The 119,236-nt window shown below is 37.6% G+C and overlaps 3 protein-coding genes across 4 annotated transcripts in view; all 3 read left to right on the forward strand.

The window, feature by feature from the left end:
• Nucleotides 1–552: 552 nt before the first annotated feature.
• On the forward strand, nucleotides 553–24,539 carry LOC106074501 (cartilage matrix protein-like). The gene is made up of 10 exons (XM_056007278.1): nucleotides 553–710; nucleotides 964–982; nucleotides 6,520–6,695; nucleotides 12,805–13,001; nucleotides 14,463–14,656; nucleotides 18,657–18,704; nucleotides 19,564–19,700; nucleotides 21,332–21,457; nucleotides 22,777–22,917; nucleotides 24,370–24,539. Exons 1-10 carry the CDS (start codon nucleotides 672–674, stop codon nucleotides 24,502–24,504), a joined length of 1,212 nt encoding a protein of 403 aa, XP_055863253.1. The 5' UTR covers nucleotides 553–671; the 3' UTR covers nucleotides 24,505–24,539.
• A 13,670-nt stretch (nucleotides 24,540–38,209) lies between these two features.
• LOC106079106 (cartilage matrix protein-like) lies at nucleotides 38,210–61,254 on the forward strand. Its single transcript, XM_056007276.1, has 11 exons — nucleotides 38,210–38,492; nucleotides 39,755–39,773; nucleotides 44,630–44,695; nucleotides 46,355–46,530; nucleotides 49,186–49,382; nucleotides 51,769–51,962; nucleotides 53,251–53,394; nucleotides 53,736–53,866; nucleotides 58,004–58,129; nucleotides 59,649–59,789; nucleotides 60,326–61,254. Exons 1-11 carry the CDS (start codon nucleotides 38,454–38,456, stop codon nucleotides 60,458–60,460), a joined length of 1,368 nt encoding a protein of 455 aa, XP_055863251.1. The 5' UTR covers nucleotides 38,210–38,453; the 3' UTR covers nucleotides 60,461–61,254.
• Nucleotides 61,255–88,644: 27,390 nt separating this feature from the next.
• The window catches only part of LOC106052192 (collagen alpha-5(VI) chain-like), a 50,732-nt gene continuing 20,140 nt past the window's right edge, over nucleotides 88,645–119,236 (forward strand). Inside the window, exons 1-5 of one of the 2 annotated variants that reach the window (XM_056006773.1) lie at nucleotides 88,645–88,778; nucleotides 91,168–91,189; nucleotides 104,966–105,025; nucleotides 109,929–110,104; nucleotides 116,009–116,205. In XM_056006773.1, coding sequence (XP_055862748.1) covers nucleotides 88,740–88,778; nucleotides 91,168–91,189; nucleotides 104,966–105,025; nucleotides 109,929–110,104; nucleotides 116,009–116,205 — 494 coding nt within the window. In that variant the 5' untranslated portion in view covers nucleotides 88,645–88,739. The remainder of the gene's footprint in view (nucleotides 88,779–91,167; nucleotides 91,190–104,965; nucleotides 105,026–109,928; nucleotides 110,105–116,008; nucleotides 116,206–119,236) is intronic. The other variant, XM_056006774.1, reaches the window with a different exon arrangement.

The following is a 119,236-nucleotide window of genomic DNA, read 5'->3' on the forward strand; positions in this document are numbered from 1 at the left end:
TCTCCCAGTACATGTACACACACACATTGACTTAAATGTGAATGTCTCATTTTCTCTTCGTTCGTTTGTGCGTGTGTGTGTGTGTGCGTGTGTGTGTGTCTTTATACTCGATCAAGTTTATAAAGTTAAACTTAATTAATTACCAAATGTCAGAACTCGCGGGACTAGTGCACTATCAAGTCTCGCAGCTGCGTAATAGCCCATTTTTTTCCTCCTTTATTCTAACTGCAATCTGCGTTACTAATTGCCTCACAATATATCGTCCGGAAGCCAACATTAAAGATCTCATTTTTATCTTTGAATATAGGGAACTAAAAAAGAAATATTACTGGGCGTCGTAAAAGTGTTGATTCATACTGCAAGTTTATTCAATTACACATAATGATTTAATGATGTGTCATTGTAACCAAAAGGCAAAATGTCAAAACACTAGCTTGTAAAACCCTTTAAAACTTTTTTCCCTCGAGATTTCATATGTTCACATCCTACACACCCACATACATACATGCATACATACACACACAAATATTAAGTCTCGTCTCAATGGCAGGACTATAAAAAGGTCCACTAAATCCAAGTGTGGTCTAGTCCTGAAGTAAACGCAGCTCAAGCTTGCCTGAAATAGTCTAGCTTTAAAGTAAAGAATAAATTAGTTAAGTGACCTTTACAAGATGCTTTGGCTGCTAGTCATTAGCCTGTCATTAACACAGGTAAGAGACAGATAGATAAATAGATAGATAGATAGATAGATAGATAGATAGATAGATAGATAGATAGATAGATAGATAGATAGATAGATAGATAGATAGATAGATAGATAGATAGATAGATAGATAGAATCCTAATTCTATTTGTTAGAAACTTTTTTTTTCTTCAATTAGAATATTGCTTTTAAAAACGTAGGGAATACAACTTATCAGGAAAGATTAAGAGTCCTGTATGAATTTTTGTTTTATTTTGCAGGGCATATTGGCAACAAAATGTAAGTGTGTCTGATATTAAAAATACTTTACTATTTATTTCGTAAATTAAAGTATTCATCTCCTTAGCGACAATATTATTTCATTGTTGTTAGTGTCAGGATACTTTATTTACATAGCAAAAAAAAAAAGAGAGAGGGAAGAACATTTACAAAGAGCAAAAAAAAAAAAAAAAGAAGACTTAATAAACTAGGTTTTGAAATGGTCAATGATAATTATTGTGCAGTCTTTAGCTCTGAACTCCACAATTTAAAAAAAAAAACGCAAACCTTGAATTAAACCTTTTGCATTTTATTTTTGCTATTTCACAAAATGGGCCACACACACACACACACATAGAAAATGCACACACAAAAAAGACGTATTTTGAAAGGTGGGTGTGGAGAGGTCGGTCCAGTAATGCTGATGTCTCGTCTCGGAAACCACAGGGTTTCTGTCTAGGGTTTTAGCAAGAGAGGATTTGAACCTCTGAAGTCCGGAATCAAATGGAGTTGGATGATGATGATGATGATGAGGAGGAGGAGGATTAAAGGTATCTTTTAAAAACGTTTTAGGGGGACTCTAAAATTTTCAAAGTTTTGAAAGTGAAGGGATGGGGTAGGGCCCCGGTCAGAAAGGCGACATTAAATGTATTTCGATAATATATTTATAATCCGAAGAAACGTCAGAGATTGTACAAAGAATGTTTTGTTGAGGGGGGAGGGGGAAGAAGTAAAAGGGAAACTTAAATTTATGATAGAAAATAGTGTGTGTGTGTATCTGTGTCGGGGGAGTGGTGAGTTTTAAAATGAGTCGTTCCACGTCAAGTCAAAAGTCTATGCGCAGGGTGAAGAAACATCGAAAAGGATGATCCACAGACAGAGAGAGAAAAGGAGAGAGAGAAAGAGAAAAGTAGAAAGAGAGACACAGAGAGAGAGAAAGAAAGAGAAAGAGGGCAGGCCGTTCTTATTCCACCGGTTAAAAACTAAAAAGTATGTTAATGGGAATTAGTTCCGATTCACCAACTTCTTGGAATATTAATAATTGTTTGTTTTGTTTTTTAAACAAGCTTCCATTGAAATACTCTAAACAGTAGAACACGTTTAAGAAGTGTAGGATGTGTTTAGTAGGAGCTAGTGAAATCCATAATAAACTCTTTGTGTTCCTACTTTTTAATGCGTTTTGGATAGATGCATTATATCCATAGAATATGTAGATATTTGTACTATTTATTAGTTTAGTTTTTTTGTAGTTCTATGTTTGATACACATAAAGTAATCTAAGTCAATGACTTTTTGTATAGAGGAAAAGCTATTTGTGAAAACAGGGATACAGAAAAGGTTAAATAGCAAATTTTATTATAAGTTTTCTTTATAAATGATTAATGTACATAATGTCTATGTCTATGACAAGGGCGGACTGGCCATATGCGCAGAGGCTCTGTGGGCATAAATTACCAGTTACTAATTGTCTAAATGGTTACTTTTTTGTAATGATCCATGTCTTGTCTATATCAATGAATAATTGTGCCAAGTTTCAACTTGATCAGAGAATGGGTGTGGAAGGAATAACATGTAGACATTTTTTTACCAGACAGACAGAGTGAGTTGATATAAGCTTTGTATTTTAAAAAAACATGTTTGCATACATGCGTTCAGTTTTATGCATTTCATATGCAATCAAGTCATGGGCCAGTCCGCCTCTAGACTATGATGTTATCTTTACATTGACATTTAATGATTTTTTTAGCGGCCCCAAAAGGGGAAAAGACGCTATTAGTTTTGTGTGGATGTGACAGGTGGGGAAATGTGACGTGTGTTTGGCGCGTTTAATGTCTAGGGGATGATTATTTTTAAAGCTATCACACACCAACCTATCAGCATATGAATCGGGAGCAGACACGCAACGAGACAAGCAATGAAAGATAGATACAAAAGTTAAAAATGAAGAATATTTATTTACATAAATATACATATAAGAATAAAAAGGGGGAGGGTTTGCATCTATCTCTAAATAATAGTAGATTTAATCATCACTCTTGCAATTAATAAGAGAGTATGTCACTTTGTCCTCTGACTTAGCTGGTCTTCCTGTTGATGTCGCAGCTGGCTGTGTCCTGGCTTGAGGTTCTGCAGCTGGAGGTGGCACTCTAGCGGATAGAGGGACGCCGGTGATTCAGTTCTTGTAGAGTCTCAATCCAAAGTTCTGATATCTGTAGTGGGCACAGTAGGGCGGGTGGCCGGCTACCGTGGGCACAAGGTTACTGCGGGCAGAGCTGATCCGCCGTGGGCAGCGTAGTTGACAGGATATGTCCAGTGAGTTGAAGAGGGTTGGCGTAGCTATGACTTCTCACACAGACCTTGTAACACATTTATGCAAACGCTATTAGATTTTTGTAAAAAAAAATAAATAAATTTTTGCACATACTAACTACTACATTTCACAAAAAAAGTATTTACTTTTTTTCAAATAGAAAAAAATCTATTTAATATGCATATAAGTGGAACATAATTTAAAACAACAATTAATAAGTAGTTTTTCATATTATCGCGTAAACTGCAAGGTTGACATGAATCCATAACGCACCTAACTAAGGATTTTATTATTATTATTATTATTTACGAAATTGTTTTTTTAATGAGGCTTTGAATAAGATATTGACCCTTTAGATCAGTGATTCCCAAAGTGGTCTATATAGACCCCCAGGGGTCCACGAAGACTTCCAAGGGGTCTACGAAAGTGAAATAATAAATTGGGGGTCTATGAGATGTCCATGGGGGTCTACAATAATGGATTTCATTTGTGACTTAAATTTTCACTCCCATTAATGTAATTATTTCCTACACTGATATATGATCTGTACCTTAGTTAATCTTTTAAATATTTATCCTTCTATTCAAACGAAATATGTTTGTATTTAATTTCAATACTTATTTAAATATCTTAATTTTGTCTATATGTAAGTTATGTTTAACAAAAATAAATGTAGATTGTACACCGTTGATTATTTAAAATTGGGATTCATTCCTTCCTTGTCAAACAAGCGGTTGCCTAAATGCCTTTTTATGATGATATGAAACTAATTACGCTGGAGGATAATTTGAGACGATGCCACCCTGATAACAAGATAAAAGTTTGAAAAAGATAAGTTCAGAATAGACCCACAAAATCTCTCTTCGACATCATAAAGAGAAGATGATGGTTTGTGAACGACTTACAATATCTCTTTATTTATAGTCAAAGACGGAAAACACTTTAGGTAAAACCTTGATTTTACCTGCCGTTGAAATAGTTTTAAAAACTGTTTTACACAAATCTACATCTGATACTATTAAACGAATTTCTTTCAACAATACAGTTCAAGGGAATATCGGTGTTGTCTTTATATGAGAAAAGAGTCCTTGTAATCACAACACATTTCCGTAAGGATCAATAAAGCAGTCTTAGTCTTAGTCTTAGTCTTCAAAGCTTCATGTAATTCTTTTCAAACGACATAAACAGTTTGGGATCAGCGGTCTAGCAGTCCCTGACAGGATGTAGCGCTGTTTGCTGCAAACTGCCCAAGGGTTGCTGGCTCCTTATTTTTCCTCAGGGTTGACTCACAAAACCCATGTTTATAGTTGCAAGACAGCAGAGGTTTCAATTCAGATATCCTTCTGCTAGGTGGGTAGAAAGCCAAGGCTACTGAGTCCCGCCTGTCCAAGGCTTACTGGTTTAGGTGCCAGTTACTCACCTGTTGGTGAAAACAGTTCTGCGGACCCAATATTTGAGCCACACATGAAAGATCAAGCAATACAAGAGAAACTGCTGTTTGTGAAAACGTTTACAATAATCCCTAAAGCAAATTAATTAATTAATATTTAATGTTTCAAAGACTACTTTATATAACAACAAATTCCTATATGAAACATCTGTAGCAACGGATGATGAGCCTACAAATAAAAACCCCTAACATTTCCAGTGTGTTTGATGATTACAGAAATATATATTTTGTTATTTTAATTGGTTTAAATTTAAATTTTATCAATAAAAATGACATCTGAATAACTTCAAATGCAGCTTTAAATTACTTTTTCCATCTGAGACTCACTACATTTAGAAATAAGTTTTAAAAATGTTGATGAATTTGCAAAAATGCAATATAATTTAAGCAGGGGGTCTACCGAAAATCAGAAACCATGGCAAGGGGTCTACGAGACAAAAAAGTTTGGGAACCACTGCTTTAGATCAATAAGATAATCATTATAGTGGTCGAAAAAATCAATTGCAAACATTTGGACATCCAAGAAACAAAAAAGGACAAATCAATATAAGCGGTGTAATGAAACATCAAATACAAGAAATGGAATGAATGTACCGTCCTAAATAAACAACAATAATAAAGCCTGGCAACAAACCAACAAGCGTAGGCAATGTGTATTGTTAAGTTCTCCTTCCAGAACTGGTGATCATTTGTTTCTGTGACCTACCGTTAACCGTTAACTGTGGCCAGCACAATGACCAACCGCCTTTACTTTCCCCTACTAATTTCAAGTACTCATTAGAGCTGGGTGGACTCAGGGGCGCCCAAAGATCCAAAAATTAAAAATCCCAGTCTTCACCAGGAATCGAACCCGGGACCCAGTTTTGGAAGCCGAGCGCTTTACCACTCATCCACCTCTCCTCGGCGTGTAAGCCTAATAAAAAACAATGTGAATAATAGATTCAGAGGCGTGTATATTTTAGTTTTGAGTCGTAGACAGTTCCATCAATGTGAATAATAGATTCAGAGGCGTGTATATTTTAGTTTTAAGTTGTGGACAGTCCCTTCAATGTGAATAATAGATTCAGAGGCGTGTATATTTTAGTTTTGAGTCGTAGACAGTCCCATCAAAGTGAATAATAGATTCAGAGGCTTGTATATTTTAGTTTTGAGTTGTGGACAGTCCGAACAATGTGAATAATAGATTTAGAGGCGTGTATAGTTTAGTTTTAAGTTGTGGACAGTCCCATCAATGTGAATAATAGATTCAGAGGCGTGTATATTTTAGTTTTGAGTTGTGGACAGTCCGATCAAGTTTTTGTATTGTATTTATTCATTCTATAACCGCATTGATGTCACGTGTATTGTCACGTGTAGAATATTGTCACGTGTAGAATATTGTCACGTGTAGGAAATTGTCGAAAACTGTAGAAATATAGTATGCCTTTTTTGTAGAGACACAAAACATACAAATTCACATCTGCAGAAAAATGCATTCTCGGCAAATGTTTTTTGAACTATTTTAACCTATTTTCTTTGCATCGAGAGATGCTTGTTGTACATTTTTTTTATGTTCCTTCAGAAATGAAGATCATTGCATCCTAGCCCAAACTCCCAAAGGATGGTGGCTGGCATGGTACACAATATCAGGCTGCCTCTATGCCATCTGCCCAGAGACGCAATCTGAAGTTTACTGACAATCACACATTTCGACAAATAGGCTTCATTTTTATTTTGTTTCACAACTTGGCACATTTTTTTTAAATTTTAACACTTCAAAACGTCCAAACAATCGATAAATTTAACTCTTCTTGTTAGCCTGCAGCCATCAAGAGCTTGAGCTCGGTATTGTCCTAGACTCCTCTGTCTCCATTGAAGACAAGGACTTCCTGAAAGGCATCAAGTTTCTTCAAGACTACCTCCAAGAGTTTGATATAGGCCCAAAGAACGTGAGGGTCGCCATCATACCGTATGCTCAAGGTGTTTATACAGATGTAAGAGATTTTTTTTCACAAAGCTTATATCAACTATGTCTGTCTGTCTGTCTGTCTTGCCAAAAGTTTGTACACGTTATTTCTCCGACACCCAATCTTGGATCAAGCTGAAATGTTGCACAATTATTTCTTTTACCTGAAAACACAGGAATAAAAAAAATTACAAAATAACCGATTAAAAAATTAACTATTGGTAATAATTACTTTTTTTTTGGTATCTCAAGCAAGGGAAAGAAACAGTACTTAACCGAAGTGGTGGTATAAGCTGAATTAGTCACATTTAAAGATTGAGGCTTATTACGAATCCGACTGCACGGCTGATCAAAATAATTGATACACTTTATATAAGCTTTGTTTTGTTGTTGTTTTTTTTGGTTTTAACCTATTTTTCTATTGTGCTTATTTAAATATTCTAAATAGAAAACAACAATCCAAAAGCATTCCAGAAAGAAACTTCCTATAAGTGGTGTCATTGACGGACGAGAGTGTCATGCAGCCAGCTCATCGATCAACCGCCTTTAATTTCTCCTAGTAATGTCACCCATTAGAGTCTAGTTAACTCAGAGGCGACTTTAAATTTAAAATCCCAACCTTCACCGATAATAGAAACCGAGAATCAGAAGCCAAGCCGCTCAGTCGCCAAGACCTGATTAAACCGACCAGAGTACAATTATGGAAGTAATTATGTACTTACCATAGTCGTAACCACAGTGACGTAACAACCCTGGCGCAAAGGGCTCATTGCGCCCGGGTTTATGACCAAAGTAACATAAACAGGCTCTTAAAAAAAAAAAAAAAAGAAGCAGAAACATAGATAGCATTTATATCCTTCCTGACCATATGGTATACGCTCTGGACTCTCCAACGATGATCTCAATAGTCCCGTCTTCAAACCCTGCCCGCCGCCATTACCCACCGTACTGCGGGAAGCTTGGGATAGAATAATAATAAATCTTTTCAAGGGAGGTAGCTCTTCAATTGTCCGTTGCAGCTACTCATTAATTACTAATAAATAAATGAATCATTGATATATTCATATATACTATAGCAGTGTACACATTGAAAGTACTCCACTAGATCAATTATGTTGTTTGTTTAATTGCTTTATCTTTAATGAATATTCAAGAATATATTAACTCGTTGAGATACATGTAACATTTGCAATTGAAAAGTATATTTGCCATTTAGATGACAGGGTACGTTAATGAAAACCATAAGTTGGGCTGGTTGTCAGATGCTATTTGAGACGGGGACTGCTGGAAGCATTTTATAGGTGACGAAATATTGTCAGACTGAGGGCCAAAACTAAGACCCGAACCACCTTGTAAGAGATACGCTATTCGCAGAAGATGCAGAGGTAGCGGCACACTAACAAGAGGAACTTCAGTCACTAATCTCTGGCCTGAAAAGAGTATGGCCTAATCATTAGCACGAGGAAAACAAATGTTATGGGACCACCTGCAATGGCACCAACCTCCATCCTCAATGACGATAACAAGCTGGAAGCCGTAAATAAATAAATTCTGCTACCTTGAATCTACAATTCAAGATGACCTGTCGTCTCTAGAAGAGGAGTTGGGAAAAAACCAGAAGCTCACTACAGCGACCTAAATGGAGGTCTACAGGGCATGCGTTATGAGTACGCTACTATACGTGGACTACCTACACAAAACAAAAGAGAAAACTAAACTCATTCTACTAGCGCTACGTCCGAAGGATCTTGAAAACCATATGGCAAGAGAGAGCGCGAAATACTGAGATCCTCGCGCGAACGGATCTCCCCAACATCTTTATAGTCCTCAGACAACGCCGCCTGCGCTGGCTCAGACATGTTCGCCTGCTGGAGAACAATCGCATCCCGAAAGTCATTCTCTACGGGCAACTCGCGTCTGGCTCAAGAAAACCACTTCCGTTATCAAAACGATACCTCAAAACAGTGAACATTGATACTGAGCATTGGGAAGAGATAGCCCTAAACCGCACTACTTAGAGAGAGATGGTGACCAAGAAAGCTATGGACAGCGAAAAAAACATGGGCCTCAGCTCGGGAAGAAAAGCGTGGCATATGAAAAATGGCCGGCTCCTCTACCACTAAAGCGAAAGCCACTTTAACCTGCGATAAATGTGGACTGGAGTGTCTCTCCATAATAAGGCTCCATAATCATATGAAAAAGTGTTTGAGATAAACCATAGTCGCTCTACGACTGAAGGAGGCCAACAATAAAAAGATTAAGCAACACGAGAATAACAATTATAACTGATGAATAACAAAAAAATAATAAGAACCATAAAGCACCACAGAATCTTTAAAAAAAATGATAATGTGCATGCACACATAATTCAATACTATTATGCAAGTTTTAAAATATCAATACTTGACTTCCATAATAACTGATGGTACAGAACACAAGCCTGACCAACAAAGTTAACTTAATTATTATCTTTTAATTGTAATATTTATTTTATTTATTATTTATTTATTATTATTTATTATACATTAGATGGATTATAATAGGAAACTATAGTTTTTACGCTGTGGCTGAGCGGTAATGCGCTTGGCTTCTGAACTGGGGCTCCCGGGTTCGAATCCTTGGATTTTTAATTTCGGGATCTTTAGGCACCTCTAAGTCCGCTGGCCATATGATACCCTCGTTAACCGTTGGCTACAGAAAAACATGACCTTTAAATCATCTGCCCTATAGATTGCAAGCTCTAAAAGGGGAACTTTACTTTCTATGTTGTGCAAGTTTTTCATTTATCAAAATACCTAGGTGTTATAATACATGAAAAACTATCATGGAATCCACATATAGATGAAACTATAAAAAAATCAAACAAAGCATTAGGATTTATTAAAAGAAATTTCTATAAATCAAAAAAGAACATAAAACTATAATGTTATTTAACCTTGGTTAGGCCAATAATAGAATATGCATCCTCCGTTTGGGACCCCTCAACTCAAGAAAACATTAAGAAACTGAAACAGACACAAAATAGAGCAGTGAGACTCATAACAAACGAATATTCACATTTGACTAGAGAAACACCTTTAGTAAAATCACTAAATTTAGAAAGCCTTCAGTACAGAAGGCTCAAAAGTAAAGTAGCAATCATACATAAAACACTGAACCATAATCTTCAAATACAAAAACAAAATCTAATAAAATACTCTGAAAGACACAAAGATAAAGGCACATTCCTCGTCCCATATGCTAGGACAAATTTGTACAAATACTCCTTCTTCCCTAGTGCTATTAGAGCATGGAACGGGTTGCCTGAGCTAGCCAGGAAAACAAGTGATTTGGCAGAATTTAAGTCATTGGTTAATATGCATGACTAAATGCTTGACGCGTAGGACGTAATCATCTTCTTTTTTAAAGTAACGTCTGTATTATATAAGATAAGAAGATAAGACAAGTTCTCGTGAAATAATCTAATATCTACATTTAGCTGAAATCAACGAGTTACTGGATCTTGCGTAGATTTAGATCTATCGCCGTTTAGAGTAGATTTAAATTTATAGATAGATCTAGATCAACTTGAAGCTATGTCTAGACAAGATCAAATAGGCTCTAGATTCAATCCTTGTCCTTATTAAATTGTATTCTATTCATAGAAATCAAAGTGCTAGAATCATGTCGAAAAAAAAATATTTTGGGATGATTACCTATGACCTTTGACCTTTGTCATTGAATAAACGAAGCATTAGCACTGGGAGGAATACTGGGAGGAAATTTAAACAATAAATGAGTTTTTCATTCAGCATTTTCGTTTAATATTAATACAAAATAACGACAATTTTTTATCGGAATTCCGATTTTGAGGAACTAAAGTGCTAATGAGGAACGGCGGAACATGTGAATTTTTTTGTTTTGTTTTATCGAGATAGTTCCACTTAATGCGGAGCAGTAGGGTTATCTGAAAGTACTACATAAAATAGCACCAGATTTAGTAGAAAAACCCAACGTCAAAATCCCTGAAAACATATATTTAGAAAGAAATGATCAAAACTAACATTATTTCGTGATGATTGACTCCACTAAATGAGAGTCTATCAGCTCGTCCGCGAATGGAGGAAGTTTTGAAGAATCTCGTACACAAAGAGCTAAAGAAAGTTACTAATCCACAGGGCTAAATTCCTGGTGGTCGAGGCTTAAAATCCTTCTTTGTCAAAATAAATTATGTTAAATACAGTGCAGGATGCGCAGACAGGATGTGCAAAGACCTGTTTTAAAATTATTGTTCCTTTAGTTCCATGGTTTTATCGTGTACTTTTTGAAGTTTTGGCTAAAAAAAAAGTTGGGTCTAGATTGTGAATAAAGAATCTTTTTTTTTTCGTAAATTTAAATGCTACTTTTTAAATAGTGAAAGCTGATTAGTTTTTCCATATGGTTTTTCTAAGGATACTGAAAGTAGTAAATGGTTGAATTTTCGTATTTTGTTTGTCCACCGCAAGTTGGCGAATCAGTTATAATTAGTTAGTCCGTCAGGGATATCTTATAATATAAAGCAGAAAGTAAGGCGTATGTATGTATGTGTGTGTGTATGTATGTATGTATGTTTGTATGTTGTATGTATGTATGCATGTATGTATAGACATGATATCTTCTCTACGACTACTGCAGGAGAAATCCAGAGAGAGAGACAGACCCCGTTACATTGTTTTTGTTGATCTGACTAAAGCCTTTGACATGGTCAACAGAAGTGGTCTTTTCAAACTCCTGAGGAAAATAGGTTGCCCTTCCAAACTACTGAAGTTTATTGAGTGTTTTCATGAGGAAACAAAATGTACTGTCAAAGTCAAGGAGCCCATTCAGCACCTTTTGTGGTTAGCAGTGGCGTTAAACAGGGATGTGTGCTCGCACCTACTCTGTTTGGCATATTTTTCTCCTGTCTACTGCATCATGCGTACAACGACATAAATAAAGGTGTGTTTCTCCATACAAGATCCTCTGGAAGACAATTTAATGTATTAAGACTGCAGGCGAAATCCAAGGTTAGGAAGTTACTCATCAGGGAACTCCTGTATGCTGATGATGCAGCTATTGTGGCTGATTCTGGTATTCAGCTTCCGTCCCTGGTTGACAAACTTTCCGCTGCTTGCCAGACGTTAGGCTTAAATATTAGACAAAGCAATATCAAGATACTAGTTCAGAACACAAATAAGTAACCATTAATGGCCAACCACTAGAAATTATTGACCATTTTTGCTATCTTGTCTCAATCATATCCAACGATGCTCTTCTGAATAAAGACATTAACAACAGGATAGCCAGAGCAATGGCCACCATGTCACGGTTGCAGAAAATAGTGTGGGGCAACATATTGCTGACTAACAATACTAAAGCCTTACTCCACCGGACCTGTGTGATAAGCACTTTACTATACGGAAGTGAAACATGGTCAACCTACTCATGGCAGGAAAAAAAGCTGAATGTCATTCACCTCCAATGCCTAAGGTGGATCTTTAAAATAAGGTGGCAAGATAAGATAACCAATCAGGAAGTGCTACAAAGAGCAGGGTGCCAGGACATCCGCTGTGTTATCAGCAGCAGATGACTTGGCATGGCTTGGCCACGTTAGTAGAATGCCAGTAGGTCGACTTCCACAAGGCATTCTGTATGGAGATCTAATAGAAGGCAGGAGAGCCGCTGGTCGCCCACTTTTACGTTATACGGATGTATGCAAACGCGACGTGAAGCTCTTCAAAATCGACACTAGCAGCTGGAAAAGTAGCACTGGATAGATCTACATGGAGAGAGTGCATAAAGGAAGGGTCTCGGATTGCAGATGCCATACACTACAGAAGCAGAAAGAAGGGTGAAAATGTAACTTTACTTTATATTAAGGGACAGGGTTGTGGGGATTATAACTCAAAATCTGTTATATATTTATGTTTTTAGATATTTTTTAACAACTACAGCAATAAAATGTCTGAACGGCATATACTTATACAAAAACAATATAAAAAATCTGATTTCATCGTCATATTTGTATTTTTCACAAAATATTTTTTTGAAAAGTGTACTTGTAATGTTTATCAAAATGAAATAAATTCACATTACTATGTTGTTTTAAAATGAGTATAATGGTATCTTGTACATTTTAGGTTTCTTTTAACTTAAATACTTACTCCACTAAAGAAGACGTCATCAGTGCTATAGGGAGGATATCTCACAAACAAGGCCAATCCACTGACACCGGAGAGGGCATCAAGTACATGCGTGAGGTCCAAATGAGTGATGCAGTGGTCAGACCAGGAGTCACCAAGATTGGCCTGGTAATAACAGACGGGAATTCTCAGAAGTAAGTTATGGCAGATATTCATTTTTATCGGCCCCTAAAGGAGAATATTTTTATGTGGTCTTTCTGTCTGTTCTTCCATTTGTCTGTCTAGTTTAGATATCAGAAAATAGAAAAGAAAATGAAAATTAGACATCGTCATTATTTTTTACCTTTCAAAGTTCTGGTGCAATGACTACTTTTGTCTTTGACTAAAGTGAACTATTTTTACTTGTCAAATTACCTGTGCAAGCAGATTTGTATAAATATACACAACTTTTAAATGAAAAACTTCAGAGGAGGTAAGTTTTTTTTTTTTTTTTTTTTTTTTAAAGTTACAGACTTCTTCATTAATAATTCAAGCTTTATTCATAGATTCACGCATTTGTACAAAAAATTGCATCTAAAGTCATAATGGAAAAAGTATTAATGGCCCATCATAAAAACATTTTCCTTTTATTAACTAACTCATGGAATGAAATACTAATTCAAATATTTGTGTTTTGTTTTTTAAGAAATTTGATACGCACTTCTCTTTAGTTGTAAATTTAAAAAAAAACGCACTACGTTTAACACGCTCAGATTTGTCCGATCATCATTACACACTTTTTAACAATCTTACTGATTAAATAGAGCCCAGATCTTGATATCGATATAAATGTAATGTATTAATAGTTTGAACGAAACTTAAATCTATGAATCATTAAGAAAATAACTTATCTTCTGACAGCTTTGGAGTGCAGATTTATTTATTAAGTATGCGGTAGTGTGACATTAAAACTATGTTAATTGTTATACTCATTTTTTGGTTGCGAACCTGGCCCTAGTCTAATATTGTTTCGTAAAACCTAAGGTTGTATTCAATGTCCGAGTCAATTTGCGTTTAGTAATTCACACATTTATTATACGACAAATCTATTTTACAAATTATGTGAGGAAATAGCTTTTAGAACATGTATCTAATTTTTATTAATTATTGACATTTTTTACCAAAAACACACACAGGCATCTTTCAAAGATGATTAATAATTTATTTTGATCATAGCTTAGTTAATTAGCTGTTATGTTTTTATATGGTAGAATTTAAGACACTGGTTAACATGCATAACCACATGCATGACGCGTAGGACGCAATCATCTTCTTTTTTTAAGTAAAGTAAAGTTTCCCTTTGAGCCTTTGTGATCTATGGGGCAGATGATGTTAAGGTCATCTGTTTCTGTGGCCTACGGTTAACGAGGGTGTCATGTGCCCAGCACAACAACCAACCGCCTTTACTTTTCCCCAACTAATGTCAAGTTGGTTTGGCTCAGAGGCGCACAAAGATCCCGACATTAAAAATCCCAGTCTTCATCAGGATTCGAACCCGGGACCCCCGGTTCTAAAGCCAAGCGCTTTATCGCTCAACAACCACTCTTCCTCTTTTTGAAGTAACGTCTGTATTTTAAAAGATAAGATAAGATGTCCATCTTAATTCTACTTTGTAGAAAGAACTTCACAGCTGCAGAAGCTGGGGCTGCCAGAGCTAGTGGCATCATTATGTTTGCGGTTGGAGTTGGTGTTAACGTCAGCCGGGAAGAGCTACTTAATATTGCCGGTGACACGTCCAGAGTCTCCAAAGCTGACAACTACGACAAGCTGAACAGTATCATCAAAAGTCTGTTCAAAAAAACATGTGACAGTAAGTAGCCAGTTCTGTATGCCCTGAACATGTGACAGTAAGTAGCCAGTTCTGTATGCCCTACACATGGGACAGCAAGTAGCCAGCTCTGTATGCCCTGAACATGTGACAGTAAGTAGCCAGTTCTGTATGCCCTGAACATGTGACAGTAAGTAGCCAGTTCTGTATGCCCTACACATGGGACAGCAAGTAGCCAGCTCTGTATGCCCTGAACATGTGACAGTAAGTAGCCAGTTCTGTATGCCCTGAACATGTGACAGTAAGTAGCCAGTTCTGTATGCCCTGAACATTTGTCAGTAAGTAGCCAGTTCTGTATGCTCTGAACGTGTGTCAGTAAGTAGCCAGTTCTATATGCCCTGAACGTGTGACAGTAAGTAGCCAGTTCTGTATGCCCTGAACATGTGACAGTAAGTAGCCAGTTCTGTATGCCCTGAACATTTGTCAGTAAGTAGCCAGTTCTGTATGCTCTGAACGTGTGTCAGTAAGTAGCCAGTTCTGTATGCCCTGAACATGTGACAGTAAGTAGCCAGTTCTGTATGCCCTGAACATTTGTCAGTAAGTAGCCAGTTCTGTATGCCCTGAACATGTGACAGTAAGTAGCCAGTTCTGTATGCCCTGAACATGTGACAGTAAGTAGCCAGTTCTGTATGCCCTGAACATTTGTCAGTAAGTAGCCAGTTCTGTATGCTCTGAACGTGTGTCAGTAAGTAGCCAGTTCTATATGCCCTGAACGTGTGACAGTAAATAACCAGTTCTGTATGCCCTGAACATGTGACAGTAAGTAGCCAGTTCTGTATGCCCTGAACATGTGTCAGTAAGTAGCCAGTTCTGTATGCCCTGAACAGGTGTCAGTAAGTAGCAAGTTCTGTATGCCCTGAACAGGTGTCAGTAAGTAGCCAGTTTTGTATGCCCTGAACATGTGACAGTAAGTAGCCAGTTCTGTATGCCCTGAATGTGTGACAGTAAGTAGCAAGTTCTGTATGCCCTGAACATGTGACAGTAAGTAGCCAGTTCTGTATGCCCTGAACATCTGTCAGTAAGTAGCCAGTTCTGTATGCCCTGAACAGGTGTCAGTAAGTAGCCAGTTCTGTATGCCCTGAACATGTGACAGTAAGTAGCCAGTTCTGTATGCCCTGAATGTGTGACAGTAAGTAGCCAGTTCTGTATGCCCTGAACATGTGTCAGTAAGTAGCCAGTTCTGTATGCCCTGAACATCTGTCAGTAAGTAGCCAGTTCTGTATGCCCTGAACGTGTGACAGTAAGTAGCCAGTTCTGTATGCCCTGAACATGTGACAGTAAGTAGACAGATCTGTATGCCCTGAACATGTGACTGTAAGTAGCCAGTTCTGTATGCCCTGAACAGGTGTCAGTAAGTAGCCAGTTCTGTATGCCCTGAACATGTGACAGTAAGTAGCCAGTTCTGTATGCCCTGAACATGTGACAGTAAGTAGCCAGTTCTGTATGCCCTGAACAGGTGTCAGTAAGTAGCCAGTTCTGTATGCCCTGAACATGTGTCAGAAAGTAGCCAGTTCTGTATGCCCTGAATATTTATCAGTAAGTAGCCAGTTCTGTATGCCCTGAACATGTGACAGTTAGTAGCCAGTTCTGTATGCCCTGAACAGGTGTCAGTAAGTAGCCAGTTCTGTATGCCCTGAATATTTATCAGTAAGTAGCCAGCTCTGTATGCCCTGAACATGTGTCAGTAAGTAGCCAGTTCTGTATGCCCTGAACAGGTGTCAGTAAGTAGCCAGTTCTGTATGCCCTGAACATGTGACAGTAAGTAGCCAGTTCTGTATGCCCTGAACATGTGACAGTAAGTAGCCAGTTCTGTATGCCCTGAACATGTGACAGTAAGTAGCCAGTTCTGTATGCCCTGAACAGGTGTCAGTAAGTAGCCAGTTCTGTATGCCCTGAACATGTGACAGTAAGTAGCCAGTTCTGTATGCCCTGAACAGGTGTCAGAAAGTAGCCAGTTCTGTATGCCCTGAATATTTATCAGTAAGTAGCCAGTTCTGTATGCCCTGAACATGTGACAGTAAGTAGCCAGTTCTGTATGCCCTGAACAGGTGTCAGTAAGTAGCAAGTTCTGTATGCCCTGAACAGGTGTCAGTAAGTAGCAAGTTCTGTATGCCCTGAACAGGTGTCAGTAAGTAGCCAGTTCTGTATGCCCTAAACATGTGTCAGTAAGTAGCCAGTTCTGTATGCCCTGAACGTGTGACAGTAAATAGCCAGTTCTGTATGCCCTGAACATGTGACAGTAAGTAGCCAGTTCTGTATGCCCTGAACAGGTGTCAGTAAGTAGCCAGTTCTGTATGCCCTGAACAGGTGTCAGTAAGTAGCCAGTTCTGTATGCCCTGAACATGTGACAGTAAGTAGCCAGTTCTGTATGCCCTGAACATGTGACAGTAAGTAGCCAGTTCTGTATGCCCTGAACATGTGACAGTAAGTGGCCAGTTCTGTATGCCCTGAACATGTGACAGTAAGTAGCCAGTTCTGTATGCCCTGAATGTGTGACAGTAAGTAGCCAGTTCTGTATGCCCTGAACATGTGTCAGTAAGTAGCCAGTTCTGTATGCCCTGAACAGGTGTCAGTAAGTAGCCAGTTCTGTATGCCCTGAACATGTGACAGTAAGTAGCCAGTTCTGTATGCCCTGAACATTTGTCAGTAAGTAGCCAGTTCTGTATGCTCTGAACGTGTGTCAGTAAGTAGCCAGTTCTATATGCCCTGAACGTGTGACAGTAAGTAGCCAGTTCTGTATGCCCTGAACATGTGACAGTAAGTAGCCAGTTCTGTATGCCCTGAACGTGTGTCAGTAAGTAGCCAGTTCTGTATGCCCTGAACATGTGTCAGTAAGTAGCCAGTTCTGTATGCCCTGAACATCTGTCAGTAAGTAGCCAGTTCTGTATGCCCTGAACAGGTGTCAGTAAGTAGCCAGTTCTGTATGCCCTGAACATGTGACAGTAAGTAGCCAGTTCTGTATGCCCTGAATGTGTGACAGTAAGTAGCTAGTTCTGTATGCCCTGAACGTGTGACAGTAAGTAGCCAGTTCTGTATGCCCTGAACATGTGACAGTAAGTAGCCAGTTCTGTATGCTCTGAACAGGTGTCAGTAAGTAGCCAGTTCTGTATGCCCTTAACATGTGACAGTAAGTAGCCAGTTCTGTATGCCCTGAACATGTGAGAGTAAGTAGCCAGTTCTGTATGCCCTGAACATGTGACTGTAAGTAGCCAGTTCTGTATGCCCTGAACATGTGACAGTAAGTAGCCAGTTCTGTATGCCCTGAACAGGTGTCAGTAAGTAGCCAGTTCTGTATGCCCTGAACATGTGACAGTAAGTAGCCAGTTCTGTATGCCCTGAACAGGTGTCAGTAAGTAGCCAGTTCTGTATGCCCTGAACATGTGACAGTAAGTAGCCAGTTCTGTATGCCCTGAACAGGTGTTAGTAAGTAGCCAGTTCTGTATGTTCTGAACGTCTGTCTTCTTATCCTGACGGTACACGAGTTTCTAATATAACCAAACATAACAACGAAACATTGTAATTGACCCAAATTCAAGACATTGCTTTGTGTTTGGACAGTTTGTTTCTACAGTCACCATTTAACTCCATAGTCGTTTTCAAGTTAAAGATAACTAGACTGTGTTCATCTATCAAGTCTAGATGTAAAGTCCTATCATTGGAATAATATAAAATGTAGTAGGTATATTCATTCACATAAGGTTATTTCTCAAGGATCGAGGGGGGGGGGGGGAGGATGGGTAAAAAAATGCTTCATTGTTTCATAATTAAACATACAGTAGTTACTAAGAGAAAAAATATCGCTCTCTACGTTGTCTAAAGGAGGTATTGTCTTTTTAATAAAAAAAAAAGTATTTAAATGTTTTTCTTGTTCAACACGAAATGGTTAGTGGTGTTGTTTTTTTGCTTTTCATTTATGTGAAATTTTATTTAATTTTTATTATTGTATTTTATTTTTATTTATTTATTTTTTTTTACATTTCAGAAATTGAACAAACTTCTGTTCCACCAGATTATCCAAGAGATGATCCAAGTAAGAGAACTCTTGATGTTATATTATAGGAATTGGGCAAAGCTGACTGGTCTAGTGGTATGTGCCGGGTTGGAACTCTGTCCACCATCCTCCCCCACCTTCCTGTATAAGGATTAGGCTCGGATGAAAACATCTGAAGGAACATCTGTAACATTTTACTAGAGGAAAGACAATCAGATTTTTGGTTTTGTTATGTTTCAAATAGTTCATGTTTTGCACGCAGTTTACTTAATTACAATATTGAGAAATATTATTTATTACGAAAAAGAAATGGTCATCTTATCACAAAAAGAGCTGAAAATAACATAGCCATTGGCGCAGGAAAAAAGTGCTCAATCGTTGGAAAAAGAATTACTAGCTCGTTGAACACACTCACACTCAACCCGTGAGTTTTCTGGAACGGAGGAATCTTGCTTCGCCAATATATCGCATGGAGAGACCTTTCGGCTGCAGCCTCTGAAGTGTGTGTTCAAAATGTTTCGAATATTTCTTCCAATTACTTTAGATAATTACATCCTATCCCCAAACCTTACGTGGCACAATAAAGAATGGTCGATTGTAGAGTTCGAATCAGAATTATCGAGACCATCCACAGCCCAGAGCGCATGCCATATTTATTGTTTTCGTTTATTTTTTAACTTGTACCATCACGAGGCTTCTAAAATAAAAGTGATTATGAATTAAATAATATAAGAACTATAAATTCTACAAATAAAATAGGGAAGTATTAATAATTTTCAAAAAAACTTGTTTGCTATGCCTAAAAATGTAAAAACAAAAAAAAATGATTTGTGACTCTGTTTAACTGTTGCAAGTTGCAACTGGCCCATTCAATGTTTCATGTTATTTATTTGTCTAGACGTCTGTACATCGAAGAATCCGCTGGACATTTACTTTGTATTTAGTACTTCTGACATGGGCATTGGGAAAACCATTTGGACCAATGAATTTATTCTGGCGACTGTTTCTACTCAATATGGGAACTCACTCTTTAAGGTAAGAATGTCTGAGGGCAAGTACTGTGGCTAAGGGTGAGTTAAAATGTCTGAGGGCAAGTACTGTGACTGAGGGTGAGTTAAAATGTCTGAGGGCAAGTACTGTGGCTGAGGGTGAGTTAAAATGTCTGAGGGCAAGTCTTGTGGCTAAGGGTGAGTTAGAATGTCTGAGGGCAAGAACTGTGGCTGAGGGTGAGTTAGAATGTCTTAGGGCAAGTACTGTGGCTGAGGGTGAGTTAAAATGTCTGAGGGCAAGTACTGTGGCTGAGGGTGAGTTAAAATGTCTGAGGGCAAGAACTGTGGCTAAGGGTGAGTTAGAATGTCTGATGGCAAGTACTGTGGCTGAGGGTGAGTTAAAATGTCTGAGGGCAAGTACTGCGGCTGAGGGTGAGTTAAAATGTCTGAGGGCAAGTACTGTGGCTGAGGGTGAGTTAAAATGTCTGAAGGCAAGAACTGTGGCTGAGGGTGAGTTAGAATGTCTGAGGGCAAGAACTGTGGCTAAGGGTGAGTTAGAATGTCTTAGGGCAAGTACTGTGGCTAAGGGTGAGTTAAAATGTCTGAGGGCAAGAACTGTGGCTGAGGGTGAGTTAGAATGTCTGAAGGCAAGAACTGTGGCTGTTTGTGAGTTAGAATGTCTGAGCGCAAGAACTGTGGCTGTTTGTGAGTTAGAATGTCTTAGAATAATATATGTGAGTTTTCAGTGAGTAGCACTAGTTGAAATGTATCAAACGCAAAACTTTAAATTAGTTATGAAACAAATGTTTTAATTGTTTGACCATGTGTTCAGTGAGTGACCACCAAATGTATGTGAAATTAAAATGTCCTGAAAATCACGTGTCAAAAAATGAGTTTAACAAGCCACCTATGTGGCAAGAATTGTGGATAGAGTATTTTAAATAAAAACTGGTCGCGACCAAACCCCAAAGCAGTGGACATCAATGCTGATAACTGGGAAGACATAGCTTTTTACTACACTTTGTGGAGAGGCTTGAATCCTTTAAATCTTGAATTGTTGATACATTATGCAGTGGAAGCTAAAAAGAAATGGCTTTATATCATAGATTACCGTGAATATATAGTTATGTGGTTTATAGCTCATTGTATTTTAAATCGTTAAAATGGTTTTGGATTATTTATAAACTTTTAAAACTAAAGATCATTACTTTTCTAAGACAGAAAGAAGCGATTTTCCACGATTCTGAGCGAATTTCCTTATAGCTTGACAAAGAGTTACGAACATAACGATCGGATACATGACTGTGTCTTTGTTTTCCAGTCTAAATATAATATATATAGATCTGTGATATTTTCTTACTTCAGTTATTGACAGTAATCTCTTTGTTTACATTTTGATTTCACTTTAATACTACAGTGGTTACAGTGCTAAAAAAAAGGCCGCAAAAGAATATTTCATAATTTTATAATTATTCTGTACTCCGGATCCTCGAAAAATCTTGATAATTATGGATTAGCCCCATTTTAAGTGTTGCATATTTTGTCAAAATTATAATTTTGTTACTTAAAAAATATTTATCCTGGAAAATTGAGAAATAAAATACCCAGATTAAGTGAATGAGTGTATAAAAGTTTATGTGTCGCCTTACAAATAATTTTTGTTTGTTTGTACCTTAGTATGGCTTCATAGCCGATCTCTGTCTTGGGGACTCTGGCTTTAAACTAGAGAGCTACAATTCAGACAAAGATATAAAAGCTCGATTGAAACCCTATGAGACCAGAAAGCTTTACGCTCTGCTACAGGTTAGATGTATTTGTAGATTTATGTTAATATACATTATCTTTTACTTTTAAATTGATATTGAATGAAACATAGGTCTAGGTTTAAAACGCTTAATTCTCCGCTTTCATTTCTCACGAAATTCGCACATGAGACATTGCTAAAGGTTGTAATAAAACTGTACATAGCAGTGTGCTGCATTCGTGTGTGATCAAGTGAACTCTTTCAATGGGCTGAGTTGCTAAACCACTTAACTACAAATCAATGAGGCTCAAATTCGAAGCGCCTAAAGCATCTCTCTGATGTCAACAAAAGAGAATTGACCATAGCGCACTGAGCATTCTTTAGCATGAAAGAAATGCGGGTTGGCTGAGTGATAAAGTGCTTGGCTTCCAATCCAGGGATCCCGGACTGGGATTTTTAATTTGGGGATCTTTGTGCGCCTCTGAGTCCGCACAGCTCTAATGGCTAACTGACATTAGTTGGGAAAAAGTAAAGGTGGTTGGTCGTTGTGCTGGCCACATGACTGTAAACAGTGGGTCACAGAAACAGATGACTTTAAATCATCTGCCCTATAGATCCCAAGGTCTGAATTGGAATCTTCACCTTTTATTTTACTTTTTTTTTATTTATGTAATTGATATATTAAAAATATATTAGATATAATATACTATTGATGCATGAAAACATTTGCATCGAGTTTCTGCATCGTCTATCCTTAGTTTGATAGTGATACTTTAAGTCATTTATTCTCAAACTGTTAAGTTTTATTTTTAAAAATAATACCAACATTGAGGAAATAACCTAAGAAAAAGATCACATGGAGGCCAAGCATAAAGGAGTTATCCTGAATTGCACGTAGTGTGCACATCAAAAGTAGGGTAAAGGTGGACAACTCTTCAGTGTATGGGGATAAGAAATGCCTTGAATGTGACCGTGGAGGCGCGGTGGCTGAGGGATAAACGCTAGGCTTCCGAACCAATGGGTTCAAACCGCCCCACTCCGGGCAGAGTGAATTTTAGTGATTGTTGTTTAGCTTTGATTTTGAATTTTTATTAGAGATGACATTTTAATGTTAAACCTTCATTTAAACCAGCGTTGCCAAGGTGGTTTAAGTTAAAAAAAAAACTCTTCAGTAAAAACTTAACCAAACTATAGTCAACTAATTTCATGAGCTTGGCCAAAGTGGTTATAAGTTTAAATACTCCTCCAGGTGGTTTAATAATCAAAAACCCTCTTACATTAAGAAAACTAAACAATTTTTTTAAGCGTAATTTCTTTGTTTGCTATGGCTTGTTAAAAGTAAATTTAATTTGTGTCTCCCTATGTTCTATTTGTCTAGCAACTCATTGATTCTGGTTACACCGCCAAGCAAGGAGCCAGACCTAACGCTAAAAAAGTTGTCGTCCTGGTAGTAGACGGTGCCAAGTCTGCAGAGTTAGTGTCAAAACAAGTGAAAACTTTGGTAGACAAGGGCATTTCGGTCAGTAGCGTAATAAGTATATCCATTAGTAGTTGTATTAAGAGTGTTTTTTAAATGTATGTATGCAATTTTTCTAAAGTTAAGATAAAGTGAAAACTTTTGTTACTTATGTATATCAATGGTGACGTGCAATGGTTGTACCACTAATAAACATTCACCGAGTTGTTTCGGAAGACCGCGTCAATCTCTTTGTCTTTCGGGTTTCGTTCTTGAAACGTCGAGATCGTGACAGACCACAGAAGTTTCTGATATAAAACAACGAACAGTTTCAAGCAATGACATGTATCTGGAACTTTCTTCACGTTTACAGGAAGATTTGTTTTTAATCTTTGGCGTGGATGGGCACAACAATGTCAAGAAGCTAGCACTGGATATCTCCAGAAAAACAGGCCAATGACAACTGATTAACTCCAGAACTTTCTCCACTACTCGAAGTTATTTTTTGTTAAATAAAATTATACTTACAAATGGAAATCATAAAGAACTGACTAATGAACAAAGAACTGTCTTAGATTGGATTGAACAAATTTTGTCTCTACTGACATTTATCTTGTATCACATTTAATCAGCTCGACATAGTTCTAGGAGGTTCAAAATAAGTTTTGTAATCAATATGAAAGTTGTCATGGCACGATTAGCAATTAGTTATTTGTTTCACAGAAGGGAAAGTTTGGACTTGGAGACAATGACGGGCGACTAGTAAAAACACGTCTTTGAGTTTAGGAAGAATAGTGAAATGTAAACAGAATATTTCTGAAAGCTGTAGAGAGGCAGTTTTTATGGATGTAGAGATTTAGCTTGACCACATTCGACAGTTCCCTTCGTTGTTATTTAAATTCTTGTTCGACATTCACTATCAGTGTCTATTAACTTATATTGTTGCCCTTTCGCCTGTGTTATTGGATGTCGTTATTTGAGTGTTACATATCTGCATGTGGGGCGCGGTGATCGAGTGGTTAAGCGCTTGGCTTCCGAACTTGAGGTGCTGGGTTCGAATCCCGGTGAAGACTGGGATTATGAATTTCGGGATTTTTAGGGCGCCCCTGAGTCCACCCAACTCTAATGGGTACCTGACTTTAGTTGGGGAAAGTAAAGGCGGTTGGTCGTTGTGCTGGCTACACGACACCCTGCTCGTTAACCGTTGGCCTAAGAAACAGATGACCTTAACATCATCTGCCCCATAGATCGCAAGGTCTGAAAGGGGAACTTTACTTTACATATCTGCATAAGACACAGCGCTGACAAAGTAACAAAGTAATGAACAATAATGTTGGCCGATTGACCAAGTGGAACATTCTGAATGCCTTGTATTTTTAGGAATCCATTAAATGGATTGTTTGTGTGTGTGTGAGTGTGTTCTGTAATTTGAAATAGATATTGAATAAAAAAATTATTATAAATAAAAAGAAAACACCAAATATTACAGTATATGATTGAATTCTTTTTCACTAGGTGTTCATTGCTGACCCAACCAACTCTGGAATTAAGATTAAAGGTACAACCACACTTGTGGGAGAGTCTCTGGCGCAGTCTACAGAACTCGTCCAGTACTTGTGTAAACCATGTCTCTCCAATAAATCAAACTAAAAGTCATTGGTGAACTTAGCTCTGGACTGCCATTGCTCGAGTCTAAAGTGTCAATCTAATGAAACGTGTGTGTGTGTGTGTGTGTTTTAATTACTTGTTTTTGAAATTATATCCACATTTTATGTTTTGGAAGTAATTTAGTTTTGATTAAAACATTAATATTCTGAACAAAATATTTCTGTTTATTTCTTTGCATATTAATATAATCATTATGCAGATAAAGACGACTTAAGATTTTGTTCAAAAACTTGAGCCAACAAAATACTGTTCACTGTGCTATTTTGTGTTGTGTTTTTTGTTTCAATTCCACTCGTAAGCTTGCAAATTTGTTCATTTGTAGAAAAAGGTGGGTGAACACTGGTCACGAATCTTGAAAACGGCTCTAAAGATATTTCTAGAAATTTGAAAATTTATAACTATCATTATTTAAAAAATACTAACTCATTGACCACACAGAGTAAACTCTGGTGTGACCGTTATGATTTTTCAAAATATAAAAATCTTTTAAGATTAAATTTGGTCTGCAAGTGTAGACAATATATATACTGCACACATATACGTTAATGGGTATTTTCGCCAGTATTCATTAAAGCGTTAACTAAATAAATAAATATATATATATATATATATATATAAACCAATGTTTCGCTTATCTCAGACTTGTAAAGAGTGTGTGCTAACCATTAGCACGAAGTAAACAACAAAGGATAACAACAAAAAAACCTATGGTCATACATTAAGTCTAATAAAATGGAAACAACAGAAGTAGCATCATTAAAACGAGAAGATGACTTAACACATAATGTAAATGAAACTAAAGCTAACATCCTAAACAAATACTTTGCATCAACATTCTCAGCCCCAGGAGACAAAGACATATTACTTAATCTGAACCAAGTAGACAACATAGGAGATATAGAAGTACAAGAAAAGGGAATCCAAAAACTATTCGCGAACATTAAACCGAATAAAACATCTGGACCTAAAGGTATTTCAGCTAGATTACTCAAAGAACTAAGCAATGAGCTAGCACCAGTGTTCAAAATACTTTTTCAGGCATCTCTTAACCAGCGCAGAGTACCAAGGGACTGGAAAGAGGTTAATGTCACTCCCCAATTTAAAAAAGGAGAAAAATATGACCCAGGAAACTACAGACCAGTATCATTAACCTGCATTACATGTAAATCCTAGAACGCATAATATGTAGTAGGACTATAAGCCACGTAAACAAACATAATGTCCTCACCCCATACCAACATGGCTTTAAGAAGTATAGATCATGTGAAACACAACTAATAGGACTTTTTGATGATTTTTCTAATTTTTAGATAATTGTGAGCAATTAGATGCTATCCTACTAGATTTTTCCAAGAGTTGTAACAAAGTACACCACCATAGTTTGCTTAAAAAACTGAAATATTTTTTGCATTGATGGTCAATCGCATCGGTAGATTAAAGATTTATTTTTGATAGGGAGAGAAGAAACTGTAAAAATAAATGGCTCTAAATCAACACCAATAAAAGAAAACTCAGGTGTACCTTAAGGAAGAGTCCTAGATCCACGAGTATGTTTAATTTACATAAATGATTTACCTAATTCAGGGGTGGGCAAATTACGGTCCGCGGACCACATGCGGCCCGCCGAAGTGCTTTATGCGGCCCGCCGACACCTATAGAAATCAGGTGTACCCATAGTATATACATATAAAAATGCAAATATTAAAAATAATATCTATATAAATTATTGAAACTGTCTCATTATACAAGTTTTAAGTAAAAGAAGATTATGCTTATTGGCTATACATAAATACACTCGATTCAAGACACAATGTCTGAGTGTTGGGTAGGCTTGGAACAAGATGGCAAGTGTAACAACTGATGGAGCTCGATCTTTGACTAAGAAAAATACTTTCTTTTAAATAAAAAATATCCCAACCATAAACTCTAAACAGGAACGTTTGCACAAAGCTGCATAAAATTTCTACTTTATATTATCGCAAGATAGTTAGAAATCAGACTTTTAAGAGCTAGGGGTGTTAACCACGGGTAATTACGAATTGTGAACAACATAATCCAATGTATCGCTATTAAATAGCTTAGCTTGGAAAAGGCAAATGAGATATAAAATCTCAAGGAAGAAATTGTTATGTTACTTGAAGGACATTGAATGTGACCTTGTTACCAATATTTCTAATGAAGAGTGGAAGACAGATTTCATGCTTTTTATAATTGCTGTTGCAATGGGTTGCTTACATATAAAATATAAATGCATGTTAAATCCTTTCATACAAGGCTTTCCCAATTCCAAAGGCAAGCAAAAGAAAATAGTTTTTGTCATTTTCCTTTGCTGAAAAGTGAAACTATTTTTTGTGAAATAATTAAAAGTACAACACTTATTAAGATTCTTTAAATGTGCAATTTATAAAAAGCAAGTTTTAAGACGTCAAGAACCAGTTTTTAATACCATCAGCTCACCATTTATCGCAGAAGCTGATTCATCTCCAGATGACATAACTCCAAGCAAAGAGAAATTCCAGTCATTACTACCACGGGAGTCTTATGGGTGCCAGAACTGTATTTCCACTCTTTAAAAAAATTTGCTGCTGTTCACACAATTTGTGTACACATACATCTGTTCTTCTTTGTTCTCATTTTACATGTTGGAGGGTTCAGATAAGAATCTTATATCTGAGATGTACCGCTCATTGGTTTCCAGATCAGGCAGTTCTCCGAATAGTCTTTAGGGAGTCTTGTTTGGGTCTCTTGATTTAGTATGCACTATTGAAGAATATGGTCAGCATTCTCTGGTGATGCTCCGACATTTAACTTGCGGAGCATATATTATTGTCTCATTCAGTAAGCAAATATACATAAAACACTGAACCATAATCTTCAAATACAAAAACAAAATCCAATAAAATACTCAGAAAGACACAAAGATAGGCACATTCCTCGTTCCATATGATAGGGCAAATTTGTACAAATACTCCTTCTTCTCTAATACTATTAGAGCATGGAATTCATTGGTTAATATGCATGACTAGATGCATACTGCGTAATCATCATCTCTTTTTTTTTTTGAAGTAACGTCTGCATTTTATAAGATAACATAAGGTATACAAACGTAATGGGGTCATAAACTACAGAATCACCCTCTATTCTCATAAAGGATAACAAGCTGGAAGCGAGTATGAATTCGGCTATCTTGGATCCAAAATTCAACATGACCTGTTTATAGAAGAGGAGATCATAAAAGCATAGAGAAGGCTGCATCCACCTTCGCTAGAGTTTGGGAAAACCAGAAGCTCACTACAGTGACCAAAATGGAGGTCTACAAGGCATGCGTTCTTAGCACACTACTGTTCAGCAGTGAGTCCTGGACTATCTAAGCAAATAAAAAAAAAACTAAATTCATTCCACTTATGCTGTGTCCCAAGGATTTTAAGAACCACATGGCAAGAGAGAGTGTGCAACACTAAGTTCCTTGGGTTTTCCAAGCATCTTCACAATCCTCAGATAACGCCTACGCTGGCTTGTTCATATTCGCCAGATGGATGACGATCGCATCCCGAAAGTAATCCTCTACGGGCAATTAGCTACTGGCTAAAAAAAAATGGTCGCCCCCACCTCCGTTACGTGGATGTAATCAAACAGGAACTCAAAGCAGTGAATTTTAATACTGACTATTGGGAAGACATCGCCCTAGAATGCACTATGTGGAGAGAGATCGTGACCAAGAACGCTATGGACAGCGAAAAAACAAGGACCTTAACATTACTTTGTGCTAAGGGCGAAAGAACTTAGAAATATGATTTTATAGCGCTAAAATGTGCATAAAAATACTATGTTTATTTTATAAACCACATAAAGAGAAAAGCTTGCTATTAAAATATGGATTTGTCACCATGTATGCAAATTTCCAATAAGCAATTATTAACTATGAAGCCAATGCCATTTTATCTTGCTATTCATGTTGTTATGTAATTAAGTACCCATTGTGCATGTATTGCACACATTAAACTTATATATATATTTATAAAGCACATTTTCTCATGTCATGATATCGAATGTCAAAATGCAGGTGTCCCTTAAGAGGCCAAGCCCTCCCAGTCCCCCTTCCCCCACAAATCCCTCGCTACATCACTGGTAATGGAATCCTATTATTTTCACTGGGAAGAAAGAGGCTGGGTCAGCGCGAACCGTCATCAGCACGTCGCCAGCACGAAGTCTTGGCATTACATTTGTTTTTAAATACGTACACAGTTTCATTAACCCTTGCCAAAATACAATTAGTTCTAATTAATGCTAAATGATATGGTCTGACTTATTACTGCTTAGTAGGAGCCAACATGTAGCGAGCGAGTGTAATGTCTCGCTTTTCCATCCATGTAGACTCTCATTAGCGTAACAGTAATTTATTAGTTCACTTTCTATTGTTTACGGGTTGATTGTGGCAGAGGGGGGAGGCACTTGGATTCCTAACCCTTGGTTTGGAGTTCAAATCTAGGTGGGACTGTTAGTTTGAAGATTTCGATTTGACATACGTTGGACTTATAAAGGTGGTCGGTCGTTGTGCTGGTCACATGACACCCACGTTGAGATATACATCATCTATTCCCTTAGATCGCCAGCGGTACCATTAACCTGTTTCATAGTACGAGCTTATGTGAGCTCAATTTTAGTTTTGTCTCTTATTGTTTCAGACTGTACTAACAGTAAAGGACGTTAAAGTTAATTATAAATCACTGAACGAAAGCAATGATTTAGACATACTCTTTTGATTTCTTGCATACTCTTATTTCAGACATACTCTGTTTCAGAATACCCTGTTTGACTTTTTCTCTCTCAACAGATCGCATTATTAGATCTGAATTTTTAAAATCTCTCATTTAATACAGATTGCATTATAGGCCTGTTTCATTAGATTCCCTCGATACTTTGTTGTAAGGTGTGTCATGATTGGAGTGTTGCTCAGTCTGTGTAAGGAGTGTGACAATTGGAGTGTTGCTCAGTCTGTGTAAGGAGTGTGACAATTGGAGTGTTGCTCAGTCTGTGTAAGGAGTGTCATGATTGGAGTGTTGCTCAGTCTGTGTAAGGAGTGTCATGATTGGAGTGTTGCTCAGTCTGTGTAAGGAGTGTCATGATTGGAGTGTTGCTCAGTCTGTGTAAGGAGTGTGACAATTGGAGTGTTGCTCAGTCTGTGTAAGGAGTGTCATGATTGGAGTGTTGCTCAGTCTGTGTAAGGAGTGTCATGATTGAAGTGTTGCTCAGTCTGTGTAAGGAGTGTCATGATTGGAGTGTTGCTCAGTCTGTGTAAGGAGTGTCATGATTGGAGTGTTGCTCAGTCTGTGTAAGGAGTGTGACAATTGGAGTGTTGCTCAGTCTGTGTAAGGAGTGTCATGATTGGAGTGTTGCTCAGTCTGTGTAAGGAGTGTGACAATTGGAGTGTTGCTCAGTCTGTGTAAGGAGTGTGACAATTGGAGTGTTGCTCAGTCTGTGTAAGGAGTGTGACAATTGGAGTGTTGCTCAGTCTGTGTAAGGAGTGTCATGATTGGAGTGTTGCTCAGTCTGTGTAAGGAGTGTCATGATTGGAGTGTTGCTCAGTCTGTGTAAGGAGTGTGACAATTGGAGTGTTGCTCAGTCTGTGTAAGGAGTGTCATGATTGGAGTGTTGCTCAGTCTGTGTAAGGAGTGTGACAATTGGAGTGTTGCTCAGTCTGTGTAAGGAGTGTGACAATTGGAGTGTTGCACAGTCTGTGTAAGGAGTGTCATGATTGGAGTGTTGCTCAGTCTGTGTAAGGAGTGTGACAATTGGAGTGTTGCTCAGTCTGTGTAAGGAGTGTCATGATTGGAGTGTTGCTCAGTCTGTGTAAGGAGTGTGACAATTGGAGTGTTGCTCAGACTGTGTAAGGAGTGTCATGATTGGAGTGTTGCTCAGTCTGTGTAAGGAGTGTCATGATTGGAGTGTTGCTCAGTCTGTGTAAGGAGTGTCATGATTGGAGTGTTGCTCAGTCTGTGTAAGGAGTGTCATGATTGGAGTGTTGCTCAGTCTGTGTAAGGAGTGTGACAATTGGAGTGTTGCTCAGTCTGTGTAAGGAGTGTGACAATTGGAGTGTTGCTCAGTCTGTGTAAGGAGTGTCATGATTGGAGTGTTGCTCAGTCTGTGTAAGGAGTGTCATGATTGGAGTGTTGCTCAGTCTGTGTAAGGAGTGTGACAATTGGAGTGTTGCTCAGTCTGTGTAAGGAGTGTGACAATTGGAGTGTTGCTCAGTCTGTGTAAGGAGTGTGACAATTGGAGTGTTGCTCAGTCTGTGTAAGGAGTGTCATGATTGGAGTGTTGCTCAGTCTGTGTAAGGAGTGTGACAATTGGAGTGTTGCTCAGTCTGTGTAAGGAGTGTCATGATTGGAGTGTTGCTCAGTCTGTGTAAGGAGTGTGACAATTGGAGTGTTGCTCAGTCTGTGTAAGGAGTGTGACAATTGGAGTGTTGCTCAGTCTGTGTAAGGAGTGTCATGATTGGAGTGTTGCTCAGTCTGTGTAAGGAGTGTCATGATTGAAGTGTTGCTCAGTCTGTGTAAGGAGTGTCATGATTGGAGTGTTGCTCAGTCTGTGTAAGGAGTGTCATGATTGGAGTGTTGCTCAGTCTGTGTAAGGAGTGTGACAATTGGAGTGTTGCTCAGTCTGTGTAAGGAGTGTCATGATTGGAGTGTTGCTCAGTCTGTGTAAGGAGTGTGACAATTGGAGTGTTGCTCAGTCTGTGTAAGGAGTGTGACAATTGGAGTGTTGCTCAGTCTGTGTAAGGAGTGTGACAATTGGAGTGTTGCTCAGTCTGTGTAAGGAGTGTCATGATTGGAGTGTTGCTCAGTCTGTGTAAGGAGTGTCATGATTGGAGTGTTGCTCAGTCTGTGTAAGGAGTGTGACAATTGGAGTGTTGCTCAGTCTGTGTAAGGAGTGTCATGATTGGAGTGTTGCTCAGTCTGTGTAAGGAGTGTGACAATTGGAGTGTTGCTCAGTCTGTGTAAGGAGTGTGACAATTGGAGTGTTGCACAGTCTGTGTAAGGAGTGTCATGATTGGAGTGTTGCTCAGTCTGTGTAAGGAGTGTGACAATTGGAGTGTTGCTCAGTCTGTGTAAGGAGTGTCATGATTGGAGTGTTGCTCAGTCTGTGTAAGGAGTGTGACAATTGGAGTGTTGCTCAGACTGTGTAAGGAGTGTCATGATTGGAGTGTTGCTCAGTCTGTGTAAGGAGTGTCATGATTGGAGTGTTGCTCAGTCTGTGTAAGGAGTGTCATGATTGGAGTGTTGCTCAGTCTGTGTAAGGAGTGTCATGATTGGAGTGTTGCTCAGTCTGTGTAAGGAGTGTGACAATTGGAGTGTTGCTCAGTCTGTGTAAGGAGTGTGACAATTGGAGTGTTGCTCAGTCTGTGTAAGGAGTGTCATGATTGGAGTGTTGCTCAGTCTGTGTAAGGAGTGTCATGATTGGAGTGTTGCTCAGTCTGTGTAAGGAGTGTGACAATTGGAGTGTTGCTCAGTCTGTGTAAGGAGTGTGACAATTGGAGTGTTGCTCAGTCTGTGTAAGGAGTGTGACAATTGGAGTGTTGCTCAGTCTGTGTAAGGAGTGTCATGATTGGAGTGTTGCTCAGTCTGTGTAAGGAGTGTGACAATTGGAGTGTTGCTCAGTCTGTGTAAGGAGTGTCATGATTGGAGTGTTGCTCAGTCTGTGTAAGGAGTGTCATGATTGGAGTGTTGCTCAGTCTGTGTAAGGAGTGTCATGATTGGAGTGTTGCTCAGTCTGTGTAAGGAGTGTGACAATTGGAGTGTTGCTCAGTCTGTGTAAGGAGTGTCATGATTGGAGTGTTGCTCAGTCTGTGTAAGGAGTGTCATGATTGAAGTGTTGCTCAGTCTGTGTAAGGAGTGTCATGATTGGAGTGTTGCTCAGTCTGTGTAAGGAGTGTCATGATTGGAGTGTTGCTCAGTCTGTGTAAGGAGTGTGACAATTGGAGTGTTGCTCAGTCTGTGTAAGGAGTGTCATGATTGGAGTGTTGCTCAGTCTGTGTAAGGAGTGTGACAATTGGAGTGTTGCTCAGTCTGTGTAAGGAGTGTGACAATTGGAGTGTTGCTCAGTCTGTGTAAGGAGTGTGACAATTGGAGTGTTGCTCAGTCTGTGTAAGGAGTGTCATGATTGGAGTGTTGCTCAGTCTGTGTAAGGAGTGTGACAATTGGAGTGTTGCTCAGACTGTGTAAGGAGTGTCATGATTGGAGTGTTGCTCAGTCTGTGTAAGGAGTGTCATGATTGGAGTGTTGCTCAGTCTGTGTAAGGAGTGTCATGATTGGAGTGTTGCTCAGTCTGTGTAAGGAGTGTGACAATTGGAGTGTTGCTCAGTCTGTGTAAGGAGTGTCATGATTGGAGTGTTGCTCAGTCTGTGTAAGGAGTGTGACAATTGGAGTGTTGCTCAGTCTGTGTAAGGAGTGTGACAATTGGAGTGTTGCTCAGTCTGTGTAAGGAGTGTCATGATTGGAGTGTTGCTCAGTCTGTGTAAGGAGTGTGACAATTGGAGTGTTGCTCAGTCTGTGTAAGGAGTGTGACAATTGGAGTGTTCCTCAGTCTGTGTAAGGAGTGTCATGATTGGAGTGTTGCTCAGTCTGTGTAAGGAGTGTCATGATTGGAGTGTTCCTCAGTCTGTATAAGGAGTGTCATGATTGGAGTGTTGCTCAGTCTGTGTAAGGAGTGTCATGATTGGAGTGTTGCTCAGTCTGTATAAGGAGTGTCATGATTGGAGTGTTGCTCAGTCTGTGTAAGGAGTGTGACAATTGGAGTGTTGCTCAGTCTGTGTAAGGAGTGTCATGATTGGAGTGTTGCTCAGTCTGTGTAAGGAGTGTCATGATTGGAGTGTTGCTCAGTCTGTGTTCCTGTCTCCTTCTTACTTTCAAGGATGTCGGAAGGAGCGCTAGTTGAGCTTTTGGCTAAATAAAATCTTCTTTGGGGGGGGGGGGTATTATTTTTCCTTTTGAGAGTGGGTTGAATTTGGTTATTCATTGTGGTCAGTTAGGGACTTTTAAGTAGAGCAATAGTTTTTTATCCTGCTATTAATGGGAAGTTTTGTATTGTGAAGACATATATTTGTGTTTCTGATAATTGAATTACTTAAGTTTTAGATATTATTAATACTATTGATATACATTTTTACCATATTGCTGTCAAGATGATATATATATTCATATATCCTTGAATTTATTGTCTGAAATTTCACATCCGATACACATTGAGGTTAATTATCATTGTATTTTAATAAACCAAATGCGTCATAAAACTGGTGTAGAACTAAAGCTATAAGGTAGAACATAATTAAAACACTTTTAGTCTGAACAATCTTTTGTCTGGGAAAGATTCGAGCAGAAGTAAATTATTACATCCCTATTACCGATAGCTCATTTCCCAGGATGCCTTTTGATTACAAGCCGATTAGAAACCGAGCACACCGTAGAAACTCACCCAAGCTCTTTTTCTTTACCACATGACCCGCGCAGGTGTCCATTATTAAAAAAAAGGACCCCTTGAGGCTTTCTTCCATCCCCGCCAGTGCAATGAACTCTGTCCTTAGCACCCAAACGGCTGTTCTGTTTTGCTTTCTCATTGGCTCAATCGTCTCCTCTAACGACCTTTTCCACCCCAGCGCCACGATGAGGCTGAGAAGCATTGCCCGGGAAATAATTGGGAACAAGTCTCTAAACAATAAGTCACTTCGTCAACCATTTCTTCGCATAGATTCCTAGACATTTCTTTGGATGAAAGATATTTGTTACTCTATTTGTTACTCTGTCACTTTATTTTTGTTAAATAGCTGTCCTTATTTATGTCGTGTTTAAATCTGTATATACTGTGACTTGTTATTCTCAAAGCTAACCTATGACCTACGGGGAAAAAAAAGCTGTTCATTAACAGTAATTAGTGAAACCCTAATGAAATTGCCGTGGTTTAAGCTACTCGCATTAGAAATGGAAGGATATTAGTTCCAAGGGTGCTCGAGAAAATAAATAGAGATGGTGGAAGTGATAAATAACATGAAAAAAGGGGGTCAAGGGGGACTATTTGCGTTATACAAGTTACATGAGTTACATGAGTTACATAAGTTACTTGAGTTACTTAAGTTACATGAGTTACATGAGTTACATAAGTTACTTGAGTTATGAGTTACTTAAGTTACTTGAGTTACATGAGTTACTTGAGTTATGAGTTACATAAGTTACTTAAGTTACATGAGTTACATGAGTTACATGAGTTACTTGAGTTATATGAGTTACTTAAGTTACATGAGTTACATGAGTTACTTGAGTTATGAGTTACTTAAGTTACTTGAGTTACATGAGTTACTTGAGTTACATGAGTTACATGAGTTACTTGAGTTACATGAGTTACTTGAGTTACATGAGTTACATGAGTTACATGAGTTACATGAGTTACTTGAGTTACATGAGTTACATGAGTTTCTTGAGTTACATGAGTTACTTTGAGTTACTTTAGTTACATGAGTTACTTGAGTTACACGAGTTACTTTGAGTTACATGAGTTACTTGAGTTACTTGAGTTACATGAGTTACTTGAGTTACATGAATTACTTGAGTTACATATGTTACATGAGTTACATGAGTTACTTTAGTTACATGAGTTACTTGAGTTACATGAGTTTCTTGAGTTACATGAGTTACTTTGAGTTACTTTAGTTACATGAGTTACTTGAGTTACATGAGTCACTTTGAGTTACATGAGTTACAGGAGTTACAAAAGTCATGTTTTAAATGATTAATTGTACTACTTCGTAAATGTAAAGGGAGTAATCAAGGGGAAAAGGTCGTACCAAGGGGACCAGACACCAGGGAAAGGTCTGTTGCCTCCTATCCACAAATTGTATGCGTGGTCGCTATTTATATAGAAACAGTCACCAGTAAGTAAACTATACAAAACTTACATAGATCTAGAATGTAAATGAAGTTTATTAAACAACAAGCAAGAGATAACATAATTTTGTTAAAAAAGAAAATAACTTATCTAAAGGAAAGAAATCCACACATACAATTATATCTCTCAATGATACAGAAGTTACTACCCTTATCCGGTGTCAAACAAAAAAAAATACCAATAAATGATTGACTAATTGATTTATTTTTAAATTGATGTATGTTTTGTTACGTACAATAAATAATTATTTAAAGTTACTACTTCATCCACGAATGGGTGTAGAAGAAATAACTTATTCAATGTTCATAGCAGACGAAACCCGGTAGATTTAGCCGTATCTGTGATAACTGAAGTATTAATCTCATATATGGTAATGAACAAAATAATTAATTACCATAATTAATTTACTAATTAGTTGGTTTTTTTTTTATTGATGTCTTGTCTATTCCAATGAATTATTATGCAAAGTTTAAACTGGATCCGAGAATGGGTGTGGGAAAAATAACGTGTACAAACTTTTTAACTGGCAGAGAAATAGGCAAGATGAGTTAATATAAGCGACAAAATTCTTTGCAATTTTACGTATTGTTTTAATAGCCATAGGTTTGGTCTACTAGCTCAAGGACTTTCACCTAGTTTAGTTTTTGCAGTGTGATGTTAAGGGCTATTGAAAACTTGTGCCGTTGAGAGGGAGGGTTTTATCCACTATTAAGGCATTATGTTGGAGCCATGTTTCATCAAGTTATGTTGGAGCCATGTTTCATCAAGTTATGTTGGAGCCACGTTTCATCAAGTTATGTTGGAGCCACGTTTCATCAAGTTATGTTGGAGCCATGTTTCATCAAGTTATGTTGGAGCCACGTTTCATCAAGTTATGTTGGAGCCACGTTTCATCAAGTTATGTTGGAGCCACGTTTCATCAAGTTATGTTGGAGCCACGTTTCATCAAGTTATGTTGGAGCCACGTTTCATCAAGTTATGTTGGAGCCACGTTTCATCAAGTTATGTTGGAGCCACGTTTCATCAAGTTATGTTGGAGCCACGTTTCATCAAGTTATGTTGGAGCCATGTTTCATTAAGTTATGTTGGAGCCACGTTTCATCAAGTTATGTTGGAGCCACGTTTCATCAAGTTATGTTGGAGCCACGTTTCATCAAGTTATGTTGGAGCCACGTTTCATCAAGTTATGTTGGAGCCACGTTTCATCAAGTTAAGTTGGAGCCACGTTTCATTAAGTTATGTTGAATGAACGTAAGGGACAAATGAAAGTAAGCTGTATCTGGCAACATAGTTCATTGAAACAAGGTTACAAAGACAGTTTGGGTGGAAACACAAACTCAAAATCGGCCCCCGAAATGGTCTACAGAGGCAGGTAGAAAGAAAGAACATCAGAATGAAATTCTGTCAAAGACAAATGACAGAGAAGAATGGAGAAAGAAGGTTGATAGATCTTGTATGGTGCCCCAGTGGTCCAGCTGATAAAAGGATAGGTGAAAGTGAATGTGAAGTTATATGTGAACTTGGCCTAACCTGTGTCTTATAATGAAGATCTAATTGTTTTGTAAAGGGTCAAATCCATAAAAAAAAATACTTTAGTTTGATGTTTTATAGCTACGATATAGCGCTGCAGTTCACACTATTATATGCAGAACTACTTATTAATTGTTGTTTTCAATTATGTCCAACATATATGTGTACTAAATAGATTTTTTCTCTTTAAAAATAAAATAAACTTTTTTTTGTAAATATAGTAGTTAGTATGTAAGAACTTACTTAACTTAGCAATACAAATTTTAGAAAAATTTCTTTTACAAAAAATCTAAAACCGTCAGAATAAATGTGTTACAAACATTACATATATTTGTTCCACCCTACTAAATAATCTCCCATTTTACATATTATTAATAGTGAATAGATGTAAAAATGGAGTATTTTTATGAACAAACTGCTTGCATAAGTGATTTTAAAAATTATATTTTTCACTTTCAGAAAAAAATAAAGTAGCCGTTGCATCAGAACTTTGAATGACCTAAAATATTACGATGTTTGATTTTCACTATCTTTTCTAGTTTACGAGATCTAAACCGGACGGGCGGTTGAACGAACGGACAGACATTCCACACAAAACTAATGAGTATCCTTTTCTGAGAGTCAATGTCTCTGCTAAGTTTCTTGGCCTGTAGGGAAAATAGAAAAGTTTACACCGAGTGGAACAATTAATTAATATTTGTCTTCTCTATCATTTTAGTTCTATCAAGAAGCCAATCCAGTCCACAGTCCAGTCCTATCCACCACTTTGTCCAGATTTTCCATGAGTTCTTTTAAATGTCCTATAGACCTATACATATGAAAGAGTACCATCAACCCTCAAACACACACACCCAAACACTGACTTCAAGGACAATGTCTGATTTTCTAAATGCACTATTTGTCCGCGTCTGCCAGGCAGAAATGAATTAACCCGACGTATGTAATCACCAAACGCTCTACCCCCAAGGGTTGAGGCCAAGCACCCACAGGAGCTAGTGTGTTTTGTTTCTTCTTTACCACTTTTATTTAATTATTGGAGGGGAAATTGCGGGGGCGAGGGGAATACAAAAGCAGCAAAAATATGCAGCTTTTAATTTAGTACATAAAAGTCAGCAGCAATTATGCAGGTTATGCACATTTCTTTATAATATTCCCAGGGAATTAAGCTCAGACTAAATACAGTAGATGTAATGATCCTTTATTAGGAGCAAGCTACCAAATGTCAAAGAAAATCACATTATGCAATAACTGATAATCTATCCTCCCATACGATTTCACCTAAAGACCCACACACAAACTCTAGTTTGTAAGACAGACCTATATATATATGGTCAGTTCAGTCAGCTATTACAAAGCGGGTTGTTTGTGAAGGAGCATCTGGCGTTGAATATAGATCTACGTCAAGATTACTTCAAACATTGCAAGCTTTTAAGTAAAGAATCATTGAGTGATTTCACTTTAATAAAATGCTGTTTTTTCTGGCCATTTCCTTATTGTTAAATCAGGTAAAGTGAATACATTTTAGTAAGATATAGATAGATAGATAGATAGATAGATAGATAGATAGATAGATAGATAGATAGATAGATAGATAGATAGATAGATAGATAGATAGATAGATTGATTGATAGTCAGACAGACAGACAGACAGACAGACAGACAGATAGACAGATAGATAGATAGATAGATAGATAGATAGATAGATAGATAGATAGATAGACAAACAGACAGATAGATAGATAGATGGATAGATAGAGACTTTTTTCATACTGTTTTCAATTCAAAGATCTCATAGGAACACATTAAAAGATCATTTTGACATTTTCTGTCTCCACAAATTGAATTCGACTCGTTCAATTGTCTGTACATAAACTCTATCCATATCTATGCTCGAGTCAGATTTCGTTGCAAATTATTTATTAGCGGCCCCCAAAGGGGAAAAGACGCTATTACTTTTGTGTGAAACGTCTGTCCGTCCGTCCCCTTTAGATATCATAAACTAGAAAAGATGATGATAAAGCTAAAATTGAATAGCGCAAATTCTGAGGTTTCCTAAAAAAAAAAAAAAAAAGAAATAAGAGATTGAGCCTTTACAAAACAATTAGATCAATTATAAGACATCAGTTAGGCCAGGGGAGGTGTGGTAGCTGAGCGGTAAAGCGCTTGGCTTCCGAACCGGGGGGTCCCGGGTTCGAATCCTGGTGAAGACAGGAATTTTTAACTTTCGAATCTTTGGGCGCCTCTGAGTCCACCAGCTCTAATGGGTACCTGACATTAGTTGGGAAAAGTAAATGCGGTTGGTCGTTGTGCTGGCTACATGACAGCCTCGTTAACCGTAGGCCACAAACACAGATGAACTTTACATCATCTGCCCTATAGACCACAAGGTCTGAAAGGGGAACTAGTTAGACCAGGTTCACATCTAACTTTGCATTCACTTTCACCTCTCCTTTGATCTGCTGGACCGTTGGGGCACTACTCAAGATCTGTCAACCTTCTTTCTCCATTCTTATCTCTCATTTGTCTTTAATATAATTTCATTTGGATGTTCTTTCTGAAAATATTGAAGTCTGCTGGGTAGACCACTTCGGGGGCCGATTTTGAGTTTGTGTTTCTACACAAACTGTCTTTGTAACCTTGTTAAATTCATATGTTCAGTTCCATGGCATTAAACAAACATGTATTGTTTCTCTTTCAATAAACGACAAATATAATAATTATAGGGAAAAAAAATAAATTATTCTTGATTTTGTCTTCTTTTTTCTAGGTGACAGTCGCCGCAGACTGTAAGTATTTCTGTAACTGTTTTATAGTTTTGTGTACATATATCATATGTTATGTTTTACAAAGCATGAGAGAGTGAGAGAAAGAGAGATAGAGAGAGAGAGAGAGAGAGTGAATACTCAAATAAAACTGTCTGGAAATGGTTTGAAATTGATTCCAAAGGGAAAATGTTGATGTTAACGTTCTCCTCCCTGGTTAAACACCTTGTTCTTTCTGGGAGAGATCTAAGCAGATGCTAATAAATCGCATCTCTTTTTCTGATGACTTGTGTCTTAAGAGTCTCGGAACTAAAAACGAGGCCGAAGCTCGATCACACCTGGGAATCTCCTCCATTTTCCTTCAATCTACCAAAGTGACAGTGAAAATATTTGCTAATATTTGCTATGTCACAGCTCCCTTCGACTAAGTGATTAATTTCTTCACACCCGTCTTGTGGCTCTTCACCGATCTCTCTGTCAGGAGGCCCCCGTCGACTAAGTGATTCATATATTCACACCCGTCTTGGCATGTTGCACGTTCTTCCGAACCCCTGCATGAATTCCTCCTTTCATGTGTGGCTTAAAGCTCAAGCCCCTCGTGGGGGCCATCCTTATGCCTATGCTGTCCCACGGTACCCGTCGGGGGAACATCACCACACGTATGGGCCCCTTTGGGAAACGGGCTGATGGGGGTTTCGGACTGGTTTAGCGAACCTTTTTTCCATCCCTACCACATATAATGTACCCTCGCTAGAGGATACGTGTGGTAGCCCACTGAGAGCTATGTGTGCTACCGTACTTCACCTATCCACTTTCCCGGGCGGACGTTTCCACGGAGGCGCCACGCTTAGGCGACGGGAGCATTTCCTCCGTTATGTGATACTAGATAAGTCGTTCACTGTGACTGTCCCACTGAGGTTACTAGATAAGTCGTTCACTGTGACTGTCCCATTGAGGTTACTAGATAAGTCGTTCACTGTGACTGTCCCATTGAGGTTACTAGATAAGTCGTTCACTGTGACTGTCTCATTGAGGTTACTAGATAAGTCGTTCACTGTGACTGTCCCATCGTGGTTACTAGATAAGTCGTTCACTGTGACTGTCCCATTGAGGTTACTAGATAAGTCGTTCACTGTGACTGTCCCATCGAGGTTACTAGATAAGTCGTTCACTGTGACTGTCCCATCGAGGTTACTAGATAAGTCGTTCACTGTGACTGTCCCAAAAAGTTGTAAAAAGGTGACTAGGAAAATAATATTTCACTTAAGATCTCATCTTAATTGTTACTCTTATCAAGTAAAATTTCGTATGAATTCTAAAATTTCCAAAACAAATTCGTGTGCAATTACATAAACTCTGTCGCCATCTTTGAATATTCTGTTTTAAAACGTCATATTTTCGTCTGGAAAGGGGAGAGGGCGGTAGAGTGAAAACGTTAATCCTCGCTCCTTTTTATAATTTCTGCTAATGAATGCAAAGAATAGAAGGTGGGGGGACTCGATGTAAGAATTTAATTTATAGCGTATATAAATTATACTAGTGACATTTTGTTAATTTTGTAATTTCTTAACTAAAAAAAGAAAAAGATTTGGTTTGTCCGATGGTCGGAAGGCGATTGCATGTATCTCCCCTCCCATCTGGTACAACCCTTTTTCATTTTATATTTACTAATGATAAAATTTGAGATCAGAGTGTGCCTGCGACATCATATACAAATGGGTTAAAACATCAATATGTACCTTATATTATATAGATATTCAACAAATTTTTGTTCACAAACTATGATTTATAAATAAAAGTAGAACCGCCCCCCCCCACTCAAAGGGGTTAGGTGGGAAGGATAGTTGATGTATTCGCCCCCCCCCCAATCGGCTAACAGGGAAACGACATAATATAAAGATCGGTTGAAATATCAATAACAAGTTTTAATTATATAGATATTTTATTGATTCTGGCAACAAGCTGTGATTTGTTCAAATAGATTTATTGGGGGGGGGGGGGGTGATGCCATCGCCACCTCCCCATCCCACCAAATCCGCCAACATACTAAAGGGTGGGGTGAAATAATCTAAAAATATGTTGAAATATAAATAATTAGTAAATATTATTAACATAACTAATAAATTCGTATACAAATTGTGTGATTTCTTTACTAAAATTCGTCCTTTACCGCCCCCCCCCCGGATCCGCCAGTGCCATAATGTAGCGTTTCTTAACCTTCGGAGCTACGCTAGCGGACGCGATGTGCTGACAAAGAGGTTGTGTGGGCTTATTTTTTTATATTAATTTGCATTGTAGCTATGAATCAATAATTTGAATGTCAAGTAAAATTTACATTTTCACCAATGTTTTTTTTTATACAAATAATTAAATTAAAAAAAAAAAAATAGTTTTATCAACTAAATAAGTGCTCAAATCGTTTTCACGAAAAGGTATCACATAACAGAACTGAAAACATTCTCTTAAAGAAATTTAAGTACGTCTCCTACAACGCGATTCTACTAGTATTTCATGCCAACAACGTCCAATGTCTTAAGCGTGTCGTAGCATAATTGTGTGGACGTTTTTCACCTGACAAAAACATGACGTCTTGTTTAACACGAAGATAATCTAATAAGATATAATGTAATGACCATCACGACCCTGACCTACGTTTACAAAGCAAAGACTGTCTCTTTTACTTCACCATGCGCATGCGCCCCTCTCTTTGTGTAATGACCTGGGCTATTTGTTTTCTTTTTTTAAAAAAACTAGAATGTATAGTGTGTGGTAGACTTCATGAGCACGCATTTCTGGTGAACACTTTACGTTAGACCCCACAGACCTCGCTATGTGCACGTTTATTCGCTAAGATGTGCGGGCTGGTTGAGACTGAGAAACATTTGTATTAATGTGTTGTTGTTGTTGTTTGTTTTCTTTTGTGTGTATGTGTGCCTGTGTTTGTTTTTATCTGTTAATTTTTTTTCTGCAAATTTTAACGTCACGTAAAAGTTAAGGGAAAAACTACAACGCTGAGGTCAAGTATAAGGGCAATGATTGCCTCTTGTTGGAATCGATTTGTCATGCGGTTATGACATGGGCGTATCCAGGATTTTTTTCTGGGGGGGGGGGGGGGGGTTGGGGGGGATTTTTTTCTCCGCCTAGCAGTATTTCTGGTATTGAAAGCCAACTAAATGCATATTCTGAGGTACCTACAGTGCATTATTGTGCTATTAAAAAGTTTTATTTCAAAAACCTAATGTGCTATTCTTACTGACTTAGACCCTCCCGCGCCGTTCGGCGCATTTGCTGGCAAGCTGTTTCTACAAAAATCTGTCACTGGTAATGTCTGAAGCCTCCTCCAACCTGCTCTGAGGCCCTCCATGAAAGTGTAGCGCCAAGTTGTACTAGAATGTCATCGCAACTCTCATTATGCGTAATTCATTTTGTCGGAGAACATGTCGCGCAAACCCTTACTAAGGGGTCGACTCCCACTTCGGCATAGGATTTCCTTGATTTAGACCCGATCTCTATAACTGACTCCTAAAATCCTTCTTAGTTCTTTTCAATTTCATTGCACTTTATTAATGGAGCCCAGCCACTGGTTGAAATGTGTAACTTCTGTTGACTACGATCTTGGAATTAGGTGACTATTTTGCTTTAGATGTTATATCGAAAAGGGAAGTTTTACCGTCAAAATCATCTGTTGGGGGGTTTTAAACTAAAATACATTTGGAGTTGTTGTTTTGTTTTAAAATTCAAAACCACATTTAGCTATGGTCATAGAATTTGGTGACTGTAGTTTGCTTTAGAAATAATATTGAAGAGAGAGGCTTTCAACCTTAAAACGCTCTGTAATCTGTATGGGGATTTTAAACTCAAAACTATCTTGAGGGGTTTTAAACTTTTAAAAAAGCCATCTGTAGGAGAAGGGTTAAAACTCAAAACTCCCCATTGGCTTGGCTACGCTCAAAGATTTTTAGTGCGTAATTTGCTTTTTTTTTTATATTGAAGAGGTATTTTTAGCTTCAAACATAGCTGAAGAGGGGTTTAAACTCAAAATCCCTTTGGCTATAGTCATACAATTTTGAGTGTGTAATTTGCTTTTTTTATATTGAAGAGGGGTTTATATCGTAAATTTTAGAGAGGGATTTAAAATCAAAATCTTCCTTAAATGTGCTCTTGGAATTTTGGGATTGTCGTTTGCATTTTTTTTTGTTTTATACAAGAAGGGGGATTGAAATGCAAAACCCCCTGGTAGGGGGTTTGCAGCTCAAAACCCCCTGGTAGGGGGTTTGCAACTCAAAACCCCCTTGGTAGGGGGTTTTAAACTCAAAATCCCCTTGGCAAGTGATGGTTTAGTATTAAAATTTCACCTAAAATAAACAAAAATTAAAGCAAAAGATCAGTCACTAAACTCCGACACCCCCCCCCCCCCGGGGGGGGATTTCAATTCGGGGGGGGGGGGTCGTAGCCCTAACCCCCCCCCCCCTGGCTACGCCCATGGGTTATGAGCTCAAATAGTAGGGTTAGAGTAACTATCAGTGTTAGTGTTATTAAAAAAAAAGGTCGCACTGGGTGGGTAGCATGCTCTTGTGAGTGTCATCGCCTTGATAAAGTGTTCGAGCCATGCCCTAACCCTCAGCTTCTTGAGATTTGGTTCGTGTGTAATTATTTTCAAACTCCAAAGAGGAACATACAAAACCCAAAAAAAAAATGATAATTATAAAATGATACAACGATTTTTTTTTGTTCGAACGTTGTGTGTGTGTGTGTTTCAGAGAGAGAGAGAGCGAGTGAGTGAGAGAGAGAGACAGAGAGAGAGAGAGAGAGCGAGAGAAGGAAAACATCAAACAATTATAACCTCTCCTCAGTCTCATGTTCTTTCTGCTTTGTTTCAGATCATCATGAAAGCGATTTGCTTTCCAAGAGAGATAACTTGCCTAAAAGCCCTGACGATACAATAGGTAAGACTATGTAACTCTTTAACTATCACTCTTTTTGTTACTGGCATCGATGAACGTTGGTGAGTGAACCATTGAAGATTTCACGCTGCCTAGGCAGCCAATTTAGAGTGCGTCTAAACATTGGTCTGTTTACAATTGAAGTCATATTTTCAAGTTCGAGAATTTCATCATGGATGATCATAAATACATGGCAATAATATGTTTGAGTTATTAGCCCCCGTAGAGAAAAAAATACACTTGTGTGTTTTTGCTTTGTCTGTCACTGTGAGGTCTCAATAATATATCAGATATTTTATCATCTCGTGCTTAAAATAAACAATGGGAACTTTTGTGTTTGTTTACAATACCACTATTCAAGTCACGGACTCATAAAAACCTTCTGGCCCTATTTGTAACTCTTATTCTCATTTTTATTAGTGGCCCCCGAAAGAGAAATAGCCGCTATTAGTTTTGTTTTGTCTATCTGTCCGTCCGTCCTGTTTAGATCTCATAAACTAGAAAAGATATTAAAATTCCGACATAATGATATTTTAGACAACGGCTACTTTTTTTCTTTTCTGAGAGCGAAAAAATTAATTTATAATATCAACTCTGTTAGCAGATTGTTGTTTTTTTTTGTAAAAATGCACAATTTTTACAATTATTCACTCTTAAAAGTAAAATTAATAGTTTAAAAAACATGCATATGTGAACACATTTATGCAAACAGTTTTAGATTTTTTTTCAAAAAATAATAATTTTTTATTGTATTACTAAATAAAGTCATTATTTGTCATACTAATTACCTACATTTACAAAATGTTCTTTTTTTATGATAAAAATCTATTTAGTATGGATATAAGTGGAATATAATTTAAAACAACAATAATTAAGTAGTGTTTCCTATTATACACGTGACCTGCAGTGCGGCAACACTAACATGGAACATTGAACTAAAGGGAAAAGATTGTTTTGTTTTTTTTTAACATAAAAATATAATAAGAAATAAATCTCTAGTCCTCTGGTATCAAGGCGTTAGTCGAACTAACACTACAACAGAATGGCCAATATTTGCGACACGAGCTGTCTTGGTATCAAAGGAGATAGGGTTGTAACTCTTTGTATCAAAGGAGATAGGGTTGTAGTTCTTTGTATCAAAGGAGATAGGGTTGTAGTTCTTGGTATCAAAAGAGATAGGGTTGTAGTTCTTGGTATCAAAGGAGATAGGGTTGTAGTTCTTTGTATCAAAGGAGATAGGGTTGTAGTTCTTGGTATCAAAGGAGATAGGGTTGTAGTTCTTGGTATCAAAGGAGATAGGGTTGTAGTTCTTGGTATCAAAGGAGATAGGGTTGTAGTTCTTGGTATCAAAGGAGATAGGGTTGTAGTTCTTGGTATCAAAGGAGATATGGTTGTAGTTCTTTGTATCAAAGGAGATAGGGTTGTAGTTATTAATACTTAGCAGGTCATAGGTTCTGATCAAAGTCGTTCTGAAAATTGTGTAACCTCCCCTTTTTACCTGCCTGACCGGACGTCTTCGTCGGCCAATTTTGAGTTTGTGTTTCGACACAAACTGTCTTTGTAACCTTGTTTTAATCCAATTTGTCATGTTGCTTATTTCTTTTAAAAAAAATAACCTAACAAGTAATTTCGGCTAATTCTAAGTAAAACTTCTCTATCCAGTGTGCAGACAAGAACCTCTTGAGCTCGGCATTGTCCTAGACTCTTCTAGGTCCATCAGGAAAACTGACTTTAATATATGCATCGACTTTCTGAAAGACTACCTGGAGGAATTCGACATCAGCAAAGACAACGTGAGAGTCGCCATCATTCTTTACGGGGACGGACTCTACACACAAGTAAGAGGGAGGTTTTATGTGTTTTGTATAAACTAAAGAGAATAATAGCAGCAACGTTTCGATAACTTGACTTCCGGAAACATATAGAAAAATAAGAATCCACATTTGACATCATTAGGATTCATCTTACCCAATTACCGAAACAAATTTAAAAAAACATTTTTTTTAAAGGTGCGGGATCGGGGAGAAAAAAAAAGGGGGGAGAAGTGATATAGAATTCACAGACCAGAAGTGAGTGTGTTTTGGTGGACGTTTTAAAGCGGCCGTTCTAGTAAATGTAACACTTACCCCATACACTCCCCTCTCTTCTCTCTAATGATGAGAAAATCCTCGCACGCATCCTTCTGACTCGGCTCATGCAACACATAGAACATGGTCTACTACCAGAAAGCCAGTACGGCTTCAGAAAAAAGCGTGGAACCATTCACATAATCTTTGCGGCAAGGCAGCTCCAGGAAAAATGCCAAGAACAAAATGCTGACCTCTTCTCAATATATGCCGACCTAACAAAGGCATTCGACACTGTTAGCAAAGAAGGACTATGGAAGATTATGTCAAAGTATGGTTGTCCTCAAAATTTATATCCATGGTGAGACTATTCTATGGTGGCATGAAGGCTCGTGTCCAGGAAAGTGGAGAACCATCAGAGCCCTTCGAAGTGTCAAACGAGGTAAAACAAGGCTGTGTCCTAGCACCTACACTGTTCAGTATCATGTTCTCTGCTATGCTGAAAGATGCATTTACAAATAGAGAAAACAACGGGATAAATATAACATACAGATTTGATGGTGGCCTATTCAACCCGAGGCGGCTTAAAGCAAAATCAAAAACAAATGCAGCAGTAATCAGGGGCTAGCTGCTATTTGCTAACGACTGTGTCCTAAATGCCTGCTCTGAAAATGATCTGCAAAGCATCGTCAGTGATTTTTCAAGAGAATGCTCAGACTTTGGACTTACCATTAACACAAAAAAGACTTAAGTCTTAAATTTACCTGCTCCTGGGAAAGCCTACTAGGATCCAAGCATCAAGATAAATGGACATGATATAAATGCAGTGGACAGATTCACATATCTTGTCAGCACACTCTCCAGAAACGGAAAGATCGATCATGAAATCGACCTGCGTATCGCCAAGGCCAGTGCATCCTATGGCAGACTGTCTAAAAACGTCTGGAACAGAGGAGGTATCACCACAAATACAAAGCTAGGGATCTATCGAGCTATCATCCTCCCTACATTGCTCTATGCCTCAGAAACGTGGACAATGTACAGAAAACATGCAAAGAAACTGAACCACTTCAACATGACATGTCTAAGAAAAATACTGAATGTCAAATGGCAAGACAAAATACTAGATACTGAAGTCCTTCGAAGAGCGGGTCTGCCAAGCATCCAAACAATCCTGATGCAGTCCCAGCTGCGATTGGCAGCTTACGTCTGCACAATGGAATACCGAGGCATCCCTAAACGACTCTTGTATGGCCAACTAAGCGAAGTAAAGCGCTCGCAGGGTGGTCAAAGAAAGCGCTTCAGGGACACCCTCAAAGATTCTCTGAAGTCGTTTATCATAAGACCCAGCCACCTGGGAGACAGATGCTCATGACAGAGCATCATGGCATTGCGCTGTGAAAACTGACGCACAGATTGCTGAGGAAAAGAGAAGAAAAGCAAGGCCAACGACAGTAGCTCCAGCTGGAATAACATCACCAGTGTGCAGCGAACATTCAGGGCTCACATAGGTCTCACCTGCCACATGAGGAGGCATAAAACGGTAATGCAAACCTCTGAGCCACTTAAAGACAAAGTGGTCATCATCGAACCACGATGGACGAATTATATAACACTTACTGCAAAGCACTGATGGGGATTGTTGAAATGGAGTCACTTTTAATATGTAAGTGCATAATAGTAAGTGAGGAAGCCAGCCAAGGTATGGTGTCACCATTACGATTTGCCGGACAAATAAAAAAAAAAGAGCCCTGGCCAAAAATTATCTTAGAGACTGTCCAATATTTCTGAAAGCAGACCGAAGTCATGGTGTAAGACTATTGATTAAGTCAGAGTTAGGTGCGGGTAGGTAAGTGGTAATTCAATTGACGTAATCTAGCTCGGGACTCAAAAAGATATTCTTTCAGTAACAGGAAGAGGATGAAGAGGAAGATAGAGAGAGCAATGGAAAGACAACATCAAAGAATATATAGGCCTGTCACCGTATGAAACTCTATCCAAGGTAACGGACAGAGGAATAGAGAAAGACGGTTGGCAGCTCTTGTGTGGTGTCCCAACAACCATGATCTTAAGTCATCTCCAGAATGCAGGCACAATTAACAGTCCTTCTCATGGATCGTATATTTCAAAAGGAATTTTGCTCTTGTGGGATACATTTTAAATATGAAAAAAAAGTTCATGATATTTTTTTAATTAGTTTTGTTAACAATTACAACTAGATCTATAAAGTGTGAAAATGTGTTCATAAGACCAAGAGTTATCTCACCTCTATTTTTTTTTCTTTGCTTTCCTTTGGTATTCAAAAATGTTTGAAATATACGCTTATATCTGTATTACAAATTAACTGAACTACTGACCCAAATATTTTTTTAAAGCACAAACCCTATTAATTATCTAGTTTTATCTTAGGCATCTTGTAAATTTTAGGATGCTTTCAACTTGACTACATTCAACACAAAAGAAGACGTCATCAGCGCTATAGGGAGGATCAACCAGGTAGAAGGCGGTCAAACTAAGACCGATATGGGTATCAATTACATGCGTGAGGTCCAGTTGAATGCTGCAGTGGTCAGACCAGGGGTCACCAGGATAGGCCTGGTCATTACTGACGGAGATTCTTTTAAGTAAGCATTTGTCTAGATTTTGTTCAGACTTTATAGGATAGATGATTAAAATAAAGTTGTTAGTTGCATAGATGTTTAATGTAATCATTCTTTAGTCTGTACCCTGTAGAGTGTCGATCTAGACTTAGCACTTTTTTGTACTCTTGATCTAAGGGAAGAATTTTACCCAGATGTCAGGATTGAGGTATTGCCTCTTCAACGACCCCTCTGTCAGGAGGTCCCACATCGAGTAGATGATCATTTAATCACATCCATTGTCGTGAGAATCGGTTCTTTGAGCCCCGAAGCTTTCGTAGAAAGTGAAAAGAAAGCTTAAATTGAAAATTTACTGGCTAGGATTTTGTATGCGTTGAATGTGGCAAAATATGTAGATCATCGATGAGACTGCGTAACCGCGTGATTCAAATAATCTTCGGACAAGCAAAATATGTATTTATAAATATTCAGACATATGTGAAATCTGTTAATGTCTCAACGCAAACATGGCCAAGACTGCGATTATCTGACCTAGGCTGCACTTTATTGGTATATCGATTATCTGACCTAGGCTGCACTTCATTGGTATATAGATTCTCTGACCTAGGCTGCACTTCATTGGTATATAGATTCTCTGACCTAGGCTGCACTTCATTGGTATATCGATTATCTGACCTAGGCTGCACTTCATTGGTATATAGATTCTCTGACCTAGGCTGCACTTCATTGGTATATAGATAATCTGACCTAGGCTGCACTTCATTGGTATATAGATACTCTGACCTAAGCTGGACTTCATTGGTATATAGATTATCTGACCTAGGCTGCACTTCATTGGTATATAGATTCTCTGACCTAGGCTGCACTTCATTGGTATATAGATTATCTGATCTACGCTGCACTTCATTGGTATATAGATACTCTGACCTAAGCTGGACTTCATTGGTATATAGATTATCTGACCTAGGCTGCACTTTATTGGTATATAGATTATCTGACCTAGGCTGCACTTCATTGGTATATAGATTCTCTGACCTAGGCTGCACTTCATTGGTATATAGATTCTCTGACCTAGGCTGCACTTCATTGGTATATAGATTCTCTGACCTAGGCTGCACTTCATTGGTATATAGATTATCTAAGCTAGGCTGCACTTCATTGGTATATAGATTATCTGACCTAGGCTGCACTTCATTGGTATATAGATTATCTAACCTAAGCTGCACTTCATTGGTATATCGATTATCTGACCTAGGCTGCACTTTATTGGTATATCGATTATCTGACCTAGGCTGCACTTCATTGGTATATAGATTCTCTGACCTAGGCTGCACTTCATTGGTATATAGATTATCTGACATAGGCTGCACTTCATTGATATATAGATTATCTGACCTAGGCTGCATTTCATTGGTATATAGATTATCTGACCTAGGCTGCACTTCATTGGTATATAGATTATCTGACCTAGGCTGCACTTCATTGGTATATAGATTATCTAACCTAAGCTACACTTCATTGGTATATCGATTATCTGACCTAGGCTGCACTTTATTGGTATATAGATTATCTGACCTAGGCTGCACTTCATTGGTATATACAATCTCTGACCTACATTGCACTTCATCGGTATAATGAGTTTCCACAGAAGTTGCACTTTATTGGTTAATAGATTCTCTGACCTAGATTGCACTTTACAGGTATAAAGAGTCTCTCACTTAGGTTGAACTTCATTGGTATATAGAATCTCTCACCTAATTAGCTATTCATTGGTATATAGAATCTCTCACTTAGTTTGCTATTAATTGGTATGTAGAATCTCTCACTTAGTTTGCTATTCATTGGTATATAGAATCTCTCACTTAGTTAGCTATTCATTGGTATGTAGAATCTCTCACTTAGTTTGCTATTCATTGGTAGATAGAATCTCTCACTTAGTTTGCTATTCATTGGTATGTAGAATCTCTCATCTAATTAGCTATTCATTGGTATGTAGAATCTCTCACCTAATTAGCTATTCATTGGTATATAGAATCTCTCACTTAGTTTGCTATTCATTGGTATATAGAATCTCTCACTTAGTTTGCTATTCATTGGTATATAGAATCTCTCACTTAGTTTGCTATTCATTGGTATATAGAATCTCTCACTTAGTTTGCTATTCATTGGTATGTAGAATCTCTCACCTAATTAGCTATTCATTGGTATGTAGAATCTCTCACCTAATTAGCTATTCATTGGTATATAGAATCTCTCACCTAATTAGCTATTCATTGGTATGTAGAATCTCTCACCTAATTAGCTATTCATTGGTATATAGAATCTCTCACTTAGTTTTATCTTTCCTAATACCATGCAATCATCTTTGAAATTGTTTTTCGAGTATTTCTATATAAATTCTGAATGATAGTAAAACTGCAACTGCGGAAGAAGCTAAGGCTGCCAGAAAGAGTGGGATCCAAATGTTTGCCGTTGGAGTTGGTTCTCAGGTTGGCCAAACGGAGCTACGCAATATTGCCGGTGACATGTCCAGAGTCTCCAAAGTGGACAACTATGGCCAGTTGAAAAACCTTATCAAAAGCCTTGCAAACAGGACATGTATCAGTAAGTAGCCTATAACTCATCTGCAAATCTTTTTCTGTGATCTCCAACATCTGACTTAACTCCCACTTCTGACTTGACTTCAACATCTGACTTGAATCCTTATAGCTGACTTGACCCCAACATCTGACATTACCTTCAACAACTGACTTGGCACCAATTACTATGGATATACAATACAATTTAATACATATAGTCAAACGTCTCTCATACCATGTCCCTCTAGGGGTGAATGCAACTTGTTGTCAAAAGGGGGTGACACAGTGCTTGATACAAACTTGTTGTTTTGTTTTTAATTTCTTGAAAATAGCATTATGGTCAATGGCTGACAAAAAGACAATTTTTATATTGTGTGACATAGTTACATATTATAATGATGCCTTTCTTTTTTTTCGTGAAGTATCTACAAAAAAGATCAATTTAAAATACTCTTTTAAACCTGCCCACTGCAAGAGCTCGTGATGAACGCTAGAGAGATGTTATGACGATTAAACATACATTAAGTCCCGAAGTGCCTTTCGCACCTCAACATCAACCAGTTCCCCTCCTTCTTAGCTATATGTCACCTGGGTCTTCATAATAAGAGAAATGGTGACCTGTAGACCCTAGGAAACTGATTTCTCAACCTCATAGTACAGAAAAATGATTGGCTTACAGCACTACTGTAGACCCTAGGAAACTGATTTCTTAACCTCATAGTACAGAAAAATGATTGGCTTACAGCACTACTGTAGACCCTAGGAAACTGATTTCTCAACCTCATAGTACAGAAAAATGATTGGCTTACAGCACTACTGTAGACCCTAGGAAACTGATTTCTCAACCTCATAGTACAGAAAAATGATTGGCTTACAGCACTACTGTAGACCCTAGGAAACTGATTTCTCAATCTCATAGTACAGAAAAATGATTGGCTTACAGCACTACTGTAGACCCTAGGAAACTGATTTCTCAATTTCATAGTACAGAAAAATGATTGGCTTACAGCACTACTGTAGACCTTAGGAAACTGATTTCTCAACCTCATAGTACAGAAAAATGATTGGCTTACAGCACTACTGTAGACCTTATAACTGGCTAAAAGAGAGGCAGGAAATATCCTTTGTTTTATTGTTGTGCTTGTCACAAGTAAAGGTGTGAGGAAATATTCATGTATGTACATATACTACATAATATAGACATTACGTAGTGAGAGATTGCCGGCGTTCAAGTCTGTGAAAATGTTTTCAATTACAAACTTTCCTCTTCTTAACACCAATTCTTAATGTGTATGTGTCATTTTTCTTTTCAGAAATAGATACAAATACCACTCCACAACCCACCTCTAAAGCCACCTCACCAACCACTTCTAAAACCACACCACAAACCAGGACGACCAGATCAACTAGAACAACCACTACAACCATTTCTCCCAACCATCAAGGCGATGAGCCAAGTAAGAGAAGTCGTTACTCTTTAAAACTTTCTTTGAATTATTGAAAAATAGAATTTTTTCTTTAGAATTTCCTTAGATGTCGTTGTAATATAAATGTTTGTATCAAACATTGAAGACAAACTATTGTTCAATAACTTATTTTGTTCTAAAAAAACAATGTTCATTTTATTTTCATTTTTTGTCTCGAAAATATGTGAACTCTTGCTACTTCTTTTTCGTTTAGTTTTGACAATATTTGTTTAATTATATTTTTCTTATAAAGCAGAATTTATGGCTTTACAAAATGAAATACCCAAAGCTACATTTAGTTCATTAAAAGTAACATGTTATATGTCTGGCAGACTGTCAACAGAATCCAACAGATATTTACTTTGTCTTCAGTCCTGCTGACTTAGGCATTGATAACACCATTTGGACCACAGACTTCATTTCTTCCACAGTCTCTACAGAGTACGTGAGAACACTTTTTAAGGTACGTTAGAAAGTCTCAGGATAAGTACTGTGGTTCACTGTGAGTTAGAATGTCTCAGGACAAGTACTGTGGTTCATTGTGAGTTAGAATGTCTCAGGATAAGTACTGTGGTTCATTGTGAGTTAAAATGTCTCAGGATAAGTACTGTGGTTCATTGTGAGTTAGAATGTCTCAGGACAAGTACTGTGGTTCATTGTGAGTTAGAATGTCTCAGGATAAGTACTGTGGTTCTTTGTGAGTTAAAATGTCTCAGGATAAGTACTGTGGTTCACTGTGAGTTAGAATGTCTCAGGATAAGTACTGTGATTCACTGTGAGTTAGAATGTCTCAGGATAAGTACTGTGGTTCACTGTGAGTAAGAATGTCTCAGGATAAGTACTGTGGTTCACTGTGAGTTAGAATGTCTCAGGATAAGTACTGTGGTTCACTGTGAGTAAGAATGTCTCAGGATAAGTACTGTGATTCACTGTGAGTTAGAATGTCTCAGGATAAGTACTGTGGTTCACTGTGAGTAAGAATGTCTCAGGATAAGTACTGTGATTCACTGTGAGTTAGAATGTCTCAGGATAAGTACTGTGGTTCATTGTGAGTTAGAATGTCTCCGGACAAGTACTGTGGTTCATTGTGAGTTAGAATGTCTCCGGACAAGTACTGTGGTTCATTGTGAGTTAGAATGTCTCAGGCCAAGTACTGTGGTTCATTGTGAAATAGAATGTCTCAGGATAAGTACTGGGGTTCATTGTGAGTTAGAATGTCTCCGGACAAGTACTGTGGTTCATTGTGATTTAGAATGTCTCCGGACAAGTACTGTGGTTCATTGTGAGTTCGAATGTCTCCGGACAAGTAAGCATACTGTGATTGAGTGTAAATTAGAATTAGAGATATGAGTTAAACCCAACCATAAGTTGAGGCACTTACTTTCATTTCTCCGTCATACAAAAAGTCAGTATCATGTCATATATATTGTAATAAACCTGGTGGTGACTCAGAAGGGGGTAGTGGTGTGTGTAGCAGCCGACGCAAATCGCCCCAGGCCAGAGCTAGACGAGCGGTCAATCGTGACGAGTTGTGACGGTCAGCCAAGACAGTTCGGGAAGGATCTGTGCTGTGAATAGAGCTCAATAGCGTCACGAGAGAAGTAGTCATGTAATCAACCAGAAGGATCGAGCGATGTACCGTCCAGTTCTAAAAGGCCAGCAGTCATATGTATAAGAGCGATGGTGTCAAAGTCAAGTCACTTCACAAGTATGAGTCGAAGTCGGAGTCAAAAACCAGTCTAGGTGAAGTCGGTCCGGAACAGAAAATCGAGTGCAAATCTAGGTAGAAGAGGACCCGGGTACGGGTACGCTGTTCTGCCTCATCGTGGCACCAGGGTGGAAACGGTTACTTGAGGGGGTAACTTTGCTAAATGAATGTCGAAACAAAACTCCCGTGGGAGTGTCCAAGGGTACGCGAGAGTTGACCCATTGCACGGACGGAGTTGAAAGAGAGCTCTCACGACCCTGTCAATAATCCATGCGCAGTTCCTCAAGGGGCCGTTACACTAATGGCGAGCCCTCCACGGTCAGCTTGGTACAACATAGGAAAATGGCGGAGATTCCCGGTGCACTCGGCCTTCGGCCGTGTCTAGCCCATGCGTCGGGCTATATATATATATATATATATATATATATATATATATATATATATATATATATATATATATATATATACAGAGACAGACAGACAGAGTGTTTAAGAATTTTTCCTCTGCTTAACCATCGCACTTCAAAGGAAAAAAACGACTTCATATATGGATTATATTCCTGTCTAGTTATCTCGCTGAAAACTAAGCTTGTTGTGTTTTTATTGTTACAAGAATTTAACAAAGTAGTCGATCGGCGGCGTAGCATACGCCGCTATTTTGCAGGGTCGGCCCTAAGCCTTTGCAAACCTATGCGTCCGCAGTGATCCCAGCACTTTCATAGGATCCGCATTTTCATAGGACCCGCGCTAATTCTACGTGTATAAATTTTTTAATTAACCATTTTATAACTTATAACAGATTTTCTGCGGCCTCCTGTCGATTTACAAGGAGCTCCTGGAAATCTCCCGAAATTGCAAAATATAGGAAAAAGTCCTGGAAATATCCGGAAATTATTACAATCTTTTGAAAACTCATTCAAATCTCCTGAAATATATAGACAAAAATGTGTTATTTTGAAGGTGTCATTCAATACTGAAAACGCCAATCCTAGGCGCGATAAAAAAAAAACGGCATTATGCAATACACGTGACGGGTGAATACTACTTGTTCTCCCCCCCCCCCCTCTTCTTTTTTTCGTGGGGTAGCTTTAGTCCATCTAAAAAAAAGAGTGATCTTTCCTTTACTTCTTATCCAAACTGTTCAGCCATGAAGAGTATTATATATATAGTTTCTTGATTCAGTTTGGTTCAGGTAAAGACAGTTCTATCTGTTCGGTTCGTACAGATCAGTCTATAAGTTTGGGATCGGTTCGGTTCGGTCGTAGTGAGTTTCGAGTTCGGTTCGTTAGGGTTCAGTTCGTTTCCCATCTCTAATTATAATGTCTAATGACAAGTAAGTGCTGAAGCTTTAGAATGTCTCTGGAAAAGTACTTAGGCTTAGGCTGAATTAAACATTTTTCAGGAAAAGTACTTAGGCTTAGGGTGATTTAAAAACTTTTCAGGAAAAGTACTTAGGCTAAGGGAGAATTAATTAATTTTTTTCAGGAAAAGTACTTAGGCTAAAGGCGTATTAAAATCCCTCATGAAAAGTACTTAGGCTAAGGATGAATTAAAATTTGTTTACATTTTTTAGGAAAAGTACTGGTGCTTCAGTAAGAGTTACAATTTTCTAAAGCAAAGACTTAGTCGATCTCAGGTGAAGTCTTTCAGACAGCGTTACTCCATTTCCGTTTGAGTAGAAGAATATCTCTAACAAATAATGACCAAAAGGTTGATCTTACTGTTTAAAAAAATGCGCCGGGGGAGAGGTACTTGTATTTACATTTTGCATATATTACTATAGTTAGTTATCTTGAACATGTACTATCAGCATTTGTTACTACACTACGTTCATATAACATTTGGGACATTAAAGTGTCAAATTCACTATGCAACAATTCTCTAAATATTTAAATAGGAGTTTGAAACCAAGCGCAAATCAAACAGTCTATTATTGTGAGTTAGTGCTTTACTATTTGTTTTACCACTATCATCATCTTTTTTTATTATCAAATGGAGAATCACTACTTTGTAGCAAACGTATTAGTAGTAGTTTCCCTTTCATCAAGTTGGCTTTTATTTAGAATTGGTCCACAGTGTAAGCGTTATCCCCATATAGAGTTTAGAGGATGTAATAATAGTATGTAACAAATCTATGTCATAAGCTAGAGATACTGTATTTTTGTCAATGTCCCCATTATTTGCCATTTATCTCTAGCTTGTTTTAAATTTCGTAAATATTTTTAACCCTTAAATTGCTGAGCTGTTTTACAAGGAGTGCATGCACAATGAAATTACAATTTTGATGTTTAGAGGATTAAACTACCACACGCATCTTAAGGGTTAATAACTACAAGAATAAAGTGCCATTTATTTCACATATTTAATGAAGAGATGTTTGTTTCTTAGTTTGTTCACGTTTAAAGTTAGTGAAAGTAATCTAATTCTTGTTTAGAGCTTGAGTTTTAAGATCCTGTTTACATAATTTAAGCCATGAAATCCAGTAACAGAGAGAAGAAAGCGGTAAGAAGAAATGTGGAGGCGATACGTTGGAACCGAAAGAAAAATGGAAGAAAATTAAAAGACGAAGATTTTAAAAAAAGAGAAGAAAATCCAATGTCAGGGACACGGCATACAAAGATAATGTAGTTTATTAAATAATTCGTGTACCAATAATTTCGTAGTTTTTACATCGGATATACGAAAAAAATCAATCTTTCTGTTTATGAATTAAGCGGCAGACGGCGAAAACACAAATCTAAATTGACCAATAACAATGGTTATGCATGCTGTGCTAGGTGTGGCAAAATATGCTGCGTAGCCAAGGGAACATACTGTATTCCTCATCTTCGAATTCCAAGACAAGCCTTATTATATATATAAATTTATATATATTGATAACTTTCTCCTCAGTATGGCGTCATATCCGGTTCCTGCCCAGACGATGAAGGTTTTAATCTAGGCAGCTACACTACAGAAGTAGAGATTAGAAATCGATTGAAATCTTACGGTATCAGCAAATTACCCGCTCTCACAAAGGTTAGAAGTTCAATTGTATTTGTGACTTTTTTATTAACCAATTGTCACGTATCAAATGTCAAGGTCTTGATTGTCTCAATAGTAGAAACATTATACTACCTTTAGTAAAATCCCTAAATTTAGAAAGCCTTAAGGATAGAAGACTCAAAAGTAAAGTAGCAATTATACATAAAACACTGATCCATTATCTTCAAATACAAAAACAAACCCTAATAAAATACTCAGGAAGACACAAAGATTATGGCTAATTCCTCGTTCGATATGCTAGGACAAATTTGTAGAAATGCTCTTTTTTCGCTAGTGCTATTAGAGCATGGGTTGCCTGAGCCAGCCAGGAAAACCATTCTTAGTCGATGTAGTAAGTTTCTGGTTTCCCAAGCTCTTATTCTGAGTCTAGAGAAGGACATGGGTTTTTTATCTCCTCTTCTAGAGGCAGGTCATCTTAAATTGTGAATCCATGGGAGAAGATTTCATTTACGGCATCCAGCTTGTTATCGTCTATGAGGATGAAGGGTGGTGCTGTAGCAGGTGGTCCCATAACGTTTGTTTTCTTCGTGCTGATTGTTTAAGCTATACTATTTACAGGCCTAAAACATTAGTAACTAAATCTCCTCTTGTGAGTGTGCCACTACCGCTGCATCGCCCGCGAATAACATATCTCTTACTCGGGTGGTTTTGATTTTAGTTTTGGCCCTCAGTCTGGCAATTTTATTAAAAAAAAAAACACATCAAATTTGGTATGGAGTTTGATGCTTTCGATGGATTTGTCAAACGCGTGAAGGATTAGCAGTGAAAAGAGTATTTCAAAGAGGCTTGGGTCCAGGACACATTCTTTTTTAAATCCGCTTTTACACTGAAACTTTCGGAGCAGGCACCGTTGAACTGCACAGTACCCATCATATTTTGGTGAAAAGAGACAATTACATTTAGCAGCTTTGGTTGACAGCCTATTATCTGTAAAATTTTAAACAGGCCATCTATGATGATTAGTTCGAAGACCTTAGTCAAGTCAATGAACGCAATGTACAGGGTCCCGCAAGGTCGTTAACGCAGGTTGTTAACTGTTCATCACACTAGCAATGAAACGACACATTGTGGATAGAAATGCTCCTTCTTCCATAGTGCCATTAGAGAATGGAATGGGTTACCTGAATCAGCCAGGAAAACCAATCACTTAGCAGAGTTTAAGTCATTGAATAACAGGCATAACTAGATAGTCAAATGAAATGCGTAGGACGTAGTTATCTTCTTTTATGAAGTAACGTCTGTAATATATAAGATAATATAAGATCAATTTCAAAGGCATATTGAGAGCTACTATTTCATCTTGAAGACATAAACGCGTACGACGTCTATTGACCAATATATTCAACCAATCATTAGACACACACGGGGCTTTGTTTTTTTTTTATGCTTTATTGAAAGTAAATAATAAAACAAAACATGTCTTGAGGTGGTGAGTTTAAATTATAACCTTATAAAATTTTATTGTAATGTTTTCATATCCCCATTTCTCTAGCAACTAGCTACTTCTGGTTACACCACTGAGCGAGGAGCCAGATCTCACGCCAGGAAAGTTGCCGTCTTGGTAGTAGGAGGGAAGAAGTCTGCAGAGTTAGTGTCAAAACAAGTGAAAACTTTGCTGGATCAGGGCATTGAGGTCAGTAGCGCAATAAGTATATTTAGATCTAAAAGTTTTTAGACTTTGACACACACACTATATTTAGCAAATTAGCTGGACTATTAAATGAAACTTATGATACAGTTTAGCCGATGATTTGACCATCAATTGTCCTTTTAATTATATTTTCTTGCTTCTTGACTGTGAATCTAAACTTTCCCCTTTCAATTCATTGAGTAGATCATTTAGGCTTCAGATTGGGCCCGGTTTCCTTTGTTCCTCAACTTCTTCTTATTCTTCGTGCCTCAACTAATATCAAAGTATTCATTAGAGTTAGGTAGACAATAGGTGCTCTTAATTTTATAGATAGATAGATAGATAGATAGATAGATAGATAGATAGATAGATAGATAGATAGATAGATAGATAGATAGATAGATAGATAGATAGATAGATAGATAGAAAACAGTCAGACAGGCGGACGGATAGATAGATAGATACGGCACTAATGGCAATAGATTTATTTAAGAATGTTTCAATGATCACACTGAAGTGCCACAAGTTTTTTTTACTAGGTGTTTATCGCTGACCCAACCAACTATGGCGTTAAGATCGAAGGAGCTACCACACTTAAAGGCCAGTCATTGGCACAGGCTGAAGAACTCATCTACTATCTGTGTAACCCGTGTCAGCCCACTACATCAAAGTAGAAATCAAAATAAATTTTTTGTCATGTGCGCATCTTGGTGTGAATCTGGAATGGTGCGATTGCGTTTTGAAAGAGAAACAAATGGAAGCTGAAAATGGAAGAATCATAGACATATATTAGATCTAGACTGGAATCCGGAAATAAATTCTTATCCGCGATTGATCGATTCACTGCCCTATACATATATAGATTTTTATGTACGTAAACTCTTTTTATTAGAGCCTGTCTAATGGGAGTCGCCCCAATCAATCTTTTCTGTCTTAGAAAAGTAATGATCTTTAGTTTTCAAAGTTTAGAAATAATGCAAAATCATTTCTCGGATATTCACGCAAATATATGAAACAAAGCCATTTCCTGTTTGTTTCCATTGAGATAATGTTTCAAAAATCCTAGATTGAAATAATTCATGTTGATTTTAATCATCTTATGTACATTTAAATAGATTGATTACCTAGATCTTTCTAGATTATGTATCTAAAAATTGCAAAATAATAATTATGAAACGAGAGTACTCTTATTTTTGATGTTCAATTACTAGATCTAGATCTAGAAATTAAATTATATGTTACATAGGTTAGGGTTGAAAAAAAAAACTTTACTTCTTTTAACTACTTTACAAAACAACGCCTTGATCCTACTTTCTAAAAAATTTTCACATTTTTTGTTGCGTTAAAAAATCTCCATGTCCAGTCTAGATCTAGTATATATATAAGTCTATGGGATGAATAAAAACAAAATAGTGTTTTGATTGTTTACTTTTCTTAAATTTAGATTAAATTATTTATAAAACTGTGATTTTGACGTTTGGTGTTAATGTATATTGAAAGAGTCTAATCTGCACGTAGAAAGCTCATTTCTGGATCACCATTGATTGTGTGTTGACTGTTAAGTGTGTTCATGAGTTTTTTTTGTTATTGAAATAATATTTTGGCATACTATGTCTAGTGGTAAAATTTATATTGTGCTGATCGCTTTCGGTACAGTTTTACTGTAATTCTACCTTGGCTTAAGTCTTGAAGTACCCGAATCCCAAAGATTTATTAGTCGCATATTTTATAAAGCTGAACAAAATATGTTAGTTCTCACCATTATTTGTTCTTTTATTATAATACAAGAGTCGCCATATTGTCTATGACGCCATGAAAGAGGAAGTAAAGCTGAACCCTAGAGCTAAACACAAACAAGCAAATGGACAAAAAAATATAAAAAAACAAAGCTTATCTAGGGCGAAAAAAACACACAAAATTAATGTTCAATCTTTAAATATTGCAAGATTTAACTCCCTATTTCAATATAAAAAAATTAATTATCACTAATTGATTAACTAGATGACTTTATCGTTGGGCTAGTTATACACACTAGGAAATCTCTAGTTTTACTGTTATGACAACATAGATGAGGTTGCATGTCAATGTATTATGTACCAGGAAGGCCATTTACTTCCACCTGCTTTTCTTTCATGGTATGCTGTCAAAACATTTGAGCATCCAAGATCATCTGAGCAGTAGCAGTTGTTTATTCTCGGAGTTATCTCTCCTATACGTACTGCTATCCCTAGCTAACCAGTTTTATCTACCAGGGTTTAGAGTTAGAGCGCCCTAAACTCGCTATTACAATGATTTCCCTGGATTTCTGAGATGTTTTTAGTGAGTTTCTTAGCCAGTGGAACACTCCACCTCATCCTCCATGACTGCAACACAGTTGCACCGTTGCTGTTTATTTGGTATTCACAGCTAAGCTTTTTATCTAAGTGTCTTTACCATATCCGCCACCTGTGGACGCGCTTGGTAGAAAGTGGTAGCTCCCCCAGTGTCCACCAACACAAAACGACGACAAATAACACCTTCTCGCTGTCAACAAAACAACCAAAAATACAAATAACCTTAGAGGTTTAAAAAAAAACAGTCCTCCATATTTTCGAGTCACTTATCACCCGAAATTAACTTGTAGAGAATAAATAGAAAAAAACAGAGCCAAGGCATCCAGACACTATCCCTTATGAAAAAATTAGCCGGCACAGAGTGGGGAAAAAATGCTAATATTCTGAAAAAGACTTATACCAGTTACATGACATCCGCTCTAGGATAAGGTGCAACAGCATGTGGCTTACAGCCCAAACCAAGCTAAAAAAAAAAGACAAGATTCAAAATATTGGTTTATGGATAATGACAGGAGCAACAAAAATATAACGGTGAATCCAAGAACTAATTGATACTCATAATCACAATTTTAAACTGAGTTTATCTTCTGTGATACACGTGGAAAATTAACTTTAAACGGGTACTAAACAAATAAAATTGGGAACTGTATTTGACTCGAACTATGATATCTCTCATCAAGGGCAAATGTCGAAAGTCTTGTTGCCCGCTAGATGTCTATTTAACTTTAAGTCTTATGAGCCTGTCTTCTACAAGGGCTTTCTTCTGGGCCTTAACATCTGTGAGAGCTTTCCGTCTATTTCAATGACCATCTACTGTCAGCTACTTTGCCAGGGAGTTGTAATATTTTTTTTAAATATTTGAAAACATTTCTCATTGTTCTTTTCATCAACATCAAGATTGATAGCATTTCCAGCAAGTAGAGAACAAACCTAAAACAATAATGACATACTTTTAATAGTGGTTTCCCCCCCCCCAACTCCTCCTTATCCAGCTAATAGGCCTGTAAGCATTTGGAATCTGGAGTTTTCCTGCATTGTAAGCTTCCGAAATTCAGTATGTTTTGGTCAACACCACACTTTACTCTTAGAAAGAAAAGAGCAAGTCAAACTCGAAGTGAAGCTTGGGACAAGTTGATACTGAACAGTGAATTGTGAGATATGTTCTAGGCATCTGATCATCTAGTCTACGTTCGTAATGGGCTGGATCGAAGGATCCTACTGGTGTTCAGAAAAGTGTCTTGTGGCGTGCCTAATTGTTGGCGTACAAAGTGCCAACTGAACGATGGCAAGTCACTGGAAAGAAACTTAACCGTTCTGACCCAAGTGTTACTCGCTAGAATTTTTTTTAAAAGATCTTTATGACTTTATTGTTGTTGCAGACGCTTCTCACAAAACCATTATGAAAGTTCCTAATTATTACATAAAACGACTTCACTTAATGTAATAATGTCTTTTTAAGCATTAACGATACCATTGGCATAGCACCCATGGCGCGAATGGGTTCTATGAACCCGGGCCCACTACCATTAGGGCCCCACAGCCTGAGGAGTAACAACAATGGCGCAAAGGGATTCATTGCACTTGAGCCCATGACGACTGGTTGGGACCCACGCGAGAACTTACGGATGACACTAATTCACGAATTAAAATTGCGAAACAGCTGTTAATTGTTCAATTTTCTCAAAGCTCAATCGGTTTCTTTTTTTTTTCTGTATTTATAATGTGTTATAACAACTTTGTTTTCAAAATGTCAGAGAAATTCACTGTGTTAAATAACTATCCCAACAGTTGTAAATGTAAGACTTTTGAATCCGAGACATCGAAGTGGATACTTTGAAATAGTTTAAAACACTCATTTAGGATGACAGCGTCCTCGGAAGCCTTCATCACATTGTTTTGATGTCCTTGTATAGTATAAAAAAAATGTTTCAAAACAGAATTTTGTAAAAATGAGATGAAATCTGAAAAAAATAATTTTAGCAAGCAAACGAAACACCAAAGTTACATATGTTATGGTTAAAGTTGAATATATTTGTTCTGCTACAATGAATGATGAAACCTAATTGGGGAGCAGCTTTATAAAAAAGACAAGAAGATAGAGAGATGTCCAAGTTAATCATGGAATAGTGTCCTTCTCTGAACAATGCTTAGTCTTTGTTCTTAGTGTTTTACAAAAACATTATTATGGAATAGTGCATTTCGGAGATAAATGCCTGGGCATTAGCTGTGGTCGGAACGATGTCGCCCACAAAGCAGTCTCCCCCGCTCCACACAGCTGATCTATCCAAAGGTATATACATATACTAGGCTGACATTACCCGCGGCCTGCGGGCCTTAGTTTGTGTTTACTAATCAAGTGGATTGGATTTAGATGTATGTTAAACTTAGCTAATGATCCTTTCAAGCAGGGGCGGACTGGCTATATGGGCAAACGGGCAAATGCCCGGTGGGCCGGTACCAAATGGGCCGGTCTGGTCGCGACCAAAGGAAAAAAATCAATGCAGACAACAAAAAAGTGACAGCAGCAAGACACAAAGGCCCGAACACGTTTTCTTGTTGTGTTTTTTTTAATTATTATTACAATTAATTTTGTTTGAAATTCAACAAGAATATAATTTTAAGAATTTTACTTTACATTGTACGTATTATCATTTGTAAAACGTTAGACCGTACTTTCTGCTATGCATGAGCGGCATGGCCTTCAGGACTGAGTATCTCTACGGTCTCGGTTTCATACCCTGCTCGATGCCATCCTCCGTCGACCAGCGGGAGATTTTACATTAAATTTTTTTTTTACAACGCGAAATGAATCTTTGAAACTTTATTGCTTTTAACAATCAAAACAAGATCACTGTCACCACCTCAAAGTTGGTGCCATAGAGTAGAAACCCTAATTCTGTATTGTGTATGTTAATTCCATATTGTGAATCTTATTCACAACCCATGTTGCACCAAGGTGAACACTTTTGACCTTAGGTGAACCAGAGAGTTAAAAGGCAAGTCAGTCCACATAGAGATCTTGTAGCAAGCACTTGTATTGAGTCACTTAAGATATAAGCAGTAGAGTTAGATGTTTAAAGTAGTTGGTTATAGAATAAGTACTAAGTTGTGATATTCGTATATTACTGTTGGATTAATACTGACCATTCCTGGGTCGAATTGTATGGTGTATTCACTATGTGGTGTTATATTAAACTTATTGTGTCTGCTACACCCAGCGTCATTTCATTATTCTGTGATTTGTAACAAGAACCCAATGTCACCACCACGCCTACATCGATAACCACAGCCACATTCATAACATATAAAATAACACGGTAACATTTTATGGTGTCAGAAGTGGGATGCCATGACACAGTGGCAGAAAACGACATTTAATGGTGTCAGAAGTGTCCAAAGTCATAATTCATTTATTGTCAGAAAGTGACATTTAATGGTGTCAGAAGTGTCCAAAGTGCCAGTCATTTATTGTCAGAAAATGACATCTTTGGTGTCAGAAGTGTCAGCAAACAGCATTTATAGTGTCAGAAGTGTCAGCAAACGATATTTTATGATATCAGAAGTGTCAGATCTACTAACTTAAAGGATTTATGAGCACCAGAGGAACAAGTCAAGAATTTTTCCTATTGCTGTCAGAAGTATTTTAATACTACAGTTACTTACAGTAACATTTATACGGATATTTTTGAAGTTGGCAAGTGAACTATTTAGTTAACACATGAAAAAGTAACTCTAAAAAATATTTGTTTACACATGACGCCACTCAACGAGCAAGACATCTAAAACCTGATTATTATAGACTCTACTATTTTTCTCATTTGGTCGTTCAGCGACACATTCAACATTAAAGAGATGACCTAGATCTACATTTATTGAGACCAGCATACAATTTTTCAAGTGAGATTCACGTGATCCAAGAGTGACATTATTATTATCTTCAGCTAGTCTAACACTCTAACAGAAAACAGAGCTGAAATTAAAAGTTAACTGTGCCTACTATTTTAACTTGTACTTCAAGATTGAACTTTACATGAATTGCAACTAATCCAGAATTTATTAAATTTTTTTGACTACACACTTGGTATCTAGATCTACTACTACATGTCACATTGACCTGCCATGACACAGTTACCATTAGCAAGCTATTTTTTTCATCTGTGATGAAATGAACAATTTGAACTGTTCCTGTCTGAGCTGTATTTTCAACTTTTCCAGTTGACTACTGTCCTAAGTGTCATTTATCTGGAAGCCTGATTTATGTGGTTGTACTTTTACACCAGTTGAGATAGCTTTAGGAGCACAGCATTGTTCAAAGTTATTTTAACATCCTAAGCGAAAGAGATCAAACATGATATGCTGAGACAACCTGGATACTACAGCCTGTGTGGGTGAAACTAGACAACCGTGATACTACAACCGGTGTGGGTGAAAATCTAGTACTACAAGTCATTCAAGTCATCGTTTGAAGACAGCTGATATATGGTCAGTCGAAGTAGCTGACATATTCAAGAATCATCTACATCGAGTGCTCGTCATAATTCTAATGACACACTCATATTGTCGCTGTCTAACAGCACATTTAATAAGAGAGCGCTCTCACTCTTAGACCTCTCTTGTCGTCACTACTTATGGTCATTTTTAGTTATTTATTTTTGTTTCAGCAACTGTACGAAACAGTGGATTACCTATCAAGCACATGAATTATTTATTGGATTACTTGTCAACTATATGAATTGTTTAATGGATTATCTGTCAAACATATGAAGTATTGATTGGATTACTATTGTTCAAGAACTTGAGTACCGTATCATTTAACATTGTACTGTGGATTTAACAAGTGGATTACTTATGAACTGTACCATTGTGCTGTGGATTTAGCAAGTGGATTACTTATGAACTGTACCGTTGTGCTGCGGATTTAGCAAGTGGATTACTTATGAACTGTACTGTGGACATATTTTATGTGGAGCATCACCGGAACTTTATGTACAAGTCAAGCATCAAGTGAATATTTAAGGGAAGTAACTTTAATTACCCTTAGTATTATCAGTATTGATTAGTTCTCTTGAACTACACCACAATTTTTTTCATTGTTTACATTTGTATTTATATATACATTTGACTTTAGGGACTAAATTTAATTATCTATTGAGTCTGAGCATTTTTTTTTTCAAGTAAGCATCCAGGTATTGGTAGGGACTCTTCAGATAAAGTAAATACTTGATCGTATAGCTGTACTAGTTAAGTTTGTATTTCGTCAAGTATCTATCATATTGTTAAACTCTTGTATTGTCTTGTTTACATTTGTTGAATTTCTTTTTGCGTCATAGTTATTACTCATTGTAATTCTTTTGCCTACTATTTCTACTATCTTGTAATGTCTCTTTAAAGCAGACTGTTTAGTATCTATAGTGTATTTATGTTTGTCTAATTATTTACTTATTAATATATACATTTATTTTACTTCTTATTTCAACCTATTTTTTATTATTATCAACACTACACTACACACTTGATACACTATGGGATATATTTTGATTTGAGATTGTGACAAGATTGATTGTATATAATATATACTTTGAGCACATTGAACTATTTTGATACTATTGATACACTGATCACTATTTATCAGACTAATAAGGCTCACATAATTGTGAATTACTTGTTGCAATAAATTTTTACATTGCAAGTGGAGATACTAAAAATACATAATCACATAATTGATCAGTAAAGTATTACATTATGAACTAGACAAAGTACCAAGAATAACTTAAGATAACTCATAACCTCAATTGTTTCGCACAAAATATATATCTACTATTACCTGCAATTACTATTTGAGCTATAATAATTATTTATCGTACAATATTCATTTACAACTACCTAGTGTACACATATCTATTAATTAACTATATTACTAATTTGAATCTTTGAAAATGGCTGAGTATGAAAAACTAATAGAGATAGTGGATAAACTAAAGTTAAAAGAAGATGATAGAGCTGCATTCATTAAAATTGAAATAGATAGAATTAGAGTAGAAAAAGACAAGCAACGGGAAGAGAGGCTACATGAAAGAAGACTGAGAGAGAAAGAACAAGAAAACTTAGAGAAAGAAAAAGAACGCCAGCATGAAATAAAATTAAAAGAACATGAAGAAAAAATGGCCAAGCTAGCAAAAGAAAATAAAGACAATTCAGCAAGTCAAACTTCATCTCATCATCAGTATCATAGCAAATTTAGGAACTTTGACCCAAAAGAAGACACATTGGAAAATTTCATTATTCAATTTGAATACATCTGTCAAACAGCAAATATGAATAGTGCACAAATGGCTCAACAACTTCTAGCTAACCTAAGAGGTGAACCACTAAACATCATCGACACACTAACTATGGAGCAAAGAAAAGACTACAACACAGTGAAACAAAGACTAATTGAACATTTTGGCAAAACGGAGGAGCACTATCAAAACTTTTTAGGGAAATAAAACTAGCAAAGAATACAGATTTAAAAAGAACAATACATGACATGCGCCAGAACATGACAAAGTGGCTACAACTCGTAAAATGCAACTTAGATGACCCCAAACAGATCTTAGATTTCTTTCTCATTGAGAATGTGCTAATTAATGTTACAGATGCAGCATTCTCATTCCTGAAGGAGAGAAAAATAAAAAATGAAGCTGAATTGATATCAAACTTAACAACATACAAGGACTCCCACCCAAACATCACCATTGACAAAAGGGAATTGTACAATGTAGCTGCAACAGTGACAGAAAACCATCCAAGATCTACAAATAAATTTAAATATGCCAAGAGCATACAATGTTTTTTCTGTGGCATATTGGGTCACACCAAAGCAGAGTGCAGAAAGAGAATGGCATCAGAAAAACAGCAATATGTAAATAGAAACCATAAATATGGAAGAGATAACAGAACTTTCCAGAGCTTCAGTCCTAACTATAATAGATCCTATCAACAACAATATAACAGAAGAACATGGCAAAGCTACAGTCCAACTAACAGTAGATCACATCAAACAAACAGAAGATGGCAAAACAACAGAATGTCTAGAAGAGATCAATTTCAAGATAGACAACATACTTACCACAATAACAATCATACCAGACAAAACATAGCAGCTGTAGCAACTGAAAGACCAATAGAATATGAAACAGTAGCATATATACAGACAAAGGTAGCCAAATTAAAAGTGTATCCTGCATAAGTGGATGGCATTAAGGTATATGCATTACGTGACAGCGGCTGCACCTCAATCATTGTAAAGAAATCACTAGTAAAACCTGAACAGATACTTGAAGACAAGGTCACACTGACTTATGCGAATAAAGATCTATGGGAAGTATGTGAAACAGCATTAGTTTTCATTGAATCACCATGGTTCACTGGTCAATACAAAGCCATAGTAATGAACAACCCAGCTGAAGAACTAATTATAGGGAACATAGAGAATATAGTTGAACTGTCAGAAGAAGCCTTAGTAAAATGGGCTAATAGTGTGAATCAAGAAAACATTGAGTTAGCATCAACTACTAATTCACATGATTTCAACAATGTCAGTATACATGAAGCAACTAAACATAATCAGTCAATTGCAGATACAAATAAAGTAGATGTAGAATGTCAAACAGATTCTAGCACAACACTAAAAGTAACTAGTGAGATACAAACAGAGGAAGTATGCTCCTATACAAATGCTCATAGAGATGAATTCAGACCTCAATACAGAACTACTAATGAGAAAATGGCCTTAACATTTAAAAATAGTAAACAACTAGAACTCTATAGTGCATCAGTTAATGAACGTGATGTTAAGTGCATAATAGATGAAGAATCTACCACAACCTTTGTAGATAAATATTTAGTGAAGCAAGAGAATTATCTAAATGACATAGCTATTGTTACTATGCCCAATAGTAAAATCATACACTGTAAAATTGCTATGGTAGATATTACATCACCATGGATAAATGGGAAATTTAAGGTTGTTGTTCTAGAAAACACTATCTGTTCAATAATTATTGGAGCATATCCAAATTTGGTCAAACCTTGGGAAAAGCCACAAATTAGAACTAATCTATGTCTATACAAATTGCCTGGTAATTGTTCATTGGATGATATCTTATCTAGTGTTGAAAATGTATCTAGTAATTGTACCTATAGTAGTATTGAAGAGCATCCAAAATATGGCTATTTTATGTGGTTAGATAACAAAGATTTTGAGGAATACAAGAAGATTTTGCATGAGATGTATGAAAACACTATTCAAGGTCAAAGAATTAAAGTCACCATTGTAAATTTCAAAGATTTAAGATTCACACCTTAAAGTAAAAAAAAATATTTTTACAACCAGCTATGATGTCATTTTGTGAACATTGAGCATTATTTTGTAAACATTGAATACTATTTGTAAACATTGAACTAGAACTAAGACTTCATTTTTTTTAAAAACTCTATTTGTAAACAAACTTTGGAATTTGATTACTACATTGTAACCAACAATTTTTTCACATTCTTTTGTCAACAAGAATAACATTTTTGTACTCAACAATGTAAACAAACATTGAATTTTTTCCCAACTTATTCAGTACCTAGCTTAATTTTTTCCATGCAATGTAAACATTATTTTTTCTCATTGTATTGAGAACAACTTGGACAAAATTTTTTTTCTACAGCTATTGTAAACAAGATTGCAATTTTTTACTATGTCATTTATCACAATTATATAACTTAGTCACATTTTTCAATACTATTGAAAAAAGGAGATTGATTCATAATGTAACTTATTTATTTAATGTCAATTAGTGTAATCAAATATTGACATACACTTGTATTTTTTTTGAAAACATTTTTGTCAAACTATTCTTATGGACTATATTTTTTTGTATTGATGTAAACAAGAAGATTGTTGTACAAACTTTTTGATATTTCAAGTACTGAAAGAGACACTTGATATTATTCTTTTAAATTGGACTTACACATTTTTTCACAACAGATTAAAATGAATACAACTAAACTAGTAGGATGTTATGCTTGTATATATATGCTTGAACAAATTAATGTAAACTCAAAGATTGTATCACAACTGACACTAACATTTCTATAGTGTCAAAGATTTTTTTATAAATAGATATTATGAATAAAAAATTGTATTAATTTTTCACATTGTGACATAGGAGATTGTCATTGAAATTTTCGTCACACTTTGCACATATTATTATGAAAAAGACTTGTAAATATTGAACACATTTGAATATTGATGTATATATTAGAACTACATGTAAAGAATTATTTGGGATGTTAAGTATTTGACTCAGAGAATTATTTGAATTGCCTTACAAGAATATGATGAATTAGAGAATTTTGCCCTTGTATGAATTTTTTTTTTGATTCAGCAAATATTTTGTGTAACACTGTCATATTATATATTTTATTGCAAGTTTGTAGTTCTATTTGAACTCTGCAATTGTACATTTCATAGACCCCAAGAATTCCAATTGATCCTACTTATGATAATTATGTCGTCAAGCTAAAAAAAAAAAATTTCTTCAAAATTTTTTTCAAAAGGGGGGTGATAGGTAATGTCACCACCTCAAAGTTGGTGCCATAGAGTAGAAACCCTAATTCTGTATTGTGTATGTTAATTCCATATTGTGAATCTTATTCACAACCCATGTTGCACCAAGGTGAACACTTTTGACCTTAGGTGAACCAGAGAGTTAAAAGGCAAGTCAGTCCACATAGAGATCTTGTAGCAAGCACTTGTATTGAGTCACTTAAGATATAAGCAGTAGAGTTAGATGTTTAAAGTAGTTGGTTATAGAATAAGTACTAAGTTGTGATATTCGTATATTACTGTTGGATTAATACTGACCATTCCTGGGTCAAATTGTATGGTGTATTCACTATGTGGTGTTATATTAAACTTATTGTGTCTGCTACACCCAGCGTCATTTCATTATTCTGTGATTTGTAACAAGAACCCAATGTCACCACCACGCCTACATCGATAACCACAGCCACATTCATAACATATAAAATAACACGGTGACAATCACGTCTTGAATATTCCTTGCGAATATGCGGATCCGACAGTGATCCGTCTCCCATGGGGGCCTCCTCTGAGTTTGTGTGGCAACACATACTCTCTTTGTAATCTTGTTCTTTTCTCTTTCCCTTTGTTGTAAATAGTGCCATATAAGTGATAGCCTTAGCTGGACATGTTTCTCTTATCACGTTAATAGGGGATATTTCACTTTAATATACATTTGTGTGTAGATATTGTGACAAGTCAAAAGCTTGCTGTCAGAGTCTCTCAATTTTATCACAGCATTTATTATTATTTATTATTATTTATTTATTTTATTTTAATTATTTCCCCATTCTATCCCCAATTTCATCACCCGCCCCACCTTTTCCTCTTCTCACTAGACTGAGTCCATCACCTTGGCAACAACTAGGCCGAGTCTTTTCACTTATCTCCCCTTGACCGGGGGAAAACTAAACATTCAGTCTCGTACTTTTGTCTTAGGCGCCAGATGTCCGGCTTTCAAGTCGAAGCCACCTTTGATGGAACACGCTTCATAATTTGTTCTACCCCACCCACGTCTCTCTTTGATCAAGGAGATTATTCGTGTCGCCACGCCTCTTGGCCCTTCCAATGTGCGACATTCGTCGGACTTTACCCACGTGAGAGATAATCCTGTTTCCGCCCACCTCTTCCAGACCTTTATAAGGTAGAATAAGGCGGGACAGACACTCTCTCACTTCTCATTCTCGCGGACCAGTCGAGTCTGGACTATTTCATTCATTCTTACTTTTAGAGGAATACCTGGTGCCTCCCTCAGGTGTCTGCCTACTTATTCGGCCTATGTACTTAGTGCCATTCAGCACTGCACTATTGCCTATTTGTTATTGAGTATTATCTCCTGCCTACTGGGATCTACTCAACTATTTGTTTGCCTTTTTATTCGGCATTGTTTGACAGCCACTCGTCAACCTACTCAATGGCCTATTTGGCTCTACTACTTGGCGCTATCGGCTCTACTCGCCTGCCTATTTGACAGCCCACTTGTCAACTAGTTGGTACGACGTGTCTGTGCGAGACGTCATAGCTCCGCCAGATCCCCGCAACTCACTGGACTTATCCTGCTAACTATGCTGCCCACGGCAGATCAGCTCTACCCGCAGTACGCGTGCGCCCACGGTAGCCGGCCACCCGCCCTACTGTGCCCACTACAGATATCAAAACTTTGGATTGAGACTCCACAAGAACTGTATCACCGGCGTCCCTCTACCCGCTAGAGCGCCACCTCCAGCTGCAGAACCTCAAGCCAGGACACAGCCAGCTGCGACCCAAGTAGGACAATCAGCTAAGTTCAGAAGACAAAGTGACACACTCTCTTATTAAGTGCAAGAGTGATGATTAGATATAGTATTGATTAGAGATAGATGCAAACCCTTCCCCTTTTTATCCTTCAATGTAATAGTTTATTTAAATAAATATTCTTCAATTTTAACTTATGTATCTCTCTTTCATTGCTTTGTCTCGTTGCGTGCCTGCTCCCGATTTATATGCTGATATGTCGGTGTGTGATAGCTTCAAAAATAATTATCCCCTAGACATTAAACAAGCCAAACACACGTCACACGCGAAAACCTGTCACAGATATATATGTTTATATGTATGTATATATATATATATATATCCCCCCCCAGGACTCCCCCCCCCCCCACCCCCCCCCCTCGAAATTTTTTTTATATGTATTTATGTGTGTGTGTGTACATAATCTTTATTGCATTCTGACCCTTCCTTCTTTCGGAAGACGTTTATTGTGCCCTAGAATAGGTTCTTCCATGAGTTAGTGGAAAAATTGTAGATTCCCCGCCAAAACTAGCTAGGGAGCGCTAGGAGCTCCCCCAGCGCGGGGCGAAGCCCCGCCGCCTAGCACTATTTCTGATATTGAAAGCCAACAAAATGCATATTCTGAGGTATCTACAGTGCATTTTCCTGCTATTAAAAAGTTGTATTTCAAAAACCTAATGTGCTATTCTTACTGACTTAGACCCTACCGCGCCGTTCGGAGCATTTGACGTCAAGCTGTTTCCATAAAAATCTGTCACTGGTAATGTCTGAAGCCTCTTCCCACCTGCCATGAGGACCTCAATGAATGAGTGGCGTCAAGTTGTACTAGGATATCATTGCAACTCTTCTTATGCCTAATTCATTTTGTCGGAGAACATGTTCCGCAAACCTCATGCGTCGCTCTCTCACAATCTTACTAAAGGGTCGACTCCCAGTTCGGCATAGGATTTCCTTGATTTAAACTTGATCTCTATAACTGACTACTAAAATCTGTCTTAGCCATCTTTGTTGAGCCACATTTAGTGTTTTTCAATTTCGGCAGATGACTATTCACTACAGTTTATTAAGGGAGCTCTGCCACTGGTAAAAATGTGTAACCACTCTTGAATACGCTCTTGGAATTAAGTGACTGTAGTTTGCTTTAGATTTTATATCGAAAAGAGAAGTTTTATCGTCAAAATCATCTGTTGGGGGTTTTCCACCTCAAAATGCTCTGTAGGGGGATCTTAAACTCAAAACCATCTGGAGGGGTTTTAAACTTTAAACAAACGCCATCTGTAGAAGAGGGGTTTAAACTCAAAACCCCCGATTGGATTGGCTACGCTCAAATAGTTTTAGTGTGTAATTTGCTTTTTTTTTTATATATTGAAGAGGTATTTTTAGCATTAAACCCCTCTGAATGGGGGTTTAAACTCAAAACCCCTTTTGGCAACGCTCATAGCATTTTGAGTGCGTAATTTGCTTTTTTTCTTACACTGAAGATGTATTTTTTAGCCTCAAACCCCCCTGGCGGGGGGTTTAAACTCAAAACCCCTTTGGCAGCGTTCATAGAAGTGGGGTTTAAACTAAAAACTAAGTCAAAACCCATTTAGCTACGCTCATAACATTTTGAGTGCGTAATTAACTTTTTTTTATATTGAAGAAGGGGTTTATCGTAAATTTTGGAGGGGTTTTAAAATCAAAATATTCCTTAACTGTGCTCTTGGAATTTGGGGATAGTCGTTTGCATTTTTTTTTGTTTTTTTTTATAGAAGAGGAGGGGGGTTAACTGCAAAAACCCCAAGTAGGGGGTTTAAAACTCAAAACCCCTAGTAGGGGGTTTTAAACTCAAAACCCCCTGGTAAGGGGTTTTAAACTCAAAACCCCATTGGTTGTGCTGGTGCAATTGATGGTTTAGTATTAAAATCTCACCTAAAATAAACAAAATCAAAGCAAAAAATCATTCACTAAATTCCGATCCCTCCCCCCAAAGGGGGGGGGATTTCATTTCGGGGGGGGGGGGTTGAACCCCAACCCCCCCCCTGGCTACGCCCATGATATATATATATATATATATATATATATATATATATATATATATATATATATGTTGAATGACTGTTATCTAATAACAGTCATATCGTGGGAGGGGGATGTATTGCAAGATTGAATGTTACTTTGATATTTTGGTATGAAAAGTGTGTGTTTTTTTTTAAATTGTATTGCCTACATAATTTTTAAGCGGAGATAGAATTGGAGATAGCATTGGAGATAGAATTGAAGATGCGCAAGTTTTCCGCTCAAGTCTGGATCTTTTTTATTCTTTTGCCGCCCCCTTCCCCGTTGTTGATCGACTGTTGGCATGTAGCTCTAAATGGCTAGTACAACTGAACCGATGAAGGTGTTTTATATTTGTTAATAAATAACTTGAACAAACTTTTTTGTGAACAAAAAAGACTCAATATAACTGTTATTATTCGCAATTCAATTTGAGATGAAATATAGATGTAATAGTAATGAAATAAACTGATATTTAAAACAAAATCTAGCTCACAACAAAAATACAGTCTTTACTCTTTCATGTCTTTAGATCGTCTCACATTTGCACTAGGTACGCTGATTTCATCATTGTCATAACCACATTGATTAACCTCTTATTACCGCCGCTTAGGAAACACACACACACTCTATAACACCCCTCTTTGTCAGGACGTTGCGCCCTCCCCCCCCCCCCCTTCCCAGTGAATGTTTTTTTAAAAAATTGACTATTTAATTACCGGTAATAGATCTACTTAAAGGGTGGGCTATTCGACTCAAAAACAAATATTAAAAACAACCCACCAATATTCAAGGCCAGAAATGAACAGACGCTTATGCAAAATCCCGTGGAAATCCCTCGCACGCAGCTCTCTTTTATTTGTTATAGTTTCCAAAATAATTTCTTATGTACGAATATCGTTAATATATTCAAAGGATAATGGAATAATTAGAATTTAATAAAAATATTTGTTGTTTTTTTTCTATTTAACAAATTTTTTTTTTAAAAAGTAACCTTGGAATTATGATGTGGCCACCTGCGGCCAATGCACACATTGCACAATAGGTAGTGGCGGCCCTGTATGTAGATCTAATCATTCTAAGGTATTACCGCTGGCCATTTTTTCTAAGCCATCATCTTTTGGTAATAGGAAAGCATCTAGAATCAAGATCTAAATCTAGAACCTTTACAAATCGAGACAATATTTGTTCACCATTGTAGATCTAGAGTTTTAATCCATGATGAATGTTTCGAAAAGTCTAAATCATATTTAGATGAAGATTCTAGTTGTTTCAAAAGAAACATTTCTATGTACAGTACACAGAAGGGGCCGATCCAACTGCAGTAGTTCAGCTGAAGATGGCACCTCCCAAGCTGCTGCTCACGCTAGCAGACTAAAACAGTCTACAGCACCTAGGCAGAGGGATAAGCCTCTGAGGCATCGACCGAACTCAGGATCCTAAGAGCTAAGTCATACGAACAATAAGGCACTAACATGTATGCAATCAGCAGTCATTATGATGAGTTAATCATTCGATTTATCTATACTTTCTTTGTATATTACTTTAGGATGTATGATTATACTCCTCATCTTTTGTAATCCCCCCCCCTTTTTTTCATTCTATTTACATTAAACTATTTTATCTTGTTGACAAAAAGGGATTCTTTTCTCAATTGTATGCTACCTGTGTGTTCTGTTTCCGATCTGTAACGCACGCTGGTCTATGGTGGCGTTAGAAACACCTAAATGATAATCTATAAACAGATGTCTATATGTTATGATTATTGAGAATGCCATTATTATGGCAGTTAACATATTGGTATAATCACAGCGCATTGTAGGCTATCCAACACGGTGAATATATTAGATTTAATGAGAATTTGTCTAATGTTTAATCAAAATAAGCATGACGAGAGTGTATAAGACACATCATGTCATGCAATAAGTCATTATTTCTATGTGAACATGTTTTTTAGTTAAATTAATTTTTTAAAATTTAAAAATTTCCAGAAAAATATAATTGTTGGTTGTTGTTGTTTCGGGAGGGTGCAATGGCAGCCACACACCTCGAAGCACGAAGCACGTACTTACAAGTAACGGCACAAATCCGAGCACTCATTCATGAGAAGTGGTTAAAGTCCTGGGAGGAATCCGACAGAGCACGTGGTGTCTGGCAGCACATGCGTCAACCAGATCGCGACGATCCATGGTGGCGACTGAAGAGTTCAGAGCAGACAATAGTTGCGCAGTGCAGGACGGAACACTGTCCTATTGGGGCATACTTTGCCCGGTTCCGCACTAACTTTGACTCCCGATGCCGTCACTGTGGAGAGAGCGTCGAAACAGTGTCGCATGTCTTGTACGAGTGTCCCCAGCTCCGCGAGCTAAGGGGGGACTTGCCTGTGCAGTCACTCGACTTTTTATCTAGATATAAAATATATATTTGGGATAATGTAGATGTAATTAAGATAAGATTTATATAATAGACTAATTGCAATATTAAATTTTAAAAAAGTAGATTACTTTTAGTATTTTATAAAATTGCAATATTGACATATTGACAATCTAGACTTAAGAAATAAAAATCTACACTTTAATTAAAATTATAGATCTTGATATAGTCTAAATCATGGCTGTCTGGTAGTGCGGTTTGCGCGCTGGAGTGTCGTTTGGATTCATCGATGGTCCCAGGTTTAAACCCTGCCCGCTCCCATCCCCCGTCGTCCTGTGGGAGGTTTGGACTACAATTCTGAAGGAACATCCGAAACATGTAAAACAACAAACATTCCAAACTAGACCAAGAAATTCTAGATCTAGATTCTACAATTATTTTAATTAGAACTTAAATTTAAATCTAGTTTTAAAAATCTAGCTCTAGTGTAAAAAAAAAATCTAGATCTAGTGTAAAAAATCAAGCTCTAGTATAAAAAATCTAGATTAGATCTAAATCTAGCTATTATGTATTTTAAAATGCGAGTCACATTACGAGGTTTAATAAACATTACTATACCGAGTTGTTTTAGTATTTAAAGAATTTATTCCATATGACGTCAAATGAAAATAATCCACTATGTCACACGCCTAGATAGACTAGAAAATATCATCTATAAGAGCAGCTTGTTGAGGGTTCATAGACATTGGTGCACCGAGTGATTTCTTTAAGCATTTCATTTAAAGAATTAACTCCATATGACGTCAAAGAAAAAAATCCACCTAGTCACACGGCCTAGTTAGAGAAAAAAATGTATCTATACGAGCAGCTTGTCGAGGGTTCATAGACATTGGTGCACCGAGTGAGTTCTTTTAGCATTTCATTTAAAGAATTAACTCTATATGACGTCAAAGGAAAAAATCCACTTAGTCACACGGCCTAGTTAGAGAAAAAAATGTATCTATACGAGCAGCTTGTCGAGGGTTCATAGACATTGGTGCACAGAGTGAGTTCTTTTAGCATTTCATTTAAAGAATTAACTCTATATGACGTCAAAGGAAAAAATCCACTTAGTCACACGGCCTAGTTAGAGAAAAAAATGTATCTATACGAGCAGCTTCTCGAGGATTCATACAATTAATTATGCAAGCGATTTTTTCATAAAAATACACCAATTCTAAAACAATTACGTAAATGTAAGGGAGGCAATGTTACAATATGCTAACTAAGGTGGGAATCCTGTGTGTATTTTCAGTATCACTAAGTCAAATATATTTATAAAATGTACAAGAAATGTTTACAACAAAATATATATAATAGTTAAAAATGTTTTTTTTCTGGTCAACTAGCTGCTAAAATTAAAAGAAAACATTTCTGTTTGTTCATAAAGGCTAATAATGCACTTTGTATGTAAATATCACGCACATTTTTTAAAATGGACTTTTTATGCAGCGCCTTTCGTGCAGTAGCGTAACGTCGCAACTTATAAACATTACTAAATCAACTCCTTAAACTTTTCTTTTTAATAAAAATCAGATTTTATTTATTTTTTGTTTAGTGCTCCCATCCGAATAAAAGAAGCTTATTTTTGTGCGTTTTGTCTGTTGGTCGGTCTTTCGTCACGATTAGATTAACAAATAACACTAACGGCTATTGTAAATCTGATTTAACCTTTAATTTTTCATTCAGGAATATTGCAATAGTTTTAACTATCTATAATAGATTGTTCCAGATGTTTTGTGAAAAACAAATCAATGCCAGCGAATATTTGTTTGCTCTTCTAATTTATATTAGATTTTATTTGCAGTAAGCACATGATCTTTAATACATAGTTCCGGTTTTTTAAATGTAAATAGAATATAAATGCTAAATAAAAATATCTATACTGATTTATATTTCATTAACTATAAAGTTGTTCCGGATATTGTTTTATAAAAAATAAATTATGTCAAACGGTTGTTTGAAATAGCATAATTGACTAATATTACACTTATATTATTTGACACTACGTCACTATAGTTTTATTATCAATATCAATAGTTCCCAATTTTTAACTTAAAACAAATTTATGTCAAACGTCTTTATTTTTTTTTTAAATATCGACAATAGGTTGTTCAGGATTTTAAAATAAGAAAGTAATTTACTAGAAACAATTATTGAAAATCACTTTTTGGAATTATTTTACAGTAAATTTTTTAGAAGAAACATAATAAAAGTTGTTTAATCGGTAAAGAATGTTCCGGATTTTGTTTCGAAAAAGAAATCGACCTACATTACCTCAATTTTCTTACAAATCGTCGCCAAAAAATTATGAAAAATCTAATAACGCTAATAAATGTTTGAAATCCCTCTTCTAATAAATAAAACAAATAATTTTCTAATTTACGAAAATTGGTTGTTCCGGATTTTTTATAACAAATATTTTAACTCTATTTATGTTCAATCGCACTTCTCTCTTACACAACATTTAACTTTCCAGCTTAAACGTTAGAAAATCTATTTATCGTTAATATTATGTTCCGATTTTAAAGGAAAACAACTTCCTAACACCAAAGTATGGTTTGGAAAAATCTCCATAAGGCTATGGTACATCTAATTTTTATAACAGATTATCCCACAAATTCTTATTTTCTCTCACTATAAATATATAAACATCCGGAACAATCTATTATGGAAACTTCAAACTAATGCGATGTTTCAAAAGGGAAATTAAATTTAAATCAGATTTTCAATAGCTTTTAGTCTTTTTTTTCTCGCTATTAACATGACGGACAAACAGACTGACAGACAAAAAAAAGCGTCTTTAATCCTTTTATATATATGTTATATACATATTTAGTCTAACTAGCCCATCAAATGAAATGCTAAAAGAACTCACTCGGTGCACCAATGTCTATAAACTAAACGGTTTGCTTTTAGAAAACCAAAAGCAGCCGTTGCACCTAAACTTTTCAAGCCGCATTTAATAGTGAAATAATATTTAACTAATAGTTAAAACCGCGTATTGGGAAAAAAAAGATGAATTCTAACAATTACAACTAATATAACTATGCTAAGTTGCTAGGTTAGTCTTGACAGTTTATCAGCTAGTAGACAATGGTCTGTGGTCAAACTGGATTGTGAATCATCCTGGGTATCAGAGGTATCTGTCTTGGCGTTGGACACTCATGCTACTGATGACGTAATGCCACTCTAAGTATCAGCTCTCTGCACTTTACCGGAAGGAAGCCATCTACTTGGTGTAACACACAGCAAGCTATTTCGGGTGAACTGTTTAGATAATACAGCAACAGGGAGAGGGGAAACACTTCGTCAAGATTTCTTTTTTCTTTTTCTTGGAAGTTTTAGGTACAAAAACATTTATAGCCTATTGGGGTCTGGTTCAACTTTACATCCACCAACAACTTCATAAACTCCTTTTGTTAGGTTTAAACTTTTTAATGGTTTGTGTACTCTGTGAAATGGTCTCAGAGCTTGAATAATAGTATTGTCAATAAACTGACAATCAATAAGTTCCTTAGTAGTTAAGACATTTTCAATTACTTCTCCAATTTCTATCTCACTGATATAATAAACAGTATAATTACTATCATTTAGTTCATTACTTGTTAAGACATTTCCAATTTCTTTATTATCTTCTATCTCACTTATATTATTAACAATATTTCGACGGTTATTTTGTTCCTCATTAGTTACTATGTCATTTTCAATTTCTATTTTATAGTTCACATCTCCCTATAATGACAGTTTTACTTCCAGTTCCATTTCCAACTTTTTGCCCTCCACCTCCACCTTATTTGTTTCCTTTCCTCTGCTTCTATACTTTTATTTCCAATTCTAGAGTTAATCTTTCTAGGTCTAGTTTTTGTTGGTTTAAAACAAACTCTCGTAATTCCTCACCCTCAATTCCAAACATGTGGGCCTGTTCTATTATTACCTCAATCGACCTAGGTTTAAACTCGTACATGGTAATCACAAATAATAAGAAATATTACTGAATACGCTTAAATTAATTTATAAAGGTTAAGTTACGTAACATTGTTCAATTTACATAAGACAATAAATTATAAAAAGGATCATCAACAAAAAAATGTTTCACCCTTTATCTCCACTACTGAAAAGGCAATGTACACTTGACCCTGAATGCCCGATACAACAGACAAAAGAAAACTCAACTTATCTGTGTCTGATGCCAGGAAAGAGATGACAACTCTTTCCACACGACGGTGTTACTTTGAGAATGTAGAATCGTCTGGAGTGTCTGGTCGCTGTTCAGCCTCCTTGTAAACGCTTTGTTACTCATCAGATTTAGAGAATGAAACAAATACAAAACAAAATTATTTAAACATTGACATGATACTAATAGTAATAATAATGGGTGCATTCAAAAAAAAAATGATTATCTAGTCAGGTGGTACAATAATAATCCAAAAAGATACCAGATATACAAATAATCAAATCAGTCCAATAGGTTAGATACAGTAATACTGGCACTTGCTATTTGCTTGGCGTACAACGATGACCAAGAGGGCACCAATGCGGACAAGTATAGTTGTATTAGTATGTGAATAGTAGTGATGTCTCTTTAAATGGTGATGTCCCTTTAAATGGTGATACCATGCCGTGCTGAATCTCAAAACGTCAATAAAAAAAAATGGAGAGTGACGCAAACATTACGGTATACTTCAAGTAGTTATTAAGTCAAAATTAGTCAATGATAAACTTGGTTGTTCAACAAATACGGTTCAAGTAGAAATGTCTAACTTGTTTCTTTGAATGGTATGTCCTTTGATCTAGAGTTGATTCCACCTCATGCTATCTCCACATCTCTAGGAGGCGGGGTCTACGTGGATGTAAACGATGTTACAGCACAAAGTTGGATTGAGATTCTTTCTTGAACATATGACTGACTTGATAGCAAAATAACTTCCGTGTGTAGCAGTCACAATCGTGTGTAGAGGTCAACTAGTGCAAAAAAAAATGCAGGCTCTGGCTAGTTTAATGACTTTGACCTTCAGTTGGATACTTGTAAACTGGTTTTCCTTGAGAAATTCCGTGTTGACTCACTGGTTACAATTTAAAATAGCAGGCTTAAGTTGAAATATAGGGAGAGGGGGAGAGAGAGAGTAAGAGAGAGAGTGAGAGAGAGAGAGAGAGAGTACAGATCTATAATCTATAGTATACTAGTATTCTAGTTATATAGACATTAGCAGGGCCGCCGCGAGGGATGTGGCCGCCTGCGTGCGAAATAAAAAATGCCGCCCCCCTTTCCTTTCTAGAGGAAAAAATGTCCATTAAGACTGAGCTGGACACTGTTCTAAAAGTGCCCTTTGATTTAAATTCATTTTTTGTAGGCCATTCCATTTTTTCCTTTCATATTCGCACCGTTGTTGTATCCCTCAAGTACAACTATGAACCATGCACCAGCAACAATTTCGGTAATAAGTGCCTACAGATATCTAGCATCTTCGTTCTTTGTGATAAACATTCAAAACTGATCTCGTTCTGACTTGCTTATGCTCCTGTATTTGCGACGATTATATTACAATGAACAGCGTAAATGATCATGATCTATATACAATATCTCGATAACTTTGCTCAACAGTGTTACATGGTCTGGGCGTGGATATGTTCACTTGTTAGTTATTGTACGTTAAAGCACAATCCACACAAAAAATCTCAAAATACAAAAGCCGTTGACAGTGGAACTTTTTCAACGTTCCGTACACTTTCATAATAATCATCACGCTTGTATTTTGGAGAGATGTGCATTGTATCCACAAACATCTGACATACACGGATTCAGAGTTGCCTACAAATGTATCTAACAAATGTAGCAACTCAGCGCTGAATATTTTCTTTGAGTTTAAAACAAAGTAAATAATCCAAATTACAAGTCAACAATGACTTGAAATAAAACATAGTAAGGCAGTGTTTCTCACATTTCCGGGTGGCGACTTCCTAGACAGCAACTTTTTCGTTCGAGCCCCCTTTAAAGTTTGGAGCCCAGAGGAGCAATGTAAGCTTACACACTGAGGTCCGTGAGTATTTTTGTGTGTATTTTCTAAGAATGTAATGAAAAAGAAAAGAAACTTAGTCACAATGTTTAGGTTGTATTTTAAGCCTATATTAATTGAACACTGCTGTGTATAGAATCCAAAGTGACGTCATGAAAGTTCACTATAATTTCTTTGCCTTGTAAAAAAAAGTTCTTCCTGGAGATAGAATTGAAGATACGGCAGGTTTCCGCTCACGTCGGCAAGGGGTCTGAACATTTTTTTCGCCGCCCTCCCCCCACCCTGTTGTTGGCTGGTTATTGGCTTGTAGCCCAAGACAGCTAGTACAAGTGAACCGATGTAGGCGTCTTATATTTTTAATAAATAAACTTTAAATAACTTGAACAAATTATTTGTGAACAAAAACTCAATATAGCTGTTATAATTCACGATTTAACTAGAGAGAAGATATAGATCTAATAGTAATGAAATAAACGGATAATTAAACAAAATCCAGCTCACAACCAAAATAAAGTCTTTACTCTTTCATGTCTTAAGATCGTCTCACTAAGCACGCTAATTTCATCATCGTCACTGCATAACCACCAATCAATCGCTGAACCTCTTCTTACCGTGCCTAGGAAACACACACACACACTCTACATAACCCCTTTTTGTCAAAACGTTGCACCCTCCCCCCTCCACGTTAGAGGAACTAGCACCCTGCCCCCCCCCCCCCCAGTGAAAATATTTTTCAAATTGCCCTTTTAATTACCTGTAATTGATCTACTAACAGTGCGGGCTATTCGACTTAAAACAAATATTACAACAACCCACAAACATTCAAGGCCACTTTCTAGTTTCCGAATGAATTTCTCATGCACGAATATCGTTTATATTTTCAATGGTAATGGAATAATTAGAATGTATATAAAATATTTCAGTAATTTTTTTTATTTAACTATTTTTTTTTAAGTAACCTTGGAACAATGATTTGGCCGCCCCCTAAAGTCGGCCGCCTGCGTGCAATGCACACATGGAACAATAGGTAGCGGCGGCCCTGCTCATTAGACTGTTAGGCAGTTTCTATTAGATCTGTCATATTTTATACCCCAGTATTATTATTATAGCTTTTATATAGCGCTACTTTCATGCTTATAGCATGCTCAGAGCGCTTTGGTCCAATCTCATTTGTGGACCAGTGGGGGGGGGGGGGGGGAGGGGGTATCTAGGGGTTGGTTTTCCGTGCTCAGTAAACACAACTCTGCCCGAGTCCGGTGTCGAACCTTCTAAGTAGCCAAGCCAAGCCAAGTTCAAGCGCACTTTGCCACGCTTCCCAGTATGTATACCAAATTATTCTAGTAAATGTTAGATGTTATATAGAATATATATTTCATCTTATATTTAATATAGTTTGCATTTCATTTCAAACATATTAATTGTAAATTTTATTAAACTTTCAGATCTGCCATTAACATTTTCAAGACGAAGTCTCGTGGACGGTATTGAAGGATGAGCTCTTCCTACTCATTGGCCAATGAGAACACCTGGCTAGAGGTCAAGCGTGGCGTGCACTCAGGGCTAAGACAAAAGGGGAAGGGACGGTCTGGCTGCCTCGTAAGATGAGAGGAGCTTAGATCGTCTCGCGCTAGTGATCAAGTCAACAAGGTTGATAGACTTTACGTTTGTATAATGGAGGCTTGCCCAGATGGGCAAATTGGTAAATGTGGTTTGACATTCGTACAAAGAGAAGGGGGGATAAAGCCAAGTAACACGACAACGTATAAAATGGGGAAAATAATAAGGATGAAATAAATAAATAATAATTAATGCTGTGATAAAATTGAGTGACTCTGTCAGCAAGCTTTTGACATGTGACAATGGGGTACCCTTTCTGAAGATGGCGCCTGGGGTATTGTGCCCCCTTTCTCCCTCGCTACGCCTCTGATGCGTGTGTCCATGTCTCGATCTTGCGTGGAGTCTCATCGTGGTCAGCAAAGAGGATTGATGAGGCCGCCTTATCTTAGAAGACTGACAGATTTCTCACATAGGTGTTACCCAGAGGCGTGTGTCCATGTGGTGTTGGGAAAGAAGAGAGATGGGAGAGTAAGACGGATGATATCTCAGCTGAAGTAATTGTGGGAGGGGCGAGTAAGACGCATGATATCTCAGCTGAAGTAATTGTGTCAGGGGCCTGTAAGACGCATGATATCTCAGCTGAAGTAATTGTGAGAGGGGCGAGTAAGACGCATGATATCTCATCTGAAGTAATTGTGGGAGGGGCGAGTAAGACGCATGATATCTCAGCTGAAGTAATTGTGGGAGGGGCGAGTAAGACGCATGATATCTCAGCTGAAGTAATTGTGGGAGGGGCCTGTAAGACGCATGATATCTCAGCTGAAGTAATTGTGGGAGGGGCGAGTAAGACGCATGATATCTCAGCTGAAGTAATTGTGGGAGGGGCGAGTAAGACGCATGATATCTCAGCTGAAGTAATTGTGGGAGGGGCGAGTAAGACGGATGATATCTCAGCTGAAGTAATTGTGAGAGGGGCGAGTAAGACGCATGATATCTCAGCTGAAGTAATTGTGTCAGGGGCCTGTAAGACGCATGATATCTCAGCTGAAGTAATTGTGAGAGGGGCGAGTAAGACGCATGATATCTCATCTGAATTAATTGTGTCAGGGGCCTGTAAGACGCATGATATCTCAGCTGAAGTAATTGTGAGAGGGGCGAGTAAGACGCATGATATCTCAGCTGAAGTAATTGTGTCAGGGGCCTGTAAGACGCATGATATCTCAGCTGAAGTAATTGTGAGAGGGGCGAGTAAGACGCATGATATCTCAGCTGAAGTAATTGTGTCAGGGGCCTGTAAGACGCATGATATCTCAGCTGAAGTAATTGTGAGAGGGGCGAGTAAGACGCATGATATCTCAGCTGAAGTAATTGTGGGAGGGGCGAGTAAGACGCATGATATCTCAGCTGAAGTAATTGTGGGAGGGGCGAGTAAGACGCATGATATCTCAGCTGAAGTAATTGTGGGAGGGGCCTGTAAGACGCATGATATCTCAGCTGAAGTAATTGTGACGTAAGCGTGAAAACGTTTTTTCACAGGAACACTAATCGCAAAGTAACATCTTCCAAAAAAAAAACAACAGCTTAACATCTCGTAACATCTCATGACATGTCGTAACATCTCGTAAAACACTAAACTGATAATGTCCAATCCCACGTGATTTCTTTTAAAACCCAAAGATCACATTACAAATGTACACACTCAATTACAAGTGCTTAGATGCATTCACGTACAAATGCAGGCGTGTGCTCGTCCTATACACAATTTAATCTAGTCAGCTGATTTCAAGTAAAGACGTTTCTTTAGTGGCTCATAATTGAATATTACAAGTACTTGAAAGTGTAGCCTTTATGTATAGAACCATTTAATGACTTTAGGCTGAAGGTCGTTAGCTTAACAATAGCGCAGAAATAGATAGAGGGAGAGAGAGAGAATATTAGATAGTTTATACTAGTCGACCCGCGGCGTAGCATACGCCGCTATTTAGTAACGGTTGTTAAGGCTTCCGCGCGGTGTTGATTCTTTGAAATATAACTAAGTCTGACTGGAGGTAACACTTGAACTCAAACTACTTCAGTAACACCGGCGAAAGGCCGAAACAATCAAGATTTGTAGTCGACGCTGATGTTGGTCAACAAATATGTTTAATGATCAAGAAGGCAATCGTCCGATGTCAACTATGTCCGTAAACTACTTCTTATTCTTGCTGTGATAGGAAAAGCGTCTTGTCTCTATCAAATCCTAGAACGTTCTTATTTTTTAAAGATCTGTGACGTCACTTGTCGCTAAGTAAAATTTTCCCCTTATTGCGAAACAAATACTAAATTCTAATCATGTCATAACACGGTGAACATTTCCTGAAAGACACAGTTGTACAAATGGGGTGGGTTTGGGCAAACGACTGTGAGTGAATGAAAAGAAGGAACTCTGGAGAGAGCAACATACAATTATCCATGACTGAAAACAGGTTTTGGAAGATACAGGCATATCTTTTTGGAACGTTTAGCCTTGTGCTTTATTAATTGTCATGGCAAAGGCTAATCTAACAGGGAATTGTCAGCGCCAGATATTGACGTGTGTAAAAAATAAACACATTAATGTAAAGAGAAAGATTACTTGTTCTACCCCCCCCCTTTTTTTTTCTAAGCCTCGCTCTCTGTCGAAAGTTACGTGGGGTAACTCTAGTCCGACTTGCAGTAATAAAAGAGTTATCTTTCCATGACTTTTTCATTGAGGGTTTGAGAGTCGGCATGCGTGCGTGGAGTCCTGCATGGTTGGGCGACGAAGAAAATAATAAAGATAGATAGATGACCAAATATGTATAGTATTCAATGAAACAACTCTACAAGTTATTTTTTTAAATTTAGATATTGATTACTTCACAAATAGTGTTTATGGGCTATATTAACGGCCATTTAAGAAAGAAAAAAAGTCTTTTTAGTTTTGTATTCCACAAGTCAAGTTGAGATTTCCTTCACTAGAAAAGAATCTAGTTTCCATGACGCTCATTCAATTACACGCCTACATGATGACACTCAATTACACGCCTACATGATGACACTCAATTACACGCCTACATGATGATCAATTCAGTGAGCTATTATAAAAAGCTAGATTGAGTCTTTTCTCGCATTGACTTTGATTCAAGCTTACCGGTACTTCACAAAGTAAAGCTTTCAAGTAGAGACGTACTCACTGAACACGTACAGGATGATGTGGCTGCTAGTATTTGGTTTGGCATTAACACAGGTATGGTATAGATTGATAGAGAGAGAGATAGACAGAAAGACAGAAAGACAGACAGACATACAGACAGATAGATAGATAGATAGATAGATAGATAGATAGATAGATAGATAGATAGATAGATAGACAGAAAGACAGATAGATAGATAGATAGATAGATAGATAGATAGATAGATAGATAGATAGATAGATAGATAGATAGATAGATAGACAGACAGACAGACAGACAGACAGACAGATAGATAAGATAGATATATAGATAGATAGATAGATAGATAGATAGATAGATAGATAGATAGATAGATAGATAGATAGATAGATAGATAGATAGATAGATAGATAGATAGATAGATAAAAGTGGAAGCATTGTCTCAATCTTTGGAAGCTTCCTAGTCAAGTTCTCGCGCATCGGCTACTTTGTTGTCTATTGAAAGTAAATCTTGCATGGGCGTATCCAGGATTTTTTTTCGGGGGGGGGGGGGGTTGGGGGGGATTCCCCCGCCTCCCCGCGGAAAAAAAAATATATATATATATGTGTGTGTGTGTGTGTACATAATTAATCTTTATTACATTCTGACCCTTTTGGAAGACGTTTATTGTTTATTTCAGACTCCTCGCCCTTCCTAGCAAGGGGGTCCGGGGGAGTTCGCAGCGCTCCCGCAGCGCGGGGCGAAGCCCCGCCGCCGAGCACTATTTCTGGTATTTAAAGCCAAAAAAATGCATATTCTGAGGCATCTACAGTGCATTATCTTGCTATTAAAAAGTTTTATTTCACAAACCTATAATGTGATATTCTTACTGACTTAGACCCTCTTGCGCCGTTCGGCGCATTTTCCGGCAAGCTGTTTCCGCAACTCTTATTTTGCGTAATTCATTTTGTCGGAGAACATGTCCCGCAAAACCTCATGCGACGCTCTGTCACAACCTTACTAAGGATTCGACTCCCAGTTCGGCTTATGATTTCTTTGATTTAGACCCGAACTCTATGACTGACTCCTAAAATCTGTCTTAGCCATCTTTGTTGAGCCACATTTAATGTTTTTCAATTTCGGCAGAAGACTATTAAAACTGGTAGAAATTTGTAACCTTTCTTGACTACGCTCTTGGAATTACATGCCTGTATTTCGCTTTAGATTTTATATCGAAAAGGAATTTTTTTTTCGTCAAATCATCTGTTGAGGAGATTTAAACTAAAAATCTCTGGAGTTTTTTTTTTTTTTTAATTCAAAACCCCATTTAGCTACGATCATAGAATTTGGTGACTAAAGTTTGCTTTCAAATAATATTGAAGAGAGAGGTTTTCAACTCTAAACGCTCTGTAGGGGAATTTTAAACTCAAAACCATCTGGAGGGGTTTTAAACTTTAAAGAAAAAGCCATCTGGAGGAAGGGGATTTAAACTCAAAACCCCTTGGCTAAGCTCATAGATTTTATAGTGTGTAATTTGCTTTTTTTTTATATAGAAGAGGTACTTTTTAGCTTCAAACCTTAACTGAAGGGGGGGGGGTTAAACCCAAAACCCCTTTGGCTACGCTCATAGAATTTTGAATGTGTAATTTGCTTTTTTTATATTAAAGAGAAGGTTTATCGTAAATTTTGGAGGGGGTTTTAAAATCAAAATCTTTCTTAACTGTGCTGTTGGAATTTGGGGATTGTTGTTTGCATTTTTTTGTTTTGTTTTATAGAAGAGGGGGATTTAACTGCAAAAACCTCTGGAAGGGGGTTTAAAAATCAAAACCCCCTGTAGGGGGTTTTAAACTCAAAGCCCCCTGGTAGAGGGATTTGTATCTTAAAACCCCTTGATAGGGTTTTTTAAATCTCAAAACCCCTGGTAGAGGGATTTGTATCTTAAAACCCCTTGATAGGGTTTTTTTTAATCTCAAAACCCCGTGGTAGAGAGTTTTTAACTCAAACCCCACTCGGCTGTGCTGTGGTAAGTGATCATTTAGTATTAAAATCTCACCTAAAATAAACAAAATCAAAGGAAAAATCAGTCACTTAACTCCGATTCCCCCTCCTGGGGGGGATTTCATTTCGGGGGGGTGGGGGTTGAACCCCAAGAACCCCCTCCCTGGCTACGCCCATGATTAATCTTGTATTTGTAAACTTACAAATGTAACGAGTGTTTTTACTTTTAAAAACGGTTTTTTTTTTAAATTATATTTAAAAAAACGTATCTAAATTAAAGTATGCATCTACTGAAATGAAAGGAAATTGAAACTTAGTATTTATCCAGGTCCAGATCTCTAGATCAAGATCAAGAATCATTTTGTCTTGTAACTTTTTTTAAAAATCAAGATGTTAATCTGAGTTAAAGTCACACTACGTTCTCTCTGTACATGCCTTTAAATACAATTACTGTTTGAAATGTAACATTTTTTCCTTTTACTTAGCAGGTGACACTTGCTTCTAAATGTAAGTATGTCTGATCAAAGTAGTCTTTCCCTATTTATGTCAGTTGTATCTCCATGGCGATAATTTTATGTCATTTTTTACAAATAAATAGACAGAGAAAAGGGGAGAGAGAGAATCCAAGGGTTAATGAGTGAGAGAGAGAGAGAGAGAACATTAGCACGGATTATTTTCAAAAATACTAAAATAAGACAATCTAGACATTTTTAGAGTTTCTTGGAATTTAAGGAGAAATGTTGGTCACAAGGCTAAAAGTGAAAATGGGATTCCGGGTTTAAATAGGTAGTTAGAGTTTAAAACATAGTTCCCAAACTAATGAGCTCTGACTTTGTCTAATTGTGCTGAGAACGATGCAATTTACTTTGGATGTTTACTTTCACGGTCATTGTGTGCTATCTTCTCCTTTTAATGGGGCTATTCCTGTTGTATGACCAGAAGGGACCACCGGACAGACCAACTTTTGTATTTTAAGCTGTCACTAATATAAGTTATATACGCTATATATTAAATTTTAGTATCGAGTCGCCCCACCACTTTCTCTAATGTCAAATGCAATGAGTAGCAATAATTATAAAATGGAGAGATGACTCTTTCAGGATGAAGCTTTTTCAATTTCTCCCCCCTCACTCCTTTTTCCGACGAAAATATGACTGTTAAAATAGAATAGTTAAATATGGCGACAGAGTCTATATAATTGTGCATGAATTTGTCATAATTATTTAAAGAAAGACTGTTTCTAGAAAATTATGAATTCTTGAGAAACTTTTAAGTATAAGAGTTAAGAAAACATTTTTTAAAAATACCTTTAAAAAAAACAAAGTTTATATTAAGTGTAATTGTATCAATTAGTTTAGATTAGTCATGTAATGGTATGCACAGCTCAACTAGACATAATAAATCTGTGCAATTAGAAATATTTTAACCAATTGTTTTGTTTTTAGCTTTTAGCTCTCTCAATGTGCTATGATCCCTTCACATGTCTGGAACAGTTGTGAAAGGGGGAGGGAAGAAGGAGGTATCTTGGTGAATGTTTACATGATCGTTTTTTTTTAATGCATAAAAAATGTTCACTCTAGTCCTCAAGGGGAATAATTCAATTTATACCACCACATCTGTCAAGTATGATTTGATTTCTTTCCCTTGTTCACGATAGCAAGCAAAATAAATAATTACCAATAGTTTATTACCTACCTGATTAATTTAAATTGTTTTATTGATTCTTGTGTTGTCATGTAAAAGAAATAAATGTGCAAAATTTCATAATGTCCAAAATTAGGTGTGGCAGAAATAACGTGTACAAACTTTTTACAAACAGACAGACAGACATACAGAGTTTATATGCGTTCTGTAAAAATAAAGATGACTTTTGAACCCAAATAATTTTTTCCTATTCGCATTTTCCAAACCTTTACTCATTCAGAGATTTTTCAATTGCATAAATAGCTTTAGGACTATAACTCATAATTTATACTTGAATCCTAAAAATACAACAAATAAAATAGAGTATAATCTAATTGGTCTAAATAAGCCTAATAAAGATGCACACACGCTACTTGTCAGCCACATTTCAGTATCGGCCTTGCCCTTCACGCACGTTACTTTATTTTACTTAATTTGACCTGCCTTTTTTATTAGTATGAGTAATGAGCTTTAGATTTTAGGAGAATACGTTTCTGCAGTACAGAACGCTAGAAAACGCATGGCCATGGGGCACCGCCCCGAACACTGCTGGGGGAGCTTGCAGTGCCCACCCTGCACCTGTCAATAGAAAAGTCACAAAAGTAACTGTTTTTGTTAGGGTGGGATAGCGAAGGTTGAGATACACTGCTCTAGTTGTAATATAGGCAACGTTTTGTTTAGCACTGATATATGTATCGAGCTGTGTCTGTGCGCGCTTATACACAGGGTTAGGGCTTCCTGGGCGTTAAGGTTTGGGCTTAGAAAAAATCGCCCCTACCACTAAAAAAAATCTGGATCCGCTAGTGATATATAAAAACTAAAAGCTTCGGGAATAAAGAAAAAATCAAGATTCTGTCACCTTTAGGCAGTTTGCAGCACACTGTGCTACATACTTTATATATTCTACATAAATATCTTATACATAAACATCTTATACATGAAAATTTTATACATAAACAACATATGCGGCAATCTTGACAAGAGCATTATATTCAAGAACAATCTTACATTCTAAAGCCATTCCAGCCTTTAACAAGGACCTAGCCTCACCCTAAGTGGCAGTTTGGCGCTCTGCAACTTTGACCACTCGGTTTTCATAGCTTTTGTAAAACATGGCGATTTTCCAACACTAAACTAAAGTAGCCTGCAAATAAAGCATCTATTGACCAGGGCCTGCTTTAAGATAGGGTAGGCAGGGACTCAATAAAAGAGGTGCCCCAACGAGAGAGATAAAAAAAATTCAAAAGTCAAATATATTTCTTCTTATTTTTACTGACAACTGCGACAACACTATCTAACAAAAAAAATATTTAATGTTCTGTTTAAAAAAGAATTAAAATGAGTTTAAATGGCCAAGTATTCTATTTCTTACTTCTAATGCATGGCGCGTGCTTTAGAAATAAGTATTATTATTAATTAAATAATTTGTATTAAAGCTTTCGATAAAGTGTAGTGGTCTCTTCAAATACTTTGCACCGGGCCTACACATACTTAAATCTGGCCCTATTAAAATGCAGACATTGCTAGATCTGTAGACGTACGAAATAGATAGGTTCGGATATAAATATCTTGCTGATCCATTCTATTTTAGTATTTGCAATGGCAATGCATTATTTCATTATGTTTAAAATAGGCACTGTGTTTTAATTAATTCAAGTTCTATATATTTTACTGATGAGATCCTGAGTTTTTAAGTCTTGAAACAACATTGAATTCAGGTTAAGTTAAGCCACACTCAATGTGACGTTCCAATTTAGGCGACAACATTGATTTAGTAAAATGTAAAAAAGCTTTTTCAACTATTTTCTACTTCCTTTGTTCCCTTGCAATACAGCATTGTCCCGCCAAGCTTTCAGTTTGTTTAGCATTGCTTTGTTTTGCGTTGCTTTGTTTTGCTGTCCACATTTTAAATTGATCCATTATTTTTTACACACATATACATTGACATGGTACCACGCCATGGCACGCATTGTGTGACATCGTGGCCCAGTGTACCGTGGGGGCTACCTCAATTTACATCAGAACTGTTGTATTCCTTGGATGCAGACACTTCTCGACCGTTTAACTTCTTAAACACCATCTTAAATCAAGCTCTCTAGCCACTAGCCATAGCCATTTCTGTGAAATCTATTTATACTAATACAACACCCTCGTCAAATAAAGCAACGTGGGTCAAGGGCCGATACGTAACTTTGACCATCGAGGCACAATTAGCGTATTTATATTGTTTTTTATCATACGTTTTATTAACATCATGCTAAGCGAGACTTCCTGTAGTCGCCCTGTTTTGGTCAGAATAAAACGTCAACAGAAAGATGGTTAAAATCTTATTGGAAATTCGACCGTTTTGAAACAACCAATTGTCTCATTTTTAAGAACCTTTGAATAAAGTTTTTATATTCAAAATTTCTAATATGAATTTATAGTTCCTAACTGCATTGCAAATATAACCGATTCATTTCCTAAAAAGAATAGATACCCCTCAATTTGATAAAGTTGATTTAGATTTAGGCTTTAAGGGTAGCTGAAAAAAAATGGTTTCGAAAAAAAATATTTGAAAAAAACGTTCATTTATAAGAAATTAATTTTGTGCAATACGTTTATTTGTAACTTAACTTTTTTTTTTGTTACAAAACTTTAACTCAAAGCGGTAGGAGAAATTAAGAAGACCAATAGGCTTCTACTCTAAATTTTTTTTTTACAAAGCTTATATCAACTCTGTCCGTCTGTGTGTCTGTTTGGTTAAAAGTTTTTACACATTATTTCTCCGACACAAAATCTCACATCAAGCTGAAATTTCGCACAATTATTTCTTTTACTTGCCAAGAATCAATTTTTAAAAATTAACCAATTAGTTAATTAATTAATAATTTCACAATGCTGGATCGCCATGGAGATAACGGAATAACACACTATAGGTCCAAAGAATAAATCGAGCTATGTCCATGTTAAATAAAAAAAAAATCCCTTTTAACCCTTTTAAATCATGATTTGGAGAACTAAATTATATAGGAATGATATAGGAATTCCTACTGATCTCTCGTCCCGAGACATGACGTTAAACTGCGCTCCTCTTTCCTTAGCACTTTTGGAGCTCAAAAGTGCCCTACTTCTTTTCTATCATTGTGTCTGCCTCCTCTTTTCCTAAGTCTGCCTTCATTGATCATCACACTGTCTCCTTAACTTTAAATTCTCACTACGTCCTAGACCAGTCCGTTTGCCGTGGACTGCGACGGGTAAGGGGGGATAAAGAGATCCTGGTGTTTGAGTGGTGGCTATCTGAAGATAAACCACAACAACACAATACTTTGGCTCCAAGTTCCCCTAGACCTGAGACCCAGATGGCCCGCTCTGGGTCAACCGGCTGGTCATGCCGAGCTACCAGCATAGGTCGTCGACCTATGCTGGAGGGCGGTGGCTGAAGGGTCAATCAGGGAGCTGCTGTATCGGACACATGCGGGCTCATTCTGGACATCCGAATGGCCCGTCCCCTTGTTGGACTCGATGGCGGGTGGGGAGCACAGGTGCCGAATTAACCAAAATATATATGGACAAAAAAACACACACAAAACTACTTGCCCCAGACCTATGTCTGGGCAAGAAACGTCGAATTGATGATAAAAAGAGGAGGTCCCAAAAAGCTGTGCCACCTGGCCATCATTTCTGGTGGTTAGGTGCACAGAGGAGGGAAAAAGCCTGACAAAGTTGAGCCCTTTTATTATCTATAAGGGACTCAAGTCAGTAGTGGGAGAGCCCAAGAGTGTGTCTAAGCTACACAAAACAATGGAACTCCTTGTAGAAGTAGACAGCAAGACACACTCTGATGGGCTTTTAAGATGCAGAAGACTGTGATCTCCAAGTGGAAGTCATGCCACACAAGAGTCTGAACACCAGCAGAGGTGTAATCAGCTCTAGGGACCTACTGGAATGTTCCGAGAAGGAAATAGTGGAGGGCATTGAAGGAGTCACCCATGCCCGGCGCATTACCAGGCGCAGGGAGGGTGAGGAGGTCAAAACCGTCAGAGTATGTGAAGGCAGGATACCTACGAGTTCTAGTGAGGCCCTACATACCTAACCCCATGAGGTGCTTCAAGTGCCAGGGTTATGGACACGGCGCGGCAGTCTGCAAGAGGAACACTGTGTGTGCCAGATGTGCTGGAGAGGGTCATGAGGACAAGGGCTGCACAGCCCAGTTCAAATGCCCAAACTGTCAAGCTGGCCACTCAGCCTACTCCAAGGACTGCCCTGTGTGGAAACAGGAGGTTGCCGTGCAGGAGTACAAGGCAAGAAACGGATGTACCTTTAGCCAGGCGAAATCGGCTGTACTGGCCCTACCCAAGGGCCAATTCGGCTTGACAAAGACCTACGCCCAGGCTGTTGCTAAGAAAGGAAGATCCATAGCCACACAGACGGACACATTGACCCCACCACCCCCTCCTCCTCCTCCAACTCAGAAGAAAACACCGCCAAAGAACACACCTCTGAAGAAACAAGAAAGCCCTGTTGTCATGCTAAAGAACAGGTTCTCTGTGCTCGCTGATGAGAGCATGGAGACTGAGCAGCATGTCAAAACCAATACTCAAGGAGAACCCGGAGACATCATGTCTGACACAGGTTCTCCTCAGAGAACCCAGCCAGACACCCCAACCTCTACCGAGTTAGAGGTTGACCAACTCCCTAAGGGGAGAAATCAAAGCGGAGAGGATGCCCGAGGTGAGAGAGGAGGAAATAACCTCCGCTCTAACCAGAGGGATCTCCCCTCTCCAGAGAGAAAGACTTCCCCCAAAAGGGGGTTGTCCTCCTCTCCATCCAAACCCAAGAATAAAAATACCAAGGTCACTGGAATAAAGGGAAACCCCTCCGGGGGCCTCCCAAGGCCAAATAGCTCCAAGTAGGTCATCTAGAATAAGCCATGGATTCCAGAATTGTACAGTGGAATTGTAGAGGCCTCAAGGCCAATTACGAGGAAATGCAGCTACTGATGGACTCTGAGACTCCTGTAGCTGTCTGCTTACAGGAAACATTTCTGAAAGATTGCATCAGCTTCCACCAAGAATGTTGAAGATGCAGAGAGAGCATCAGGTGGAGTCTGTATCCTTGTGAAGGATAGCATCCCCCATGAGAGGGTAGAACTACAGACCACACTACAGGACGTAGCAGCTAGGATAACCCTTCACAAGGTTATCACTTGCTGCAGCCTGTATCTACCACCAGGCGCTCCATTAAACCGAACAGACATGGAGGACCTATTGAAACAACTCTCCCGGCCCTATTTAATCCTTGGGGATTTCAATGCCCATAACACCATGTGGGGATCCAACAATACCGATACAAGAGGTCGTATGCTGGAGGATATCTTCCTCCAACATGATTTATGCATACTTAATGATGCATCACCGACCTACTTGCACCCAGGAACTGGATCATTCACATGCATTGACCTCACCGTATGCGTCCCCGGACTTCTGGACGATTTTAAATGGTCAGTTAGCAATGATCTACGGGGAAGTGATCACTTCCCAATCATCATTACTAACAATCTCCCTTCATTGGGAAGACCTCAGCGGTGGAAACTGAATAAGGCCGATTGGGAACAATTCCAAAAAAGATGCTCCGAGGATATCACAGAAAATATCCTCCATGAACAGAACCCAGCTGATACCTTTGCTAGCAAGCTACTAAGTATAGCCAGGAAAGTTGTACCCCTAAACTCTGCAAATCCAAAACGGCCTAGCAAACCATGGTTTGATACAGCTTGCAAAAGTGCTATTGGTGATAGGAAAAAACGACTGGCTGCATTTATAAAGAATCCTTCCCAGGAAAACCTAAAGCTATTAGAATAGCTAGAGCAAAGGCTAGACAAACCATACGGTCAGCCAAAAGGAATTCCTGGAGAAGTTTTGTCGGCAGTCTGGATGCCAAAACTTCTGCTAGAGCGGTTTGGAAGGCAGTAAGGCGAATCAAAGGGAAAGAATCAAATGCAATAGGGCATTTGAAAAACCAAGGACGAACTGTCACGTCCCCCAGAGAAATAGCTGACTGCCTTGCATCCTCAATAGCAGAAAAATCATTCGCTGCACACTACACGCCAGAGTTCCAAAAAGTCAAAACCAGGGAGGAAAGACACCCCATTGATTTCAGGTCAGAGAACAATGAAGACTACAACAAACCGTTCTCGCTTGAGGAACTGAGGGAATCGCTTGACAAGTCACATGACACAGCGCCTGGAGAAGACGAAATTCATTACCAGTTTCTCAAGCACCTTCCCGAACCCTCATTGGCAGTCCTGCTAGGGGTCTATAACTGTGTGTGGCAAACAGGCGCTTTCCCAAACATCTGGAGGAAAGCCACAGTTATACCGATACCTAAACCGGGAAGAGACGGCTCTGACCCAGCTAACTATCGACCAATAGCACTAACAAGCTGCATCTGCAAAACCATGGAAAGAATGATTAACAGTAGGCTGGTCTGGTACCTGGAAAGGAATAAAGTGATCTCAAACTACCAGTGCGGATTCCGGCAGGGGCGGACAACAACTGACCACCTGGTAAGGCTGGAAGCTTATATTAGAAATGCATTACTCAGAAGAGAACATCTAGTAGCTGTATTCTTCGATATAGAAAAGGCCTATGACACAACCTGGAAACATGGCATTCTACGTGACCTGGCGCTTATGGGGCTTAAGGGACACCTCCCCCATTTTGTGGAGGAATTCCTGAAAGATCGAAAATTTCAGGTTCGAGTGGGCAACTCCGCTTCTGACACTCATGACCAGGAAATGGGTGTACCCCAGGGCAGCATTCTGTCAGTCACCCTGTTCAACATTAAAATAAATAGCATCACAAATGCGCTGTCCCCTGGCATAGAGTGCTCTTTGTATGTTGATGACTTTGTCATTCTCACTTATGGGAAAAATATGAACACCTTAGAAAGAAAATTACAGTTATGTTTAAACAAAATTCAGGGTTGGGCAAACTATAATGGTTTCAAATTCTCAGACTCCAAAACAGTTAGTATGCATTTTTGTAATCTAAGGGGACTCCGCCCAGACCCTGAACTATTTATACACAAAAAGAAGATCCATGTCGTGAAAACTACAAAATTTTTAGGCCTCACCTTAGATTCCAAATTTAATTTTCTCCCCCACATTAAGGAACTTAAGAAGAAATGCCAAAAGTCATTAAACATACTGAGAGTACTCAGCCATACGGACTGGGGAGCTGACAGAGATACCTCGCTGCTGCTCTATCGGAGTCTAATTCGATCCAAGCTAGACTACGGATCCATAATATATGGAGCAGCAAGGAAGTCGTACCTAAAAATACTGCAACCAATACAAAATGCTGCCCTGCGTCTCTGTCTCGGCGCGTTCCGTACATCACCTATCCCAAGTCTCCATGTGGAGGCTGGAGAACTCCCCATGGATATAAGAATGAAAAAGCTTGCAATGCAGTATATAGTCAAGCTAAAATCCAACCCCACGAACCCTGCTTTTGACTCCATATTTAACCCCACAGAGGTAGAATTATACAATCGAAGGCCTAACGTCATACAGCCGTTGGGCCTTCGAATGAGAGAACTGTAATGAAATGATAACGACTAGAATACCAATAACATGGCTTTATTCGACAAAATTAGACTACAATGAACAGTGAATGAAACCAGGAAGTCTGGCATAACACTGATGCAGTACTAGACACACACACACACTGGACATGAAACACGCACTGGGCATGACCTTCTGACACGCCGGACGCACGCAGAAAATCAACTCAGTTACACTACATTCACCCCGCCTAAAAGTTATACAAACATAAACATGTAAATAATAGTGAAGGACAACAATATAGGAGGCCTTAGTATCCCTACAGAATACTTACAGAGTTACTCTATTGAAAAGCATTGTATACCTCTAAACAAACACTTTATACACTATAAAATTATCAGTCGCTAAGTGTCATATTATGCATACAAATATTAGGTTAGACCAGTAGAGAAAGTAGTCTTGAATAATAATGTAATAAGTAATACAATACAAAAGTCTAACTAGAAAAGCTATACACTGTAAAATGATCAGTTCTAAGTGTGTCATATTAAGCCTACAGATACTGAGTTAGAACTTGTGATATGGAAAAATAATTAAATTTATGTTAGACCTTATAATTAGGTCTGCTTGTTCTTGGTCTTAGGTTATATCTACCAGGACCAATACTGCCGTCGCTTTCAGTTGGTGACGTCGGCGTCTCTCTAACTGAAGACTCAGCCCCTGTATTTACTTCTTCTTGATGTCCATTTTCCCCCTGTTGTACATGTGTGTTAGGAGCAGCCATTGGTTCCATAGTCACATGGTCAGTAGGCACCTGCATCTGTGTGATAGGGCTTGTCTCCGGCTCAAAGTCTTCATGTTCCATATGTTGATACACCTCTGATTCTCCCTCTCTTGGAGCGGGGGCCAAATGTCGTAGTGACACTGTTTCTTCTCTTCCATCAGGAAGTCTTACAATGGCATACTGTGGGTTGCATGTGATTAAGTCCACAGCTATTGTACCATCGTCATATTTTGATGCACGGACTCCCTTTTTTAGCAACACTTTTCCTGGTTGAGCTAACCATGTCGGGAGTGATTTGCCGAAGGTGGATCTGCGATTGAACTTGAATATTCTCTCGTGCGGTGTCTCGTTTGTAGCGGTACACAGCAGAGAACGAAGAGAGTGCAGGGCTTGGTTTAACACCTGCTCCCATTTGGAAACCGGGAGTCCTTGACTTTTTAAGGCCAGAGTTATAGCTTTCCATAATGACCCGTTTAGCCTTTCTACTTGAGAGTTTCCTCTGGGATTATAGGGGGTCGACCTGCTTGTGGCCACCCCTCTCTCGTGTAAAAATTCCTGCACCTCTCTTGACATGAATGAGGAACCTCTATCAGAGTGTACATAGTCAGGCATTCCGAATAGTCCAAATAAATTATCTAGACATCTGATTACTGTAGAAGCCGACATATCAGAACAGGCGTATGCAAACGGGAATCTTGAAAATTCGTCAACTATGGTTAGCAGGTATGTGTTCCGAGATGTAGAAGGGAGCGGTCCTTTGAAATCCATACTAAGTCTCTGGAAAGGCTGCATCGCCTTAATTAAAGTTCCATTAGAATTACTGAAATGTGTCATACCAGTGAGTCCATTTTTCTGAGGCCAGTGGAGCATTAGGATCAATGTCCAACTCTTTCGGTCTGAGTAATTTATCCATTGTAGATTAAGGAATTCAACACTAATCCAGATACATAATTTTGTCGAATAAATTGTAATGAAATGATAACGACTAGAATACCAATAACATGGCTTTATTCGACAAAATTAGACTACAATGAACAGTGAATGAAACCAGCACGTCTGGCATAACACTGATGCAGTACTAGACACACACACACACTGGACATGAAACACGCACTGGGCATGACCTTCTGACACGCCGGACGCACGCAGAAAATCAACTCAGTTACACTACAAGAACCCATCCAAAATTTAACCCCACCCATTGACCAAATCTCTAAAATAGAAATCCCTCAGAACCCTCCTTGGCTAATCAATAAACCCAAATTAAATTTATCCCTCCTCAATTTCAAAAAAGAAAATACAGACCCAAGCATACTACAAGTCCACTTTAGGGAACTGCAGGAGAGCTACGGAGATTGTGGCACCATCTACACAGACGGATCCAAAATGGAGGGAAAGGTCGCGTGTGTCTGCTCCTTTCGGAACAAAACAATCTCCCGTAGACTCCCCGATGGCTGCTCCATCTTTACGGCCGAATTGCACGCAATATTGCTTGCACTTATGGCCGTAAAAGCATCAGAAAGGAGGAAATTTATAATCTGCTCCGACTCCAAATCTGCATTGCAAGCTCTGGGGCGGATGAAGACTGACATCCCATTGGTACATAAGAGCCTGAAGCTGTTGGACCAAATAACAGCCGACCATAGGGATATCACCTTCATCTGGGTCCCCTCCCATGTTGGCATTGAGGGAAACGAAGCCGCAGACAGAGAAGCAAAGAGAGCCCTGAATCATGCGGTGTCAGGAACCCAAATTCCCTACTCGGACCTGAGACAAAGTATTGCCTCTGCCACCTATCGAGAGTGGCAGAACCGATGGGAGGCTGAGACTCACAGTAAACTCAGGCAGATTGTGGCGGATGTCAGGTGGCGGCCCACATCTAAGGGTCTGACAAGGCGTGGTAGCACGACCATGTCCAGACTTAGGATTGGCCACACCTACATCACGCACTCTTTTGTACTGAAGAAAGAGGAGCCCCCACTTTGTGAGTACTGTGACTCTCGCCTCACCGTGGAACATATCCTCGTTGATTGCCCCAGATACCAGGATGTCAGGGCGAAATATTTTAGAGTCACTAATTTAAATACACTATTTGATAATGTCGACCCTGGGAAGGTACTGGGCTTTATCCGGGAAGTGGGGCTATCTACGAAGATCTGATTTATGAATTTGTGAACATGCACTATTTACATTAGATTTTTACCAAATATTTAAATTTTTACTACCTTTACTATTTTAACTGTGAATGGACCTTGATTTTAATGATATGACTGTATAGAATCTGGCCCTGTTGTTTAGAGAGAGAGTAGTCCTTAAGGGACTGCAGGCACGACATGGCTAAATTGTGCCGATGTGCCTCAAATCAAACAATCAATCAATCAAACCTACTGATCTCAAAACTGCCGCATAAAGGCAATTGTTTCCGGTAACCAAAAAAAAAAAAATCCCCGCTACGGAAAATCAAAGTACCGACTATTACATAACTATTAAACGCGGGGTGGTCTTGTCATTATGGACTACACTCTATAGTACACAGGGCCTACATGTGTACGTCTATCTGACCAGATTGTTGAAATCAATCGGACACACAGTCAATTTACTTTTTGAGCACGGAGGGTGTGTAACTATTTTAGAGTAAAGATAAATCTAGGTACATGCTTGACTAGCCACGCCAGTGTGTTATTTTCTTGTCTGACCTCTCAACATTCAGCAACCACTATTACATAACACACACAAACAGGGTGGTCTTGAAGTATCGACTACGCTACACCAGTACACTAGGCCTACATGTGTACGTCTATCTGACCAGGTTGTTAAAATTTGTGGGACACAGTCTATTTACTTTTTGGTCATGGAGGATGTGGATTAAGATGAGTTATCCTAACGTGTTTAGATCTATATAGGCCTACTGTAGATTTAGACCTTGAGCTCCATAAGTCTAAAGACTAGAATCTATTATACGCTTCGGCTTCAATTAAGATTTAAGATATAAAAAGGGTGTACTTGATGTTCCTGCGGTTAATATATTGTTTGCCGCACTTGAATTGATTAAAACCACTAAAAATTGACCTAACACGCTTATCAGGTTCCGTCTATAAACAGAAATTAAACACCATCACGTGACTCAGAAAAAAATTCGGAACAACCCCTTTCATAATACTGCATAGAAGCTTTTGGCTTTTAATAACATTGTATAATACTGCTACTTTCAAGTGCAGATATTGACTCCCATAATGGTATAGTATGTAGGCCTATAGGAATTAAAGCTTACCGAAACATGGTCTAAGGGTTGCAGGCCATAACATTCTTGCCCAAAAGTGTGCAGGTTTGTTTCACAATGAAAAGATCTAGACTCTATAAAGCGCTAGACAAAAGCCACTCAAAACGCTGCATGATTCCCTTTAATAAGAGAATATTATACAATCGGATATACGGGTTTTACAGTTTTGGAAGCGGTCCACGAGTGGAGGCCGGCCCTACAGTCCATCTTCTGAAGTTTTGTTGTTCCTTTTCTGTTCAAATGTCAAATGACAAATGGCCTACTTTTAGGTTTCGGTTCAATAATACACTGTCATGATCTTGGTTTTCTTTTTACAAAGCTTCTATCAACTCACTCACTCGGTCTGTCTGTCTGGTAAAAAGTTTGTACACGTTATTTCTCCGACACACAATCTCTGATCATGCTGAAATTTTGCATAAATATTTGTAGGACCTGACCAACCAAGAATCATTTTTTTTATGCTCATAAGTTAATTAACTATTTAGTTTGATATCGTACAAAAGAAAGACAATGTACTGACTGATGTGTTATAATTTGAATTAGTCCCCTTAGTGCTTTGTAGATAGAAATAGGTCGACTCTTTGAAGTCTACAATAGATAATTATAAGCATTCTATTTTCATAAGTGCTTCGTAGGCAGTGGTTAGTGATTTGGCTTGAGGAGGCTTAAACCCTCGAGTTCAAATTCATGTCTTTCACCTTTTGTTTATTAATTCAAAAGCGATTACGGCAACATTCAAAAAGGTACCTCCTTCATTCTCCCCCCCCCTCCCCTTGCCCAACTGGTCCAGACAAGTGATAGGATCGTAGGGTTTTGAGAAAATATCATAAAACTGCGCAAAGATTTATTGTTCTAGATATGTCACACATTTAACTATGCATGACTGAACCAAACTTATTGATGCAATTACACTTAAAATGAGTTTTTTTTGTTGGTTTTTTTTTTGTTGTTTTAAGTATTTTGTATATTTTTGTTTGCTTTATGTTTTAGATTTCCAAGAAAGTTTGATTCATGTAAAAAGGAACACGTTGGCGGACAACAATAACATCAGTAAGTAAAAACTAAGTTACAAAAGACAGTTTGAGTGGAAACACAAACTCAAAATCGGCCCCAGAAGTGGTCCACCCAGGCAGGCTTCAACATTTTCAGAAAGAACATCCGAATGAAATTATATCAAAGACAAATGAGAGATAAGAATGGAGAAAGAAGGTTAACAGATCTTGTGTAGTGCACCAACGGATAGGTGAAAGGATAGGTGAAAGTGAATGTAAAGTTAGATGTGAACCTGGCCTAACTAGTTCCCCTTATAGACCTTGTGGTCTACAGGGCAGATGATGTAAAGTTCATCTGTTTTTGTGGACGGTTAACGAGGGTGTCATGTAGCCAACCGCATTTACTTTTCCCCAACTAATGTCAGGTACCCATTAAAGCTGAGTGGACTCAGAGGCGCCCAAAGATTCAAAATTTAAAAATTCCAGTCTTCACCAGGATTCGAACCCGGGACCCCCGGTTCGGAAGCCAAGCGCTTTACCGCTCAGCCACCGCGCCTCCCATGGGCTAAGTGATGTCTTATAATTGATCTGATTGTTTTGAAAAGGCTCAATCTCTTAATCGAATCCTTAAAAAAAAAAAAAAAAATATACGAAAAAATCATGAAAATCTCCTGAAATTATTAAAATCTTCTGAAAACTGATGCAAATCTCCTTAAAAACAGACACAATTGTCATTTTGGACTGCCATTAAATATGAACAACGCCAATCCTACTCGTGATTTAAAAAAAACGACATTGTCAGCTTTCATTTAATAAAAATAAGGCAAATTTTAACCAAAAACAAGAAGTTGAAATACTTAGTTTACTTTTATAGTCCCTGGCTTAGAAATATAGATCTAAATCTATCTCGACTTTTAAAAAACAGACAAAAGCGATATTTTGCTAGTGGATAGTAAATCTAAAAGGCAGATCTAAATGTTTATCGGCCTTTTGTTGAAAAACTAATATCTTCTGTAGATGGCTCGTAAAGCTAATTTGTCAGTGATTTTGTACTTAGTAAAGTATTATATGAATAAAATGCAAAGACGAATTTATTTTCTAATACGAAAAATTAATTTTCACTTATTATCCTTATCACAACCCAGAATAGGCCCCGCGCAATCCGTTTCGCCTAGGGCCCCGCAATCTGTAGGACCGGCCCTGATCAGAGTGTGAGACGCTAAGTTAGTATTATTAATTTGTACAGAAACGCACCATAGTTGACAGACTTTGAACGCGACATTTAGTGACGTCACGACTTAGTTTGGTTAGAGATTAATTATGTAAATGAAGTCAGTCGGTGTTAGGACTTCATAGAGATAACGAGATATTACAGACAGACACTCGACTGTGGCCTTTTCAATATTAAACGTCATCAAAGTTTGTATTATGGTTTGAACTTAGTCCTTCTACTTGTTACATGTGTAGGTCTTGTTACTTGTTACATGTGTAGGTCTTGTTACTTGTTACATGTGTAGGTCTTGTTACTTGTTACATGTGTAGGTCTTGTTACTTGTTACATGTGTAGGTCTTCTTACTTGTTACATGTGTAGGTCTTGTTACTTGTTACATGTGTAGGTCTTGTTACTTGTTACATGTGTAGGTCTTGTTACTTGTTACAAGTGTAGGTCTTGTTACTTGTTACATGTGTAGGTCTTGTTACTTGTTACATGTGTAGGTCTTGTTACTTGTTACATGTGTAGGTCTTCTTGTTACATGTGTAGGTCTTGTTACTTGTTACATGTGTAGGTCTTGTTACTTGTTACATGTGTAGGTCTTCTTGTTACATGTGTAGGTCTTGTTACTTGTTACATGTGTAGGTCTTGTTACTTGTTACATGTGTAGGTCTTCTTACTTGTTACATGTGTAGGTCTTGTTACTTGTTACATGTGTAGGTCTTGTTACTTGTTACATGTGTAGGTCTTTTTACTTGTTACATGTGTAGGTCTTGTTACTTGTTACATGTGTAGGTCTTGTTACTTGTTAGTTAAGTGCATCGAATACACCAGTACAAGAAACCCAGACCATCTCCAGAGTAATCTGCAAAAGTCAGACAGCCATACTTGGCAGCTGGGGCGATCGCCCCCCCCCCCCAACTTTTTTAGAAATTCGACAGTTGATGTATATCGTTGGGAAACGAATTACTGGCTTGTTTACCTCACTGAGAAAACTCTGGTTTGACCGTTAATAATGTTTCTAAGTAAGAAAGAATTCCTTTACATTTGGCTAAAGGACTAGAAAATCGTTGATGATTTGGCTAATAAGAAAAATGCTGGTGATGTCATCAAATCTTGATAAGTAAACAAAGATTGGAACAACCAATTCACAGCTTGCGGTTTTATCATCCAATCATACTACAGCTCTAAGACTATTCAGTATCTGCAGTCATCCACAACTTTGGCTCACAGTAAGACAGTTCTGACACAGGCAATTAGTAATACAACGCCAACACTGACACCCTAAAAGAAATAAACAAAAAGATCTCAACGTGTAATCTAAGACTAAAATGAGTAACCACAACCTCTCAGAAAATAGAGATATAATTAACAAAGAAACTCGCCCTATACAGGGGTCCAAAAATCCTACAGGAATATTTGGTCCAAGAACTAGTACTAAAGATGCCCATTAGTTTCACCTAACTAAGAATCTTGTACGGACCAGACACACGTCCGTTTCAACCAACTTCAGAGGGTGAACTGTCTCGTGAACAAAGAATGTCCACATCGCCAGACTATGACGTAGGGAACTAAAAGAAAATACAAGGCGCTCAAAGTACAAGTACAAGGTATACGAGTAGAGAAAGAAAACATTTAGTATTGAGAAAGAAAATGTTTAGTATTGAGAAAGAAAATGTTTAGTATTGAGAAAGAAAATGTTTAGTATTGAGAAAGAAAATGTTTAGTATTGAGAAAGAAAATGTTTAGTATTGAGAAAGAAAAATGTTTAGTATTGAGAAAGAAAAATGTTTAGTATTGAGAAAGAAAAATGTTTAGTATTGAGAAAGAAAATGTTTAGTATTGAGAAAGAAAATGTTTAGTATTGAGAAAGAAAATGTTTAGTATTGAGAAAGAAAATGTTTAGTATTGAGAAAGAAAAATGTTTAGTATTGAGAAAGAAAAATGTTTAGTATTGAGAAAGAAAATGTTTAGTATTGAGAAAGAAAAATGTTTAGTATTGAGAAAGAAAAATGTTTAGTATTGAGAAAGAAAAATTTTTAGTATTGAGAAAGAAAAATGTTTAGTATTGAGAAAGAAAAATGTTTAGTATTGAGAAAGAAAAATGTTTAGTATAGAGAAAGAAAAACGTTTAGTATTGAGAAAGAAAATGTTTAGTATTGAGAAAGAAAATGTTTAGTGTTGAGAAAGAAAAATGTTAAGTATTGAGAAAGAAAATGTTTAGTGTCTAATCCACTCCTGACAACCCTCATAAACTAAACGTGAGTTGTGCGAAATGCACTTAATAGCATTCATCAGTTTTCATTTTTTGTTTAGTTAATGGTATTACAAATTAAACAAATCTCTTTCGTCTCCATTTAAATTGGAATCAAATTTTGTGTCTAATTGTTTCGTTTTGCTTTGGACAATATTTCCATCCTCCTTTATTACGTCATTACTTCATTGAACACTAATTACACACCAAACTTACACTTTACAAATCGACTGCGCCAACACGTCCTGCTTTGGGACATGTCGTCAACAACTTCAAAGACAAAAGCTGAAACAAGGTTTTGTAAAGTAGTTCTAAGAAGCAAAGTCTATGCTTAGTCTACACATAGATAGATGTGTGGTCGTGAAAAACTACAGTCCAGTTCAGTGGTTCCCAGACGTTTCCCTTAACGGACACTTCGCTCATTCTGAGTAGTTAGCGGAACACTTCGCGCATTCTGAGTAGTTAGCGGAACACTTCGCTCATTCTGAGTAGTTAGCGGAACACTTCGCTCATTCTGAGTAGTTAGCGGAACACTTCGCTCATTCTGAGTATTTAGCGGAACACTTCGCTCATTCTGAGTGGTTAGCGGAACACTTCGCACATTCTGAGTAGTTAGCGGAACACTTCGCACATTCTGAGTAGTTAGCGGAACACTTCGCACATTCTGAGTAGTTAGCGGAACACTTCGCGCATTCTGAGTAGTTAGCGGAACACTTCGCTCATTCTGAGTAGTTAGCGGAACACTTCGCTCATTCTGAGTAGTTAGCGGAACACTTCGCACATTCTGAGTAGTAGTGCACATTCTGAGTAGTTAGCGGAACACTTCGCGCATTCTGAGTAGTTAGCGGAACACTTCGCTCATTCTGAGTAGTTAGCGGAACACTTCGCTCATTCTGAGTAGTTAGCGGAACACTTCGCACATTCTGAGTAGTAGTGCACATTCTGAGTAGTTAGCGGAACACTTCGCACATTCTGAGTAGTTAGCGGAACACTTCGCGCATTCTGAGTAGTTAGCGGAACACTTTGCTTATATTTTTAGAGAGATAATACACATTGTGGCCTACTAGTTAATTACTTCAGTATTTCGTGGAACACCTATTCAGGTGTTGCGGAACATGAGGGTTGCGTTTAGATGCGTTCAAACTACTTATGAACAAGACCTACAAACTAACAAGATGTACGGACCAAGTCCAGACCGTTAGAGACTTGAATAAAGTTTAATGCATAAAGGCCGCAGGTCGGTTATAACATGTTGTTATCCTGAATTTCTGACATCAACTGACTGACTAATGATAGCATTAACAAAATTAAAACCCACAAATCCGTGACGTCACAAAGTGTCGCGTTCAAAGTCCGTCAAATATGGTGCGTCTCTATACCAACCAAGTGTCTAACAGTATCCCGTGAAGTCCTCACAATACGCGCATCAAACCTTGCCGCGACCATTTTGTTTGCCCCATATGTTTAAAATCAATTGGAACTCTTTTGTTCAGTCTGTGACCATCAAGCCTTTGAGCTCGGCATTGTTCTAGACTCTTCAGCTTCCATCTTGCCGGAGGACTTTACAAAAGGCATCAAGTTTCTTCAAGACTTTCTGAAGCGATTTGACATCGGCATTGACAAAGTGAGGGTGGCTATCGTAGTTTATTCCAATAACCTACATTTGGAGGTAAGAGCGGAAATCTTGTAGATCAGCGTCCCGTGCTTACAAAATGCTGATAAGAATAAAATGTATTTAATTTAATAGATGTTAAATAGTGTTTTTTTTAATTGGTTGTAAGAATTAACCTTTATATTTAGACTATACATCAAAAAAGTGCCATAGCGACTTCAATATTATCTGTGCGCTGCCATTTTGTTTGTTTTGTTGTTTTGTTTTTAGCGGCCCCCGTAAGGGGAAAAAGCCGCTATTAGGTTTGTGCAAAATGTCCGTCTGTCCGTCTGTCCGTCTGTGACACTCAGATCTCGAAAACTAGAAGAGATATGAAAAATATTATTTCATCATTGAATGCGGCTTCAAAAGTTTAGGTGCAACGGCTACTTTTGGTTTTCTAAAAGCAAACCGTTTAATTTATAAAATTAATTATGCAAGCAATTTTTTCATAAAAATACACCAATTCTAAAACAATTACGTAAATGTAAGGGAGGCAATGTTACAATATGCTAACAAAGAAGGACAATTTCAGTGTATTTTCAGTATCACTAAGTCAAATATATTTTAAAAATGTACAGGAAATGTTTACAACAAATATAAATAATAGTTAAAGATGTTTTTTCTAATCAACTAGCTGCTAAAATTAAAAGAAAACATTTCTGTTTGTTTATACAGGCTAATAATGCATTTTGTATGTAAATATCACACACATTTTTTTTTAATGGACTTTTTATGCAGCGATTTTCGTGCAGTAGCGTAACGTCGCTACATGATCAGGTACTAAACCAATTCCTTAAACTTTTTTTAAAAAATCAGATTTTATTTATTTTTTGTTTAGTGCCCCCATCCGAATAAAAGAAGATTATTTTTGTGCGTTTTGTCTGTTGGTCGGTCTGTCCGTCACGATTACATTAAAAAAAACTAGAACTCTAAAAGCTATTGAAAATCTGATTTACACTTTAATGTTCCTCCCGTAACATCTCAATAGTTTTAAGTATCTAAAAATTGATTGTTCCGGATTTTTTTGTGCAAAACTAATCCACCCCAACAAATGTTTGTTTGCTCTTCTAATTTATATTACATTCAATTTCCATGCTTAAACGTTGCAAAAACACATTATCAATAATATTTTGTTCCGTTTTTTATGTAAATATCATATTAATGCTAAATCAAAATCTCTATACTGACTTATATTTCATTAAGTGTAAAAATGTTCCGGATATTGTTTTATAAAACATGAATTATGCCTAATGATTGAAATTGCATAATTTACTAATATTACACTTGTATTATTTGACAATGCGTCACTATAATTTGGTTATCAATATCAAATTGTTCCGTATTTTCATCTTTAAACAAATATTAAAAGATATCGACAATAGGTTGTTCAGGGCTTTAAAAAAAAGTAATTTACTAGAATTGATTACTGAAAATTACTTTTTAAACATTTAATTTTCTTGCTAAAACATAACATAGAAGTTTTGTAATCGATAAAGAAAGTTCCGGATTTTGTTTCTTACAAATCGTCGCCAGAAATTTCCGAATTTATTTAAAAATCTACTAACGCCAAATAATTGTTTGAACTCCCTCTTCTAATTAATAAACAAATAATCTTCTCATTTACGAAATAATGTTTTTACGGATTTTTATGAAAAATATTTTAACTCACTACTCTCTTACAGTACATTTAACTTTCTACCTAAAACATGTAAAAATCTAATTATCGTTGTTATTATCCGATTTTTAAGGAAAACAGAATCCAAGCACCAAAGTAAGGTATGAAAATCTCTCCACATGGCTGTAGTACATCTAATTTTTATACGAGACCATCCAAAAAATTTAATTAACGGTATTACATTTATCTGAAATTCTCTTTTTCTTTTACTATTTATACAAACATCCGGAACAATCTATTATATAAACTTTTCAATTGTGTTCATACCTAAAAATTATTGCGATGTTTTGAAACGTAAAATTTTTAATAACTTTTAGTTGTTCTTTTTTTATATCAAGAGGACGGACAGACCGACTGACAGACAAAACGCAAAAACAATGCGGCTTTGATCCTTTTTAAATAAATTCTATTAGAACTCAGTGCACCAATGTCTATGAACCCTTGTTAAATATCTCGTGTAAATAAAGACATTTTTTTTTTATGGTACCGGTACTAGCCTATTGTGAGGTAATGGAATTTTTTTTCTTTGACGTCATATGAATGGACTCTTTAAATGTAGGCTAATGTTAAAAGAACGCACTCGGTGCACCCATGTCTATTAACCCTGGAAAAATTGCTCGTATTAATGAAAAAATATTTTAGTCTAACTAAGCCGTGTGACGTAGTGTTTTTTTTTCCTTTGACGTCATATGGAATGAATTCTTTAAATGAAATGCTAAAAGAACGCACTCGGTGCACCAATGGCTATGAACACTCGATAAATGGCTCGTATTGATGAAGGGGATTTTTAGTCTAGCTAGGCCGTGTGACGTAGTGTTTTTTTTTCCTTTGACGTCATATGGAATTAATTCTTTAAAAGAAATGCTAAAAGAACGCACTCGGTGCACCAATGTCTATGAACACTCGATAAATGGCTCGTAATGATGAAGGCGATTTTTATTCTAGCTAGGTCGTGTGACGTAGTGTTTTTTTTTCCTTTGACGTCATATGGAATGAATTCTTTAAATGAAATGCTTAAAGAACGCACTCGGTGCACCAAAGTCTATGAACACTCGATAAATGGCTCTTATTGATGAAGGCGATTTTTAGTCTAGCTAGGCCGTGTGACGTAGTGTTTTTTTTCCCTCTGACGTTATATGGAATTAATTCTTCAAATGAAATGAAAAAAGAACTCGGTATAGTAATGTTTATTAAGCCTCGTTATGTGACTCGCGTTTAAAAAAGGAATGATATCTTGATTTAGATCTAATCTAGATTTTTTTAAACTAGATCTAGATTTTTATTACAGTATATCTAGATCTGGATTTATATTCTAATTAAAATTATTTTAGAGTCTAGATCTAGAATTTCTAGATCTAGTTTAGACTAAAATAGACTAGATTAAGATGTAGAATTTCAATTTCTAAACTTAAAGTGTAAAAAAAAAGTGTAGATTTTCATTTCCAAACGTTTTGATCAATATTGTAATGTTTTAATATACTAAAACTAATCTACTATTTTTTATTTAATTTAAATTTAAATTTACGGCAAATGAATCTTTGAAACATTATTACTTTTGACCATCAAAATTAAATCACCTCTTGAATATTATTTGCGAATATGCAGATCCGACAGGGATCCGACTTCGACGGGTGCCGCCTCTGAGTTTGTGTAACACAAACTCTCTTTGTAATCTTGTTTTTTGGTAATTTACAGTGGTGTTGCCAACTTGTAGCATTTAAAATATATTTTGGCACATTTTGTTTACTAAAAGCAACTGCATGTGTGCTAAACATAAATTATATCGATAACAATAGAAACTATTGCTAAACCCTTGATAATGGATGGATGGTTGGATGGTTGTGAATGGTTGGATGGAAGAGGTTGTTTAACTTATTTCATGGGATGTGGTTAGTTGGATGGTTGGTTGGTTGTGATTGATTGGTTGGTTGGATGGATGGTTGGTTGGTTGTTGTTGATTGGCTGTTTGGATGGCTAGTTGGCTGGTTGTTTGATATGTTTGGTTGTGGTTGTTTGGTAGGTTGGCTGTGGTTGGTTGGATGGATGGTTGGTTATGGTTGGGTGGTTGTGATTGGTTGGTTGTTGTTGATTGGCTGGATATGGTTGGTAATGGTTAGTTGGTTGGTGATGGTTGGTAGATTGATTGTTATGTTGGTTGTGGTTGGTTGAGTGGATGGTAATGGTTAGCTGGTTGGTTGTGGTTGGAGGGATGGGTTGGTTCTTATTGGTTAGCTGTATAGATCGGTGGTTGGCTGATTGGTTGGTTGTGGTTGGTTGGATAGTTGAGTGGTTGGTTGATATGTTGGTTGTAGTTGTTTAGTAGGTTGTGGTTGGTTGGGTTGATGGTTGGTGATTGTGGAGACCAGAGAGTCGAGAGAGCGTATGTGTCAATGCTTAGGTGAGAGAAAGATGTTTGTTGATACTGGTGTGAGACGCGAGTGTGAGACGCGAGACAATCAAAGTGTCTACGTGGAGTGTTGGTACAGGTACGTGTAAAAAGATGGAGAGAACAACTATTTAAGGTCTGATTTTTTGTAATGTTATTTCTGAGAGAAACAGCCATTTTTTGTTAGCACTCTGACCGTGTGCGCATAAGTTTATGTATTGTAAAATTCTATAATAAATAAATATATTTGTGAACTGATACGAGTAAACTACCAACACTTTAAAGAAATCGCGTCTTAACAGTGATGTTTTGGTTGTTGTGGTTGTTTGGCTGATTGGCTGGATAGATGGGTGGTTGGCAATGGTTAACTGGTTATTGATGGTAAGCTGGTTAATATCGTGGTTAAAATGTTGATTGTGGTTTGTTAAATGGTTGATTTGTTTGTTGGCTGTGGTTATGGTGATGGTTGGCTGGTATATTGTTTGGCTGGATGGATAATTGATTTGTTGGACAGTTGGTTGGTTAGATGTGGCTGGTTGGATGGATGGATGGATGGTGATGGTTGGCTGGTATTGTGGTTGGGTTGGGTTGGGTTGGCTAGATGGATAACTTTGTTTATGATTGAGGAAATTCATTTAACTTTTGTTTGGTTTTAAACTTTCTAAAAACAAATGGCATCAGAGTTTGAATTCGGTTTATTTCAAGAGATCTAGAGTTGTTGTTTTTTTTTGTTTTTTAGAGAGAGAGAGCAGAAATGGTACTTTGTACCACTGTCAAAATAATTAAATCCTAATAGCATTAAATATCTAAATTCTAGATCTATTGTTATTTTGCTACATTCAAAATGTATCGAATAAACGCTTACAATTAATTAAATCAAATTGATTATCCCTTTTATTTAGAGAACAAAAGACCGAGAGAAATATCGAAAGGGGAACGGGAATGTGTACGAAGGAATTTTTGTTGGTGGCAGGGGAGGGGAGATAAGTAAAAGTGCTGCCAGAAACAAATCAACGGGCCTAGCCGATGCGTGCTGCCAGGAACAAATCAACGGGCCTAGCCGGTGCGTGCTGCCAGGAACAAATCAACGGGCCTAGCCGGTGCGTGCTGCCAGGAACAAATCAACGGGCGTAGCCGGTGTGTGCTGCCAGAAACAAATCAACGGGCGTAGCCGGTGTGTGCTGCCAGAAACAAATCAACGGGCGTAGCCGGTGTGTGCTGCCAGAAACAAATCAACGGGCCTAGCCAGTGCGTGCTGCCAGAAACAAATCAACGGGCGTAGCCGGTGTGTGCTGCCAGAAACAAATCAACGGGCCTAGCCGGTGCGTGCTTCCAGAAACAAATCAACGGGCGTAGCCGGTGTGTGCTGCCAGAAACAAATCAACGGGCCTAGCCAGTGCGTGCTGCCAGAAACAAATCAACGGGCGTAGCCGGTGTGTGCTGCCAGAAACAAATCAACGGGCCTAGCCGGTGCGTGCTTCCAGAAACAAATCAACGGGCGTAGCCAGTGCGTGCTGCCCCAATGCTAATTGAACATTAAAATAACACCTTATCAACACTTCTTTCATTCTGGACACCGGATATTCAAAAAAAAAAAGCTTTGACTATTTATTGCGTTCCCGCCATGTATGATAATCTCCACTATTGTTTATATTAGTAATGCTAGGGTCTTCAATAGTTCTCAAATTAAATTTCCTTTGTTTGAACCAATAACATAATCTTTTGTTCTCCTAATAATTTTCTTTTTTTTTTCTTCTCTTCAGAGTAATTGTGATTTATGGAGAATGTTTGATTAGATTAGCGTGCTCTATTGATTCTTATGATATTTGTATTGTTATGGTCATCTTTTACATTTTAGAAATCGTTCAACTTGAGTGCTTACATCACTAAAGATGCCGTCATTGGCGCTATAGGAAATATAACCCACGCAAGTGGCGGCTATACTAGGACCTGGGATGGTATCAGCTATATGCGAAGTAGCCAGCTAGGTCATCAATGGGTCAGGCCACGGGTCCCTAAGATTGGCATGGTAATAACAGACGGGAATTCTCAAGAGTGAGTTTTGGTCTATATTTTGTTGAATAAATAGAACCATTTCTTGATTTTATTTTCTCTTGACCTAAAAATAAATAACCTAAGATTTTCATGTATTAAAAAAGTTTTATTACAATGTGTATAACGCCGGCAAGGTTGGAAATAGACTTGAAATGCAGGGGCCCCCAAATAGGTCGAGCACCCGGCCCCTCAAAGGATGTCAAATTCCTAGCTACGCCTATGCTTGAAATATTGTCAGGCATTGAAACAAAATTGAACAGAGACCGATATTAAAGTTCTTCAGATGGAGGAAGTTTTGCGTTTGTACACAGTCCACTGCAGCACTTGCTAGACTCAAAACAATAAGAAAATACAAAGGCATAGCCCTCGACATAAAAATCAGACTGATGCGCTTCCTGGTCACGCCACATTCTTATTTGCTGGCAAATCATGAACACTGACTGCTGAACTAGAGAGGAGTATCCTAGCTATGGAATTAGTATGCTTCAGAAAGATCCTAGCGATGGAATTAGTATGCTTCAGAAAGATCCTAGCTATGGAATTAGTATGCTTCAAAAAGATCCTAGCGATGGAATTAGTATGCTTCAAAAAGATCCTAGCGATGGAATTAGTATGCTTCAAAAAGATCCTAGCGATGGAATTAGTGTGCTTCAGAAGATCCTAGCGATGGAATTGGTGTGCTTCAGAAAGATCATAGCGATGGAATTAGTGTGCTTCAGAAAAATCCTAGCGATGGAATTAGTATGCTTCAGAAAGATCATAGCGATGGAATTAGTATGCTTCAGAAAGATCCTAGCGATGGAATTAGTGTGCTTCAGAAAGATCATAGCGATTGAATTAGTATGCTTCAGGAAGATCCTAGCGATGGAATGGTGTGCTTCAGAAGATCCTAGGTGTCACATACAAAGTCCGCATCACAAACAAGACTAAAGACAAGATTAGTTCAACGATCTGACCTGCTAACTACTGTCAAAAATGCAAAGTAAAACTTTATGGCTATTTCACAAGGTCCTTAGGGCTCGCAAAGACCTTCCTCCGTCAGAGAACAGTACCAGAAAAAGAATGGAATGGGCGGTCTGCCATTGAAAGAGGTTTCTATCTAAGAGAAAAGACAGAGTCACAGAAAGGAATAAATAAAAGATCTTGGGTGATGCCCCAATGGTCATACAGAATAAGGAATTAGTAAAGGTGAATGTGGTGAATATATATATATTTACTTGCAACATAAATTGGAAAAGAGGCTATGAACTTATCGTAATTTAGTTTGATTAGAACGTAAGTATGAACACTCTTTTGTATAGAACTTGCTTTAGATCAGGCAAATACAACACCCGAGTACGAACTCAGGTGGAAACGATTGCTAGAAGAAGTGATTAGGCTAAATGAATAGCAAAACAAAACTCCTGTGGGAGTGTCCAAGGGAATATGAGAGCTTTCCCATTTCACGGTGCGGAGTTGAAAGAGAGCTTCCACGACCCTGTCGATAATCCATGCGCCGTTCCTCAAGGGACCGTTACACTAATGGCGAGTCCTGCACGGCTAGCTTGGTACAACATAGGAAAATGAAGGAGGTTCCCGGTGTACTCGGCCTCCGGCCATGCATTCTAGTCCATACGCAAAGAGTGCCAGATATATATCGGAAATAGCAATGTTTTACATAGGCATTGACTTGGACCTCTTCCAGACAGAACGGTTTGTTCAAGCAGGCTTACTTGCCTAGAGCTCGAAGAGCCTTCGGCTCAGCTCTTTTGACAATCCCACGGCAAATACAACCAGAAAATCATTACGTGTTGTTATAAAGCTCCACTAGCGTTTTGTTTTGTTCAAATGTTTTTATCACCTTGGAGAAGGGCTGCGGTTCATTATCCCCCATCCACTGGCGGATCCAACTAGTCCGACACTTTGAATTTTACTAGAGATGTCTCGCAATGGGGTTGCGCTGTGGCTGAGCGTTGGCTTCCGAACTGGGGGTCCCGGGTTCGAATCCTGGTGAAGACTTGGATTTTTAATTTCGTGATATTTGAGCGCTGCTGAGTTCACCCAGCTCTAATGGGTACCTGACACTGGTTGGGGAAAAGTAAATGTGGTTGGTGGTGGTGCTGGCCACATGACACCCTCGTAAACCGTAGGCCATAGAAACAGATGACTGTTACAACCTCTGCACTATAGACCACACGGTCTGAAAGTGGAACTTTTGACTTTACTTTAGAACACAATGTGTATCAGAATTCAATACTTATGTTAATAATCTATACTAATGATATATTTTAACAAATTCTTATATTGTGTCTCCCCCCCCCCCACCACCACCACCACCACCACCTTTCTAGTATGTTGGCCGAGTAACAATTGAGATGAGTTAGGAACCCAAATATTTTGTCCTAGTCACCTATTCCCAACCTTTACTCAGTCTGAGATTTTTTGTATTGTATGAAAACTATGGGACTATAACTCACAATTTATACTTGAATCCTAAAAATACACAAAATTTAGAGTAGAATGGTATTGGTCAGCTTAATTTTTCTTCTCTATTCCTATTTTTTTTTTGTTCAGAGCTTTTAATTATAGTTCTGTAACAAATCGAAGTTACAAACATACGTATAGAGCAAAATCAATCACTTATAAATAAACTTTTTTTTTAAGACAATTTTATTTTGGCGGCGACCCTCAAAGCCTTAATCTAAATGGGTATCTTCTCTTTTCAAGAAACATTCCGGTTCTATTTGCAATGTAGCTAGAGCCTATATATTAGAATTATTCAAAGGATTCTTAAAAAGTATACATTTTGCGAATATAAAAAAGGTTAATATAGAAAGAGCGTTTAACAATCGTTCTATTGACATCTTATGATAATCAGGCAGACTACAAGAGGTCTCGCTTAACATGAAGATATTATTTGAATAAATACGCCTAATTAAGATATACTTACGTTGCTTTTGCCACGAATATCAATTACACTTCAGTATCGGTCCTTGCCTCCACATTACCTTATTTTACTTAATTTGACCTGCCTTTTTTAAAAGGGACGAAT

This window comes from Biomphalaria glabrata, chromosome 12 (assembly GCF_947242115.1).
Source record: "Biomphalaria glabrata chromosome 12, xgBioGlab47.1, whole genome shotgun sequence".
Taxonomy (NCBI): Eukaryota; Metazoa; Mollusca; class Gastropoda; family Planorbidae; genus Biomphalaria; species Biomphalaria glabrata.

What these genes read in the sequence shown, in the direction of transcription:
- LOC106079106 (XM_056007276.1), top strand. Translation starts at nt 38,454, where the DNA reads ATGCTGTTTTTTCTGGCCATTTCCTTATTGTTAAATCAG. An exon ending in ACGTGAGAACACTTTTTAAG is followed by an intron (nt 53,867 to 58,003) that starts GTACGTTAGAAA and finishes CTTTCTCCTCAG; the next exon opens with TATGGCGTCATATCCGGTTC. An exon ending in TGCTGGATCAGGGCATTGAG is followed by an intron (nt 59,790 to 60,325) that starts GTCAGTAGCGCA and finishes TTTTTTTACTAG; the next exon opens with GTGTTTATCGCTGACCCAAC.
- LOC106074501 (XM_056007278.1), top strand. Translation starts at nt 672, where the DNA reads ATGCTTTGGCTGCTAGTCATTAGCCTGTCATTAACACAG. An exon ending in CTCAAGGTGTTTATACAGAT is followed by an intron (nt 6,696 to 12,804) that starts GTAAGAGATTTT and finishes TGTACATTTTAG; the next exon opens with GTTTCTTTTAACTTAAATAC. An exon ending in ACAGACGGGAATTCTCAGAA is followed by an intron (nt 13,002 to 14,462) that starts GTAAGTTATGGC and finishes TCTACTTTGTAG; the next exon opens with AAAGAACTTCACAGCTGCAG.